The sequence below is a fragment of the Lissotriton vulgaris genome, chromosome 2_1 (assembly GCF_964263255.1).
Source record: "Lissotriton vulgaris chromosome 2_1, aLisVul1.2, whole genome shotgun sequence".
Taxonomy (NCBI): domain Eukaryota; kingdom Metazoa; phylum Chordata; class Amphibia; order Caudata; family Salamandridae; genus Lissotriton; species Lissotriton vulgaris.
The window spans coordinates 250,836,888-250,981,066 of record NC_141687.1 but is presented as its reverse complement, the minus strand read 5'-3'; the positions used below and the strand labels follow the sequence as shown (position 1 = coordinate 250,981,066).

General features: G+C 45.2%; 1 pseudogene; it reads right to left on the bottom strand.

Moving 5' to 3' along the window:
• Window positions 1-51,084: 51,084 nt before the first annotated feature.
• LOC147729924 (CDK5 and ABL1 enzyme substrate 1-like) lies at window positions 51,085-125,711 on the bottom strand (annotated as a pseudogene).
• Between the last annotated feature and the right edge of the window lie 18,468 nt (window positions 125,712-144,179).

Below are 144,179 nucleotides of genomic sequence, written 5' to 3'. Positions count from 1 at the left end.
CTTGCCAATGCCAGAGCTCCGTCCACAGTAAAGACTTACAAGCTAAAGTGGATAAGATTCTGTCACTGGTGCGCAGCTGCCAACATCCATCCCGTTCATTCCACTCCGATTCAGCTACTGCCGTCCTTTCTACAGCTAGCGCAATCGGGACTTTCCCACTCTACTTTGAAGGTTTTCTTGGCGGCAATCTCTTGTTTCCGGCAGGATGGCTCCTCCTCTCTCTGCTCTTCCAGAGTGATTTGTTCATTCAGATTAGCTTTATTCGATTTTAGTTTAAAAATCATAAAAGCAGCAACAATGCATAAATTAATACCTTAACATTTCATTAAAAGGTTAATATCAACTATTAAAACAGGATTAAATAAGTGGGACGGATCAACTAATCAATAGAAAACATTTCATTATCAAGTAGGACATCTCTAAGAAACAAAAGGGTCATGCATACAGTGTCACAAAATAGCTAAGGTTCAGGGGAAGAACATCAGGCAAACCTATGTCAGTAGTTTACTTACTAGGTACATACTACCGGGTCAATTGGGCTAAAACCCGCGAGTTGCCTCTTTGTAGTTGGTTCTCCCAAAATTAAATTTTTAAACAGAGGTTCGAATCTATTAGAGGCTAGAGGGTTAGTGGCGCAGGGTGCACAAGATCCCCTTCTCCAGGAGTTGTATTTCTTTGCCGTTGATCATAGTAACGGAAAGTGCAGGAAGCTCGGGTAGAAATCATGCAAGTCCCAAACGCAAATGGGGCCATCTCCTTGTTTGGGCTGACAAAATCGTAAATAGGGGAAGATGTTCCTATTCTTAAATTTAATTAACACCAGGTCCCCCGAGGTGTCTTTGGGCAGCGTACCTAGCCACCCCACCCTCCTGACACTCAGGATTCCACCATCTAGATCAGGTGGCAAAGGTCTGTTGTTCTGTAGCCAAAAGATAACCTTATTTAGGAGGTCCTGATGAGTTCCGTATTTCCCCTGGCTGAGTGCAGGGACCCCAGAGACGACAGTCACATATGGGGCGGCTTCGGGAGGTAAATTAATACGTGGCGTTCTTTCTAGAGCGGCTCTAGCCAATGTGTGGGTTATTATCGCGGGTTTTAATATTACTTTAGAGCCAGTGGAGGTAGGTGTATTAAAAGGCGGTAATTGGGTTTGGGCATTCTTGCATGTAATGGGCTTAGACTTTTCGGGGTTGGTGGGAGGGTTAGGGCAAATAGGTATTGCTATTTTATTGGTTGGTGGAGAATTCCTTATAAGTGATTTTTCAATGCTGGTCAGCCTGTCCCCCAGGTCATGAATTTTTATAACCAGAGGTGATATGGCAGATATTAACAATTGCTCAAACTGAGCCAGTAAAGTCAGTTGGAAGGACGATACAGGGTCATCTATTCTATCCACAGCCTTGTCCATCATTAATGTGATTGGGTTATAGGGGGAAAATGTAGGGCTGGCGCGCAATTTTTGAATATTAGGTTGTTTCTCATCGACATTTCCCCATCATGCTTCCTTTTAATATTAAGACCCTGGGGCGGTGCATTGGCTTGTGTTTGGTCTTTATTTATGGGTAGAGGTACGTCCCGCGGAGTGCCATTTAAATTGTCAAAGTCACTGCCCATAATAGGGGGTGATGCATCCGGGACGTACTTGGTGCCACACAGGGCATTGAGCTCCTCCCAGATTGACATGATTAAAGGGCAAAACTCCAAAAAGCGACAATAAGGAGTACAATGGAAGTCAAATAATAAAAAGCGTCTCAATACCTCCTCCTTAGAAAGTGTCAAGTGGGGTAGCCCGTCCCGTCCTCCTCTGGCCTCTGAGGGCCGTAGAGGGCCCGCCCTTTGCCCGGGCTTAGCCCGGCGTCCCGCTCGCGTCCTGCGAGGGAGGGCTATCGCAGTTTTAAAGCGCCTCCTGGCGCTTCTATCAGGTCACGTGGTTCTGACCCTGGGCTGCTGGGTATTGCAGTCCCTTAACCTGCCCTCCACGCGACGGCCGGCCCTTCCCCAGATGGAAGTGGGAGCGGGCAGCGGGAGGCAGGCTGCAACCCCAGCTGTTCACAAGATCGATGAAGGCAGCAGCCCTCCGCCCGGGCTCCCCAGCGGCAATTTCTCCCGATGCACAGGCAGGTTTGAATGTGCTCCCCCCGCTCAGCAGGGCGATCGCAGTTTTAAAGCGCCTCCTGGCGCTTCTATCAGGTCGCGTGGTTCTGACCCTGGGCTGCTGGGGATTGCAGTCCCTTAACCTGCCCTCCACGCGACGGCCGGCGCTTCCCCAGATGGAAGTGGGAGCGGGCAGCTAGAGGCAGGCTGCAACCCCAGCTGTTCACAAGATCGATGAAGGCAGCAGCCCTCCGCCCGGGCTCCCCAACGGCAATTCCTCCCGATGCACAGGCAGGTTTGAATGTGCTCCCCCCGCTCAGCAGGGCTATCGCAGTTTTAAAGCGTCTCCTGGCGCTTCTATCAGGTCACGTGGTTCTGACCCTGGGCTGCTGGGATTTGCAGTCCCTTAGCCTGCCCTACACGCGACGGCCGGCGCTTCCCCAGATGGAAGTGGGAGTGGGCAGCGGGAGGCAGGCAGCAACCCCAGCTGTTCACAAGATCGATGAAGGCAGCAGCCCTCCGCCCGGGCTCCCCAGCGGCAATTCCTACCGATGCACAGGCAGGTTTGAATGTGCTTCCCCCGCTTAGCATGGCTATCGCAGTTTTAAAGCGCCTCCTGGCGCTTCTATCAGGTCACGTGGTTCTGACCCTGGGCTGCTGGGGATTGCAGTACCTTAACCTGCCCTCCACACGACGGCCGGCGCTTCCCCAGATGGAAGTGGGAGCGGGCAGCGGGAGGCAGGCTGCAACCCCAGCTGTTCACAAGATCGATGAAGGCAGCAGCCCTCCGCCCGGGCTCCCCAGCGGCAATTCCTCCCGATGCACAGGCAGGTTTGAATGTGCTCCCCCTGCTCAGCAGGGCTATCACAGTTTTAAAGCGCCTCCTGGCGCTTCTATCAGGTCACGTGGTTCTGACCCTGGGCTGCTGGGGATTGCAGTCCCTTAACATGTCCTCCACGCGACGGGCGGAGCTTCCCCAGATGGAAGTGGGAGCGGGAGGCAGGCAGCAACCCCAGCTGTTCACAAGATCGATGAAGGCAGCAGCCCTCCGCCCGGGCTCCCCAGCGGCAATTCCTCCCGATGCACAGGCAGGTTTGAATGTGCTCAATTTTTCAAAGGACTGTTCAGGAAGTTTCCGCTCATTCGACGTCCTCCTCCTACCTGGCATCTCCATATTCTTTTGGCGCATTTCATGAAGGCGCCATTCGAGCCTATCCACAAAGCGGATTGAAAATTTTTGACCTGGAAGGTGGCCTTTCTCCTTGCTTTGACCACTTCTTGTCGGGTGAGTGATATTCACGCCTTTTAACATTAAACCTCCTTTCCTCCAATTCAAATCGGACTGTGTTATGCTTCGCACCAACCCGGCTTTCATGCCTAAGGGGCCCACTGCCTTTCACCTCAATGAACCTGTTTTCTTAAAGACTTTCTTTGCCAATCCTCAATCTCCAGCGGAGCAACGTTTGCATTCACTGGATGTTAAAAGATGCCTTAAATTTTACATCGACAGGATGGCACCCTTTCGCAGATCTGATCAGCTGTTCGTTGCTTACGGATGCATGCACAAGGGGCGTTCTGTTACCAAGCCAACTATTGCACATTGGATTTCTTCAGCAATTTCTTTCTGTCATCAGAAAGCCGGCAAGCCTCTTCAATCCTCAGTGAGCGTTCATTCCTCCAGTTCGATGTCATCCTCTACTGCCCTGTTTGCTGGTGTGCCGATTCACCAAATATGCCGAGCAGCTATGTGGTCCAGCAGGCACACTTTCACGAGACATTACTGCCTTGAGACGATCAACAAAGCCGATACGGCAGTGTGCCAAGCAGTGCTTTGCAATCTTTTTAACTAAGGTGAGCCTCTGTTTTCTTCCCTCCACCTATATGGTTTATGTGATGATTATTGTTATTATTATTATTATTATTATTATTATTATCATTACCTACCTGGCAATGTTATGCTATTTCATGCATTTTCAGGCCTATGCATTGCTGCATTTGCTCTTGCAGCCAGATGTTGCTGCTAACTATTCTATTCAAGCATGTGAATCTATGTAAGACACCCTAATACTGGAGAAGAACAATTGTTACTTGCCTGTAAACAGGTGGTTCTCCAGTAGTGGTGTCTTTAATAGATTCACATGCGACCCACCCGCCTCCCCTCAGAGGCTTGCTTCTCCTCCTAAACTCTTTTTGTAACTCCTGTGCTACGAAAATCTAAGGGCCTGAGCCTCTGAGGAGAAGGTTCTGGAGGGGTGCTTGCGCCTGATTGGCTGTAATTTGGACTAACATAATGACATGGATATGTTATAAAGGTTTTTTCTTTTCTCCATGTTTTCCTATGTGTTAATGCTAACCTGGTACTTGTAAGTATTTCTGGTTTTGGAACTTATGTGATATGTTTTTATATACATATTTTATTGGGATTTTTTATTGCTATTTTATTTACCGTTGGGATCCCACTTCGACGACGGGGAATATTCAAGCATGTGAATCTATGAAAGACACCAATACTGGAGAACCACCTGTTTACAGGCAAGTAACAATTGTTCTTCTTCTGGCAGAGAGAGGTATCCAAGAAAACCCTTTCTTGAGCATGCGCATTAGGCCGAAACATGTGCCCGATATGCTTTTAACATGGTCATCCATGGATAAGCCATCATCTAGAAGGACTCCTAGATTTTTTACGCATCTTTTAGGAATCCGGAAGGGGTGATGGGGGTCCCAATTCTGAGGGCCTCCAGTCCGAAGAGGATGGTGAGGACCAAATTAAGTGTCCACTGATGCATCACAAAGTGCTTGGAGGAAAGAAATCAATCAAAATGTTCTAAAATCACATCAAAACTGATTATTTTAATATGGATGGCTGGTCTGATAACTACAAATTCCGAAAGGGTCGACTCATAACCTTTGATGGTGCCCAACACAAGACCTTGCTGGTTCAGTGATAAAACAAACAACAAAACATCCAACAGTTTTGCTTGTAAGGGATTGGTGTTGCAGACACCACACTAGGCCACACATTTGTCACAGCATCCTGCACAAATAGGCATAGAAGGACCTCTGGCTGCAGGGATGGAATCCACAACCCCTCCTTATGTGGACTGAACACAGTCAACTGCCGCCACTCAATCTCCATGTATGGAGCCACAGATTGTGTAGGTTTAGGTGCAGAACATTGCCCTGCTGCTTGACTGGACGTCCTCTGGAACCAGTAGCACGATTGGAGGATGCTCATGCCTAGAAGTTCTAGGCACTACAATCTCCTTGCCCAATCCAGAGCCACCAGGATAACTTAGACCCGCTTGTTCCTGATCTTCTACAGAATTCGGGGTAGGAGAGGTAGGGGTAGAAAGATGTACAGGAGCTGTGTGCTCCACTCTATCAAGAAAGCCTCTCCAAGAGAGAACTTTCTCGGAAATTCCAGTGCACAACCATTTTGACGCACATTCTCGATTGTGGCGAAAATATCCAGCAAGGGTTCTCCCTTTACTGAAAGATGCCCTGTGCCACCTCGGCATATAACCATAATTTGTGATCTGCTTAAGTTAATCTGCCCTGGGATTCAAAGGCCCTACCAGGTGCTTCACGACCAGGGAGATACCCTGACACTCAAGCCAGCTCCAGAAGCAAAGTGCCTCTTAGCACGTGATCCAGGATCCCTCACCACCCTGATTAATTCTGTGCCACATGACAGTGGTGTTGCCAGTGACAACTTGAACCGCATTCCCTTTGATGTAAAGCACAAAATCATTGACTGCCAGGTAAATGGCCCATAACTCCGCCGTAGACCAGAGTCCTCTCATCTCCATCCCTCCCAAATGAACTTGCCATCTCTGTAAGGTCACATCTGTCACCACTGTCAGCTCTTGAGTGAAGAAGAGGGGTATGCTGCTGGTCCAATTGCAGTGTGGGCACCACTGCCTGCAGTGTAGGCACCACTGCAGTTCTTTTACAGTTTCCTGTGAAACCAGGATGGGATCGTACAGGTTACTCTCTTATTTGGCATATTTTCAGGTTCCATTGCAGATCCCACATATGCCACCTGGCCTTAAAGCCACTCTCACCGTGGCCCAGAAATCAGCACAAATGTCCTAGTCTCGCCATTGTGGAAACTACATTGTATCTAGAATGGCTGCAATGAAAGAAATCCTCTGTGAAGGGATCAGGTATGACTTTAACACATAGATAGCAAACCCCAGTGATGTCAAGAGGTTCACCGTCGTGTCTGGAGGTGGTCAATGGCTGACTGTGGTGGGCCCTCCTGCAGCCAATCGCTGAGGTACGCGAAAACTGGAATCCCTGGCCACCGAAGATGTGCTGCTACTACCATCATTTTCGTGAACACCCGAGGGGCACTGATGAGGCTGAAGAAGATCATGGCCTATTAAAAATGTCCTGGCCCACCCTCAACCACAAATGGCATCTGTAGATCTGCAAGATGGGTATGTGAAAGTAGGCTCCCTGCAGGTCCAAAGCCACCATCCGGTTGCGTGGGTTCAGGATATGCATAACCTGGACCAGTCTAGGCACCTTGAACTTGTCCTTCTGCAAGATGGCTTTGACAGTGTAAAAATCTAAATCTGGGCCTCTTTCCGGCACAAGGAAAAGAGCAAGAATAACAACCAGTCCTGGTCAATGGTACAGGTACCCTCTCTATGGCTTCTTTGACCAAAAGAGCCTGCCCTTTATTGAGAAAGATAAAAAAGTGTGTTCCGAAAGGTGCTGTGATCTAGGTGGAAGGAGTGGTGGGTCTAAAAGGAATAGTAGGGTGTAACCCCATTGAATGATCCGCAGGACTCACCTATCATATGTAATTCTTTATCACACGTGAAGGAAATTTCTGATCTTGCTTCCCACAGGGTGGTCATGAGCAGGTAACGGCAAACTAAAGTGACTTGGAGGCTGCTGCTGGAGGATCGGGCTACTGGCAGGTCAGCTTTCTCCCCAAATAGGCATGACCCATCAAACAGCATGTCCATGAGGAGCAGCAGCACATCCCCAACGTACCTATGGAGCTCATCCATGTTCAATGCTGGAGCACCACACTGGTTCTAATTGCTCTGCCCAAGCAATCAGCCGTCTCTAGTCCAGACTGAATAATGTATTTGGGCATATTTTGACCATCCTGAATATCTTGGGCCAGGTTGGCCTGAAATTCTTTGGGAACCACAATCAAAATCTGATCATGTCCCAGAAAGAGTGTTTCTCTCCAGTAAACTGCTTTGACTGAATGGAGGGTTAATCTGGCTGGCGAAAACATCAGTTCCCTGAAAGCTTCCATTTGCTTTAACTCCCTGTTAGTAGTTGTCTGAAATGAATTAAAGATCACCCTACTGATGGAAGCTTGAGCCACCAAACGTTCTCGTGGAGGGTCCTTCATCAAAAAGTCAGGGTCACCTGCCGCTGGTCTGTGGCACCTGGCAACCTGCCTGTTCATTGGCGGTGGCTGCCAAACTCCTGTGAGTACATTAATTGTGACTTCCATAGTTGGTAGTTGTTAATTCAACACCTCTGCTGCCCATCTCATAACCAGGGCAAAGGAGGCATTCTCTTCCATTGATGGCCCAGGGAGAGAACACAGCCCAGCGTCTGGGGGAGTATCCAGCCCACGGCCTCCTTTATGACCATGTATAGGTTATCATCAGCATAGTGAGGTGGAAAATAATCCACCTCCTCGCCATTATCATCACCAAAGGATGCTAGGCTCTAATGATTGACTGAACCAATAAGTAGTTGGAGCGCTGAAATGCGGCTCTTAAGCCAAGGCATGGTTCTATGCTAGTCACCAGATGCATCAGTATAACTTAGGGAAGTGACCTTGGGGTATAGATGGATTCATCTCAGAGCAAGAAAGGATTATTGGGGCAGTGTTGTCAACCCAACGTCAGACGCATCGGCCCTGGTGTTGATGTAAAGAGAACTGGTGTGGGTTTTTGATTGGAAGTCGCCGCTGGAGTCCGAGTGGAACACAAAATGAGTTCTGGAAGCACAGACAGCACTGAGGGTGGACCGGAGAAGGTGTCTTGCCAGTTGTTACCTGGCTTGACACTTTCCTAGGGTCCTGATGGCATGCCATAGGGAGCTGGAGGGGTGCAGAAAATGCACTCTGAGTCGATCTCAATCTGTTGTGGCATCACCAACAGATCCAGAAACTCTGTATGCAGTGAGATCGGGTTATCGGAAGAGAAACGAGAGCAGGACCATAAGGCATCACATGTCATTCATGTAACTTCTCAGGTTCAGAGTGGTGGGACTGGGATGAATCACACTTGGATTACTTTTTTGCATCTGCTTAGATTTTGACTTACTGAACCTTGACAACAACCTGTTGCTGGCACATCCTCAAAAGTGGGTATGGGTCTACACCCTCAACTTCAGACTTTTCTTTCAGTGATGTGCACCTTCATTTTGCTGTCTTGAATGGCCTTCGAGTTCATAAGCACACTTCTCGCAACCTTGAAGTTGTGTGCCGGACCCAAGCACGAGACGCAGACCGTGTGGGGATTTGCCATAGACATATGATTATGAATGTCCCTGCTAGGCTTAAACTCTGTAGTATTAGGTGGGGACATAGTCCTTGCACACTGGTAAAAACAATTTGAAGAAAAAGCTTGTCAGAGATAATGATAGTTGTGAGCGAACTTCACAGTCGCGTACGAAGGCTCAGAAAGAAAGGAACAGATGTCTGCGACCAGGCTTGGTGCTAGTATGCAGCTTTGCTTGTCACTTTCGGAGGCGAACGACTCCAACACGGAGGCACATGATGCCACCTATCAGAAAGAGAGTGAACATCTGGTTGGAGAGTGGGTATGGTGTTATTAAGAGAAGAGGCTAAGTAAAGAACACTGAATCTGAAAGAGACACGTTAGTGATAGATTCCTTACCTTAGAATATCCCCAGGCGTCAGACTTGATCCGGAACCTTTTGCGTAGCAGTACCCTTGCGCGTCGGTAGGCATCGTCTGCGGCTCCGCGTCCGTCGTCGGCGTCGTGGTCGCCGTGATGACGTCGTCGGAGTACTTAGACGCCGCCTCCGCGTGCTGATGTCAGTTCTTCTTTTTTCCACGCCAGCCAGCGCAGATCTGGAAAGAGCAGTTACCCTAGTCACTTTTTGACTAAGTTTTTTGGTGATCTTTTTCGATCCATTTCGAAGTCTGTACGACTCCGACGGTGCCTGTAGGGATGCCCGGCTTCAAGCATTGCGACGAGTGCGACCGTACCATGTCGGTCACGGATCCCCACCGCCTGTGCCTGACGTGTTTGGGCGTCGACCATGACAACGAGGCCTGCCCCGACTGTCGGGCCCTTTTGAGGAAGGCCAGGCGGGAGCAGTCCCGCAGGCGGCTCGAACTCCGGCAGTCGGCCCGCGCCATGTGAGGTCCCGGTCCCACGGGAGGTCGAGGGACAGGTCGCGGGGACGGAGCCGTCACAGCTCCGGGAGTCGGCACCACTCCTCCGGGTCCAAGTCGTCAGGTAAGAAGCATAAGAAGTCGAAGAGGCATCATCGCTCTTCTGACTCCCCCCGACGCTCGCGTGATGCGGCCGGGGGTTCGGGTGACACCGCCCAAGCGGCTCCTCGGGAGTCGCGGGTGCCGCGTCCGGCCCCATACCCTCCGGTCCCTAGGCTGAACGCGACGCCGGAGGAGATTGAGCGTTTCCTCATCGCCATGAGGTCCCTTTCTCCTCCGACGGGTTACGCGGCGCCTTCGGGCCCAGTGAACCTGTCTGGGGGCCCTAGTGGGTCAGGGGCTTCGACCCCGACGCCGTTGGGTGCTTCGGCCCCGACGCCGCCGGCGCCTTCGGGCCCGGCGCTTTCGGGCCCCACGATCCCGACACCGCCGGTGCCCTCGGGCCCGGCGCCGCAGGGTCCAGCGGCACCGGCGCCTTCGGGCCCGGCGCCGCAGGGTGCCGCTGGACCTTCATCGGGCTCTGGATCGTCACCGATGGACCTTACGACCCCCCCGGCGTCGGTCCGTGTGGTGTCCCCTCCGGCGCCGTCCTCGATGCCTCCTTTCATTCGGTTCTGATGTCAGGACGACACCTATCGGCGCCGATCTCGACGCCGTTTGGAGATTTTAGCTTCTACGAGCCGACCTCATATAATTACAACCCTGAATCTCAGAAGATGAGGGATGAGGAGGATTGGGAGGGGTCTGAGGACCCTCTGACCAGGGAGTGTCAGTCTAACATGGACTGGGCAGGAGACCTTGGGGAAGCCAGTGGCCTGGACACCTCTCCAGACACTGGATTTGTCTCTCCTCCTACCGTGGCTTCGGAGGAGGGAGCTACATATGGTGTGGTGTTGACGAGGGCTGCCAAGGCCTTGGGCCTTGAGCTCCCCGTCGCGGCCGTGAGGACTAACCTCCTCACTGAGGTCCTTAAGCTGCAGTCATGCTCCATGGAGCCTCTGCTGCCGTTTAATGAGGCCTTGACGGACGTTCTTTTGGGCACCTGGTCCAGGCCCGCTACGGGTTCGCCCGTAGATAGGAACGTGGCCAGACGCCACCACCCGGCTCCGGGCGACCCATGTTTCCTGTCCTCCCACCCCACCCCCGAGAGTCTGGTCATCCAGGCCTCTAATTCCCAGACCGCATTCCCGACGGCCCCGCCGGACAGGGAATCCAAGAGGTACGAGAACTATGGCAAGAAAATCTTCTCATCCCTTAGTTTGGGACTGCGGTCTTCCGACACCGCATGCCTCTTGGGCCGCTACACCCACTCTCTGTGGGAGACGGTGGCAGAAGTGCTGCCAGAGTGCCCGTTGGAGGTACGGGCCAAACTCGGCCAAGCCTTTGTGGAGGGCCGGGACGCAGCCAAGTATTCCATCAGGTGTGGGCTGGATACTACTGACTCGATGGGCAGAGCTATGGCTACGACGGTGGCAGTAAGACGCCATGCCTGGCTGAGATCCGCCAATTTTTCGGCAGACGTCCAAAACACTCTTATGGACATGCTGTTCGATGGCCGTCGCCTCTTTGGCGACAAGGCAGACCACGCGCTTGAGCGCTTTAAGGACTCCAGGGCTACGGCCAAGTCCTTGGGCCTCTCCGCCCCGCGCCAGCAAACGGGTGCCTTTCGCTCCTTTCGTGGCCAGGGAAGGGGCGCCCCCACACGTGCCGCCAGCCACTCGCCGCAAACTGTCGTCCAGCGCGGCGGCGGCCGTGGAAACCGCCGTGGAGGCGGTCGGAGACCCAGGCGGAGTCAGTCCACACCTGCCCCCGCGGCATCCACCTCTAAACCCTCCTAGTCCATGCTTTTCGGCCCATGTGACGCCAATGGGAGGCAGGGTTCGCCATCACCTCTCTCACTGGCGCACTGTCACTTCGGACAGGTGGGTGCTGCAGATCGTCCGAAGGGGCTACTCCCTCCCCTTCGAGACGACCCCTCAAGCCATGCCACCGCAACACCACCGCGTATCGGGGGATCACTTGCGGCTCCTGCAGGAGGAAGTTTCGGCCCTCTTGGCCAAGGGGGCCATCGAGCGCGTTCCTGGGCCAGAAGTAGGACGTGGTTGCTACTCCCACTACTTCCTGGTACCCAAGAAGGGCAAAGGAGGCCTATGCCCTATCTTGGATCTGAGGAACATCAACGGCTTCCTCCGGAAGGAGAAGTTCAAAATGCTGACACTGGCTCAAGTCTTAGCTGCCCTAGACCCAGGAGACTGGATGGTAGCGTTGGACTTGCAGGACGCGTATTTCCACATCCCCGTCCTGCCGGCCCACCGGCGTTACCTGCGGTTCACGGTAGGCCACGAGCACTTTCAGTTTACCGTGCTCCCCTTCAGCCTTACCAGCGCCCCACGGGTGTTCACGAAGGTGATGGCGGTGGTCGCAGCTCACCTGCGCAGGTTAGGGGTGTCAGTCTTCCCCTACCTAGACGACTGGTTGTTGAAGGCGGGCTCGGTCCAGACAGTCGTCAGCCACCTCCAGACTACGGCGGATCTCCTGCACCAGCTGGGATTTTCCATCAATGTGCCCAAGTCACACCTGTGCCCCTCTCAGAAGCCTGAACAGCGGGTTCGGGATATACAGGCTCTGATTCCGATCTTCGGGCCTTTATCCCGAGTTTCAGTCAGGTTGACGCTGCGGCTTCTGGGGCTGATGGCCTCCTTCATCCTTCTGGTGCATCACGCACGGTGGCGGATGCGAGCTCTGCAGTGGGACCTGAAGTTTCAGTGGGCCCAGCATCAGGGCAACCTGTCTGACCATGTCCTGATCTTGGAGGGCACTGCGAGACAGCTGCAGTGGTGGCTCACGGACCGCGATTGGGTCAATGGCAGATCCCTTTCCCAACCGGAGAACGTAGTTGTGACGGACGCGCCCCTCCAGGGCTGGGGAGGCCACTTGGGAGAGGCGGAGAACACAGGACTCTGGTCTCCGGCGGAGTCCCGGCTCCATATCAATCTGTTGGAGCTGCGGACGATTCGTCTGGCACTGAAGGCATTCCTCCCGTCTGTCAGAGGGAGTGCAGTGCAGGTGTTCATGGACAACACCACTGCCATGTGGTACTGCAACAAATAAGGCGGAGTGGGGTCGTGGACCCTTTGCCAGGAGGCTCTGGCAATGGCTGGAACATCAGGGCGTGACTCTGATGGTTCAACACCTGGCAGGTTCTCTGAACGCCAGGGCGGACGAACTCAGCCGTCGGTGCTCGATGGATCACGAATGGCGTCTGACCTCGGACGTGGCGCAAGGCCTCTTTCTGCGATGGGGGGGAGCCTTGGTTAGATCTATTCGCCACCGAAGAGAACGCGCAATGTCATCAGTTTTCCGCGTTGGAATTTCCAAGGCGGCACTCGCTCTGAGACGCTTTTCGTCGTGAGTGGAGCAGCGGTCTGTTGTACGCCTTTCCGCCTATACCACTTCTGCCCAGAGTGCTGAAGAAGATCAAGCGCGACTGGGCACAAGTCATCCTTGTGGCTCCGGACTGGGCACGAAGGTACTGGTATCCCGAGCTACTCAGTATGTCAGTCGATCCCCCGGTTCGTCTGCCTCTTCAGGAGGACCTTCTGTCGCAGCAGCAGGCGACGGTCCTCCACCCGAACCTGTCCAGTCTCCACCTCCATGCTTGGAGATTGAGCGGCGACAGTTGAGGCCATTTGACTTGCCTCCTGAAGTTTGCAACATCATTCTGGCAGCCAGGCGTCCCTCCACAAAGACGGTATACGCCTGCAGGTGGAACAGATTTGTGGCATGGTGCACAGCAAAGGCTTTGGATCCCCTCAATGCCCCTCTTTCTGAGGTTCTCCTCTTTCTTCTCTCTCTTGCCCAGCAGGGCTCTGCTCTGGGCACTGTCAAGGGCTATCTTTCAGCTCTTTCAGCCTTTCTGAGGCTGCCTGACCAACCTTCTTTGTTCAAGTCCCCTATCGTTAATCGATTCCTGAAGGGCATCACTCATACCTTTCCTCCTGTTCCCTTCGTGATGCCTCAGTGGGACTTGAACCTGGTTCTTACGTTCCTGATGTGCGCTCCCTTTCAGCCACTTCACAACTGTCCTCTTCATCTTCTCTCCTTGAAGACTGCCTTCCTTGTAGCCATCACCTCTGCCAGGAGAGTGAGTGAGCTCCAGGCTCTGTCTTGTAAGCCTCCTTTCCTTTCAGTCCATCCGGACAAGGTTGTATTACGGACCAGGCCCTCCTTCCTAACCAAGGTAGTCACGGCCTTCCACATTGGGCAATCCATCACGTTGCCCACCTTCTTTCCGCCTCCGCACCCCTCGAGAGAGGAGGAGAGGGTCCACCGTCTGGACCCAAAATGTGCGCTCTCATTTTATCTGAATTGCACACAACAGTTCCGGGTAGATGATCAACTCTTTGTTGGGTACGCGGGCGCTAAGAAAGGGAAAGCGGTGCACAAGCGGACCATCTCCCGGTGGATTATCTTTTGCATCCAGGCGTGTTACTCCTTGGCTAAGAAGGAACCCCCTGTTGAACTGAGGGCTCATTCCACTCGAGCCACGGCCACTACAACTGCCTTGGGCCGAGGTGTGCCCTTGCAGGACATTTGCCAGGCAGCTACGTGGGCCTCACTGCACACGTTTGCAAGACACTATTGCCTGGACAGTCAAGTCCGGAGGGACGGCTACGTTGGCAGTTCCGTCCTCCAGGACTTTCTGGTGTGATTATTGGTTCGCAGACCCACCACCACGGGGATGGTATTGCTGGGGTATCTATTCTAAGGTAAGGAATCTATCACTAACGTGTCTCTTTCAGATGCACAAGTTACTACTTGTGTAACGATATATCTGTAAGAGACATTAGTTAGTGATAGATTCCTTACCGACCCACCCATCCTCCCCGTTCTGCGAACCGATATCTAGGGTTAAGGTCATCCCCTTTCAGGGCCCTAGTTTCATCGCACCAGTGTTGGTTTTTGTCATGGCTCTGCGCTTCTGGCGCGGAAAAGCGGTGGCTAAGAACTGACGTCAGCACGCGGAGGCGGCGTCTAAGTACTCCGACGACCTCATCACGGCGCCCACGACGCCGACGACGGACGTGGAGCCGAGGACGACGCCTACCGACGCGCAAGGGTACTGCTACGCAAAAGATTCCGGATCCAGTCTGACGCCTGGGGATATTCTAAGGTAAGGAATGTATCACTAACTAATGTCTCTTACAGATATATCGTTACACAAGTAGTAACTTGTGCGTTTAGACCAGGGCCACAGGAATTATACGATACTGTAGCCACGGCGAATTTTGCATAGTTATAGATTTACCACATAATTCATTATGTGCCACATAATCTGTACATTTTCACACAAAAAAGAATGTGTTTCTAGCTCAAACAGTTCAAAAGTTACTAAACGTGACGTGTTGCCCCAGTGAAAGGCCCTTTGCAAGTATGAATTGGTCACCTTACTCTAGCTTATTGCTATCTTTGAGTGATAAACTGGTACTTATGTGCTGCAACCAATGCACAGAGAGTGTTACCATGTTTGAAAATGACACAATAATACTATTACAAAATTTGCGATTTCTTAAAATTCCTTAATTGCGACTCGCAAATTGCGAGTCGCAATTAAGGAATACCTCCCCATTCATTCCTATGGGCCTAAAGGCCCACAGGAATGAATGGGAAGACATTCTCAATTTGCGAATCGCAATTAACGAATCGCAAAATGAGAATGCGATTTCTAGGGTGCAGGGGTGTCCAAAGGACACCCTGTTGCACCCCTGAAATTGATCTGTGTACATATGTTGCGCACACACATGCCCTTAGGGCATGTGTGTGTGCGCAACATGAAACTTTGAAAAATGCACTTTAGTGCATTTTTTAAAGTTTTTGCAAATTACCATGAAGTTGAACTTCATGGTAATTTGCGAGCCCTATTAGCGAAATCAATATTTTTTAAACTTAAGTGCATTGAATTTAAGAATGCAAGTAATCGCAATTTAGCAAATTCTTAATTTGCGATCTTTGCATTTGGGATGATGCATCCCAAATGCTAAAATTACGGTCGCAAAGGGGCAGATTCTGAGAATCTGCCCCTTTGCGAGCGGTTTTTAGCTTTATGCATCTGGGCCAGAGCCGCATATTTTGACTTCTCTTGATGCATAATTTAGCCCTCTCCTGTCGCATAATTGAAGTAGCCCTGTTTTAGACCAAGGACGATATAATTAAGAAGCTTGGTTATTACTGCCCATTTTTCAATTGGTAAAACAGAGAATCTGGAAAAAGATGCATAAGCAGACCAAGAAAGGTCGATGGAGAATGCAAAGCTAAGTAGCTTCTGGTGAGAAGAAATCAGATCAGTCGTGTGGCCAGCAAATTATGTGGGCTGAGACACAAATTAATCTATCTGACAGAGGTGACAAATTCCTGGGTCGTCTTAGCTGTATCATTGATGTGTGGGTTGACATCTCCTACGGCAATTAAAATATTATCAAGTACATATGCTAGAAAACGTTTGGTGGGCCAGGAGGTCTATAGATTAAAAGTATCTTGAATGAAATTGTAGGATTAACAATAATAGTTATCGCTAGAGTTCCCCCAGAATATTTTGGGTGAAGGAGCTCAAGAGTGGAGACCTTTAAATTAGTTGTAGAAATTAATGCTACACCACCGCAAGGGCGAGAACAAGCATTAAAAGAACATTTCTAATGCTGGGTACTTTTTTTGATAAAACACTGAAAAACACACATTTCCAAACCATCAGACACAGAGTGAGGAGTAGATGGGCAGTCATGCAAAAGATTAATATTCTAATCTGACTGGGGGCATGAAGAGAGCAATCAGAGGGAGCACTGACAAAAGTATGGAATGATGAAGTGGAAGCTAAAAACTCAGGAGGAATCAAATCTCAGATCAGGGAAACAGGATTACAAATACTTAAAGGAGAATCCTGAAGAGATAAAAATGCATTCTCTGCTTACCTGGTTGAACAAAGTTGCAGCATTCCCAGCACTGGGCAAGTCTGAGGCAGCTACAATCTGTGGTGTGCGTGCCTTAGGTGTGCGAGCGATGCACTGTAACTAAGGTGGCCACTCACTGTGCCAAAGTGAAGATGCTGAGGAGGTGGCAAAAAAGAGCATGCCAAAGAGCCAACATAAAGTAGACGAAGTAGCTAAAATTAATAGATAGAGGTTGTTTCAAGAATATGCAAAATGAGGAAGATTTAATACAAAAGTCAGATAAAACACTTGATAACAGTGACATTCAAAAGTGTTGCACAAACTGCTAAAGGTGCATGAATCCTCTAAACAGAACGAAGGGTAGGGTTCTTACCGTGCCGCTGTTACTAAATTGCCCAGGGACGGTCTGCACATCATAGGAAGAAGAGCACTAGAGTGCGTGTAAACAAAGATGGCGGCTCAGTGAGGCACAACCAGTGGAGAAAAGTGGCGGCGAGTTCCAACACAAAAGTTCTTTCAGCGAAGGAAAGTGGATCAAAGAACCACACACAAAGCAGAAGCAGCAGCTAGCAGCATCAGGTAACCGAAGTCAACCAGGTAAAACCCAAGTGCGAACAAAACATAAAGCCTCTTTACAATTAAGTTTGACATTTAAAATGTTTGTTACTACCTATGGCAGCTAGACAAACAAAATGATTACAGCTGCACAGAGGTGAAGGATTGTTTCTGTGGAAGCATACAACCTGTGCCCACACTAAAAACATACTTCTGTCTACCAAAATGTGGGCAGAGGCATATCCCCTCTTTGTAGTACTCCTGCAAGCTCTTTTTTAGGTTGATCACATAAGGTCTGTGCTGTCAACCTGCACCTTTAAGTGGGATCTCTTCCTAATGATGGCCAGAGTCGAAAGGTGTTTCCCTTTGGACACATAGAAGAACTGCCAATTGCCAGACTGTAAACTTCTGCATCGTTTTCCAAGGGCTGGGCATAGGTGCTCCTCCATATACATCTCAAATAGCTGTTAAGGCATTCTTTCATTCCACATGGTATATAAATGTGTACAATTTTAAATCCTAGCTACGGCCATGATTGTAAGAGATCAGTAAGCCAGCAAGAGTCAAGCTAGAGATCTGACTTTGCTATAGGGGCCAAAGCATGAATTGAGCCACCAAAAAATACGTCATGTGAATGGTACAGAAACCATCTTGTAAAAATATGATAAAGACTCTTTCAAATTACAAATTGGTTATTTGTTTTTGACGCTTGTTTTACTTTAGTGCTTTAAAAATTATCACTTGTTTTATACATTCATTGTTTGTTGTCCCTTATGGATTTCTGCAGTGGTCTAAATTGGATTGCTATTAGGTAATTTGGAATGTTGAGGATAAGATGAGAAGCTGTTGGGGGAAACTGAGTTGTTTCCTCCTGATGTGCCAGTGTGTTTGTCTACAATATACTTTACTTCATCTACAGAGTAGAAACATCTTTACAAATGTGACGACGAGTGACCCTGGCACACAAATCTACTCTTCAGTCGTTTTAAGGATGCATAAAGTCTGGATAAGTGATTTCATCGGATAACTACTAACAGTTCTACATGACTATCTTCATGGATGTATGATTCTCTACTAGCTGCAACTTCTGTCGTCTTTGTGGGAGTTACCGTCCAAGATTCATAAGAGAAATTATGCCATGCAAACGGTAGGTTGTTAAACGAGTTATTCAATTCACAATTACTGTTCCATCTGCCCACATATTATCATTCCATCTGCACGCTCATCTCCCGAGCACTTGACATGTTCTGCACACATCACCTAGCGTGATGTTATGATGCTAGACGCAACGTGCTTACCACCATATTGGTTTTTGGCACAATTTACTTCATTATTCAAACATTAGTGTTACACCATTGCGTACCACCATATTACTGTAGGAAGGTCTTCGGTTCTTCCCACAGCCAACTAATTACCTCTTTACATCGGTTGTATAATAATTATTCAACCATTCACACTTCACGGTAGGTGAATTTTCAAATTTTACTAGTTTATTAGGGACTCTTATGTTTTGTTATCATGGCGTTCAGCAATACATTGAATGTGACTCCTCCTGAACCTTTAATTTCTTCTTCTTCTGGTGGGTCTTCATCAAAGTGGAAAGAGTGGTGTGGATGTTTTTAAACTACATTTTAACATTTGATGATGAGGAGGATTTTACACATAAGAAAAAAGTACCTTTGCGCTACTTGGGTCCATCGGGGTTAAAAACGTAAAAATGCGTAGAAAAGAAACGTAGGCAGCCAGGTCAAGATAATATTTTTACCAAATCACTTGAAGACTTGCATATATTACGCTCCCACCATTTGCGTTGCCACAAACAGATGTACCGCATCAGATCTACCAAAAGGACCTCCATCCAGAACGAGATCCTCACCAACTCCAAGTAACTCTTCAGCATCATCCAGGAATTCACCAACCCCCCAGCGAAACCACTGACATCACCCCCTCCCAGGACCTCTGCAACAAGCTCAGCTCCTACTTCCATCTAAAAGTCAAGGGCCTCTACGACCACTTCAACGACCAGACACCTGACTCCGAACCCACTCCCCCTCCAGCAACGCCAGCCAGCCCACAATCTCCTCCTGGATCCCAATCACCACCGAAGACGCCGCATCGACCATGAAAGGAATCTACTCAGGTGCCCCCACGGACCCCCCCCCTCCTGCATATTTACAACAGAGCCGCCGCCGCCATCGCTCAGGAACTACAACGCACAGTCAACGCCACCTTCGAATCCAGCATCTTTACAGACGACGGGAAATGCACAGAAGTTAGACTCCTACTCAAGAAGCCCTCTGCAAATCCCATGGACCTCAAGAACCATCGATCCATCTCCCTTCTCCCCTTCACAGCAAAAGACACTGAGAAGACCCTCAACGTCCAACTAACGAAATTCATTGAAGAAAACGCCATCCTAGACCCCTCCCAATCCGGATTCCGCAGTAACCACTGCCCTGAGAACGCTCTACTTGCTGCTATAGACTATGTCCGCACCCTCCCTGACCAAAGACACACTGCAGCCCTCGTCCTACTTGACCTATCTGCAGCCTTCGACTCGTCTCCCACTGCCAGACTCCGTAAAGCCAGCATACAGGGAACCACCCTCAACTGGCTCCACTCCTTCACCCGCAGAACCCAAAGAATCAGACTTCCACCCTTCCTCTCCATATACGGAAATCAACTGCGGAATACCCCAAGGATCGTCTCTCAGCCCCACGCTCTTCAACATGTACATGGCCCCCCTCTCTGCCATCGGCACACAGCACAGATTCAGCATACTATGGTACACCTACAACACACCAGCTCATTCTCTCCCTCACCCAATCACAACCAGACTCAACTTCCAGGAAGGAATGAAGGACGTTGCATCCTGGATGAGCAGCAGCTGCTTGAAGCTTAACTCAGAGAAGGTAAAGGTCCTCACCGTCAGACCCTCCCCATCTGCATGGGACAACACCTGTTGGCCCAATGCCCTCATAAGGCCCCCCACCCCCATGCCCGAAACCTCAGCATCGTACTCGACTCTTCCCTCTCCATGACCCGACAGGTTAACGCCATCACCTCCACCTGCTCCAATACTCTATGCATCCTCCAAAAGACCTTCAAAATGATCCCCCTGAATCAAGGAAAACTGTCACCCAGGTACTCATAACCAGCAGACTGGACTACGGAAACCTCTGCTCCGCAAACTCCAAGCCATACAGAACTCCGCAACCAGACTCGTCCACAGCATCCATCGACATGCACACATCATCCAGCACCTGCATAACCTCCACTGGCTCCCCGTCAAGAAAAGAGTAACCTTCGAGATACTCACCCATGCCTCTAAATGCCTCCACAATACCGGACCCCGATATCCCAATGACAGAATCTCCTTCCACGTGCCCAAGAGAAACTCCGATCCACAAACCTCGCCCTTGCTGAACCCCAGTGCATCCACAGAGCAAGACCGGGGGAAGAACCTTCTCATACATCGCAGCCAAGACCTGGAACAAGCTGCTGTTCAACATCAGACATGCCCTCACCATGCACATCTTCAGGAAGACACTCAAGACGTGGCTCTTTGACTGATCGTAGCTGCTCCCCCCACCACCTTGAGACCCTCGCGGGTGAGTTGGAAGCTTTAAACTTCCCTGATTGATTGATTGCTTCACCTCCATGCATCTGTTGGTCACGTTACCTTACATGATGGAAACTTGTCTCATGAGCAGTTTTTCCTGACCCATAGCGCGCATGGAATGGGCACCCAATTTCTAGATTTAGCCCTCGCATTAGCCTGGCGCAGGATAGCTCTGACATGGAAATTACGGGTTGGACCGGTGGTTGAGGTATTAGCAAAGGATATTGCCACTTTGGTTAGAGCTGAGGAAAGTATACTCCGCAGAGAGGATGCCCGAGGCCTCCGGAGACAGCCTATAGCTGGACTGTGGGGGGAGATACTAGAAATCTGGGAACACCCGGGTGGGGACTTGGGTCTGGAACACAATGACTCGGAGGGCGGGAACAGCAGCAGATGGGACACAGAGTTGGGTGGAGTCGGGAAGAACTTCTCTCAGATCCAGGATTGAACACAGGAAGGGGTGATTGCACCCACCCTGCCTATAAAATTGTGAACTACCTACAGGCTCCGGCTGGGATATGGTATGTGACATAGACTGTGCCATCACCTGTCCCCCACCAACATCACTTTGACATATAAACACCGGGTCTACCCAATGTCTTCTTTTTGGAGCCCAGTGCATTTAGATTCCTCCCCCTATCAGCGTTATGCGCTGACACTCCAGAGGTCCAACCCCCAGGTTCCCATTGTTCATTATGTTTGTTTTCACCTGTTTATCTATATTTACTCCTTTATCTACAATTCCGTCCTGTTTTTGGTGCTATCTCAGTGTAACTCGACCCTAGAACACCTGCTGGCAAACTAGCTGCCATGCCACGCACTACATAGACTTGATTAGACACAGAACGAAGAGAGCCACAGGCTCACATAGGTAGCAGGCCCCCTCTAATCAGGCAGCTGCTGAACTCATGGACACTTGGGTTATATGTGAGATGGGTGGTCACAGATACACCAGAGTGTGTATGGTTCTTATATGCTGGTGATCAATGCGAAACTGTATGGGCTCAGTTATTCAGAATGTCATTGTAGTACACAAAAACTGCACTGTTTTAAATGCCAATAAAGATATATTTTTAAAAAATGAGTGTAGACTTCTCTTTAGATACACAGAGCACATCTAGCACTAGAAGGAAGAAACCCTAAATGTGAGCAATCTGTAGGAGATATTAACATTATGGTTCTGCAGATTCTGGATCATTGTATACAGTTGTTAAAGAAAATGTGTGGGTGAAGGAGTTTAAATCGAAACTTGGGGGAAGATTAGAATCTCTGGATGTTTCTCCTAAAAGCTTCACTGGAGAGCCCATCAATTTGTTAGGCTACAGGGAATTGCCCTTTGTGTTTAAGAACAGGGAGGAAATTCGCAAATTATGTTTCCAAATCAGGCCCTTCTGTGTTAGGATGATTAGTATCAGAGAGGGGGTATCCTAGGAGTTGGAGAAATTACAGGCTGCAGGCACTATCGAACCTATTGAATCTTCTGATTGTGTCACACCTTTAGTGGTGGTGCGATGGGCCTATGGCAAACTAAAGTTATGTGTTGATTTAGGGGAGCTCAACAAAAACATTTTGGTAGATCAGTTTCCTTTTCTCAAAATTAATTGTTTTTGTTTGCCACTATTGATTTCAAGCCAGCATACCATCAGGTGTCCCTTCACCCGAAATGCTGCATACTCACAGCTTTCATTTCTCCCTTCGGGTGTTTCCAATTTGTGAGAGTTCCTTTTGTTCTGGTATCAGCAGCGGCAATGTACCAGAGGCTCATGTTTAAGATATTGAAAGGGGTTAGGAATGTTGTGCTTTGTCAGGCTGTCATCCTGGTTATGGGGAGAACAAGGGCATAGCATGACTTCAAATTGAGGATGTTTTTCGACATTTTGAAGGATTATGGGTTTATTTATTTATTTGAAAAGTTTTATATTGCGCTGGCTAGACCCGGAGGTATCAGAGCGCTTTAAATGAGTTACAGCAAGTTACAGGTTACATAGTTACATCACTCAAATCAAAGAGTCACAGGGGTAGGAGGAGGGGGAGGGGGAGGGAGGGAATACAAAACAAGGAAATTAATGTCAATGTCCGGCTGGGTAGGTGACGGCCGAGTGGGTGAAACCAGGGCCAGATTCCTCTTTAGCTGCATATGACCGCTCCACCGGGCATCAGCCAAGGTTGCTCGTGCATCGAGGTGAGTGCAAACAGTTTTGGTATCTGCCCAGGGGGCGTCGTCAAAGGTCCATCAGAGTTCAGAGGAACATTATTTATGAGTTACATACACTGCTGGCTAGACCTGTAGGTGTCCAAGCACTTTACATTAGGCCCCACAATGTTAGAGAGAATGAAAACAAATACACATTGCGTCAAAAACTAAGCAACAAATTGGGAGAAGAAAGAAAGGTGAGAAAAATACAGAGGTGGGGGAAGTGTGAAGGGGGAGGATGAGGGATAAGACAGCAGGAGAGACGAAATGAAGTCTGCCCAAAGACCGACTGGGTTGGTGACGTCTAAGTAGGTAATCCACAGTCCGTCTCCCCAATAGCTAAAGAGGTAGCTCCTTCAGGCATCAGTCAGATAGCTAGGTCTCAACTGACGAGGGAAAGTTCACAGAAGAAAGTCCAGTGGATAGACAGAGTGGGAACTATGAGCAAGATCGGTGATGGCAAAGGTAAATATCTGAAAAGAGGAGAAGAGTAGAGAGGAGGGGGATATAGGGTATGGTGAAGAGGAGAAGGGAGGAAAGTCCAATAGAGAGACGCAGGAGAGTTTGCCCACAGACCAGCTGGGTAGGTGATGTTCGAGGAGAGAAATCCATTGCCCATCTCCCCTTTAGCTCGCAAGGTAGCTCCTCCGGGCGTCAGTCAAAAGGTCAGGTACATTTGATGCATTCAACAAACTCTTACATAGAATCATGATCTTGGTCAATAGCCAAAGCAGATAATAAAATCCTGGTTTCCATGTGCAATTTCGCCAAGTGACTAACTCCCCTACGAACCACAAGAGTGCAGTTAGGAAACCTTTCCCACAAAGTGCCTGACTAAGTAATTAATAACCTACATGCCTTAAAACTATGCCAAGAACTCACACAGAACAAGCATAACTAGACTACTGTGATTTCTTCATAGGCAAGATGCAAACGTCAGAATATTCAAAGATATAGTAAATGTAGCAGTGAGTTATCATTTGAGTTAATTAGTCCATCACCCACCTATGTAACCCACACTCAACTACATGACCTTGCCAAGGCAAAAAAAATATACAAACTAGCCTACAAACTGCTATAAGTGAAAGACATCAGAATGAAATAGTCTTTCCCTTTTATGAAGAAAGTAACAGTGATAGAGAATAGAAAAGAACGCAAAACAACTAGAGATCCTTATGGATTCCAGCTTATTGTCTATCACAATATATGGGCATAAATTACAGTAGGGCACCAGCAACTGCTCAATAGTTGTCATGCTTAACACCGGTGCATTCAAGGCACCCAACAGCAGGGTCCATAGGGACCACTGGTTTTAAGTCAGAGGGCAGAAGATGGACTATCAAAGGTTCAAATTAAGTGGACTGGAACTATCAAAGGTTCAAATGAAGTGGACTAGAGAACTTCAGAGATGGGCAGTGGCTCAGTGCGCAGCACGGAAAGAACCGAGTGGCACTATGTAATTAGCTCACCAGATCAAGACTTAGGAGACCATACTTGAAATATTCAGAGAGCAAGACCCTTAGAATTGTAGAAACACTTTATAAGCAGTACTGCCCCAAAGCACACTGAGGCCTTTATTATGAGTGGCCTGATAAATAAGTAGGATTTTCCTCAAACATACAATTACCAATAATCTGGGTACTGATAACTCCAGTGGTGGGGAACATCTGGCTCGTAACAAGCTCTACCTTGACAGACCTCTAGCAGAAAAACATTAGTGAGTAATTCCGGGTCTGACTACCCTGGAAATTCTACATTTCCCCAGTTCTTTCACGCAGAGATTTCAGCTGTTTGTAATGGGCAGAACCTCAAGGTTGATATAAAGAGATCTGTGGTTTTGCAGAAGATCTCATCATTTCGATGGGGCAGGTAACTACTGTTAATTCACCTCCACTGGTGTTGCTCATGGAGTGTGCTAATAATGATGCTACAGCTTCTCATGTTACAAGTTCTTCCGTCTCTAGGTAGACGATAAATACTGCCAGGAAAGCGAGGGGGGCGCTGCAAGATGAACCTCAAGTGCTCATGAAACCTATAATACTGGCCAGCAGGGAACTTCGTCTTGAGAGTCGCCAGTTGTATCTTCACTGTGCTGAAATGTTCATGGGCTTTTAAACACTTTGTGGGTATGTCTTTAAATCCAGCATCCTGATGAACCCTATGCAATAGGGTCAAAACTCTCTGGCAGTTTGCTCTAAACTCTGGGCAACTTTCCTTATTTCCTCTGGGACATCGTAGTCCACGGTGAGATAATCATGCAGGGCGATGAACAGCTCACTGACAGACATGACGACAGCTGGGTCACGGAATGGAAAGAATTGTGCAATTACAGTAGAAATCCCCGGGTTGACCATGGGGAACAGTCAGTAAAAAAATTGCACAGAAAAACTTATTTGGGACATGAAATAAGTGGTAACGGTATTGAACCTAAGACAACTCAGGTAAAAGCCATAAAAAGTGCAGCAACAAAGATGAAATTAGGACATTTTTGGGATTGGCAGAATTTAATTCGAATATGTAAATCATTTTTCTAGCAAAACATATCACATAAGACATCTTAAATGTAAGAATGAATTTGAGTGGTCTAAGGAGTATGAGGCTGCTTTTCGGTTGATTAAAAGTGTGGTCTAAGGAGTATGAGGCTGCTTTTCAGTTAATTAAATGCGACATTTTATGTGCACATGCTTTACAGGGGGTTGACCCTAGTCTGAAGAGCATAGTTACCACAAATGCAAGTAACAAAGGTATTGGTGCTGTTTTCACACAAAAGGATGAGCAAGGAAGAATTTGTTATAGCTTTTGCCTTCCGTTCACTGTCTCTTTCAAAGGAAAAATATTCTGTAATAAAGCGGGAACTTTTAGCATCTATTTGGGGACTGGAAAAATATGGACCATTTATATGGGGCTCTAGAATAGTGTTGCAAAGTGATCATGAACCACTCACTACGTTTTTAAATACGAGATGCTTCTTCAATGCATCTCCCCACCTTGCTCACATTTGCATTAGTTTATTAGATTACTATTATAGTGTGAGTTATGTGCCTGATGTTACGAACAAAATTGGAGATTTTTTAAGACGATTACGTATTTTAAAAAAATCTCCAAAGATGTGTTTGGGGAATGATTCATGGCGGATGTTACAGAGGAAATATGTGGTGTACTGGGAGATGAATAGAGAGAAGCCTTGGCGAAAGATGAGATGTTACAGAGATACGACAGTAGATTAAGCATGAGCGAATTTTGCGGATCTCGCGTTCGCGAATTTTGCGGATTTGCGGATTTTTTTTTTTTGTGTTCGCCCGTGTTTCTGCCAGTTCGCGAGGGTTTTGTACACTTTCGCAAATTGCGAACTTACCTGTCGGGTCGCAAGTTTCGCGAACTTGTTGTTTCTACGTGTCCAGCCTGTTTGGGACACTCTTCTTCATCACTGCCACTCTCTGTCACCACTGCCACTCTCTGACTACTCATGCCACCCTCTGGCCCACCCATGCCACCCTCTGTTTCATCACCACACCCTCTGGTTGTCCAGTGTACATTATTTTCGGCAAAGCAAAGCACACCTTCCCTGCCTCAAGTGACCTGAATTAATTTGGGGCTGATTAATGTGTCACAGAATATTTTTTTAGCTGGCACCTGCTTCCTTAGTGCGCCCTGATTAGTGATCTTTTGCACTTGCTAAGTGCTTTCATTGTTGCAAAATTAGTTACAACACCTGCCCTGCCCCAACTGACAATAATGAATTAGGGGCTGATTAATGGATTTTAACTTCCAGCCTGGCTCCTGCTTGTCTCCCTTAGCTGTAATTCAGGACCTTTGTGGCATATGTGTAACTATTCTGAGGTTCAGAGCAGGGTCACATAATAGTTTCAACTGGCAACTGAACTCTGGAGGGGCCCCTCAGGAAGCACTACAGGAAATGGCTACTAATGATGAGCCTGAACTTTTGAACCTGGTAAGTAGTTACTTTCATTTTTGCTAAAATCGTATTTCTGCAATTTTGCACTTATTCGCGGGGCGCGAACTCACGCGAACAGTGCGAGCAGTGCGAGCAAAATCCGCTGCTCGCGGATTTGCGGATTTTGCGGGAGATTCGCAAATCTCGCGGATTGCGGATTTCCCGAAAATCCGCAAAATCCGCGAGCGGAACGGATTTTCCGCCCATGCCTACAGTAGATATATACAGGTTAGCCAAATAAAAGTGAACTGGAAGAGAATGCACAAGTCGTTGGGGATTTAATACAATGATTGTCTGAGGAGGATCGTAAAATAGTACGCAATGAAAGAGTTCCTCCAGGTATTCCCAACCATTGCTAAATCTTATTAAATGCCCCAGGAGAGAATTGGACTTGATATTGTGGGTCCCATTCATGAGGTCATATGTCCAAATAAGTAACAATGTTTTTGATTATTATGCTAAATGGTCAGAAAATGAAATTGTGTCAAAAACTGTTTCCCAAGCGGTGGTGAACTTTCTGGACAGAATTTTCTTGAGAGAAGTTTTGCCCAAATGTATTACAATGGACAATAGTCCTCAATTCACCTGTGAGGTCTTTAAAAAGTATCTGGGAAGAACTGGAATTGTACATATAACAACTTCGGTTTATCACAGTTCCGGTAATGGTGCTGTAAGGGTGAAACAAAGACACATGAAAAGTGGCAAGAAAAGCGGGATTGTTGTGAAGGAAAGAAGCGTGGATAACTTTATGGATGTCCAGCGTTACACATTGTTTCTCTACTAGATGCAGTTCATTTGAGCTCATGAGAGTCAGGTTTCTACTAACAAAAGATAATTTGGAGTGGATGGCTAAAACCAGTATGAGTAAATGGACTCCGCTGGTGGCTAAAAAGAATTTATTTAAAGTACAGGAATGTTGCAAGAAGTTCTATGACTACAAACATAATTGCAAACAGGTCAATATAAATGTTAGTTATTTGGCTAGAGTCAAGAAACCAGGTGTGTGTAAGAAAAACGAGGGAAGGTTTTATCATCTGGTAAGATCGGGAAATTGTTCTGCAATTCAGTTAAAAAATATATTTTTTTATTAAACAAACGTCAGCATCAATATATTACATTATCCTGAGTCACATAATCGGCACATCCTCAGTACAGTTATGCCTGATCAGCAGTCCATATTCGTGTACGACCCTAAACACGTTGCCATCGGAATCTCAATCTAGCACCAGAGTCATTCCCCCACCCTTCCTTTTACAAGCTTCCAGGTATCTCCCAGTTGCCCCTATAGGATTCCCACTGTTGCCATACCTTTCCCCATTTCTTGGGGCTACCTTTGCTCTTGTATGCTGTCTTTTTAACGGTACAGCACTAGTCCATGTCTCACTTCCATTGTGCCGCTGTTGGTGTTTATGTGGCCCCCCCAAGCCCTGGCAATGTTCTGTTTGGCCACCATTGCAGCCAGTAACAGTCATATTATTTGGTATTTAGGCCATGCTGGTTCCCCTGATACACATAGTACATGCCACAGGGTTTCAAGAGGAACCTCCTGTCCCACCACCTCTGACATTATGCATATCACCTTCCGCAAGTAGCGCTGGATGACCGGGCACTCCCACACCATATGGAAGAAGGTGCCTCTTTGATTACATCCCCTCTGACATTGCTCTGTAGGAACACGCCCCAACTTAAACATGAGTATACTGGTGGAATAGGATCTCTGAGTTATTCGTAATTGACCCATCCTGAACCTTGACTGATCGCCACCTCTCTGGGGCTTTGTATCACCTCCACTGCAATTCAGTTTTGTTGGAGTGTGGTAAGCATTGACACCTGAGTTTTGTTTCCTTATACAATGGAACGCTGGTGCTCAGCCATCCAGAAGGAATTGGATATTTGGACAGATCTTAGTAATAACCAAAGTACCAGAGATCCACAAAGATGGGGATCAAAGCATTATAGCCTGCATCAGTCCTAACATCCTAAGTAGTAATATTCAGCGAAAAAAAGGTGCAAATGGGCTTAGGACACAATCTCCTATGTCCCAAATAGAGAAACAAGAGAAAAACAAATCCCTTGGTCGCCCTAGAACAACATAAACAGAATAGCCCTGCACTCTTCAAAAAGGTTCAAATGTGTAATATAGCATTTATTTGACCATATCCATATTACAAATGGTTTACAATGAACAGTTATTTTCCCAAAATGAAAAAAGTCGATCAGATCTTGCAATGTTAAAAATTATTCTTTATTCATGTTCTTTAAAATTGGAAACCGCCAACGCGTTTCGTCCTCAATCGGACTTCTTTAGAGCTACAAAGTATACAAATAAACACTATTTACAATACTGAAGACAAACAGATTAAATGGAAAAATAAAAAAAACAAGTTAAGAGCAGGTGCCCAGGCTCCCCACCTAACTGGACCATTGACCACTAGAGGCTTCATCGGACCCAGATCCCCACTGTGCCAGCAACCGCTGCTCCTCATCGTGAACCCCTCTCTCCTCAGTTTCTCCACTTAGGCTCCTTCTCTTTTTCGCATCCATTTATTCATCGATGTTTGCATTTGTGCATTGCCTTCATTGCTTTTTTCTCACTTGGATACTTTTTGCCTTTCTGCATTGCTCTTTTCACGCACTCAATTTTTTTTCTTTATTGATATTTAGCCCCGTTCTGTCGCCACTTTTTCTGCTCCTTTCATTCCCTTTTCCTGCTTCCACTGCCGTTCACCAGCTTCCACCTTTCCCACCTCCCTGCTCCTTACCTACTCTCTCCTGTGCATTTTCCCTCCTCTTCTTCCCACCTTCTGCAGCATTGCCCACCGCCCCCCATTTCCCTACCAAGACCTACTTAATGGCAGCCGCAGGGTGACCCCATTGAACAGGTGCCTAGGCTCCCCACCTACCTTCAACAAGTAAAGGCCCTTTCAGACCCAGCTCTCAGCTGCACAAGCAACCGCTGCTCCTTTTCGTGTACCCCTTTTTCCTCCTTGTCTCCACTTCAGCTCCTTCTCTTTTTTGCATCCCGGTTCCACATTCATGCACATGTACTATCTTCAAATCAACTCAGACCCACGTGCACAATGGTCCACATCTCCAGTCAATGTGCCCCTTTGCTTGTTTCAAAGATGCAGTCCTGGGTCCACCAAGTGAGAAAACATGTAGTGTGTTTGCAAACCATAAAGACATGCATTGCCACAACACAGTGATCATGCAGCCTTCTAACAGGGGCATATCACACAATGCACAAAATCTGCATACTTGAGGCATAATGTGATGTCATACCATGAGCATGGGGGATATGCTTACAACAGTACAGTGCATGGACCATGCATATCAGGAATGTGTCCCCAAAACATTATCTACATGTCTTGTCTGTGTACCATGCTCACAGAAACTGTAATATTCCTGTAAAGAAGTATGACAATATAAGTAGGACACCAAGCCAGAATAACAATCTAGCACCAATGCATGTCAACTTGCCACATGTCAACATCATCCCTCATGACAAAATGCATCATCTACTCCAAAGTGTACACATGCCATACAGATAACAGTATTCTACAGTCATCACAGTCCTGGTGTGAGATGCCTATTACACCTTGATATGCATGGAAACAAGTATTTTGTGAAAGTGAACAGTGTTAGTGGCCAAATAAGCAGTTTTGTCTGTAAACATCCTCACACAAACAAAGGCCTCCAGCAATACCAAACAAAACAGAATGTATTATCCATGTGAACATCTGAGGGGCATATTCCCAAGCACACACCACCCTACAAATTGCACATTATGTGTTTTTGGGGTGGTGTTAGGGGCCGAGCACCACAAAGATGCCAGTGGAAATTCACTGCCATGCAATCACAGCCCATCTACACACTACACGTGGTATGAAGGTTTAGGGTAATGGGTGTTATTTGTGTCTGTTCACCCTGCAATACCCATAGAAAGTCATTTTGCCCTGTACTCACAACGGGTAAGGCAACAGGGGCGGCAGTAAGCAACGTATGCCAGGAAAAACATTGCCCACAACATGCTTAAAATAAAATTCTAAAATTTCCATTGGTTTCACATGTGTACTGCATTGTGCAGCACACGAAGTAACAGCAATCAGTCAATCATTGCTAATGTGATCAAAGGGTCCCTCCTCACACATGAACATTCCTGCCCTGAACCCATGCACATTTGTACTACCCTGCTAAGCAGCCTGTGTGTGTGCCACACTGACACGTCAAGTGCCACTGCATGATGAAACGCATGCCTGCACCATAAATATTTAAACATGGTGCAAGCCCCTGTTACTGAAGTGGATGAGTGTGGAGTTCATCATTGAAGACGCATGTCTCACTCTGTCTCTTCCTCGTATCCATACAACCCCTGATGTAAGAAAGACATCTTCTGTCAAACAATGCACAAGTGTCCAAACTGTGACCAAGAAACATATTTCTTCCTTCCTGAAACATCATATTATTGAAAATCCACACTGTGTGAAAGGGATAAGGGTCAGTAAAACAGAAGCAGTACCATACCTGCAGATTAACATGCATCACTGAAAATGTCATTACTCACTGTCCCTGCCCATATCATGAGTTACATCACATCAATCCAGATCACAACAGTGTGATAGCCATACTCATGCCACAACAACAATCATGTTGCATCGCAAACAGCAATTTGTGGCAGCAGGCAATCCACACCTCTAAAACATTCAAAAAGACCACAGTGCACTGAGTAGGGGAGACTCTACCACAATGCAGATTACAGACACATACATCTGAGTAATTTTGAGCTATTCTGCATTAACAACAATGTGGTACAACCTGCACCACTGCCACTACTGAACAGAAGACACAACTGTTGCTGCATGTGTGTAGAAGTAGAAATTGGCCACTCACAATTGCATACTTGTAAACTGGCAAAAGAAGAATAACCCTGTAATGTCACCTCAGTGAAGTTGTACAATGTATACACTATCCTGCATGTAATAGGTATCTCCTCCCAAACACTCTGAATGGATATTGTCATGCTGTCTGCTTGTAAAATGACCAAAAGCATCATCATTCTTGACACACACATACAACAGCATCTCACCTTTACATTGCAGAGGCAGAAACATCACCTGCACAGCAGCCTATCCACTCTTCAATGATGAAGATGGTGATATCTCAACCATCGACCAGGACACCCTCCAACGGCTGCGCAACTCCATTGGCAGCCCATCTCCAGAAGCAGGGACATCCAGCAGCGTCTTGGTAGCTTCACCCCTAAACAAAATGCACCGCAGCAAACACCTAACACCACAGCTGTTTCACTGGACCTTGGGACCAACGTCTAACATTTCAACGTCGTGCAGTAGAGGTCCAGCAGGATAAGGCTGGTCAGGTGCCGGTGGGGTTTGGCAGCCTAGTGGCAAAAATAGATGGGGTACATGGGTGTCTCAGTCCCATTAGGGACCACCTAGAGTCCATCACAGGCACCCACAGTCCGCTCCATGCTCTCCAGCATTCCATGGCTGACATCGCTGGAGTACTGACTCAGAGACAAGAACAACTGTCCAGTCAAAGTGGCTCCAGCGATGTCACCAAGGAGTTGCGTCACAAGTGAATGATCATGGAGCGGATGTAACCTTCACACTTGGCAGCCATGACTGCATCCACAGAGACGTTGCTGGAGTACTCATCACAGCAGTGCTACCTCAACCTTTGGCACAGATGACTGCTGCTGCACCTTCAACATCCACATCTCATCCACCTGATGTGTTATTGCCTCACAGTGCCCCAGACAATCTTCCATCATGCACACATCAGGCACATGATACACAGAGGAGGAAGATATGGGCCAATCAACAATTTTTCAAAGAAGTCAGCGGTAGCAGTCATCTCTGTCAAATGGACTGTTTCTGCTTGGATCCGTGCCTAGCATTGTGCCCCTGAACATCACCTTCACTGTCCGCTGAATCACTCTGCAACACTCATCTTGGACACGCTATTGATTGCCATTTTTTGTGTGGTTCCCAATGATATCGCATTCGCACTGCTGACTGACCTCTGCCTCTTCCTCAACATGTCTCTGCACATGTTCACCCCTCGACTCTGTCCCTCCCCCCAGGCTTTCACAGAATGGTTTGTTTTTGCACAAATGACTGAGCCAGCCTCCCACATCAGTCACTGCACTTGTAAATAAAATTCATTGAGTCACGAAGATGTGTGTTGCCTGTGAACAATTATGTTAGAAATGTGCCAACAATGCATGTTAAGGGTAGCCATTACTACTAATCAAAGAACATCTGACAAAGGGAAAAAGCATGGTCTGTGTTCATGATATGCAATGTGGGTTCCTGAAACGTGCAACAGAAAAAATACACTGATCTGTCAGACAACACTGTCTCCAAGAAAGAAATTTACTGCATGACCATTATGCAGATTGTAATTTGTAACAATGCTCATGTCAGTGTATAGACACATGAAGGGCCATATGTAGAATACCCAATCGCCAACACAAGCTCACTATTTGTGACATTGTGGTTTCAAACTTTCAATAGGATAATGGCCTTAGTTACAAGGAAGTGTTAAGCCACTTAACGTGTCTTAACACTGCCTTGTTGAGAAGGCAACCTTTCACCCCATGGTTAGTGTGAAAGGGATGGTCAGTGTGTGTTGTGGTGGGTGTTCCAGCGCAACACCCATTCATTTTGACTCAGGCCCCTATGTACAAGGGTAGCGTAAACATGGGAAAAAAATGAGAAATGCATCTCACCACGGTTATCTGCTCCCAGAGGACTGAAGGTATGGAACTGGGGGGGATCAAAAAAAGCGCTTCCCAATCTGAACAACCAGCTGAGTATCCAATAGCTGCTCCTGAGGATGCCTCACCGCTATACTCTGTTTCAAAGCTCTGATTATGACAACGACACCATCCTGTACTGCTGTCAGGGTATGTTTAGGTGGGTGATGGAGATTTTACACTTGATACAGGGCTAGAGGAATCATACGCGCCCGTAGGTGTAACCACTGACATAGGATATGTTGAATTTAAATTTTGGTCATAATAGCTCTGCACGGTAAAGGTGAAGGAAGCGCTGGGGCTAGGAATAGGTGGCTGCTGCCCCTCAGGGTCTGCATTAGAAGGAACACTGTGAGCGGCTGCGGCGCTGGCTGGTGTTTCAAAATTCAATGGCACCCCTGTCAGGCCCTTGAGAAACCACGTACCTTCATAAGAGGTGTCCGTTTGGGAATGATCGTTTTCAAGCCCTTCATCAACTATGTTACGCAGGATTTGTAATATACGGTTGTGGCACACCGGTTAGCCCCCTGTGAAGCCCTATACATGCAGAATATGGGTCCTGGTCTGGATGATCATTGTCAAGCCCTTTGTCAAATACAGTACGTGTGATTTCTTTTTATAAGTGTGTCTGCTTTTGGTTGATCGTTTTCAAACCCTTCACCCAAAAGGCTATGTGAGATATTTATAGTCGGTTTTAAGATTCCGCTCGGGACCACATCAACATTCACCCTCACAAATGGATCACTGACATAAATTCGACACTCAAAATATCGATCTACAAAATTATCGACACACAAATATTGACAACATAAACATCGATACTCTATACTCATTTAAAAAATACACAAATATAGAAACAAAATTATCGACAAACAGTAACATTGATATCACTAATATCGATCAAAACAATATAATCATAACTAATATCGAAAACATCAAGAAAACATACAAAATGACACAAATATCGATAACAAAAATGTGTATCACACTACTATTGCCCAAAAATGAATAGCGACACCTTAAAAATATTTTTAATCACACAATATATAACAAAAATATTATAAACAATATCACAAACACACACAACATATTAAATACATAAATTTAACATTAAATACATTATAATTCAATAAAATAACTAACATATTTAAACTCAACAAATGTATTATACTTACAAACACTATATATAAAATAAATAATTTTTAATGCACATGCAATGCAAAATCAAATACAAATAATAAACTATTACACTTTCAAATAAAGTAAGGATAACAAAAGGTTAACTGAACACTAATTAGTGTTTCCCATATAAGGAAAAAACTACTAAAATAACCCAATAAGATTGAAAGCACAATTAAACAAACACTATATAAACAAAAGAAAATGTAACATTATTTTATGCTCCAACAACAAAACCAAGAATAAGGGGAATCTCTGTTTGATTGCTTCTGCAACACTGGACTTCAACATTGAAAGCTCTGAATACAACTTCAAAAGGTAAGTAAAATATCTATTTAATGTTACAACTGCATAAAATAATCGTAAAGCACTTTTTATAATAACTAAGGGGCTCAATAGGATGGCTGGCGGAGGCACAGCTGCGGTCCTGGCGGTTGCATAAATTGTAATTTCCGCACTCCAGGAGCGGTCCCCTCGCCCGCCATATTACAATGGGCAAACATAGCCCAATTTCCATCAGCCGCGGAGCGACGTCAGCTGCCAGATATTTGCGCCCACCACCGTGGCGGAGGGAGCCAATAAAGACCCACCGCCGTGCAGAATGACGTCCCGTCTGCAGTACAAATCACAATACCCCAAACAGCCCATCAGACCGCAGCGGAGAAAACAACCACCCGGAGAAGGCGGAAGCACAACAGCAGAGACCGAAACCAGACTTCTGGTCCCCTCCACCCGGTCCGGACTGCAATGGATCCAGCTCATCAAGCCATTCCAGTGCTGTACCTCATCCACTACCAGCAAATAATGCCGCAGGTACGCTATTACACAACTCCGCACACAACCACAACACACTACTCCTGTGCTGATATACGGTTCCTGTCCACATCAGACACTCTGGTGGGGACAGGAACATATCCCCCAGTCTATCCACACATGTCCTACCTGTCGGAAAATCACCCCTCCGCATCTGGGTCACACATCAACCGCGAAATCACTGCAATCTCCCGGTCACGTCACCGCAGCGGTGAAGACGCTGGAAAACCTGCTCACAATATAGTAGGCAGGGCCGGCGCCAGGTATGGGCAGTCGACAAAGATTCACAGGGCTCCACCTCCACTCTGCACACACTACGCTTGCCACACCATTTGGGAGCATGCTGTGTGCTCCTCCTGTGCCCAACTGCACAATTCATCTGCCAGGTGTACCCACACCCTGTACCTCACACACCAAAGGACAAGGGAGCCTGTTTTGGAAGGTAGGTGTGAAGAGGAACACCCTGCACAGCAGCTCAGGGGATGGATAACCCTCCTCCTCACACCTACCTTCCACTCATGTGAAGCAAACTGAGTATAACCAGAAAATGAAGACTCACACTACATTTGATCATCCAATCAACAGTTCACACTGCCTATCAAGTCACCCACAAACATCCCACACTGACATTATGCCATATACTCATAACATAGGTCAGCAGCAAAGGAGGCTAAAGAATGGGCCAGCCAAAAGTGAAGTGGACAGTGCTGGAAAACCATTGAGCAAGCCACATAGCATGTGTACATCACATGCAAGAGAAGGAACATATCACACCACCCTTAGGCCATCAAATCAGACATGGGTTGCACAGTGAGTGAAATTAAACCAAAGTGACCTCTGTGCAACAACTCAGGGAGTCAGCAAGGCAAGGCATGGCACAGGGATGAAAGGAAGTGTCTGAAGTCAAACAGTGACCACCACACATCTGTGTCAATCAACTTACTTGACAAGTGTATGTCATCAGTGTAGTGCGGTTAGCACTCTAGCAGACGCACGTACGCATCCACGCATCCGCAGGCCAGGCGTGGCCTGCGGGGTCCAATAAAAGAAGGACGCGCGCTCGGGCACGTCACTTCCGAATGAGACGAGTGTGTGGTTTACTGGCTGATGCTCCGCGCTTCCACCCCTGCGCACGTGGCCATGCTGGTCGCTTAGGCCTACCCACACACCCACACCACATTGGCGACGAGTGGGGGGATACCAACCCTCGCTCCTTTCATCGGGTGGTACCATCGACACCATCCCGCGGTGCCTACCGCGAAGAGACCAACGTGCCCTCATTCTGGCGGGTCCGCCCCAGTGACCCGAGATTGCCTGACACACGACGAGGTAACACCACGGTTTGTCGACCCACTAACATCCGGGCACAGCCGCCATGGTGGACGAGGCAGCAGCGGCACCGGTCATCAACATCCCGTTCCAGCATGCTGCTGCTGGAGTGCTGCCGCCTTTCAGCGAAGCGAGTGACCCATCCACAGCATCACCTCGGTGGAAGGTGTGGCTAGAGAGACTTGAAAACTACTTCGTGATCACCAGAGAAACGGACGACGCGGTGAAACGATCGCTGCTCCTTCACTACGCGGGGGACGAGGTATTCCGACTCTTCAAACACCTACCCAATTCAGCGGGAGTAACCACGTATGCTGCTGCGGTCACCGCACTGAACAACCATTTTGACCCGCAACTGAATGTGGATTTCGAGGTCTTTAAGCTGGGACAAGCCCGCCAACGAGAAGGTGAATCGATGGATCAATTCCACACTCGGGTCCGGGAACTGGCCAGTTCCACGGATGAAGACCAACCCAAGGCCATCAGGCGCCAGCTGATACAAGGGTGTCGGGACAAAACGCTGAGGGGCCACATCCTAAGAAAGCCCGGGATCTCGCTCGAGGACATCCTTGTCCTGGCCAGAGCTCATGAACTGTCAGATGCCAGGGCCACGGCCATGGAGCAAGCACTGCATAAGATTCCCGCCAAACCGGAAACGACCAGGAATGAGCGGGCTGACGCAGTACGGGCACGACCACGTGGCCCAGGAAGAAAAGGAGCCCGGCGAGACGCACCACAGGGCCGGTGCGGATATTGTGGACACGAACCCCATGCGGCCAGAGACTGTCCTGCCCAAGGCCAAGTCTGCGGGAACTGCGGAATCCCAAATCATTTCGCAGCGGTTTGCCGCCGGAGGAACAAACCCCCAAGCTCGCAGAAATCATGGACAACCGCCAAAGCGGTCCGCCAACTATCCATTGCAGAATCACCTCCGGGGAGGACAGACAAATTCCTACTGACGTCGCAGGTTGAGTCAGACTCCGAGGACGAGGAGGAGGCGTATGTGGTCTCCTTCGCCAGGGAACTAAAAATCGACGACGGCCGCAGCCAACATGTGTGATCCACGTAGGTGAGAGCGAAGTGAAGGCCGTCATTGATACAGGAGCCACCGTCAATGTCATGGGCCTACAAGAATTCAACAAGCTGCGCCCTCGCCCGGAAGTCCTAAACTCCAAGACCAAGATATTTGCGTATGGCGCCGACACCCCGCTTCCCCTGAAAGGGAAAATAGTCACACCCATACGGGCTGACGACGTGGAAGTAACCGCAACGATCCACATCATTGATCGAGAGGCCGACACCCTAATAAGCAGCCACACGGCGGAGGACCTGAAGCTCATCGCCTTTGCCAACCACATACGGAACCACCAGGTAGACGAACTTCTGGAACGCTTCCCCGAGCTGTTCAAAGGCCTGGGGTGCATCAAATGCGCACCGATCAAACTGCACATTGACAAAACCGTCACTCCCACCGCTCTCCGCCATCGGAGAATTCCATTCCACCTGCGGCCGCTGGTGGAGAAGGAACTGGTGAAACTCGAAAAATTGGGGGTCATCGAGAAGGTAACCGGGCCCACCCCGTGGGTGTCGCCCATGGTCATCGTCGAAAAACCCAAGCAGCCGGGCGAGGTCCGGCTATGCATAGACATGAGACTGCCGAACGCGGCAATCAAGCGGGAAAGACATCTGACCCCGACGATGGATGACATCATAGCCGATGTGAATGGCTCGAAGTGGTTTTCCAAAATCAACCTTAATGCGGGGTACCATCAACTGCCGCTCGCTGAAGAGTGCCGCTTCATAACCACCTTCAGCACTCACTTGGGCCTCCGGAGGTACAAGCGACTCAACTTCGGAATATCCTCGGCCGCCGAGGTGTTTCAGAACACCATCAGGGAGCTGCTTTCAGGACTGCCAGGAGTCATCAATGTGAGCGACGATATCCTCATACACTCAGCCACGGCCTCCGAACATTACAAACACTTGCGGGATGTATTGAAGAGACTCAGTGCACATGGAGCAACACTCCACAAGGAGAAATGCCAATTCTTCCAGCCATCAATTGAGTTCTTTGGCTACGTGTTCAACCAGGAGGGAGTCCAGATCGACCCGCGAAAGTCGAAGTCCATCAAGGACGCCCCAGCACCCCAATCACCCACGGAAGTGAGGAGCTTCCTCGGAATGGCCACGTATTGCGGCCGTTTCATCCCAGGACTGGCCACACGCAGCGAGCCTCTCCGAGCGTTGACGAAGGCAGATGCCGCTTGGACCTGGGGCCCCAAAGAACAGGACGCCTTCCGGAGCATAAAAGAAGCGCTTCTGGAGAACGCCACCCTCTCATACTTCGATCCGACCAAGCGGACTGAGGTAATCGTGGATGCCAGCCCTGTGGGACTCGGGGCAGTCCTGACACAAGAACATGAACCAGGGAAATGGACCGCCCTAGCATTCGCGAGCAAAGCCCTAACTCCCACCGAGGCTAGATATGCCCAGATTGAGCGCGAAGCGCTAGCCATCAAGTGGGCCTGCGGACACTTCCACCTTTACCTACACGGACAAGCCTTCGTCATGGTCACAGATCATCAACCCTTGGTGCCACTCTTCAAGGGCACTGCCCCCCATCCACCGCCACGAATCGAGAGATGGGTGATCCAGCTCCAAACTTATGATATGGAGGTCATCTACAGACCCGGAGCCAAAAACCCAGCCGACTATTTGTCACGGCACCCACTGCCGCGAGAACTGGCAGCCACTGATGAGGAGTGTGATGGCTACGTTCAGTGGGTGGCTCTCACATCTTGCCCCCAGTGTATGACTCTAGATGAAATCAAGGAGGCAGCCACAGAAGACCTCCCCTACATGCGGTCACTCCAGGCGGTGCAAGAAGGGTCCTGGACGGAGTATCTCCGGCCCCCCCCGAGTTGGTCGGCGGCGGACAAGGAAACCCTCACCAAGTATTGGCAGATCCGCCATGAACTTAGTGCCACGGAGGAGGGCAACCTCCTAAGAGGGACGCGCCTCGTGATACCAAGGCGACTCAGACATCGGGCCACCCAACTGGCACACGGAGGTCACCAAGGGGTCACCAAGATGAAGGCGCGCATGCGCGAGAAGGTGTGGTTCCCCGCACTAGAAAGCACTGTGGACGAGTATGTTAAGAACTGCATGTCCTGCCAGTTAACCAGCGACCCGGAACGTCCAGTCCCCATCATCACGGAGGAAGCCTGCACAGCTCCATGGGAAAAGGTCAGTGTGGATTTTGGGAGCTTCCCCGGTGAGGGGCACACTCTGGTGGTCATAGACTCTTATTCCAAATACCCCCTCGTAGAGAAAATACAATCCACGGCTTTTACCCACGTGGGGCCAGCACTTGAAAAGATGTTCTCCCTATTCGGCCTGCCTGGTGAACTCAAAAGCGACAACGGCCCTCCCTTCCAGGGAGCGGAGTTTGCCACCTTCATGACGACGCGAGGCATCATCCACCGGCGCATCACTCCCCAGTGGCCACAAGCCAACGGGGAGGTGGAGCGATTCATGCGAACACTTAACAAAATGTTCAGGATCGCAGTGGTCGAAGAGGCCGACCCCGAACAGAGACTGCACGAATTCTTGAGAGAGTACCGGGGAACACCCCATTGCACCACGCTGAGAAGCCCGTGGTCGTTGATGTTTCAAGGCCAACGAAGGGACTTCCTCCCCATGCCGCCGGGGCCAAGGCGGGAAGATGAGGAACCGGATGAGATGCAGGAACTCGCACAAAGACGCCGGCGCAGGAATAACATGCGGGCGAACGACCGCCGCAGGTCCACCCCAAGGCAACTACATCGAGGGGACCGGGTCATCATCAAGAATCGACGACCCGGGGGAAAATTTCGGACTTTCTATGAACCAGGGCCGTGGACGGTCACCAACACGAAGGGCACCATGGTGACCGCCAACAAGGAGGGAGAAGAAGTGTCAAGGAACTCGTCGTGGTTCAAAGTAATCACTCCAGCCGGCAACGCAAGTGCTGAAGCCCAGGAGGATATCCCCGAAACACCCGGAGCGACAGCACCAGAAGCGGCGAGCAGCCCTGCAGCAGACGGCGGGGGCCTCACATCAGAGCCTGAAGCACCAACACACTCCACCCCCGTCCGGAGCCAGGCCCACCCCGGGGATCGAGGCTCGGGCCGCACGCCTCGTTACAGTCTGAGGCCCAACCCCCGCCCCAACCAGAAACTCAATGACTATGTCTGCTACCTGAGCTCCTAAACTCTGCAACCGGGGAGCACGCAAGTACCTTTTCATCATTGTATATTCGCTTCATGAACAGTTTACTGAACATTGTGAAATTGTTGAAAGTTGGATAGAGATGTAGTGCGGTTAGCACTCTAGCAGACGCACGTACGCATCCACGCATCCGCAGGCCAGGCGTGGCCTGCGGGGTCCAATAAAAGAAGGACGCGCGCTCGGGCACGTCACTTCCGAATGAGACGAGTGTGTGGTTTACTGGCTGATGCTCCGCGCTTCCACCCCTGCGCACGTGGCCATGCTGGTCGCTTAGGCCTACCCACACACCCACACCACAATCAGCACTACAAACGTGGCCCAATGTCACACTCCCTGACTGTCAAACACAAGTAGGACCTTCACACATACCCCTCCTCCACCCACCTTACACCTGCCACACTCAACATCAGTGTTAAACATACAGAATGGTGCAAATGATGTCCTGTGAGTTCACGGATAACCAATCACACTCCCTGGGATGCATCCACAAACAAAACACGCTCAGGGATGCCTGAACCAATGCGGACACAAAAACAATAGTAAACACAAAGCTCACAAACAACATACACATAAGCCCAACAAGCCCACACTTGACAGGCCAAATAGTGGAAAGGCAATAGGACCCCAGACAGAACAGGAGTACACAACATTGCCACTCAGGGCCAATGCACAGACACCATACCCCAACACAAACAAAAATTGCATTATCAAAAATCAATCATGAACACTAACTGGGATCAATAAGACAATCAGCTAACACAGACAGAGACAACATACCATCCATCAAGTCAACATGGTGCCATACTGTACCACAAGCATGCGCATGCACAATCCTGACAAGTGACAACTCTCAAATAGGAGGACAAACCACCAATGTGCACCCAAAACTAAATCAGGAACAATAATCCACCTTGCTGCATGTGATAGACACACAAATAATGCACAATACACTTGCAACACACATCAGAATATATCACAATGCCTAAACTACTCACACACAAAGACATGCAAATAGAACATCACACACACACAACATCTGTCAGAGTCAACACAGGCCAAACACTGCAAACCTCCATAACAAAAGCACAACAGATGTACAGTCTAATCCATCACATTGCAAACTCAGCTGGACATCAGGGGATGCACAACAAGCAAGTACAAGGCAACATACACTGACAACACTGCACGCACAACAAGTAGTGTGTGCACACCAACCAAATCAGTAGCAGACACATCTGAGTGCCACACCATGTACTCCCACAACAAAAATCATCACAGCACATGCACATAGATAATATCACACTCAGGAAGGGTAGCTGTACCTCAGCAAACACACATACAGCTCAGCCATCACCTACAGATGCACAACTCAGAGACACCTAGGTGCAAACAACATGACCAGAAGGCTGTGCCGCACAAACATTTGCACTGCACACGAGCAACCATGACTGCAAACCAGTACAAGAAAATAACACATAACTAATTGGGTAACTGTCCTAAGTAGCACATTGGTCCTGTGCACTGATCAGCACCACAAAGCACAGTGTAACAAATGAAGTGGTAGGGAAGTTCACACACTGGCAAGCCAAGGGGTGGGAGACATGAGATTGAAGTGGTGTGTACGTCTGTAGTAGACAGGTGAGTAGTGTACTGTACACAAACACATAGAGGAGTCACTCACAATGTGTATGCATCACAAGCACAGATAGACTCCACATCCCACCTGCCATAATGGAGCCAAAGATGGGTCAAATGACAGCAATGCATGAGAAACCTCAGAAATAATGTCAGTGTGGCTGAGCAGGTGTGAACAGTTAGCACAAACTGTAACAAGACACATGGCTGATCAACAAAACACAACACAGACTTAGCTATCACACACTCAAGTAGGTGTCCCACAGGAGTGCAAGGACACACCAGAACACTGCACAGTGTTCAACCTACAACTCCTACATGTGCCCACAATCAGAAGCACATGGCTGACAATTAAAATAAACACACTCATTTCCTGATCATACATGTGTGCAGTTGGCATTGCACTGGCACACACACATCAACACTACTGACCAAGTCACCCCCTTCATGGTTCATGACCACACAAGTGCAGACATACAAATGTACCCATGTGACTAGGAAGGCAGGCCATCACAATATGACCACACATCAACACTGCTGTTCACACATCAAGAAAGATCACACAGATTTGATGGGCCCTGGCCACCATGCAAGTAATCCTGTGAATAGAATTCAACCCTGTTCTGCTCTTGCATCCTAACATGACATGTGTACAATTTAGCAACCCTGACCATAGAATGATTAGGATAAGAGTGGATCATCACAAACACCCATCATTGCACCCTCAAGCCTCAGAGTCAAGAAGAACCAAAGGGCCTGTTATCTCTGGCAAACTCTGAAAAAGTAAAACAAGCAATTGGCAATGTTAAAGTGGCATACAGAGCATGTGTCACATGAAACCATACCCAAACAGAATACTTTTGATTTAGCAAGGACATTGACAAAGCAGACAGCAGGAGCAACTGTCTTTATTACATAATACACAGATAGGCCTCAAAAGTAGACAAGAGCAAGGCTAGTGGCCAGTCCATAGTTCAAAGGAGGGACATGTGTGTATGAGAACCTACTCAGGGAATGGACATCCAAAGTTACAAACAGGAAGGCCAGAGCCCAGTCCATAGTTCAAAGGAGGCACATGTGTGCATGAGAACCTGCACAGGGAATGGGCATCCAAAGTTACAAACAGCAAGGCTAGTGGCCAGTCCATTGTTCAAAGGAGGGACATGTGTGCATGAGAACCTGCACAGGGAATGGGCATCCAAAGTTACAAACAGCAAGGCTAGTGGCCAGTCCATTGTTCAAAGGAGGGACATGTGTGCATGAGAACCTGCACAGGGAATGGGCATCCAAAGTTACAAACAGCAAGGCCAGAGCCCAGTCCATAGTTCAAAGGAGGCACATGTGTGCATGAGAACCTGCACAGGGAATGGGCATCCAAAGTTACAAACAGCAAGGCTAGTGGCCAGTCCATTGTTCAAAGGAGGGACATGTGTGCATGAGAACCTGCACAGGGAATGGGCATCCAAAGTTACAAACAGCAAGGCCAGAGCCCAGTCCATAGTTCAAAGGAGGCACATGTGTGCATGAGTACCTGCACAGGGAATGGGCATCCAAAGTTACAAACAGCAAGGCCAGTGGCCAGTCCATTGTTCAAAGGGGGGCATGTGTGCATGAGAACCTGCACAGGGAATGGGCATCCAAAGTTACAAACAGCAAGGCCAGTGGCCAGTCCATAGTTCAAAGGACGGACATGTGTGCATGAGAACCTACACAGGGAATGGGCATCCAAAGTTACAAACAGCAAGGCCAGTAGCCAGTCCATAGTTCAAAAGAGGCATATGTGTGCATGAGAACCTGCACAGGGAATGGGCAGTCAAAGTTACAAACAGCAAGGCCAGTGGCCAGTCCATTGTTGAAAGGGGGGACATGTGTGCATGAGAACCTGCACAGGGAATGGGCATCCAAAGTTACAAACAGCAAGCCCAGTGGCCAGTCCATAGTTGAAAGGAGGGACATGTGTGCATGAGAACCTGCACAGGGAATGGGCATCCAAAGTTAACAACAGCAAGGCCAGTGACCAGTGCATAGTTCAAAGGAGGGATATGTGTGCATGAGAACCTGCACAGCGAATGGGTGACACTATATACTGCCATGGTAAGCAACACAGCTAGGCGGATAACAATGGGCAGTCCAGGCACCACTGTGGGAGAGACAGGTTTGGAAGGGGGATTTTGCCTCAGACTTGACTGTCAGTCAAACTTGGAAGTGGCTGATTTTCTGGGCCAGTTGGGTAACTGGACCTGGGAGAGAGAGGAACAGCTGAGGTTGAGGCATCAGAGGCGTTGGTAGCCAGAGGGCTTCTTGGACCAGGTGGCGTGGTGGCACAGGGAGGTGGAGACATGCTGCCGCGAGACACTGTATGTGAGGGTGAATGTGGAGGGCTGCTTCTCCACTTTTTGGGGATTCAATAGCCGAGAGCCGTCTTGGGCAGAGTGGGAAGTGGGGCGGGCACAACAGGCACACTCTCCACCAAAGGTGCATCAGGTGCAGGTGGTGGCCCTCCCTCTGGGGATCTTTTGGATCTGGCTGTGTGCTTGGCCTGGCCTTGACTTTTCACCTCTATCCCCTGTTGACCAGGTGAACCCCCCAGAGTGCCCTCCTGTCCCAGCTTCACAGGGGTGTGGGTGGGAGTTGAGGGTGAATCTACCTTAGAGTGCTTTTTCTGCGGAGTCTTTGTATGCACCAGCTTCACAGCAGGCACGGCAACTGTTTGTCTGTCTTTGGAATCCGCTTTTGGGACGGGAGTGTCCTTGGATGGGGTAGATTTTGAGACATGTGAGCCTGAGGCCTGCTTCTTGGCTTGATACCCCTGAGTGTCACTTGAAGGGCTTCTGCCTTTGAGCTCTTGTGTGGCTTTTGTTTGTTTGGGGGGTGGTGTTTGCGCTCTGTGGCGCTTGGGGTGCTCCGCTCTGGCTCAGTGTTGGGATACATGCAATCACTCACAGCCAAAGTCACCCATCGCAGAATACTCATCCCCAACATACTGCTGATGGGCCCTCAAACGTCCATCCAGCTCTTGCTGTGTCACTGCTTAGATGCAGGCCATTAGTGGTGTCATGTTCCTGCGCGCCAACCTGCCAGTCCAAGGGAGCGTCCCCAGCATCATCTCTGCCACATTTTTGCTCTGCCGGCAGATGTCATCCTACCTATTGTGACAGTGTGTACGCCGTCGGTTGCAGACGCCCAGGGCCTGGACCTTGTGTGCAATGGCCCTCCAGACAGCCTTACGCTGGTGGACTTTAAGCATCTGAACAGTCACATGCATGTACAATATGAGAGGGCAAACACTGCCTACACATGCGAGTCAGTACACATAAGGAAAATAATAGAAGGGGGATGTTCCTGAAGTACTAAAATCTGCTGTGTTGCATGGGAATTTCCACCAAGAGTGTCAGCCTTAGTCATTTCACCCTTGTGCATACTGCTCACAGATCCATGGTGGCAATACAAAGTGAAACACACTTCAGTACCCTCTGGACGAAAAGAATTTGTAATGACACAAATGAGCATGAGAAAATCTCATGAACTCAAACATCCATTAGCTCAGGCAATGTCTGTTCTGACTTCCACTTTCCAATCTAGCAGTGTCACTGTATTGCTGCAAAAACACTGCATGTCCCTCCTATCCTGAAACGCAGAACAGGATATGTGCAAAATAGGCAAGAAACACAATTTTCCTGAAGTCTGCATGCTAGGCAGTATATCACACAAACCCACACTCTCAGGCACATACCGCAGCAGATCAAGTTCATGTGTGCTCTCCCTGCATTCCCCTACTCTCACTCTGAAACACTTACTATGACATCAGGAGCACCATATAGCCTCCCATACTGTTAGAGCGCCTAATTCACCAGGACCTCCAGCTCCTCTGTGGTGAAGGGACCGAACCCTGATGTTCTCAGTCCTAGCCATCATTGGGTCCAGGAGACAGGATCAGCAGCAGTTGGTGGTGAAGAGTGTGAGTCAGCAGTGTCTGGAAGCAGTGGAAATGTGTGGCTCTCTTCCACACATATATAACCCCCTGTGCTTGTTTCAGTGGTACTAAGCTGCTGCAATTGGTGTTCCAGTTCAACTTTTTTCAAATGCAACCAATGACCAGCCCAGCGGTGGCGGAGCACGCCTACCACAATTTTCAAATATGTATTTCACTACAGTGATTGCGGTTCCCATTGGCTGCAAGGGCAATAGCATTGGTGGTGACACACTGCAGGTGCCAGGCAGATGCTACGGTGATCGTACATTTGTCTTCTGCAATTGCGGTTCCCATTGATTGAATGAGCCTGGGCATTGGCAGTGAAACCCTGCAGGGCCCAGGCAGTTGCTACCGCGATTTAGCAGCATGACATTGGTGCCTTTGGCTGTGATTTTGGTGGCGGACTATGCCAACTGCCATTTTGCAATGTTTATATCACTACCGTAATTGCGGTTCCCTTTGATTGAATGGGCATGGGCATTGACAGTGACACACTGTGGGGCCCAGGCGGTTGCTACCATGATTTGGCAGCATGACATTGGTGCCTATGCAGTGATTGTGGTGGCGGAGCATGCTTACGTCACCTATGGACATTGCTTTGCTTATGTACATACTTGATATTTATGCACAGACTGTGCTCATTGTGTTGTTAATATGTGCCCTGTATGACTTACACAAGATGGTGTGGCAGGTACAGCAGTCACACGGAAGCCAGCAGTGTTGCTGTTTCACACATATGCTGTATCAACTACTCTCAGGACTGGTTACACAAGATGTTGAAATGTACCTTTTGGCATTCACATAGACTGAATCTGTTTTGGGGTGCTCGCTGTATGAATACTGGACAAGTGTATGGCTAGTTAAGCTCAAGGAGTCCCTACATGTAACATGTGCTGTGAGCTGTAGTTTAATGCAAGTTATTTTTGGCACTGTGTCAGTCAAAACATAAGATGTTGGACACATCTCATAGGAGAATAGAATTCACATGTGTCTCCTTTCATCTCACCTAGGAGACGACCAAATGTGCATCGTCCATTCACATTGCTTGCGGACATGGAGGATGAGGACATCATACGTAAATTCTGTTTGGATCGACCTAACCTTCGAGTCCTATGTGGTCAGTAGGAGCCACATAAAAAGCCTCGCAGAACCTATCTGACTGCTTTAACACCAAAGTGTAAGGTGATGGTGTCCCTGCATTTCTTTGTAACTGGTTCATTCCAGTACACGGTTTCCAACACAGGTGGGATGTCTCAACCAATATTCAGCATGGTGCTCCGTGATGTCCTATCTGCTATGATGACCTACAAGGACAACTACATCCATTTCCCCATGAGACATGAATTGGCAGATGTGAAGGGTGATTTTTATGACCTTGCCCAAATCCCTTATGTTGTTGGTGCTATTGACTGCACACATGTTGGCCTGATTCCACCACAGGCACGTGAGCACATTTACACGAACAGGAAGCATTTCTGTTCCATTATTGTGCAAGTGGTACACCAAGCGGATATGATAATCTCCCAGGTCAGTCACAAATATCATGGATCAGCCCATGACTCCTACATCCTGCGTAACAGCATCCTACCACAGATGATGGCACATCTGCATCCAGAGCGTATGGGGGTTGTGGGTGAGTACGCAGTCAAGTTGCGTGTTGTAAGTGTGACATGCTGTCCTCTGCCACAGTTATGTCACTAAATCGTTCCGTTAATCCTACACCTAGGTGACTCTGTATATCCCAACCAGCCTTGGTTGCTGAGCCCACTGAGGAATCCCAGGACCCCGGGTGAGGTCCACTACAATGATGCCTAGGGGAGGACATGTCGTGTGGGGGAGCGTACTTTTGGTCTACTTAAGTCACGATTTCGCTGCTTGGACAAGACCGGAGGTGCATTGATGTACTCTCCCCAAAAGGTGTGTCAGATTGTAGTTGCATGCTGCATGCTCGAGAACCAGGTCTTGCGCAAAGAGATTTCCCTGATCCTGGATGATGATGAGCAGCCGAGGCCACCACCTGCAAACCCATACATGTCCAGTGAAGAGGATAGTGGAGACGAGGAAGGTGTTGACCTACGTCAATAGCTCATCAACCGCTACTTCCCTTGAAGGTGAGTGACATTGTACAATGGTGCCATTGTCTGCTGATTTTTTTGTTGGTGAAAAAGCTTAGGGGAGCTTTGTGACCGTTGCCTGTTGTTGGCTCTATGCTGAGTGTTAATGTTTCTGGGACAAGGTAGTTATGCAGGTACAGCTACAGGATGTCTATGTTGGTACTGTTGCTCATTGTAATTTGTGCAGGTTTGAGTAGCTTGATAATAAGTGTTGTGTAATGGCTGTGATGCCATCACTTGACAAGTGAATGTTTTTCTCTTGTGTTTTCATAGGTCCCTTTAGTCTCTCAATGACTCAAAACAATCAGTGCTCCTGGTACATTGTAGTCAGAGTCAACATTGTACATCCTGTGATAAACATGAAGCTGACATGAAAACATAGGTGTGTAAAGAGTGTTTATTTACAATAGGTATATGTGACAGGGAAGTGAATATTTACAAAAAGGTGAATCAATGAGTTGTCAGTGATGGTACATGAGACAATAGAGTAGTCACCACATTGATGTGGTGACACAGTCCAACAGACGCCTGCCATCAACATGGCAGTGGGGGTAAGGACAGTCAACAAAGTCAACAGCAAGGTGAAAAGAGGAGACATCATGGCTAGCTCTTTGACTGACGTTTGGCTTGTGCTTTGCCATGTGATCCATTGGTTTTCATTGGATGGCCCCTTGAGAATTTGGCAGGAGGGGTCTCTGCTGTAGGTTCAGCAGTGTCTGAGGACTCATCCCTCTTTGTGGCCGCATGGGAGGTGGTGGGACTGTCATCCTGCGGACCACTGGAGGGAGGTTGAACTGTTTGTTGGGCTGCAGGCCTGTCTCTCAGGACACCCACCAGCTGGCCCAAGAGGTCCACGATTTGGCCCATATGTGTGTCCATGGGCCTCAGCAGCAAGCGGATCTCACATACTTCTTCCAGAACCTGGCCCATTTGTCCCTGGGTGGGTTCATAGGCCCCAAGGACACTTGCGATGTTGGCCAGGGCTTCAGTCCCAGTGCCCTGTTGGTTTTGTCCCCCAGTTGCCCTCCCACCTGCCCTGCTATCCCAGACTTGATGAGCCATCACTCGACGTACCTGCTGCCTCTCCATGCCCTCCCCAAATTTTATGGTGGGGTGGGTATCTTCTAAGGCAGGGACAGTGTTACAGGCAGAACTGGTAGTGGTGTTGGTGGTGGAGGCCGCACAGGTCGTTACAGCAGGGGTCAGTGCAGTTGTTGTTTCTGAAGTGGTGGTGGTGGGGACAGTGGGGGCCTGGGACCTGTTGCGCCCTGGCAGGCCTGATGGGCCAGGCTCTGGGTCCGCATCCAAGGAATCTAAGGAGTCTGCATCAGAGAGTCCATGTTCTAGGGGGAGACTGGCTCTGTAGGTTGTTGGTGTCATCTGCAGTAGTCAGTTCTTGGTCACCTGTGGAACAAAGGAGAAATGGTCATTGAAGTGTACCTAGGCTTTCCGGATTTCGGTTTAAACCGACTGTACCCGAAAGTACCCTACCGGATGAAAATCAGCTGACCTGGTTTAAACCGAGTGTCACTGATTTTCATGGTTGTTGGACCTTTTGGCCACTTGGTGGAGCCAAAGCATTACAAAGCATTGCCCTGCCTGTGGTGGCCTGGCGTGAGGTGTCAGGGAAAAACACTGCATGTCTGCACATGGGGAGCTGAGGTGTGAATCGCCCAAGGACCAGAGCAACACCAGGCCCCCTGCCTGGCTCAAGTGCGGGGAGAGAGGAGTTGTTGTGGTCTGTGTTACTGCGGCCACAACTGAGTACTTCACAGGTCTTTAAAAATACCATTTACTTAACGAGTAGATAGATTGTTTTCTTTCCAAAGCTAACATTTTTTTCAGGGACTGATGATGTTCCCGCCAAACCACAGCCAGGTCATGGATGAAGGACTTTTCATTTGCAGAAGACACTACTATTTAGCCCGTCAGCCGAAGTACCGTCATACCCGGCCGAACCCATAAACAAGCAATCATGGCTTGCAAACACAAAATGGTGAGCAGAACCACATCGAAAACTCAGCAATAGCGATGAGGAAATGATCCTCGCAGTTAACAAGAGAAAGTTTTCTCCATTAATGATTCACTTTTTACGATTAAAACACAAAAGCGTGGTCTATTTCCAAGTCTTGATTTACATTTCCAGTAGTAACTGCTGCCTCCTAGATTCCAGTGAAGCCAGCAGTCTGCAAGGATACACCTCCTATGAAGGGTGGTCTGTGCTAGGGGCTCTGGGTTAGGTGTCTGTAATGCGGCATCACTTCATGCTCCGGCAGGTGAAAGGCAAACCCCAGGGCCACCAGCACCGGGATCTCAAAAGCCATCAGTTCCCGTCTGTTCAAGTGGCACTTTTCTTCTAGTTTGTCGATGGGATGCTTCACCTCATGCTTTCTGAGGTCACTGCTTATCTTAGCTGCTAATAGGACGCAGGCTCCGGCGCACAGTTTCCGGGTCTGCTTGTTCAGTTTCCCCTTGAGAGCCAGCTTTTCGAAGTAGAAAAATGCCATGGCCACTGTGGGTTCCTCGTAGTCACACTCATCCTGGGCAAGCTTACGGATGTCACGTTTGATTTTGCTAAGGGTTAACTTGATGTAGGGGAACTTTTCCTTGAAGGTCTCATTCATATCTTTCTTTGAGGTTTGACGGCTTCACGTACTCGATCCCCGTGGTCATGTAAGAGTGGAATGTCAGAACTCGCTTGTGTTTTCCACATGGCCACCGGGGGTCATCCAACAGATTGGGTTCATAATTAATATACTCGGCAAGGTCACTACCTGTATCAAATCTTCCTTGCGTGCTATTCGCCCTGGCCAGACTGCGATGGCTGGCATTGCTAAATTGAGAAAAAGATGTGTCTTATTCCTCCGAGCCCCCAGTGCATTTGTTTAATATAAAAACTGAGTGTAAGAGACAGCATTGTGATGCAGGAGGGAAACCAAGGCATGGTGCAAATTGACTTGAATCAGTGGCTTCGGTGGTGAAACAGATCTTGAACCAAAAGGACCAACGGAGCAAAAACAGAAACCCCACTTTATGAACATGCTCCCAAGGAGCGACCTTCAGCTTGCTAACAGTGTGTTCCAATCTATTTTTATACCGTCTCTTAAATGTGCAATTGTCCCCGTGGCAGAGGCTATAGATTCCTTTATTAGGGTGCCACAGCTGATTTGGTCCCCAATGGAGTTAGTGACCCCAAGTTTACATCTCCCTCCTACTTCAGATGGTACCTTCTGGCAGGTTTGGTGCTACAGCAAAGCAGTTCCAGGCAGTAGCCTGGGAAGCCACCAACCAAGGAACATCAGATTTCCCCTGGCCATGTTCCCGTGGCCAGGGAACCAGACAAGCAAGATGTCACATGATCTACGGAGGCAAAAATCAGAGAACGGGCCTTACTTCCTGGAAAGAGTGACACACTGCGTCTTTGCGTGCACTACGTTCGCCTAAATTGAAGACTTTTTGATTTTACATCTCACTTTTCCAGCTGATCACACTACAAAGACTGGACAAAAATATATACATTTCAGAGATGCAACTGAAAGTTTAAAGAAGTGGGATTGTTAATTTGATTTTGTAATGTCTTATTTTATGTGTACATTTTTAACCATTGCACTTTTCCACTCTGGGGATGGTTAGAATTGCAGTGTTGTATTATTGTGCTCTATGTTAGAGTGCATACCCAGCACATTTATCGTGCAGTGTGTCCGACAGTATGTTAAGACGTTGAGAAAAGAGCTGAGCAACAGCCTGTAAGCTTCTTTGAGGCTGGAGATAATGCAGAGCCATGCATCAGAAATGTATTGCGTTTCTAGCAGACAGGGAAGGCTTAGCGAAGCAAATGAGATATTTAATTGTATTGCCTAATCCAAGGCGATCCTGCACTAGTTACTGTACAAATAATGCTTAAGCAAAAATATGTAAACCTTCAAATGAACCATGGGAATATAAAGATCTTTATTCTGAAAAAATTCACTTTTTACTTTTTTCATGTGAAACTCAATTCAGAAGACCAAAGTGTAGTAACAGCTACCTTCCTGCCTAGGGTCAGATCACTGCATAGCAAGCGCCCAAATTGCACTGCTTGCAGGAAGCAGCTCATGACTCAGCAGTAAATGGCCGGTGTTAAATCCTCTGCTGTACTTTCAAACGGACAGTAGGAAGCACCACCAATCAAAATTAGCGCACCACAAAACTAAGCTACTTCATTTGAATTTCCCCTTCCATTTCTGCTTTTGGCCATCTCTCTCTCTTTCCTCCAATGTCACTGATACCCTTCTTTTTTATCTCTTCCCCTCTCTCCTCCTTTTGTCTACCTCCTCCCCTCTCTCCCCTCTCCCTACTCCCATTGTCCCCCTCCTTATCTGTCTCTCCTCCTTCATTTCTCTTCTTCCTTCTCTTTTTCCTTCTCATCCCTTTACCTCCACCTTTTAGATATGTTTACATATATAGTCTGCAATGAATGTCATGTGATGTCTTAATGAATAGCCTGTATTCTACAGCATGTTAAAAATCGAACATGTTCAAAACAACATGTATGCAGTATGCAATATTGTGTGCACTTACACTGTCACTTTAGTCCTAAAAGAATGATAACAGCTGTGACCAAGTGTGTGTTTTTGTGCCTTCCTTTAAGTTTGTGGTTTATTTCTCGAAACTGCAGGGGGTGATTTGAAACAGGTTTCTGACAGCAAAAAGCTATCCTCTATGTTGTATGGGAGATTATTGAACAACGCAGAAAATGCAATATATGCGCAGTCAGCTATTCCATTGAAAAACATCACATGAAGTGCCAAACAGCGCTTTGCACACACAACACGTGTGAGGGTGCTATATCGATGATACAATGCAATGCAACACTCTCTGAGCAGGAGAGGGGTAGCGACTCTGGAACACAGACTGTAACTTCCAACTTGCTGAGTGACCAATTCACACTTTCATTTAAAACAAGCATTTGTAATGCAATAGGTCTCGCATTTATGCGAGTTTGAGCTATTGACATTGCAAATAACAATGCCTTGTATTTTTATTTTCGTTTTAAAGCATAAATAAAAGGCTTTGTCATTTACAATGCGAATAGTTAAACTTGCATAAATGTGAGACCTATTGCATTGCAAATGCTTGTAAAATCTGAGCTGCAGACTCAAAGGACAATCGAAAGTATTTCATGACTGTATTAAGCTTCTGAAATGTAGAGCAGTATACAATTCCTGAAGAAAAATGGAAAAAGCAATAAAAGCAAAGCGTTCCATAAACACCGGTAAAACACTGTTTCATTTGTTTTTTATGGCACGAAAATGAGTAACCACTGAAAAGCACTGTTTTTTGAGGTATTGAAATCACTGAAAAACACTGAAAAAACACCACCAGAAATTCCCAAAAATAGAAACTGAAAACAGGAAAGCCTTAGACTGCCCGGTTTTAGGTTTAAACCTATAATAACTGATAAAACTCCACCAAGAGGGAAATAGCCCTCACCAGTGTGAATATATAAACACTGACAAAACAACTGCACAACCACAAACTAAATGTCTTTCAAAGAAAGGAAAAGAGTGAAAGAGTAATTTATTTTCTTCCTGAAGGGCCTAATACAATGTAACCGTAGCAGCAAGAAAGACTGGGTTAACATTATTCTACTTGAGTTTTTTTTGTTTAGGGATGGCTCTAAAATATTGTTTCTTCTTCCTTTTGATTTTTTTCAATTTTGTGGTCTTTGATCTAACGTTGCAGAGTTTAGAAGCATGTTTTAGGTCTTGTTTAATTATTATATAAACTGTATAAAATCAGGAAATATCAAAATCATATTTGATTTTTTGGCTGCATTTGATTATTTCACTGATACGTAAAATGGCTGGTTTCATTACAATCTTTCCCAATATGTGCCATCACATTTACCCAAAGAGAATGGGTAACACCCCTAGATACATCAGCTCCCAGTTTCTAGTGAGTCAGTATTGATAATAGGTTTTATTGCCAACACCTCAGGCTTTAAACATTCAATGCAAGGTAAAATGACAAGTATATGTGAAAAGAGTGCTATCACCAAGCATCTGGCATAGTGGTGAAACATGACACCGGACTTTTGGAAAACATGGAACGCAGTGTGTTGGACCTGCGATGGGCAAGCCCAGCACAAAGGGGGTAGCTTGGCTCAAGTGTCAAGGCAAGTGAAGGCTATCGTGCTAAGCCGGCTCTGACCCAATAATAACTCCCTGTACAGTCACCAAAAAGAAGGACACCAAACCACTGCTGTAGAAAAATACGATTCCTTTATATAAAAATTCTCTGTTGTGAATAGGGATCAAATAGGAAAGCACATACACATTTCTTTTGATTACAATTTGCTGGGTTTCGGTTTTGGAATAAATACAATAAATAAGTTCAGGAATAAATATCATCAATAAATAGAATAAATATCAGGAATAAATATCATCAATAAATAGAATAAATATCACTTTTGTTTAGCAGAATAAAGACTGGTTCATTTAGATAAACAAACACATGTTCATTCTGGTATCGCTGCCACCAATTAAACACTTCAGGAACATTACTCTTGCAATACGTTTCAGTTTGGAAAGATAACTCTTACAGTTTATGATGATTTCACTGATATTGAATACAGGCTTCTCTGGGCACAAAAGGAGGATTGGGACTCTTTAAGATTCACTCGGGGAGTATGCGCGTGTATCTAAAAGGCAAGGAAACACAGTGAACACTTCATTTACACTCGGCTGCCACCGGGGTGAGATCTCTGCTTGCCGGTGGGGTCTAAGCGCGCCTATGAGCCTTGTCACCGCTAGCACTCAGGCGGCACCAGTTCAAAGTCTTTAGACTGACGAACGGGCTGCCGGAGAGGTCACACAATCTTCACGCTCAGTCAAATAAATGCCGGTTCACAGTTCCTTTACAACGCCGCTCCCCACCTGAAGAAACGGGCCCGCCTCACATCGGCTGTAATCGGGAAACGATTCAGTCAGGGCACAGCACTTCTCACGCCAGCGACGGGGTTCTCAGGGGCTTCACGAACCTCCCTCCGACTTCCTCATACAGGGATGGTTCCCGCCCACAGCTACAGCTGCCAATTCACTGGGGAGGGGCAGAGACAGTAGTCCCGCCCAACGAAGGCCGGCCTTTCCCCGCCCGGTGCACCACCTCACCTTCAGACTGCGCAGGAAGCACTCTATGCCGGTGGGGCTCGGAGACGTCCGAGCTCCTCGCTGGAGGCGCCTGTCGCAATGGGGCACAGAAGACGATAGCGGTCGCGGCGAACTTGCTCTCGCCTCGCGACCCGCGGAGTCTATCGTGATTCACCACCGGGGGGCGGGGAGGCACATGAAATCGGCCACAGTCTCTTGGGGGTAATGAGGCACTCGCTGGGCAGGCGCTGTGGGCGCAAGGTCACCGCACAAGCAGCTGACTGGAACGCCAGTCAGGATCAACGCCAATGACCTTTGCTACTCTACTGCCCGCGCTACCAGCCACCTCAGGGGTCAACAGGGCAGGTGTCAATCTGGTGTCAAGTCTGGAATCTCCTTCTTCATCTAGATCTGGAACATCATCATCCAATCTAGTCTTCTTGATCATCTAAAATGGCCACCAGGGACTGGACCTTATATAGCCAGTGCCCTGAGGTGCTGGCTCGTGCCAGTAGGTTCTAGAACCTTCTCTGGCTAGGCCAATGACATGGCACTTTTGAGATGTATTTGGGACCCTAACAGCCACCATACTGTGGTTCTAGAGCAGCCATTTTGTGTACCTGAGGGAAATAAAGCAATTCCTGTCAGGAATGCGCGCCAAGTAAAAGGGCGCCACAACCTTGAAAGGCCAAAGTTCATGGAGGCTCCAAGGGGAGTCACTCACATGAGGAAAAACAATGGGCACCATTTTGAGGCCATTCATACAGGTTGCCAATCCCAGTCTATAATGTCACAGGTTTCGCCAGGTGCCTGGTGAACAACTGGTCGTCAAGGAACATCTAGCCCCATGAGACAGCACATAAAAAGTCCTGGTAGACAAAGAAAAGTGACAAATTTTGGGAGGTACAGGGGAACAAAAGAAATCATAGTGGTGAGGGGACTCTCAGAAGCAGACGGGTCTAACACAGTGTCACTTGAAATGCTGCTTCAAAAAGGTTCTTTCCAAGTTCAACAAAGATTGGAGTGATATTGGTTGTAGTTGCAGTGATTCAGCTATGTATATGAAAAAGTTGTTTGATGACCTGTCAAAACTGATACCTGAGCCAAAGTTATTCCCTGTAAGAGATCCTTGCCACTTGTTAGATGGTATGCTGAAAGCATCCTTACAATCTTCAGAGTTAAGAAAGGATGCTTTTGACTTTTTAGTCCATTTTGATGCACTGTTTTGTTATGCGCGGGAACTAAAACGCAAACATTTCTCATTGTGTGCTTTGTGTGACATCAAAGAAAGAGTCATCCCAACTGTGTCACTTACACTTAGCTGATGGTTCTCAGTCCAATGGAAGAGGCTATGAATGCTAAATCATCCATGTGGCAACCATTTACAGACTTTCTGATGAGTAATGATGCCAAAGGCAAGAAATGTGAGGATCTTTGGTCACATATTGATAGTGATGTGAAAAGAATAGAAAACTCAACTGCATTCTTGAGATTTACAGGAAAACATAACTGCTATAGTGGACATAATTAAAAAAATAGAGTCTGAAAACCCTCTGGTCTGCCAAGTGTTCAGCATAATTGGTGTAGATGTGAATCATCTCCTTGAGAGTAGGCTGGGTGGCACATTTAGTGAATTTGGCACTGAAACATGTGCCATGTTAGAGTGCTTACCACTTGGTGTAAGCAAAGCAATGTTGAAGACAAATTTAGGAGCTTTTATTTTACAATGTATGATAAATGGCTTGCAATGATGCATAGAAATGTCCCTTCACCAATCATGGCATTTGAAGTCAATGAAACCTCACTGTGGTACTCTGTACAAGTTCTAGATCCCTTCCATAAAGGGAATCTTCTCCGTAGTTTCAAAAGTGCTGCTTCATTTATGACCGCTTCAATAACTCTGAAGGCATAAGTGCCCAGTTTAACGCAAATATTGCAGAACCTGCCCAGAGAATCGCAATCTTCAAGTGCACCAGTATTGCCATGGAAAGCTATATCAGTGCCCAGAGCTAGCAAATTGTGTACTGGCTGTTTTGGTGTTGCCTGTCTCAAGTGCCAATGTTGAGAGGGACTTTTCACATAAAAATGTTTACATGAAAAAGAAAGAGTGGGCGCACATGATCAAAGACTCACTGAAGAAGTATTGTATAGTGTACTACATAAGTTTGATTTGAAAAAATGTATTTGGATCTTGTACACAGTGTACATACACTGTCTATATACCATGCACTATCAGTGTGAAAGCAAGCAATAATAAAAGCAAAACGTTCCATAAACACCAGAAAACACTGTTTCTGTTGTTTTTAATGGTGTGAAAATGCGTAACCACTGATAACCACTGATTATTAGGATATTGAAATCACTGCAACAACCCTACCTGAATTTACCAAAAATAAAAACTGAAAACAGGAAAGCCTAAATATAGCCATATACTCTGCTATGCATGGATGTTGTAATACTGCATTGTTGGAATGTACTGCTAAAAAATCAATCAATAAGGTTTTTTTTTTAAGTTAGTTTCCCTCAGGAAGCATTGAAGAAGCTTCAGTCTGTGTCAGACATCTGGAAATCTATGTATACCAAACTGCAAGCAACCTAAACTGACAAATATTTGCCTTTTGCAACCTCCCAGTTCAGTGTGTTGTGTTGGTAAAATTTACCATTAGTACAAGGCCTCTTCCTTCAACGCAGAAATGGAGGTAAAATGCCTAGAGTTGGAGAGGACATTGTAGAAGATATACAAGTATGGTGGTGTTGGAACTTGCCCCATCTGCCAGGTCATCCCCAAACATTATGCTTCTTCTCTCCTGTTTTTCTGAATTTTATTTGGTTGGCTTTGGCACTCTGTGCACTTTACCATTGCTATCCGGTACTAAAGTGCTTCTGCTCTGTCCGTAAAACATGGTAAAATTGGCCTACACACGAATGGCACATTTAATTTACTTGTATTCCTTAATCTACGGTACTATATGTAGCCATAACCCGTAAATTAAATGCTACTGGTGAGCCTGCAGCACTCATTGTGCCACCCACTAAATTAAAACATGTCTGGCAATGCAGCCTTTATTGCAGATTCAAAGTGTCATTTCGACCTGAAAATTTACTTTTTGCAATGCCTAAAACATCCTTTTTTTAGTACCCCCTAAGATATGACCTAGATCTGGGTGCATGGTATTTAAAAAGTAGTGCAAATGTACCTAAGGGTTCCAGTGATAAACTCCTAAAACCACTTTATAAGGCAATAAGGTCTATCTCTTCCATTGACTAACACTGGGTTACCCTACTGCATGCAATATGTGCCATCTTTGAATTGGGAGCAGATAGGGATATGAATTGTAATTTAAATTCCTCTTTGATGGTAAAGTCGTATTTTAAATTACAATGCTGAAAATGCCCCTTTTAGAAAGTGACCACTTTCTTTTCCTAACCATTTGTCAGTATCCTGACTGTGAATAGCTCTGCAGTTTGCTTTGTGTATTCCTACCAGACAGTGACACAAAGAAGACTAGGTATGGGCAGGATGGGCTATCCTCCCAGTATGGCTGGAGGCAAAGCTGTACAGTGCCCCACTTACACCTCAAAGGGCTTGCTTTCAGCACACACAAAAGAGCATGACATCAACCTTTTGTCTGTCACCACAGACAGCTTGGAGCCTTGCCAGGTAAAGGGAATGGTGTTCCAGAACCAGAGGTGAGGGAAGGACATAATGTCTCCCCATTCAAAAAGGATGGCATCTGTTGTAAATATTGGACCCCTAGAACCACATTTCAGTAACTTCTAGACCAGTGAAAGACTCAGAAGAAGCATTGATCTGCTGCCCTGTTGCTGGAATAACTGCCCTGCTGCCCTCCTGCTGGAAGTATTGCCCTGCAGCCTGAGGAAGGAAGACTCACCTGCTCCTTGAACATAGGATCACCAGAGTGACTCCAAGGGATAGCTGGCTACCTCCTGTGTAAGCTACAAGGACACACACAAGACAATCTCCATTGGCCTTGAACCCTTCTGCTGGCCTCTGCTGGAGTGAGTCCTATACCCCTCAAGTGGTGCCCCCTGGTCTGGGGCCTTTGGAAGTGGTGTTAGTGGTGCTGCTCCTGCTTAACCTTAAAAACTGGGACTTGAAAAGCTTGATCTGCCTGACTGGGGGACCTTCATAGACCATTCTGATATTTGGTCCTTCCAGGAAACCTGGGCCACTCGGCCTATATTTCGTGCTGGCTTTTTGAACTATTCTAGACCAGCTGTGAAAGGCGCAAGGGGCAGACCAGTGGGAGGTCTAGCTATCTGGGTACGCCAACAAGTGGGAGTAACAGTGGAGGAGCTCCCATTGGACAACCCCGATATATGGGCCATACGGGTAAACTCGACTTCAGGTCTGAATATGGTGATTGTAAATATCTATATGCGGGGCATCCAAGGGGGAAAATGCTCACCTGTTGCACTTGTGTTGGAGGGTCTTTTAAGTTCATTGCCGGTGAATACAAATAGGGTGGTATTGGGGGACTTCAATACCTGTTTTGAACCTCTGGGGCTGGATGATGGTATGTTCACCGGAGATGAGGATTCTTTATGGGGCATCCCGGGTTTGGAATTGCAACCTATTAAGAAATGGTCCCAATCAGCCATATTTTTGAAGGGTCTATGTTTGAATCAGGGAATGCGTGCAGTCAATGGGCGACTGAAGTCTGATAGGATGGGGGCAATGACCTATGATAATGGCAGATCTGGCTCCCGAATTGACTATATCCTGTTGAATGTGGAAATGTGGCCCAGTCTACTGGATATGGTGGTAGTAAGTAGAGCCAAGAGCGATCATAATCCCTTGGTTCTATCGATTAAAGAAGGTACCTTTGCAGAGCTCTCTGTGTGAGTGGCGTCCCTGCCACAGGTCTCACTATCTAATAATGAAAGAAGGGTTAGTTGGCCTAAACTAGCCCTTGATGAGGAGGTTCTGTCAAGGATCAGAACCATGCTTGGGGATACAATGCTTCAAATCAGTGGGTTCTGCCAAGAGTCGGCCCTTTTGGACAATATCACCATATTATATAGGGATCTCTTTTCAAATCTTAAAACTCTTTTTGTTAAGTGCACTGGCCCTAGAAGAAACAAGCTGAAACCCCTAACCTGGTTTGACAGTGCATGCAGGGAGTCGCAAAAGGCGCTGCATGTCGCTCTAAAGTCAAGAGATAAGAGCTTAATCCGCAGCTGCATGGCTACCTACAAAGCTGTGCAGGCCACTGCCAAGAAGAACTGGGACGAGGCCCGTTGGAAGGAATTGTTGGAGGCTTGCCAGAGTAATAACATGATTAAATTCTGGCGGCAGCTTAAATGGGGCAATCGCTCACAGGATACATCCCCCTCAAATTGTGTTGAGCCAAGGGAATGGGTTGAATACTATGGGAACCAATTCAAAGCGAATGTCAATAGTTCTCCCACTTTGCTGCCCATCACTATTGACGAAGCTCTGGTTTTTACTTCTACTGAAGTAAGGGCAGTGTTAAGGGTTATCCCGGGGGGTAAAGCACCTGGACCTGACTGCATACCAGCTGATTTGTATAAGCAGGAACAGGACCTTTGGGTCCCATACATTGTTCTTTTGGCCAATGCTCTGGCAAGGGTTGCGAAAGTCCCTGACTCTTGGCTGGGGGCGGAGATCCTCCCAATTCATAAGAAGGGTGATCGCTCAGTAACGGCTAATTACCGACCTATTAGCCTTATTGATGCTGTACAAAAGATTGTGGCTCGCCTACTTCTGGGTAGGATCCAGAGTTGGATCTCCGATTATGATGTTTTAAGTCCTCTCCAGGCGGGTTTTCGGCAACATATGGGGACCTTAGAGCAAGTTTTTAGATTTATGCTATTATATTGGAAGGTGGTCTACCTAGGGGGAGGTCTGCAGTTTGCGGCATTTGTGGACCTTAGGTCCACTTTCGACCTAGTGCCTAGGATTAAGCTCTGGGAAGTCTTGCTGGACTTGGGCATGCCCAAAGAGCAGGTGGCGCTGCTTATTAATCTGCATTCAAACACTTATGCTAAAGTAAGATGGGGTGGTCCAGGGGAGGTTACCGACAGTTTCAAAGTCACCAAGGGGGTTAGACAAGGGTGTGTGTTGGCCCCCACCCTTTTTTCATTGTTTATTAATGGGGTGACTAAGTATTTTTCTAACTTTCCAACGGACGCCCCCTCCCTAGCTGGAAGGAAAATCCCCCTCCTCATGTTCGCGGACGACACTCTTATTATTTCTAAAATGAGGCAGGGCCTTCAGTCCGCGCTGGCCCGTTTTGAGTGTTTCTGTAGCGAGCATGAGTTAGAGGTGAATGTCTCCAAGACCAAAGTCATGGTTCTGCGAGGCCCCAAGGCTGTGAAGGCCAAGGTGTCGATGAGTGGAGCCATTTTGGATCAAACGGAGGTCTTTACATATTTGAGTGTCACATTAAGTGAGAACTTGAGCTGGAAACCCCAATTGGATCTTATGACCCTGAAACATGCTGAACTTGGGGGAGCCTTATTGAAGGAGCACGCAAAATCTTTCACTAAACCTCTGGCACCGTTGGTAAAAATCTATGGTTCCAAGATAATTCCTGCAATTATCTACGGTGCAGAACAGTGGGGGTATAGTGATTTATCCTCTCTGAGGGTGGCACAGAATAGGTTCCTCAGAATGGCAACTGGTCTCCCACAATCAACACCTTGCTTACCCCTGCAGCTTGATTTAGGTGTTAAATCTATCGAGGACGTGGTACGATATAGACCACTGGCATTCTGGCGTCGTCTGTGGACCACACCCGAATTAACCCTGTTTGCTGAGGCCATCGTTGAGGTGAGGGGGCTTGAAGGGGCCCATAGGGTACCCTGGTTCTCTCATCTCAGGATGCTTGTGAAAAATCTGAGCCTGGAGGCACTATGGTTCGATCCAGCACGTGCTACCTTTCCATCAAAAAAGGCACTCAAAGATATTTATTGGCACTGGATCGCTGAGAGGAGATCCACCATGGTTGTTTGTCCTTCCATGTCACTGGAATTTTTGGTTGTTAAGGATGCCCCTAAATACGAAGCCTACTGGGACTTAATAACTAAGCCAAATGATCGTAAACTGTACCATCAATTACGAGTAGGTTCGTTACCCGTGCGGGGGCTTACGCACTCCTGGTCGACTGGTGGTAGCGATAAGTGTCCTTTCTGTGTAACAGCAGTAGAGAATATTGAACACTTTTTCTTCTGCTGCCCTATGTATTCGTTACCCAGAAAAGTTTGGCTTGTACCAGTTTGACGCTTATTAGGTACTAGATCTGCCGCTGCAGCGACTAGGATTCTAAAAACTGATACTTCTGCCCCCATTGCTATTGGTGTAACAAAATTCGTGAGTTGGGCTTGGTCAATCCGCATTCGCAACCTTGGTAAATGAAGTTCCCATTGCATATGTTTTTATGAGTTTTTAGATGCAACTTAGTATTGCTCTTATGTAGTCAGGGGACCTTTGTACATCATTGTCTAAATTTAATACTCTTTTAACATGGTTTTAAAATGTAACGTATTTATTATCTTATATGTAAATATTTATGAACTGTTCCTTCTTATGTATTTTGTCTTTTATGATGCAAATCGAATAAAGACCTCTTGACTGGCTTTGTGTATTCCTACCAGACATTGACACAAAGAAGACTAGGTATGGGCAGGATGGGCTATCCTCCCAGTATGGCTGGAGGCAAAGCTGTACAGTGCCCCACTTACACCTCAAAGGGCTTGCTTTCAGCACACACAAAAGAGCATGACATCAACCTTTTGTCTGTCACCACAGACAGCTTGGAGCCTTGCCAGGTAAAGGGAATGGTGTTCCAGAACCAGAGGTGAGGGAAGGACATAATGTCTCCCCATTCAAAAGGGATGGCATCCGTTGTAAATATTGGACCCCTAGAACCACATTTCAGTAACTTCTAGACCTGTGAAAGACTCAGAAGAAGCATTGATCTGCTGCCCTGTTGCTGGAATAACTGCCCTGCTGCCCTCCTGCTGGAAGTATTGCCCTGAAGCCTGAGGAAGGAAGACTCACATGCTCCTTGAACATAGGATCACCAGAGTGACTCCAAGGGATAGCTGGCTACCTCCTGTGTAAGCTACAAGGACACACACAAGACAATCTCCATTGGCCTTGAACCCTTCTGCTGGCCTCTGCTGGAGTGAGTCCTATACCCCTCAAGTGGCGCCCCCTGGTCTGGGGCCTTTGGAAGTGGTGTTAGTGGTGCTGCTCCTGCTTAACCTTAAAAACTGGGACTTGAAAAGATTGTAAAGTAAAACAGCCCGGACAAGGGAAAGAAATCAAGACCTATCTGCCAGCCAATATACCCAGGGTGCTTTGCCGTTTGGCTTGACTTCACAGTAGCTCCTATTACGTTCTTCTTTGCAGCAGCAAATGCTCTTTAGAGAGTCCTCCCAGCAGCAGTATTCAGCCTTGTTGAGCCCTTGTCAGCTACAGACTGCAGCATTGTCCTGCTGTAAGAATCTGAGCTCTAGAAAAACTTTAAAGTCCGAAGCTAGAAATCTTCTCTGGGCTCGATGACAACCAGTTCCCCATCGAATACAACCTCCTCAGCTTGGAAATCCAACTACTCCCATTCTGAATTTTAGCAGCCTTCTCTGAAGGCTTCACCGAGCCGTCAACCAGTGGCTCCCCATCATTGAGGACACGTCCTCAGATATAACCTGCTACCTTGCCCCGCTGAGACTCTACCTTCTCAAGAACTTTTCTCGTACATTTTTTAAGTCCAAAGGTAAGCCAAGACCAGACCCAAACCTCCTCTTGTATCTGATCCTTGCTCCATTGAGGTCGGCCTTAACTTTTGACTTTGGCTCATCTTGTGCCACAGATACACACGTTGGCATTTTGATCTTTCAGGTGCGATTTTTCATTCAAAGTTTTAAATAATTCATTACTCCAGTTCTACTGATTGGATTTAATTGGTTTGGGCGTAATTTTAAACATATACTTTTTTTAAATTGGTGTGGGATTTTTCTAGTGTTGTGTTTCCAATTTATTGCTGCTTGTGTGCTGCATAATTACTTTACTATCTCCAAGTTAAGACTGACTGATTTTGTGCCAAGCTAAGAGAGGATTAACCACATGTTTAGTAATTTAGAGCCATATGTTTTGCGCTCGCAAACACTGCGAATTGCAAAAAACTGTGTTTGTGATTGCAAAACTGTCTTCCTATATAAGAAAGAGATCCAGTGCGCAAAAACGGTAATCACAAATTTAGCAATTACCAATTTTGCGAGGCAGGCAACCTGTGAATAAATATGCGAACTCGCAATCAGCGACACATTATTTGCGATATTTGCTAATAACCTGCTCGCAAATAGCAAATTCGCAAAATGAGATGCATGTAAAAATAGCAAATTGCGAATATGTGAAAATCGCAATTACAACCACCTATGACCAGGTGGTAACCAGGTGCAACCAATTTAATCAGGCCCAAATGCTACTGGGGGTTTCAAAATGGCTGGGCTGTATGTGATAGCCAGGAGGCTGTACATCAGACGTGCTGTACATCAGACCTGCTGCACAGAGAAGGAGACGCCAGGAAAGTATCTTCAGAGCTCGCATCACCCTGTTCCAGCAGACCAAGGAGGAGATCCATGTGAACTACAGGCTGGATGCAGACAGCATCCTGGACGTAATAGAGGAGCTCAAACCCTTACTAGAACACCCCACACTCAGGGCACACACCATTCCCACCCATGTACTGGTCCTGTGCTCAGGGGGTGATAGCCACAGCAGGAGGGGTCTCCCCGAGTTCACTGTCGTGCTTCTTCCACGCTTTCCTTGATGCAATAGTCCAGAGGCTGCATCACCACATCCAATTCCCCAGCACACACCAGGCACTAGATCAGATGAAGCAGGATTTCTACCAGATAGCCCAATTCCCCCACATATTTGACTGCATAGATGGGACCCATGTCGCACTCTCCCCCTCATAGAATGAGTTTGTGTTCAGGAACCGCAAGTCCTACCATTCCCTGACCATAGAGGTAGTGTGCAATGCCAAACATGTCTACACTGATATTGTTGCTAAATACCCGGGCAGCACACACAACTCATTCATTTTTCACCACAGTGGAATAAACCGCTGACTCACAGATGGCAAGCTTGGTGAGGGCTACCTGCTAGGTACATGCATGGCTTTAAAACACACAATCAGTAAAGGTCTGAAGTGGCAGGACAGTGTTTAACCTAATTCTTGTCACCCTGAAGGTGACAGTACATATGCTGTACGTGACTATATCCTGACTCCGTACCTGAATCCAGGCACTACAGGGGTTACAGAGGTCTAACAGCGCCCACAGAGCCACATGCTGTGCCATTGAGAGAACATTTGGAATCCTTAAGAGCCATTTCCGCTGCCTCCATAAGAGTGGTGGAGCACTACAGTACAGCCAGAGACATGCGGCAAAATCGTGGCCACATGTGCCATGCTACACAACATCGCCACCAAGAAAGGCACCCTAGTGGAGCTCAGAGATTCCGAGTCATTTGATGAGGAGGGCCCAGCTCCATGGTGCAGAGCAGCAGGTGGTGTCGGGGCGGCATCGGGGTGCCAGAGACGAGGTGAGATCACACAGAACTATTTCTAGGTGAGTAATAATGATGCAATGCTACAGATTGGTGCACAACTGCGTTTTTTATTTCCTTAGGTGCAGGAACACCTCTCTTACACAGCCTGAAGTACACCTAATGTGTGTCACCATTTCTTGCACATGTTAGCCCCACAGTGCAAAGATGTTTCTCATACATAGGTCAAGATGCAATGTGTTGCCTCACCCATTGCCATGTGCCACTGATGCCACTTCATCTCCTGTGGGCACCCCCTGTTGCCCCTTGCTCCGGGTGTCCACTGCCCTCCCTTGAGTCATCGGGTGTACTCCTCTGCCGTCTGTCCTGGGGAATTGGTGGAGTAATGCTGCTCCTGCTGGACTGATCCTCACTCTCCAAGGAGCTATGGGGTCCTGTGCCACCTGTGGCAGCAGCCTGCAGCTGGTCCACAGGCATTCGTGACCTGCACCAGGCCCTTGGCAACATCCCTTCATCCTACTTCTTTTACCCTTCATCCTGCTTCTTTTACCCTGTCTGGTCTTCATTTTTGTATGCATCCTCACCTTCTGCAATTAATTCATGTGTTTCAAGTAGTGCTGTGAATGTAAATGTACACATTAATTTGGTGTCCTGCCTCGCATTGGTAATGTAATACAGTTCTCAGATTTTGAGTTACATGAGTACTATCTGTCTGTTTTTTGCCTTTCCTGAATTACTCATCCTGATTTCTACCTTGCTGTGTCTCACTGCTCCACTGTTTGGTGCATGTGACTACATCACCCATAATGCATTGCTGGGTGTGCTTGTTAACATGTACTGGAGTTGCATTCATGTTTAGTGTCTGGGTGTTTCCTGAGTGTGTGAGTGAAGTGGTGATGTTTCAGGGGAGTAATGGCATGCATGTTACCTTGTCTGGTGTTTGAGGGGTTGGAGCTGTCCAGGTCAGCCACACCACAGACACTCTCGGGCTGATGGGTGCCCTCCACCAACTCCTCAAGGGGCATAGACTCAGTTGCAGTGGATGTTCCCCCACCAGTCTTCTTTGCCTCTGCCAACCTTGATTCCACCTTTTCCTTCGATCTTTGGCGCATGTCATACGACCTTTTGCAGAGGTCCTCCACAGTGCGGAGGGTCACGCGATGGCATTCACCTTCTCCTGGATTTCATGCCAAATTTTCCTTTTACGTGCCTCTGGCACACCTAGGGATTTCTTTCCTAACAGGAGCTCGTGGCTGACTACCATTTCCCGAATGAGCACCTCCTACTACCTCTCACTAAACTTCTGCTTACTTTTTCTTATGTTCTCCTCCTGCTGCTTCTCTTTCTCCTGGGGATCAATTTCTATTTCTCTCACTTGCAGTGCACAGTTCTCATCCTCTGCTCTCAGCCCCTCACTCAGCTTCTGGCAATCAGGTGCAGCATGGGCAGTCAAAACTTCCTGGTTGTGATGTCATCAAGCTGCACCTGAATTGCCGATTCATCAAATTGCGATTCCTTATTTGCGATTTTGCAATGAAAGAATCGCAAAATAAGTATTTGCATTATTCTGAGAATTTCTGAGAATCGCTAAAATTATATACATCTGGTTTTGCGATTCTCAAAACGTGATTTGCTAAAAATTGCATTTTGAGAATCGCAAAAACCAATTTTGATACATATGGCCCACAGGGACTTTTTGTCATTCACCCTGACAAGGATTGTGTTTATTATTTGAGTGGGACTTCCAACCCTCTCAACTGATAGCTCAATTTCTTACAGGTGGTCTCGTATTCAGACAGAAAAATACCAATACCATCATGGCGAGCTTTGATAAATCTGTATCACCAGTTTGATTGTAACTCTAAATTAGGCCCAGAAACAGTAACATTTCTGCGTCAACTGAGCAAAAAAGCATCTCAATAAAAAAGCCATTGACACCACCACCAGGCCCATCAATATCAGTCTTCATTGAAGCCTGAAGCTCAGGAAAATATTTTGACCTCACATTCCACGGAGAGCACTCATTTAACGTTTCCTTGAGAATATTCTTCAGAGAGACTGTAGGTGCATGATTATGGCCAAATCACTAAGAGTAATCTAATCAGGACCAAACTTCGATTTCTTTTATGCAAATGATTGCCTTTTGAATCGTTCCAGGCCACAGCTCGTTTTGCTCCCTTTAACAGCTGCCTCCTCCTTTACACCCTAGGTCCACTAATCTGAGAGAAGGCACTTCAGGGGAAAGTCTAGACCTGTCACTGAGGCTTCAAAAGTTTTAAGAAGTCTCATTGACTTTTTTTTTGGGTTGCCCCATTCGTCTCAGTTTCATCTCAAGAGGGAGACAGGAGATGTTTTCACTCCACTATCACAACTGGACACAAATCACCAGAGATTCTTCGGTCCTTTAGGTGGCACAAAATGGCTGTGTCCTACAGCTCCTTATCCTCCATGCAGGCCTCTTCCGATCCAGCCAGTATGCTAGGAACATCTGTATACGGTTACGTGGCTCCTTTTAGGAGCAATAAGGCTAGGTCAGCCAAAGAAATGTGCTTAGGACATTACTCACTCAATTTCCGCCTGATGCAAAAAGCTAGACTTTCCATTCTGTCCTGTACGTCCGTAAATGTTTAACCTTTTCCTGCCCCTACTGAGGCCGACTGTGGTTCAGACCCATGCGGATGTCTGAAGTGACAACGGGCTATGTTTAGTGAAAGTGCAGAACACTTGATTATAGCGCATTAAGGCAGAAATAATCAGTGAACCCTTACGTATCTCTTCTATGTCCACTGGATTGCGCAGAAGATGCTGGGGTAGATGCCAATGCGGGATATGCTCAGGGTGAGAAGGACCAGAATACCAAGCGATGTGCGAGCAATGTCTGAGAGCTCTGCCATATGAAGGCGGCGGAGGATGGAGGGGGTGACAAAGACATAATCTATACAAGAATGGGAGGAGTGTACATGAGAGTAAAAAGAGTAGTCCCTCACCCCTGGATGTTTATAACGCCATGCCTCGATCAACCAACAATCCTCAATGTTCCTCTTAAGCCTTGCGGACATAGCCCCTGTAGTCTGCTATGTTGCGCTACTTCTATTTAGGGAAGGGTCCCAGGCGAAGTTAAAGTACCCGCAAACTATTATATCATCCCCCACCCCCTCCAGTTGCTTCTGCATGATATGTTGGATATACGTGTCTTGGGAAGTCTTCAGGTATACAGATTGAGCAGCGTCTGTTTTCATTGCCCTCGAAGTAGTTGAAGGAGCAAATAATGACCCTCTCTTTTCTGAGTTTCTTTGACTACAGAGGTTTAAAAGCTGGCTTTACAGAGGATGCCCACTCCCAAAGTTTTAGAGGTTGTGTAGCCCAGTGTCGCTAGGAGTATTTCAGATGCGTCATGCGGTGTAGGTCGTCCTTTACCAAATGGGTCTCTTGAAGCATTAGAACATCTGGATCATGTTAAAACACATAACGCCAGATTTATTTCCACTTGTTCTGGGAATTTAAGCCCTGTACGTTGAGGGAGAGCAGCTTAAGATCACCTATGGTGTGTGTGGGCATGACGTGTGCACTGAAGGGGTTGCTTGGGTGGGCTGGGAGTGGGACAAAGATGTGCAGGCTGATCAGAATGGAAAAGGGTGTTCCAGCTTCCTATGCCCCCTGGCATAGCGGCGGTTAGGCCCTGCTCATTTGACCCCCATGTTTGTCCCCCTGTGATAGGGCACTTTTCACCCTAAGTGGGATGGGTATTCCCAGATGTGGGTCCCTTGCTCACTATGCAACTGGATTCAAGCTAGCTTGGCTGATGAAGGATAATACCCAGAAACCGGTCCCAGGATGCTTGTTTCCGGTCCCGGGAGCACCTGGCTTGGAAGTTAGGTCTGTATTCTTCCCATGAGGCACAGGGTCAAGACTGATTTGCATATGGCTGGGTCTAAACTGGAGTGGCATGGTGAGCAAAAGAACGATGGATTAAACCCAGATCTTTTGACTGGGGGTGAATGTATGATTTATTCAGTATTCCATCCATCATTTGTTTGCTTAGCACCTTTAGATCGTAGTGCGTTCAGACAGAGCCAGCAGTTGAGTGGACAGGGGAGGAGACCCTGCTGAGAGTGCGCAGAGGATTGATAATGTCATTTTTTGCTTCTTGGGATGTTAGCTCTGTGTGATGTCTGTTTGAGCGTCGCTGAGGGACCGTGGCCCACCGAGGCCTAAGAATATATGCGAAACAACAAGGACCCCCTGATACAGATCAATTTCCTGGGTCAAGGCAAATAGCATGTGTGAGTAAAATACCCAGGCAAATTTTTGAAACCAGCTAGCACATGAAAAGTGGCTAAAGCCACATTAAAGAAATGATAATACACTATTGTTTGTACACATTAGAATACAAATTTAATACTTATTGCAATCACATGATATTCAATAAAATCAATACATAATTATACACACAAGATAAAAAGATTTTTTATAGCATTATAGCATATGCATGTCTTCAATCATTTAAGTAGTTCATCATTTTTAAAATTATTGGATGGTTTCCTGTCTCATGTCTACGCGTTTCGACACTTTTACGTGCCTTCCTCAGGACTGTACCATCGTGCTGTAAAAGATATTTATAAAAAAGATATTTTTACAATATTATATTATTGTGTACAAAACAACTAGTATACTGACTTTTAAAACATGTGCTAGATATTGGTTGTCTACATAAGTTGATAATACCGCTTGTAAACATCTTGGTGTTTATACAAGGCTGCCATGGACTACATAAAATACAAAGTATAACCATGTCTTTCATTCAGTTTTCATGTATAACATTGATAACAGTTATTCAGTTGTAAACTATTTCATTTGGATAGTAACATACTGTTCATTTCATTCTCATGATTATGGTATATGTATCAGACACCTAATTATAACAGAATAAAGAAGAATAGAGGGGAGAAAAGGGTTCGCAACCAGGTTGATGAGAAAGGGCAACAGAAAAGATGTAAGTGTATTTAGGTTCAATAAATAGCAGTGTGTTTGTTCGATAAGATAAAAAATGAAAAGCCATGAGATTTTTTTGCTCCATATTGGCTGCTATGATAATATCCTAATCTTCATTATGCCACATAAAATATAATACCAGATACCGCCGTAACGCCGCCATTTCCGGTCCGCTTTAAACAACACGAATACAGGTAAGAAAGATTGCAGCCATACACGAAACGCGTAAAGCCGTTCTTAATCTTTAGGACATAACGTTAGCGCTGCTTGCTTTGTCGTTTTAGATCGTAAGTGCTGCAAAACCTCTGGGAATAACCTGTGGCTATCACTGTAGCAGGTCGTGCACTGCGGAAGACTAAATAGGTAAATAATAGAGTCACGTTTATGAAGTAAAACCGTAATAAATCCTGTACACCTCCGGTGACTGGTGAACATATACTTGCTTTTCTATAGATGTGTGACTACTGCTATCTTTAATTCGTACTGGACACATAACGAATACGGCACCGAAAACTAAGGAAAATTAAGGATATCTTTTAATACGCGGTAAGGAAATGACGCAGGTAACGTAAGGTTAATAGAGTAAATAGGCAATTAATTTGTATACTTTATGATAATATAGAAGAAACATTTTTACATTATAAAATGCTTTATACTGGAGAGAACATAAAATAAATGTGTGTGCAAAATATAAAAAAATAAAAAAATAAATCCTATTTAGTGCAATACTACCAGCGGTTTGTTTAATATATTAAAAGTAAAGAACACGTGCTGCAGTAAATAAAGTGGTCCAATAATCAGTCAATTCTGAAGCAGCAGATATTTGCTCCTGTTTCTTTATGAATAGGGAATATAGAATTAACCATTGTGACTGCTCAAATATGAATAAGGTGATCAACTGTAGTAAGTGTAGGTTCATGTTAGGAAATAAAAATGTTTAATGTTTACTCCAATAAACTGAATTTGAAATAACACTACTGTTTGAATAATTGGGTTCACCTTATCCATCCACAGTGATCTTAACATTTGAACTGATTAGAATAATCCTGTGCTGCTAATGAAGTAGCCTACTGAATATTGGAAAATCTAAGTGACCACTAAATCATTATACTGAGTTTGAAAACCTAGTCAATCTGAGCCTCGCTTTAAAGTCGGGTAAGAATACTCATTTAATGTGACTACCAACCACATCTTCTTTAGTCTCAGGAGTTAATCATTGAATAATGTCTCCAGATTGCAGATCCGGCTTTCATCGATACTCATATCTATCTACACGGCATCTTGGCATTTACTCTATTTTTATCTAGTCTTATAGGTAAGCTTATTTGACATCTATAGACATGAATGTTTAATATAGAAAGACCGTTAAAGAGGTATAATAAAAGCAAAATAAAGAGATTCCCTAGACCATAATAGTAAATAAAAGGATGACACTAGAAAAGTGAGATATGTAAATTAGGCTTCTGACAACATTAGAATATGCTAAAATTATACCCAGATATAATAGGGTCCATCATTATACCACATGCAAATTTATATTTTATGTGGCATAATGAAGATTAGGATATTATCATAGCAGCCAATATGGAGCAAAAAAATATCATGGCTTTTCATTTTTTATCTTATCGAACAAACACACTGCTATTTATTGAACCTAAATACACTTACATCTTTTCTGTTGCCCTTTCTCATCAACCTGGTTGCGAACCCTTTTCTCCCCTCTATTCTTCTTTACTCTGTTATAATTAGGTGTCTGAAACATATACCATAATCATGAGAATGAAATGAACAGTATGTTACTATCCAAATGAAATAGTTTACAACTGAATAACTGTTATCAATGTTATACATGAAAACTGAATGAAAGACGTGGTTATACTTTGTATTTTATGTAGTCCATGGCAGCCTTGTATAAACACCAAGATGTTTACAAGCGGTATTATCAACTTATGTAGACAACCAATATCTAGCACATGTTGTAAAAGTCAGTATACTAGTTGTTTTGTACACAATAATATAATATTGTAAAAATATCTTTTTTATAAATATCTTTTTATCTTGTGTGTATAATTGTGTATTGATTTTATTGAATATCATGTGATTGCAATAAGTATTAAATTTGTATTCTAATGTGTACAAACAATAGTGTATTATCATTTCTTTAATGTGGCTTTGGCCACTTTTCATGTGCTAGCTGGTTTCAAAAATTTGCCTGGGTATTTTACTCACACATGCCACCGAGGCCTAAGATCACGTCTTGAGGAGCCGAGGAGGGGTGGAGCCGCTTGTGCCAGGGGGTCGTCTGTCCAGTTATCCCAGTAGTGCTGTGGCCTCTGCCAGGAGAGTGACAGGGGAGAGATCCTGATAAAGCTGGATAGTGTGCCCTTGAAATTTAATCTCTGACTTGTCCCAAGCTGCCTGCATGATCGGTTTGTTTCCTGTAAAAAAATGCCTTCTGGTTAGGATATCTAGTCTGCTGTCTATGCGGCCTGCCCTCACGGCAACTCAGGGAGCCCGCTTTAAGGTGGGAGGGGATGTGTCCTTGTCACCCCAGACCACCTGCAGGAGTTCCGCTGTGAACATCATTATGTTCGTGCCTTCTGCGCCCGCTGGGACCTCCTGTATGTGGATGTTGTAGCGGCGACTCCTATCTTCTAGGTCTTCGTGTTTGGTTTGGAGCTCAGTGTGTTGGTCCTCCAATGAGTTGATGCGTCTCCACAACATCTCCTGATCCTCTGATCTGGCGTGTCGACCATCTGCTCTAGATCATCCACTCTATCTCGAATATCAGACACCTCTCTCCGTATGTTGCGAAGGCCCGATTTAAACTCTTCATTAAGTGAGGCGATGTCAGTCAGTACCTCTTGTAGAAAGAGGTCCATATACCCCTGGGTGATTGGCGCCGAGGGCTCCCCCCACCTCCGCAGGTGTCGGAGTTTTGGAATGCATTACCACTTCCGGCTGAGGGGTCTTATTTCAAAGAGACATTACCAGATTGTCTTTGGTTGCCTTAGAACATGGCATAGCAAGGGACAAAGTTGCCAGAGGCACCAAAGAGTGTGATACCCTATTTCAGTTCTCGACTGTGCAAGCTCTTGCCTGTGGGGGGGCGCCATGCGGGACACCAGCAGACCTCAGCCGCTAACCCAGCCGTGTGTTGTCACTGTCCATTCCAGGCGATTGGGGCATTCTACGGGAGACCAGTCAGTGAGGACACCCCCTTGTCCTCAGCAGTCTGCCCACGGGTGCAAGTGTGTGTAGATGATGGATTACAGCCAGACTCTGCTAGTTCAAAGTGGGAGATAGGGGTAGCTGCGTACTCTCTACCTGTGTCGTGATTGATGGGAAGCACCCACTTGGCTCCGTATGCCGGCACGTGCCTTGGTGACCTGACCCCCTGGTTGTGTGGCCCGCTTGGCCAGGTTAGTGCATGCAGTTGTACCCCCCGCTTCCGGGGCTCCACAACACTCCACCTCTAAATATTCAGTGAGCCACCGGGCCCCCACCCCGTTTGCACTTGTTTGCACTCCCTGTGCTGCAATGGGATGATGCTCCACCTCGAAGTGCCCTCATGTGTAACCACGGTTTTTCAGCCCTGTTCGGTTTGCATGTCTTCTAACATAAGAGTTTGCGATTTACCTGCACTGGAACTTTCACTGGTAACTGGGGAAAGTGTTAAACCCACATCCTTATATTGTCTTCATTTTTGCCTTCTTTGATTTTTTGTAGGAGCTTACCCCCTGACGAAGGGCATTCATCATGCCCGAAATGCATTGGGGATGACTTGCACCTTATTTTACAATGCTTCATTAATAACGCTACAACATGAATGATGTGATTAATTCATGAACTCGTAAATATGATTATGATGATCTAAATAAAAAATCTCATTGCATCAACATCTTAAACTTTGATCTATCTTGATTTGAATTCAGATACAGGCAGTGCACTTGAGGGACATTTCCCAGTGGGAAACGCAGCAGTCTCATCGAACTTCATGTCAAGGTTCAGAGGATGATACCTCACTGTATGCCAAATAAATTAGTGTATTTTTCACACACAGCAAATTTGAATTCTAGATTACCCCGCGGCGTGCGGGATCCATAACACATTGAACTTTCCAAAAGTGGCATTTACTAGACTGTACTTTAAAATCCAACTTCAACATAAGTGGGATATTAACTTGTGAGTCCAGAAACACCAAACTTGATAAGGCTATCTCTTCACAATTGGGGATTACACTTAGTAGATGCAATAAGGTAATTCCAATGTTATCCTATGGGAGAGATAGGCCTTGCAGTAGTGAAAAAAGAAATTTGGGGGTTTTCACTACCAAGACATGTAAAACTTAAAAGTACATGTCCTGCCTTTTAAAAACATTGCTCCTCGTCCGGTGGGTTACACAGGGCTATCTTGGGGGTGAGTTATATGCACAAAAAGGAAAGGTTTAGGCCTTGCAAGAGGGTTATCTTTGCAAGTCAAAGTGGCAGTGTAAACTGCACATACATCCTCTGCAATGGCAGGTCTGAGACATGTTTAGAGGACTCCTTAAGTGGATAGCGCAATGAGTGCTGCAGGCCACTAGTAGGATTTAATTAACAAAATATGCCAATTGAGTTTAAGCCAATGTTACCATATTTAGGGGAGAGAGAACCAGCACTTTAGGACTGATTAGAAGTGGTAAGGTATACAGAGTCCAAAAGCCGGCAAAAACAATGAGGGAGGTAGGCATAAAGTTGGGGGAAAACCATCCTAAGGCTGTCAGGTCTACAACGTACCATAGAATATTCCCCAGCAGGGGCATTTTCTCCATTATGATTCTGGGCTGCACCCCACTGAAATTCCTACACATTTCTGTAAACTACTAAATAGATCACTATCTGCCCCACCTCGCACTAAAGCAGGAGATCGAATCCAGGCAGTGAATCAACTTTTTGAACTGTGATGCATGACACAGGGCTTACGGTTCTAAAGCCCTTCATTGCCATTGTAGTCTATGGTAGTAACCACTGTAGGCCAGTGATGCTTTCAGCATCACAATTTCGGGCATCAGTGTCTCCGTCGCTGTGTGCGTGTGAGGGTAACCATCTGCCATTCACAGGTATAAGTCCTACCCTCCCCCTTTTGTCACATGTAGGAGTGGATGCAAACTTGCGAGTTGGTGTCTTGTCCTCGGTAATGGTAAGTGTTATAATGCTAATCTTGTGTTATGTATATTGTGCTGTGACCCCTGGTCACCTTAACCTCACCCAGTGTGACACCATGGCCACTTTATAAGTAGAACTGCTGTACTTGATCCCTCATGAAATTGATCCAAAAGATGAGCAGAGTTTTTGTTACCTTGCAAATTTACTCCAAATATCAGAGTCAAGCACAAAGCATATGTGCTTATAGTAAAGACAGTTATTTGCTGTATGGCAATAAAACTGGCTCTATCTTCATGCCATTAATATTAATGCCAAAACATGGATTGTTACGAACATGAATGTAAAAAAATTAAGACAAGCATTTCAACAATTTAGTTCTTCTTTCATTTCATGTTGTACTTAATTTGGCATTCGAAAAGAGTGTTAGCTATTTTATCATGTTGCGTTTCTGTATCTTTTTCTGTGCATCTTATTACTTTTGCATAATACATACCTTGAGCCATGCCAGGTATTTATGACGGCTTTGACGAGGAGATCTGAGGGTGAAGCAAAATCAAAGTGCCTGTCAATGGGTTGGCCTCTCTGCAGAGCACACAGAACAATTGTCATGTAATCCAGTTTTAATTGAAATTCTGTGGAAATGTGTGTGAAGGGGGCACACATGTCAAAATATTTACATGGCAAAAGGAAATCAATTTCTTAAATGTGAGTGGGTGCAGTATATGTTTGGAAGTGAAGAAGTGAGGGAGGTGTGCAGAAGTGCATTCAGGAAAATAAGGATAAGAGTGCTGAAGAGGAAAGAGAAGCGGTTGAAGATGTGCAGATGGACGAGATATGCATAGAAAATGGGCATACATATCTAACATAAAGTGCATATAACTGCAGGCGAAAACTCCATCCACAGCCCTCAATACTATTTTATTCACAGACTCACAATTTCAGAATCAAAACATTTCCAGAATTAATTATTTATACAAAATCATTGCTGTTACGCCTTTATCTTAACCCCTTAACTGCTGCTCCCCCGTGCTGATCCCTTTTCGCACTTAGGGCTCCATTATTTATCTTCCAGACAAGGTATCCATGCCAAATTTGCATCCTTTTTTCCCCCCAAGATATTGAGGATTTTAAAAGTTCCCAGGAGTTGTGGATTTTCATAGAGGAGACTGAAAAAATGAGAAAAATATTTCAAAAGTTTGAGTTTTTTAAAAAAAACAAATAGGGGAAAAGCGCATCAGATAAAAGTGTCTGTTTTGTTTCCTTAAAATGGCATTCCCAAACAATTTACTGTACTAAAGTCACCATCTTCTCAGCTTTCAGGACCATGCAGGGCTGAATCAGAAAACCAAATTTTGTCCCACAGTTTTCTCATTTTTTTAAGAGGTAGCTTATTTTACATATGTTTTGTGCTCTTGACCTACTTCTAGTTTGTGGTGAGTACCAGTGTAAAACCCATGGGTGTTCCAGAAAAGATACAGATTTCTAAAAAGTAGATAGAATTCCAAATGTATCAAGGGGTCACATGTGTAGATCCCTCAAGGTTTTCCCAAGGAAAATAAATGTTGAAATAAATAAGTATTGAAAAAAAGTAGAAAAAAAGAGACATCTGTGACAACATTTTCATCAGTAACTTTTAGTCACAATGACTGATTGACAAAAGCAATATACCATTACATCTACTAGACACTTGTGGGTGTGGGGATATATAGGGTTTGTAGGTTCTCTAAGAACCTAAGGTACCCAGAGCCATCAACTGAGGTACACTGTACAATGGTTTTTCATTGCGTGTATAGGCCAACTCTTATAGCAAAATAGGCAGAGTGAAAAGTATGTATCAAGAAAACAAATGTAATTTTGAAATGGGCACAAAATATAAAGTTCAGGAGCAGGGGTTATTTCTACATTTCGGAATTTGTGGATTCCCATACTTGTGTATGATTTAGAGGGTATTTTTCAAAATGTCATCTTTTTTTTTAACATATGCTTACATTTAAAAGGCACAAATACAGCTAATTCCAATTGGTAACAATAAATGTTCTACTATGCCATGCTTTCACAAGTCTCCCGATATAAATGGTACCTCTCCTTTGGTGGGTAGGCCTATTTCCGGGACTGGAAACGGCCCAAAACGCAACATGGGTGCAGCACATTTTTCCAATGAAAATTGACCCTTTTTTTCCAAAGTGAGTAGCTCCACATTTTGAACTCTAGCTCAGCTAGCACCTATGGAAACCTGGCCAACCTGCACCTTTTTGAAACCTAGACAACCAGGGATATCCAGTGAAGACTTACTTGTGTGGCTGTCACCACGTTTTCTTACCCATAATCCCTTGTAAATCTCAACCTTTCACCAAAAAAACACATTTCCTCCAAGTTCTCTGATGGAAAGTTCTGGAATCTGTGGGGAGCCACAAACTTCCTTACACACAGTATTACCCCAAGTCTCCTGATAAAAACGGTAACTCACTTGTGTGGGTATACCTAGTTGCTGAGACAAGAAACGGCCCAAAACGCAACATGGATGCAGAACATTTTTTAACTGAAAACTGACCCTTTTATTCCAACGTGGGTAGCTCTACATTTTGGAACCTGACTCAGCCGGCACCTATGGAAACCTTGCCCACCTGGACATGTTTAAACTTAGACAACTAGGGGTATCCAGGGTGGGCTGACTTGCGTGGCTATCATCATGTTTTGTTACCCAGAATCCCTTGTAAAACTCAAAGGTTCACTGAACAAACAGATATTTTCCTCTCATTTCAGTGATGGAAAATTCTGGAATCTGCAGGAAACCACAAACTTTCTTCCCCCCAGCATTCTCCCAAGTCTCTTGATAAAAATGGTACCTCACTTGTGTGGGTGGGCCAAGAGTTCACGACAGCGAAGGTCCCAAAACATATTGTGTCGACATCAAAATTATCTATTACAAAACAGCCTGTTTTTGCAAGGGGGCACCTGCGTGTTGGGTCCTGGGCTCAGCTTCATCTAGGAAAATGTACCAAACCCAGACATTTCTGAAAACTAGCCACTCAGGGGAGTCCAAGGAGGTGTAGCTTGCATGGATCCTCTATTGTATTCTTACCCAGAATCCCCTGCAAACCTCAAACTTGGCTGAAAAATATCACATTTTCCGCACACTCTGTGTGGGAAAGTTGTGGTATCACTGGGCTGGCACAAATTTCCAACCACCCATTATTTACCCAGGTCTCCCGATAAAAGTACTCCTTCACCTGTGTGGGTGGGTCAAATACCCATGACAGGGAAGCGTCCAAAATGTATTGTGGAGACATCAAAATTATCTGTCACAAAATTACCTGTTTTTGCAAGAGTAGCATTTATATCGGGAGACCTGGGGAATGCTGGGTGTTAGGAAAGTTGTGGTTGCCTGCAGATTCCAGGACTTTCCCTCACAGAAATGCAAAGGACATGTGGTTTTAGGCAAAGCCGTACAGGGGATTCTGGGTAAAAAAAAAAACGGGAGCGAGCCACCCAATTCATGCACCCCTGTACTCCCCTGGTTGTCTACTTTTTAAAAAGTGTAGGTTTGGGCCATTTCCTACCACTGGCAATAGACCTACCCCAAAAAGGAGGTACTATTTTTATCGTGAGACTTGATGGAATGCTAGGTGAGTCGAAGTTTGTGGCTCCCCGCAGATTCCGGAACGTTCCCTCAAAGAAATGCAAGGGACATGTATTTTTAGGCATAGTTTGAGCTGTGCATGAAATTCTGGGTAAAAAAGCTGGAGAGAGCAACACAACTCATGCACTCCTGTACTCCCCTGGTTATTTACTTTTCAAAACGTGCAGGTTTGCCTAGGTGACAGCTAAGCTAGGGTACAAAATACCCAGCTAAACATAATGACAAAAATAAAACACAAAAAAAACAAGGAGTTCTTACAAAGGACCATCTTACCACCTCAGATATATAAAGTTAATCCTCTACTTGCGCTGATTGTTTTAGCACCTCCATAAATGCTTGGTTCAAAGCACAAATACTGATCAAAGTATCTAAATATTCAATCAATCAAAAGACTTTACTTGGGTAATCTGACCATAAAATTGCAATGTGCTGGAAATACATTATATAATATTTTACATGCAAATGTTTTTTTTTTTTAATAGACAGAATCATTTGCACAGCCCCTGAACTAATTTTTTTAAAATTGAAATCCAACTAAAATCTAAAATCTATATAAAAAAGCCTCCCAACTAAACAATGGGAGCAATGGCAGCAAAAAATACTAATATACCAATAAACTAGGCAATAGGGTCCGCCATGCTGCATATATATATATATATATATATATATATATATATATATATATATATATATATATATTCAACATCGTGGGACAGGCATTGGCAGGAGTGAGGGGACAAAGGGGAATGACTGCAACATTGGGGGCGTTGTGAACAGTCCTCTCCAACCTACCTGTTACTGTCACGGACCTATTGTCTTAAACTTCACCCCCACACCACCGACCAGAATTTTGCCGAGACTGTGCATGCTGGGAACTGTAGTTCCGAGGACTTAATTGGAGCTGCTCAGGTGTGCCTACAGCATTAGGGGGAGGAGCAAGGAGTGCAGTTTGTATTTTACACAGGATGGGAGAAACGAGGAAAGGACACGGTATTGGGCGCTGAGGAAGGTCGTTGAGACCGAAATGCATTCGCCGTTGCTGGCATCTTCCACAATAAAGCATTTGGTTCCTTCTGAACTCCCCTCCGGCCTCTGTCCTCTCTACTGCTGGGAAGAATTTCCACAATATATATATATATATATATATTTCCCAACAACTTGGCTCGTTTTGGTCGACCCCTGGCGAATCTCACATCGGTGCAGAATTCCTCGGCAGAGCCCCACCGAATTCAATCGTCCACACCTCCTCTTCAGGAATGAAAATACCAACGCGTTTCGCCGCCCACTGTCGGCTTGCTCACGGTAGATATTTACATTGCCCACTAACTTCCTTTAAGGAGTGGTTACTAAAGCCACGTGATTTCATTATGACTTCCTGTCACATTTGCTAAGAGTTATGGGTCTTGTAGTTTTTCCAATTTATCAGTTCTATTTACAAACACACAAAGAGAAAATTCCTCTCATACATGATATTTGTTAATAATGTTAGTCCTTATGTATATATTGTATCCACAATATTACGGTGTTATTTTGGCGTCATGGGGTCCTAAACATTTCCCCTATTGTTACCACATATGATCGTATCAGTGTAATCACATGCAATTGTAATTCATTACCCACTTTCGGTAGAGCTCGGGTTATCATTAATGTACATGGGGTATAGCCCTCCAGTGGGCCCATTCTACTTAATGAATGTTAGTCATGATTAGAGCCCTCCAGTGGGCTTAAACATTTTGACTTATTTCATAGCACCCTTAAGCCTGTCATTGCTTTCTATGAGAGGACTAGGCATTTGTGTGTCTCTGTTCTTGTGTGTTTCATCTTTGACCCATATTTGTTTGTGTTACATTCTGTGACAATGCAGAAGGAAAAGATTTTTTCTATTATATTTGTATTTCTCACATTTCCTGAGCGACTGTCATTTGAGATGTCATCAGTGATGTCATCAGTGATGTCACTGACCATGTCATGAATGATGTAATATGTGACATCATCAGCAGTGGATTGCGGGTGCGCGATATATAGTTAGTGCAACTAACTATATATGGAATTTCAATGGTTTTGTGTGAGTAAAATAAGGTTTTGTAAATGCGAATTCCTAACTATATATGGTCTATAACCTATGTTTTTTTCAGTGAATGTTCAAGGTTTTGTAAATGCTAATTCCTAACTATATATGGTCTATAACCTATGGTTTTTTCAGTGAATTTTCAAGGTTTTGTAAATGCTAATTCCTAACTATATATGGTCTATAGCCTATGGTTTTTTCAGTGAATTTATATATATATATACATATATAAATATATATCATCTGTATATCTATATAAATACAAACATAAATGCATGCATACATATACTTATATGCATACAGATGCATGTTATTTACATGAAAGTTGAAAAAACACTAATAAAAGCAAAGCTAAAAAGCCACCTCATTACAAACAGAATGGCTTTAACTTAAACGAGGGCGAGATCTATTGCATTTTCAATGCTTGTTTACTTTGGTTCCATCAAGAAGGCATTCAGATGTGTCACACATTTGCCATAAATTCTGAATGTTAGCACTCTAGTTGCACATGAAATAGAAGAGGATTTGAGAAGTCACTCAAAATGATCCCTAATTTTTCTTTCTGAAGCACTAATCATACTTTCTATGGCAAAATTAACCCCCTCATGTTGTTCCTTTTTAAATTGAGTGTTTTCAGACTTACCACTTCATTCCAATCAAGATGGCTTCTGGTGTGCCATACTTTTGTCATAAGTAAGACTGTTAGCGCTCTAGTTGTTCTTTAGAACACTCTGGGACATTCTGTCATTGGGCTATACTTGGGGTACATCTGGGTGATATTTGGGCTACATTTAGGCTCTTTTGTCTCTGGTGGCCATCTTGGGAGACTGTATGTCAGAATTTTTTTATGAAATTGAAGAGGGTTTGAGAAGTCACTCAAAATGTGCCCTAATTTTTCTTTCTGCAGCACTAATCATAATTCATATGGCAAAATATACCCCCTCATTTTGTTCCTTTTTAAATTAAATGTTTTAAGAGTTACCACTTTATTCCAATCAAGATGGCTTCAGGTGTGCCATACCTTTGTAATAAGTAGGACTGTTAGCGCTCTAGTTGTTCTTTAGAACACTCTGGGACATTCTGTCATTGGGCTATACTTGGGCTACACTGGGTGATATTTGGGCTACATTTGGGCTCTTTTGTCTCTGGTGGCCATTTTGGGAGACTGCATGTCAGAATTTTTTAATGAAATAGAAGAGGATTTGAAAAGTCACTCGAAAAGGGGCCCAAATTTTTCTTTCTGCAGCACTAATAATACCTTCTATTGCATAATATACCCCCTCATTTTGTTCCTTTTTAAATGAAATGTTTTAAGAGTTACCACTTTATTCCCATCACGATGGCTCCAGGTGTGCTATACCTTTGTAATAAGTAGGACTGTTAGCGCTCTAGTTGTTCTTTCGAACACTCTGGGACATTCTGTCATTGGGCTATACTTGGGCTACATCTGGGTGATATTTGGGCTACATTTGGGCTCTTTTGTCTCTGGTGGCCATTTTGGGAGACTGCATGTCAGAATGTTTTAATGAAATAGAAAAGGATTTGAGAAGTCACTCAAAATGTGCCCTAATTTTTCATTCTGCAGCACTAATCATACTTTCTATGGCAAAATATACCCCCTCATGTTGTTTCTTTTTAAATTAAATGTTTTAAGAGTTACCACTTTATTCCAATCAAGATGGCTTCAGGTGTGCCATACCTTTGTAATAAGTAGGACTGTTAGCGCTCTAGTTGTTCTTTAGAACACTCTGGGACATTCTGTCATTGGGCTATACTTGGGCTACATCTGGGTGATATTTGGGCTACAAATGGGCTCTTTTGTCTCTGGTGGCCATTTTGGGAGACTGCATGTCAGAATGTTTTAATGAAATAGAAAAGGATTTGAGAAGTCACTCAAAATGTGCCCTAATTTTTCATTCTGCAGCACTAATCATACTTTCTATGGCAAAATATACCGCCTCATGTTGTTTCTTTTTAAATTAAATGTTTTAAGAGTTACCACTTTATTCCAATCAAAATGGCTTCAGGTGTGCCATACCTTTGTAATAAGTAGGACTGTTAGCGCTCTAGTTGTTCTTTAGAACACTCTAGGAGGCTGCAGTAGAACACAAAGGAATCAACTGACAGTCTCTGTCCTTGTTGGATGTACATGTTTTACTGAGAATGTCAGACTTCACTTTCACATGACTGAGAAAGATAATGTGAATTTACAGAAAATATGCTTTCAGTTTAGCTTATAGATCCCCTTCCAAACCACTGTGGGAAAATCATGAGATATTAGTTTTCTTTCAAACAATATTTATGATATCACAGCAGAAGGTTTTTTCACATGGTAAAATCACCTTAGAACCCACCACAATTCCTAAAACGAGTATGGTACCATCAACAAATGATTTATAATGTAACTAAAGTCCTAAAACCCTCTATTAACTACAAAGCTTTTTAATGAGGTGCTATCATGTATATTGGTCCCAAGATGGCTGCCAACACTTCTTGGATGAAGTGCTGACAGCCAATCAGATCAGATGTGTAGTTAGGCTCCGCCCAGATATATATCTTTTTTTGAACCGAAATTACTCAAAATCCACTGGAGCACATATATTGAGACCTAGCAAAGGCACATCGGGCTAACAGTCCCTACAATTTTGCCAAGTTTCGTGCAAATCCATTCAGCCGTTCGAGCTAAAAGTGAGGCCAACTGCCCTATGGAAATGAACATGGGAAAAAATCGTTTTGGGACCCCCCTTTTTCTCGGCCCCCCCTTGATGAAACCTCCCCAAATTGTCAGGGGCTGCTCAGAAACAAAATGTTCCATTTTCCTGAAAATTTCAGCCAATTCCGTCCACAAACGCCAAAGTTATTAGACATAGAATTTTCAAAAATCCCATAGAGAAAAAATCCTAACTATATATACCTACTGGCGACCGCCAGTAGGTAATATATATATATATATATATATATATATATATATATATATATATATATATATATATATATATATATATATATATACAATATACAATAGGGGAAATGTTTAGGACCCCATGACGCCAAAATAACACCGTAGTAATCCCATAGAGAAAAAATCCTAACTATATATACCTACTGGCGACCGCCTGTAGGTAATATATATATTATATATATATATATATATCCACATTCTCACTTTTACCCATTTAGAAGAGCCATCATGCAGGTAGGTAAAGGAATCTTTGTTTTATTTTGCAAGGAAACAGCGCAGTGGAAGGAAACAAAGTCCAAATTCATTTATGAGCTTGGCGCATTTCATGCTGCATTAGCATTTCCTCAGAGGCTTTAGATTCAAACACTGCGTGAGGCACCAGCATCTTTTGTAATCCTTAACACCTGCCTCAATGGGCGTTGTCTCTCCCAGAGCCTGCTGGTATTAGTAGTGCTGTAAATCTTGCTCCAGTGAGCTGCCATTTCACAGTGTACCAATTTGAAAATATTAAAACCACAGTGGGTCTGGAAAATGTCACACTCCATCTGGGCTGCAAATAACACCTTGCAACACGACCTTCCTGCCCTTCACGCCGCTTGTCAAGTAACTGCAGCTCGGTCCACTTCTATGTTGCAAGACTCTTCCACGACCGGGAACAGCCGTCAAAAATCCACATTCTCACTTCAACCCATTTAGAAGAGCCATCATGCAGATAGGTAAAGGAATCTTCGTTTTATTTTGCAAGGAAACAGCGCAGTGGAAGGAAACAAAGTCCAAATTCATTCATGACCCTTACGTGTTTCATGCTGCATTAGCAATTCCTCAGAGGCTTTAGATTCAAACACTGCGTGAGGCACCAGCATCTTTTGTAATCATTAAAACCTGCCTCAGTGGGCGTTCAATCAATCAATCAGTGACATTTATAGAGCGCACTACTTACCCGTTGGGTCTCAAGGCGTTGGCTCTCCCAGAGCCTGCTGGTATTAGTAGTGCAGTAAATCTTGCTCCAGTGAGCTGCCATTTCACAGTGTACTAATTCGAAAATATTAAAACCACAGTGGGTCTGGAAAATGTCACACTCCATCTGGGCTGCAAATGACACCCTGCAACACGACCTTCCTACCCTTCACGCCGCTTGTCAAGTAACTGCAGCTCGGTCCACTTCTATGTGGCAGGGCTCTATATATGATTCCTCTACCTCGGGTGCCATACAGGTTCATATGATTACAGGACTTAAAATGTGTTCCTAAATGTAACCTTTGGTAGCACCCACACTTCATTATACCGTATCATACTGCATTTACTGACATCCTTATGGATAGATTTATCTACCTTATTTATGTATATGGCATTGTTCATCAGTTGCCACCTATGTTGCACTTCCTAATGTATTTTCAACATATAGTTTGTGCCATTTTTTATATTATATTAGCACTTGCACTTTTTTAGTTATTTCCTCCAATTTTGACAAGTCTTTAAATTAACTTGCTTCGCTTTATAATGTATGCGATTCAGAGATACATTTTTTCACCCGTGAGAGTTTTTTAAGCCACTTGGCTTTATTGTTGCACCTTGATGCATATGCAGTAAATTGTGACAACTAGGGGGACACTCACGACTATTGTGTCTACAATATTATATGTATTCTGTTAATGCTATTTTTATTCATCACGAAAGCAAGATGTTTTCTATGTCTATTGCAACTGTAGGAGTGGCTATCCTTGTATATGCACTATTTAAGACACGCCTCTATGTTGGCACGTCATGTGATCAAGACCGGGGTGACCCAGTCGAAACGCGTCATGCTGAGGAGGTTGTGGTGAAAATAAACAGCACTTAATTTTTCACGAGCCAGTTGTGTTCTGTACCTGTTATTGCCCTTCTAGACCTGAGGGGACAACGGACTGTTGCTGCAGGATCTGGTTGCATCTTAAAACGGGAAGAAGTACGGCTGTCTTCTTCCCTACGGACCCTCTCTCCATCAAGCAGTCTGTCTCGTGCAGTCGGCGTCGTGGTAGCGATTTCCTGAAGTAAACCGGACGTCGTATTCCCGGACAGCCCCCGGCCAGCCACAGAGTCAGAGAGCATCGCATCGGTGGATGCCGTGTGGGATTTGCAAAAGCATTCACAGAGTCGGAGGACGCCGCCGAAGGCTGAAGTAACTCCCTTGCGATAAGCCGAGCTATACTTGGAGAACTGGGCATTCTGAGTGGGTGGAGACAGAAGGCTCGCAATCCTGATATTATACAAGTTAGGTGGAAGGAGCATTTTTCGCCTTGAGTTTATAGTGCTTTAACCACTTTATATTTCATACTCACCGTGACCACCCAAGCTGACATGCTGTGAGATAGGGAAGCAGCGGTGGTCGCCATGTTTTCAAATTTACCGGATGTCAGAAGTAATCCTACCGGTACTACAGCGAACAGCGGGTTACAGAGAGACAACAATGCCAAAACACTATTAAAACAATTGGAAAAACTCCTACGTAGTGAGCTCACCAAATGGTGGGAGCGGAAATCACTGGAAAAATAGGTGGAGGCAGGCAGAGAGCCCCGAGGATTAAGAGTACTCATAGCCCCGTCATTTGAAAATCCTAATCCAGCGATGCTGAAGGAGAGGGCTTCCAACAATCTCGAGGCCTCTATGAATATGGTCAAAATCCTAGTGAAGTATGCTGCCATAGACCGTGTGGAAATATTGAAGCAGATAGAGGCATCAAATTAAAAACTTGAGGCACTTGATGACAAGGAAACAATCAAAAAAGGCAGAGAAGAAATAAATGTCAGGCTCAGTAAACATGAAGAAACCATAAAGACAAGAAAAATATACACATTTGCAAGGGACAAACAGGACTACGAATGTGGTCGTGTTTTTGCTTTCTCTCGCAAATTTGATACGGTAAAAAGGAATGCTATGACATCGCAGACAGATAAACAGATGTTGGGTGGCATCGCAAAACAGGACGGCTCCAATACAGATTTGAGCTCAGTACCCAGCAGTTCGGATTCTGATGACAGTATTCAGTTAAGGCAAGATTCTCTTGTACCTACCAATTATACACCTTCAGAAGAGCTGGGTTTTTAATCGAGGATCGCCGCCAGACATTGCGGCCAAGACCAGTCCAAAAGAAACCCGGAGAAGGCGAAACCAGAATCGGAAACAAAGGTGCAAACTCAGGCGCAAACAAGAGAAACAGGAGAGGCATAGCCTACCTAAAGAACTAATCTGCAATAGTTCAGGTAACAGCACAACCACTGATAATACTGCCATCAATCTCTCGGACATTGATCTTGACAAAGCAGAACTCCAACTTCTTTCTTTAGGTTTGGCTTATTGCCCCAATACCAATTTCAAATATGCACAAATGCGCGTTTACAGGGGCAGCCTCAGGCATGTGCAAGCTATGCACCTGCACAGGGCCACCAAACCCCAGGGACCGCCACGCCAATATATATCCTTAATATAATAATCCTCTGAGGATGGATACATATTTGCGTGGCGGCCCCTGGCAGGGATTTGGCGGCCTCCGGCTCTGTTCCACTTCCAAACACCCTGACCCCCCCCCTTCACTGGCCTCCGCGCTCCACCCCACCCGGACACCCTCTTCCGGGGCCCCCTACCTACGCTCCCTGCCCATGGCCGCCATGAGCCTAGAGCCGCCCCTGGCATTGATGTCTACAAATTTATCCTCAACTGAAATTAAGGAAATTTTTCAAACTTAAGAGCGCTGCGGAATCTGCCTCTACTCTGGCCACTGCCAATCAGCCCAGCACAAGATTTCAGGTGTCGGATATTCCTACTCTAAGAACTGTTCATTCTCTCAGCTCCAATTTGGACGACTCCATTCTTGATACTCAAACAGAGCTCCAACAGATGGGTATTTCCTTTAACAGCGCTATTAGCAGTCCCTTCCGTCCACCCTCCACCTTTGTCCCCATGATGCCCAAAGACTGCATTGATACTTTCCTCGATGTGGTAACTACAGAGTTAAAAGCATTAAACAAAAAAATCTTAGGCAGAACAAGGCGACAGAAATACAGTGACATTCAGTATTCTAAACTTATGAGCAAACTGAAGAAAGCAAAAAATGTAGTAATTAACATAGCCGACAAAGGTGGTAACATAGTCCTATGGCCAAGACAGATGTATTTGACGAAAGCTGAACGCCACCTGTCAGGTACAGCGTGCTACATCAAAGTCACTAACAAAGCCATCACGGACACTAAGGAACTGGTATATGGGATATTGTCGCAGTGGAAAAGGGAAGGATTACTAAGTAAAAATTAACACAGATTCTGGAAGAACGATCATCCAATCACTCTGATGTTTTATTTGATTCCTAAAATTCACAAGAATGAAACCCCGGTACCAGGGCGTCCCATAATCTCTGCTTAAAAGAGCTTGTTGGAAGTGACAAGTAAATATGTGGATTTCTATTTACAAGAAGTTGTGGTACTACTTCCCTCCTACATCAAGGACACTGGACACTTCCTGTCCAAGTTAAAAACAGTTAGGTGCCAAAAGGATTATCTACTAATAGTGATGGATATTTGTTCATTGTACACCAGCATCCAATACAGTGATGGGCTCTGAGCTGTTAAATACTATATTGACTCAAAGGGTGTTCACTGTTATAAACATAATGCCATGTTACTAAGAATGATTGAACTATATAATAATCTATTCATTTTCAACAAGGAGGTGTACCGGCAGGTGCGTGGGGTAGCCATGGGGGCGTGCTTCTCCCCCAGTTACACATGTTTACATGTTGGCTGGTAGGAGGAGCACCTTCTCAGACACACCCACGGGCAGCTGTATGGTGCACACATTGTTGAATGGTGGCGTTTTATTGATGACATCTGCATTATATGGAAGGGCTCTGTACAATCAGCTGAGAGCTTTATTGACACCATCAATGTGAATGATTCCTTTTTTTTTTTTTATATTTTTTATTGTAATTTTTCTGGCACACACATAACACAAGGTACAGGTAACTTAATGCATGTAATAAATCATGTACTAAATCAAAATTACTATCAAGAAAAAACACATATTAATACAAACAGAAACCCAATAAAGATGGAATTAATACATCAGTCTACGTTCGCAATTGATCTTTCTTTCCAGCGATGTATCGGTTCCCAAATTTTCCTCCCCCACCTTTTTTTCCTTTTACCTTTTTTCTCGAATATACCCTTTTCAAGGTTAAACGTCCCCAGTAATAAGGCAATCCACTGTTGCAAGCCCGGGGGGAGGGGATCGAGCCAAACTCTAGCAATCAGCAACCTGTAAACTGCCATCGCTACAAATAAAAATTCGCTATGAGCGCCTTCACAATCCCTAACTCCTAACATAATTACAGTTGGTGTTAGGGTTACATTTAAAGCAAGTGTACGGGCCATAAAATCCTCAATATCCTTTAATAAAGATTTTAATTTGGGACAGAGCGCAAATATGTGGATGCTATCTGCAGCCATGGCGTTGCATCGCCAACAGCTAATTCCTGAAGTTGCACCCCACTGTGCTATACGGTCAGGCGTATGATATAGTTGGTATAACGTTTTAAAATGTTGTGATTGTAGTGGGGCAGAATAGAAAATTGAGCAACCTAACTCCAAGGACGACTGAAAGGCCTCCCCTGATATCTCTAATTTCCCAGCCCATTTAATACCAAATCTATCAATGTCATCCTTCTTTGAACCAGCCAGCTGGGCATAAAAATATCGAATGGAGCACACCCCGCTTTGCTCAATTGTCTCCATGATATTGCTTATGCCAAATCCACCTGGCCCTCCTTTTTTCTTAAGAAAAAAACTCCTGATCTGCAAGTACTTGAAAAAACTATATCTTGCTATATTGAATTTATCTAGCAGATCTGAAAATAAAAGAATATTTCCATTAGGATCTAAGATATCTCCAAATTTCTTAATACCTTTTCTATCCCAGTCCGCCATAATAGCATCCGAAAAGACTTCAGGGGTAAGGACTTATTTCTATACAATCTGATATATCTGTTAAATCTCCCTAGACCACAGTTTTTTGCAACAGCAGACCATACATTATGAGCAGCGGCGACTGTCTTGAAGCGAGTTCGTTTGAAATAAGATGAATCAATACATTTTAAAAAAGCATTTGCTGTATCTTCGCCCAATACAATTGCATAGATCATAGTTGAAACAGCTTTTACTTTCGGGTTCCCTTCATTTGCGCCAATTAAGCCTTGAATGTATTGCAAGACTGATGCCCAATAATAAAACCTAAAATCAGGAACCCCCCAGCCTCCCCTCTCCTTTGGTAAAGTCATGAACTTGTATGCCCGTCTCGTCTTCCCATAGGACCAAATGAATTTATTTAAAATCGACTCCAGTTTATTAAACCAAATTGACTCAAACAATAACGGTATTGTACGAAAAAAATAAAGAAATTTAGGAAGTATAATCATTTTGATGATATTAGTGCGACCCACTAACAACAATCTGAGGTTATTTATCCTTAGCAAGTCCGAGTTGACTTTTGTCAGTAAAGGCGAGATATTACGCTCAACTACTGTCCTTAAATCAGGTGAAATTTCAACACCTAGATATACTGCAGAGGAAATCACTCGAGGATCATTACATTGAGATGCTTGGTTTTTGATAATCTGTGTTTTAGCTCTATTAAGCTTATAACCAGAAATGTTACCAAAATCTTGGGCCTCCTGTTCTATTACTCCTATTGCCATACCAGGATCAGAGGTAATTATCGCCACATCATCTGCGTATGCCAGCGCTTTCACTACTAACTCGTTTACACGCAATGGGGAGATGCTGGGATTGAGTTCGAGCCTACGTAAATATGGATCCATATATAATGCAAATAAAAGAGGGGAGCTAGGACAGCCTTGCCTAGTTCCTCTCTTAATCTGCACCGCCGCTGATAGCTCCCGATTAATTTTAATTCTAGCCGTGGGATCTCTATAAAGAACCTGGATTGCTTTTATAAAATTATCCCCAAACCCAAAAGTTCTCATTAGCTCCCATAGATATTCCCAAGCTACCCTGTCGAAAGCTTTTTCGGCATCTAGAAATAGAGCTGCGACAGGGCCGCCTGTAACCTCCATAACATCAAAGCAGGTAATCACAGTCCTAATATGTTCAGTAGTCCCTTTCCCCGGGATAAAACCATGTTGGACAGGGGTAACTAACTTTTCTATTACAACGGACATCCTTGTGGCCAAGATTTTCGAGTATAGCTTTACATCGGCATTCATTAAGGCAATAGGTCTATATGACCCAGGAATTGTAGCGGGCTTCCCTTTTTTCAAAATAACAATAACCTCCGTCTCGCCCCAAGAATTAGGGATTGAAATACCTCTCTGGGCTTGAATAAGTATATCCAGAAGTTCTACCCTAAAGTCTGATATAAAAGTTTTATAAAATTCAATTGGTATCAAATCTGGTCCTGCAGCCTTCGATGAAGGGAGATCTGCTAAAGCTAACGTCATTTCTTCTAGTGTTATATTGGCATCAAGTAAAGTTTTTTCCTCTGTCTCTAATTTTTTAAGTTGAATATTTCCTATAAAATTCCTGATATTCTCAACTTCTGGCTCTGTCTCCCTATCATATAATTCCGAATAAAACTTCCAAAATTCTTTTCTTATTCCCTCAGGGTCCGAGATTAAATTGCCTGAACTGTCAACTATATTTTTAATGTCCCCTGCATTAGCTTTCTGCCTATCTCTGACAGCAAGAATGTGACCAATCCGTTCACTAAACTCGCACGCCTGCTCTTTCTTCGTTAAGTAACTAGCTACGGTCTTCTTAGTAATACAGTCCGCTATTTCTGCCTTTATAATCATAATCTCCAGTAATTGATGATCCAAAGGGAGCCCCCCCAAGATTAACCTGCTTAGTTCGGACTCAGCATTCAGAAGTGAATTAACTTGTTGATCGAACAACTCTCTTTCCTTTTTTCGTTTATAAGTTGAGAAGCTTATTGTCTCTCCTCTAACACCTGCTTTGAATGCATCCCAAATAAATCCACTGCTAGTGCTACCCCTGTTGTTTAACCAAAACTCCCTGATCCATTTTTCCATATGCTTACGGTAACACTCGTCTTGTAACAGAGCTCGTTCGAAAGTCCATTTATATATTTTCCTGCCTACCCCAGATAAGCTCAGTGACAATAATAATGGATTGTGGTCTGAAACTAACCGAGGGAGCTTTTTGATCTGTGTATTACCTAGCAAAACATTAGATATTAAAAAGTAGTCCAGTCTTACTGTTATATTATGGGGGGCAGAAAATATGTATCTCCATCTAATTGCGGGTGCAGGCTGGCCCAGACGTCTGAGAGAGCATTGTTCGAGGCCAAATTCGCGATCGCTCTGTGCACCCTTTTCTTCCTCCCTGTATAAGAATGACCTGATTGTAACTCAATGTTCGCCGGTCGGCTAATGTTAAAATCACCACAACAAACAATCGGTTCTGCCCACGTTGGGAGTTCATCGTCTAGAAATTGAAAAATATCTGGGTCATCGCACGTTGAGCCATACACTGAAACCAAAGTGAACCTAACCCCTCTGAAACTGATTTCTATAATCACCCATCTACCCCAAGTGTCTTCTTTACTCCTATGCACAGTACAATCTGTGCTTTTTCCCAGAATCGCCACCCCTCGAGTTTTGGAGGCTTGTTTCGTATAAGCTAAAACTTTAAATCCAGTTTGATCCAACAGAAAACCCTTACCACCCTCCACATGAGTTTCCTGTAGACAGATCAAATCAGGAGATATTGATTTACAAAAAGCTGAGACCCGCAGCCTCTTTTGGAGATCATTAAGACCACAAACATTAAATGACAAAATTCGACAAGACATCAAAAAACATCAAAAGTTAGCACCAACTTCGAATTCCATCTCTTAATCAAGCCCAGGGCTTCCTTTGTCCTCCATTTAAACAAAACCTGAATCTGCTGCAAACTGTATTTCGTTGTGTATAGTGTGTGCCTTTTCCTCCCACCCCTTACCCCTCCCACCTCCCTGAACCCTCCCCGAGTGCCCCTCCCCCCTCCCCCCCTACAGGCAAAAAGGTCAATGTGAATGATTCCAATCTTCAATTCACAGCACACATCAGTGATCAGAAGGTCCAGTTCTTAGATGTAGAATTATACATATGTAATGAGACAATTCAAACCAAGTTACACAGAAAGGCTACGGCAGGAAACTCCACTTTACACTACGGGGCCCATCAGGTGATTAAAATCGACTTCAGGAGATAACGGCAAGAAGAGACACAAATCAATGGCCCAGTCAAATTCGCAGCTCAGGCAATGAAACACAGGCTGGACACATGTGAAATAGGAAAATCGAAACGATAATCCAAATGCCGTGCTTAAGGTCGCAAGCGGCAAGGTGCCATAGTAATCAAGCATCCGGTTGCGAAACAGTGTCAGAAGGGGCTGAGCGGCTTCTTGCGCAGGATGGGCATCCATGTTTTAGGAAGCAGAATAACACCAAAACGCCTGCAGCTAAAGCCAGCAAAACAGGAAATCCGCCAAACAAGCTCGAAAATATTGAATGGAAGAAAGCTGGGATAACACCAAAAATCTTTTCAAACGTAGTCACGAGACCACTGCTAACCAATTAAAAAAAATGAGCCAAGCCAGACGTGGAGGAGGCATTAAAGATCTGATGTACTAATTCGCAGAAATGAAACGGGAAGTCAGTATTTAAAAGTGCCTGCACCTCTGGGCGTGTGTTAGCTATGTGAAGGACATAAGTTTCACGGGCCGAGCTCAGGGCCACTTCTTTTTGAGACAAAAGAGCCCTTATTCGGCTCAAACCATTGAACTCCGCTCTCAAGGTTGGGATGCGCGGCCAGATGGAAACATCTGAATTCCCATGCGTGGGTGGATATAACACGTATGGCTGAGATACCCGCCACCCCCTCTCAACACAATCCCCAAGAATGGGAATACGAAAACATTTCTGAACTTTTGGAAGGCGGGAGGGAGTTACCCTCCCGGCCGTATTTATTAAAATATGAAACAAAATTAAAACATTAAAATAACAGTTTCATATCATGTACAATTTCATTTCCATATAACGATGTTTTGGCTGACCTTAACATATTTCTAATACAAAGGTTCTCCTAGCCGATACTAACATCCTACAAAACATTTTTAAATTGATATTGTACATCCTAACGTTAAGGGCCAACGGCAAGGACGTAACCGGTGTCAGATCCCTAAACCAGAACTACCCCCCCACTTGTGAGGGGCGGCCACACAGAGGACTGTACCTCATGTGCACATACCAATTTCCCTTGTCTTGACGGGGGCCCCCATTACTCGCAGATGTCCTGGCCCCGGGAAATTCCCAGGAGGGGCCCGTAGCCCCTCCTATCCAGGGAGGGGCCTTGACCGCCTTCCCTTTCCTTTCGGCGTCCCATCCTTAGAAGGGACCGCCTCCCCGTTGAGGGGCCAATGGCCACCTCCCCCCGGGCGCTCCCATCCGTAATGGGTGACGCCCCCCCCCATAGGGATCTTCCAATTACTGCTCACCGATCATGACCTTACCGCCCGACCGAAAATAAATACGACATTAAACTAAAAGGACTAATCACTAAAGACAGAAGATGATCAATATATGAACTGTCGAAACATCACTGATCAACACTGGTGCAAATACTTTATTCGATAAAACATACTGTAAGAAATTATCCACTTTATTGCACAATGAATCACAACTTTTAATCAAAAAGCAACCTGTAAGAAAATCGCGTTACCACTTTATTACATAATGAATCACAACTTTTAAACCAAGTAACCTGTAAGAAAATTGAGTTACCACATCACGACTTTACTTCAAACCACTTGCTGTCTCCAGGGGCTGGTGGGTGGGTCAAAATTGGCTCTTTGTTCCGTCTCGAGCTCACGGGCAGCGGGGAGGTGCAGCTTCAGAGCACAGGAACAAGAGGATGCTACTTTGGCTTGTCGCTCCTTTTATCCCTCTTTGGACGGGCGTAAACCCGCCTCCGCCCGCCTCCGGGGGCGTGGCTGGCGGCTTCGGTGTCTAGGACAACCCACTCTAGGGCGGGAAAAAGCGCGCCCCGGCTACGCCGCTTCGGGCATACCAGCCGGGACTCGCCTCCCGCCCAAGATGGCTTCCCGGGGGGATCGGGATACTCCACCATACGTTCGGGGGGACCGATTGGTCGCCCCTTTCCATATGGCTGAGATACCCGCCACCCCCTCTCAACACAATCCCCAAGAATGGGAATACGGAAACATTTCTGAACTTTTGGAAGGCGGGAGGGAGTTACCCTCCCGGCCGTATTTATTAAAATATGAAACAAAATTAAAACATTAAAATAACAGTTTCATATCATGTACAATTTCATTTCCATATAACGATGTTTTGGCTGACCTTAACATATTTCTAATACAGAGGTTCTCCTAGCCGATACTAACATCCTACAAAACATTTTTAAATTGAAATTGTACATCCTAACGTTAAGGGCCAACGGCAAGGTCGTAACCGGTGTCAGATCCCTAAACCAGAACTACCCCCCCACTTGTGAGGGGCGGCCACACAGAGGACTGTACCTCATGTGCACATACCAATTTCCCTTGTCTTGACGGGGGCCCCCATTAACTCGACGCCATTTTAAGGTCGTCCGAGGACTCGTGTGAGGTGTCTAGAAGGTAGCGTGGACCCCCCTCCCCACCCCACACAACTTACCACATCTGCCGTCGCAGATGTCCTGGCCCCAGGAAATTCCCAGGAGGGGCCCGTAGCCCCTCCTATCCAGGGAGGGGCCTTGACCGCCTTCCCTTTCCTTTCGGCGTCCCATCCTTAGAAGGGACCGCCTCCCCGTTGAGGGGCCAATGGCCACCTCCCCCCGGGCGCTCCCATCCGTAATGGGTGACGCCCCCCCATAGGGATCTTCCAATTACTGCTCACCGATCATGACCTTACCGCCACAGGCCGGATAGTTGACCGGCTATCCGGACCCCCCACAAAATTCCTACCTAAAGGTCATGCTGTAAACTCTTTAGCCAGGCTACGAGGTCTCCTATGAGTAAAGAATTCCCCACCCGGGACAAATGGACCCCATCCTCCAGATACATACTGTCCCCCCTGATACAACCATGAGGAATCGAATGCAATGCACTTGTACGAAACAGTCTAGCCAACTTGTTATTTACTTTCTTCACCGAATGATTTATAGCAGACACAGAATTCGCCCCCCGCCACACTTTTCGTGGAATCATATGGGACCATGCAATTGTGCACCCTGAAACCCTTCTCGCCAACCAACTCACTGTGGATAGTATCGCCTCGAGAAGTAGTCGTCTACCAGTGGTCACCAAATCATTGCCCCCAAGATGCACTATGATTATAGATGGCGGTGACCTTGTCCGCCCTAACAAACCCTCGACAAAAGGTTGAAACTGGTCAATACAGAGCCCGCCCCTTCCGTAGAAGGTCACCCTGTACCCGTATTCCCCAGCCATGTGAATCATGTCACCTGCTTTGAATACGTCCGCGGCACGCCTCATGTATGAGTGGCCCACGACCCACACCACTTTTTCCGCAGCCGGTGATCTTTGACCGCTGGTTCCCAGGTGTCGGGTCGACTGCACAGTCCGCCCCGCCTCGTAAGCTTGCGAAACTGTAAACCAAACAAAAACAAGAAGCGTGAGTACATGATTACAGCTTCACAACATGTGCAACCGCACATACCTTTTGTAACAGTTCGAGGACCACCGCCCCAATTGTTTCACTTTTACCACACTCAGACCCCTGGCTGTAGCCTCTGTAGCAGCCCCTATCCGGAAGGAATGGGTCCCAAAATCGCCCAGGTTCAAGCCCGCGGCCGAGATTGCCATTGCTAGCACCCGCTGGAACTGAAACCTCGTCAGTGGGGTGGCATCAGTGTGCCTCAACAGGGTCCCCCCCCACGATGCCGCCCTCTGCGCCAAATATTCCTCAACGCATACGACGGGGCACATGGGAGATCCGGGACTCCGATGGACTACTATACTGTCCCCGATCGCACCCTGATCGGTCTTGGACCTGGGAAACGAGACCATCATCGTATCCCCCTTAACTAGAACGTGCTCTCGGCACAGAGTCCCCCGTATCCTGCTTGTTCCTCGCCACCAGTTCGCTTACCCGCATAGCCCCATGGAATGCTAATGCAAAAGCGGCCCTGAATAACACTGTTTCAGACTGGGATGAACAAGTCGCAGGGAGAACGGAAAATAACAGAGCCAACCTCTCCAGACCTATCGGGTGCCTTTCATCTACTCTGCGACCCTCAAGGTGTTGCCACCCACGCAGCGCTTTCTGTACTACGAAAGATGCAGTAGGGTCCTGGATCCCATGAGCCCGCGCCATGAAGGAAATGGCGGCCCGATGCCTCTGGGCCGTGGCTACCGATTTGCCTGCCTGATGTAACGACAGCAAAAACTTTACAACATATTCTTCCTGGCCCCAAAGCTCCCCCCTAGCCGAACCCAAAAAGGACTGATAAGAACGGAACGCCCCTTCATATGCCTTCCTCGTCCTGGGTGCTAAACTCTCTCCCACGAGGTTTTGTAGTTCGGGGCACCGAGAGACCAGAGAGCTTCGGGGAATGGTGCCGACACCGGGTCCGCTGTGGGCAGAAAACCCCAGAAGGCCTGCATACGGAAACGAGAAAGCGCATCAGCCGCCTGATTCAGTACTCCTGGCACATGTCTTGCCCTAAAGAGTACGGTCAATTGCATACATAGTAACACAATTTCCTTAAGCAATCTCAGAATCCATTTGCATCGTGCTGCCTGACTATTGATACACTCAACTACGGTCATATTATCCGACCAGAACACCACAGAGTGATCCCGGAACCCCTCAGGCCATGTTTGTAGGGCCACCAGAATAGGGAACAGTTCGAGAAACGCAATGTTGCTCGTCAGCCCACACTCGTGCCACCATGACGGCCATTTTTGGGCCGACCAGTGATTACCGAAAATGGCGCCAAAGCCTATACTCCCCGCCGAATCTGTCCACAGACCCAACTCCTCGGAGGACACCGCCGGCTTGTTCCAGACCACCCGACCATTGAAATCCGCCAGAAATGCCAACCAAATGCGCATGTCCTGGCGAATCTCGGCCGAGAGCCTCGTGCGATGGTGCCCTTCTTTAAGACCGACCATGGCTTGAGCAATCGAGCGGGAGAAAGGGCGGGCCATTGGCATTACTCTAAGGGCAAAATTCAACTGACCCACAGTTTGCTGCAATTGATGCAAGTTCACCTTGGTTTCCCGAAGACATGCCTCAAGGGAGGCCCTGAATCTCCCCACCTTTTCTTTGGGCAGCCGGAAGCAACCTTCCAGTGAATCGAGCTCTATTCCGAGAAACTCGAGCGAAGTTGATGGCCCCACCGTCTTACCTGGTGCCAATGGCACACCAAACTGATTCATCAGACCACAAAATCCATTTAAAGCTTGTGCACATTCTGGATCCCCAGCTGCACCCAGGAACAGAAAATCGTCAAGATAATGCATAACATGTTGAAACCCCGTCATTCTTGTGAATACCCATTGCAGAAAACAACTGGATTTCTGAAAATAAGCACAAGATATGGAGCATCCCATTGGCATACATTTATCCATGTAATAGCGACCCTGAAACATAAAACCGAGGAGACGCTGATCGTCTGGGTGTACCGGGAGCAACCGGATCGCTGACTCGATGTCTGATTTGGCCATCAGCGCTCCGGGCCCCAGGCGATTCAACATGGCGACGGCCTCATCGAAAGATGCGTACCGCACCGAACACACCTCCGGGTCTATCGCATCATTCACCGAAAGACCTCTTGGGGCGGACAAGTTATGTATTAATCGAAACTCACCCGGGTCCTTCTTGGGGACCACTCCCAAGGGGGAACAAACAAAATTAGCAACTGGTGGCGTGTCGAATGGTCCGGCAACCCGACCCCGGGTCAACTCTTTCACAATCTTCGCCTGTACTACCGCCGTATTCTGCAGGACCGACAGTTGGTTCCTACACTGTGCCTTACCCTGAAAATTCCCCACTGGGATGCGGAAACCATACGAAAACCCATCTCGCAAAACCCCAGCGGAGACATGATCCGGGTATTCATTGAGCCAAGGAATCATTGCCATGGTATCAACCGGGGTAGGTAAAGGCGCCCCTCGGACTATTTCAGACCTGTTTGGCGCTTCCCCTACTTCCGTTATCACCCGTTTTGGCTCTGCACATGGTCTCAGGATGCGAGGATTGCCCACACCCCCCACAGTCGTGCCTAAACTTGCATGACCCCTGGGGCCTCGTACACTTTCCTCTGTTAAAATTCCAGCAGATGCCCTTTTTGCCTGTATTGCCACTCGATCTCGAGTGATGCTCATTACTTGAACCTGCCCGAAAGGGCGCCCCAGATGAATGGCGGGAAAACTCTCCCCCGCTTCCCCCCACCAATGGTGCCTTTAACATGCCTGATTTCTCCATCTTTTGCCAAGCAATGGAGTCGTAACAATCCCACGTCAGAGATGTGTCGAACTCCTTGGCCTTCCGAAAAACATTATCATAACAAAACCACTGATTGCCCTCATATGACTGAGAATACTCCATAATACGTGTCTGGTACACGGGTAACTCGGCCAACATTTCAGGCCTTCGTTCCCCCATAATTGAAGTGAAAATGCCAAATGCTCTGCCCCAATTACCTATGTTCTCATCGACCTTAAAAGCGGCCATCTTGGCGCGCCAAACACTCGGGTGCAAGAACTCTTTTTGACCCTTCACATGCTCGATCTCGTAATGATCAGTTAGCAAAGAAAACATGTTCACATATTTCTCAGCCCATATCCTCTCCTTGATTTCAATCGGAATATGCTGAGCCACTTTCTCCCTTCTCGAGGGTACAGACCCCTCCCCCGCAATCGGCAGTCGCTGCTTACCTGAACTAGAGGCTGTAATCGTAGTCGCTGCCGAACTCGTGCCCGCCGCGGTTTCACCCACTGGAGCCTGCGGGGGAACAAAAGGACATGGTGCCTTTGCGGCCTCTCTTGACTGCCGCAACTGCCTCATTACTGCCCTGGCGTCATCCGCCGTGGTGCCTTCGCTATCTTTCCCCAACCACGCTGCCAGCTGTGCAGCCAACTCGGGAGGCATATCCTCCCCGTTCACAGGGGTGACTACAACAGGGATTGGTTGCCCCTCCTTCGGGACCGGGATCGGGGCTTCAGTCGGTGTATCGGGGAGCGCCGGCGGCGCCTCGGGAACCGGGGTCTCTCCCCCAGTCGCCCCCCTCTTGGACCTTCTACCTCTCCCGCTAGGGACTACTCCCGGCAATGCTGGTCCGACGACTCGCTTTGGGCCTCCTACACCGTTCATTGCCGCCATCCGTTTCTTCATCTCGGCCATGTCTTTCACGAGCATGCGGAGCATCTGATCGGTACCGACCCGCTTCCCGACCTTCTTGCCCGGCATTCTCGAACGATGATTCTCTAAAAGAACAAAGACAAAATTACAACGCTCAAAATTGGCTCTTCGTTCCGTCTCGAGCTCACGGGCAGCGGGGAGGTGCAGCTTCAGAGCACAGGAACAAGAGGATGCTACTTTGGCTTGTCGCTCCTTTTATCCCTCTTCGGGCGGGCGTAAACCCGCCTCCGCCCGCCTCCGGGAGCGTGGCTGGCGGCTTCGGTGTCTAGGACAACCCACTCTAGGGCGGGAAAAAGCGCGCCCCGGCTACGCCGCTTCGGGCATACCAGCCGGGACTCGCCTCCCGCCCAAGATGGCTTCCCGGGGGGATCGGGGTACTCCACCATACGTTCGGGGGGACCGATTGGTCGCCCCTTTCCATTCTTGCAACACACCACACGTTCTGATACAGTAACCACATAGGCGATACCGACCATTAACCCACAACACTCCTCGTTATTTAAAAGTAAATAACTACCGTTTGTCAATAAAGTAAATGTGGGAACTATTGCAGGAACTGGTGTGCCTTTTAAAACACAGGCTAAATTAGGCCGGTCCTGATTACAAGAACCATGCAACTGGATGTGTCTGCATACCAGCGAGCGGTCAGGCGACTGTGTGCATTCTTCACCATTCAGATTCACTTCCTTTCCATCCTTCAGGCATCTGTACGTGTATGGTAAAGACCATGCCTCATGTAGGAAAGCACTGCCTAGTGGTTCATATCTCCCTATTGCAATATAACGCATACAATTAGTAAATTTATATAAAGCAAAAGGTAAAGTAATAACACCATGGATAAGCCATGTAGCAGCAGCTGCCTCAGCTACAGAAAAGGGCAAAGATTCTAACTTTTCAATGTGCAACATAGAAAACGATGCATCTCGCATAGAAAGCATGCGCTGCTTGTTAGTCAAATTAAACGGGGCAAATAAGGATGATACGTTCATGTAACTCCAAGGAACGCGACCAGCTTTCAGAGTCTGTAGTGTCCATGCAAACTGCATTACAGAACGCAATTGATTTTGTCCATGGTACAATACAGATACTTCATCATTTACAATGTCAACCACAGAAGAGACAATATTGTTCAACGTGTAAATTCGGAAAGAAACACGTTAATACTGTTATCGACAACTGCAAGCACTTTTTCCAAATTTGCTTGGTCAATCGCTCTTAGGCGTTTAGCAGCCTCAATTTGTGAAAATTTCCACATTTCATTGTAAACAGCATAAATCCACCGTTTAGACCTACACTTAGCCGGGCCTTTTATAAAATCATTCAAATCCACGTTTTCAGTTAACTGAGACAGATGTAGTTTAACTGCAGCTAAAGTGGAATGTTGTAACCAAGTCTGACACAGTTTCCCCACAGAATAAGTGGTGACAGTATAATCAGTTTCAAAACGGGGATCAGGTCTGACTTGTGTGAACCCTTCAGCCAAACCCAGAAAACGACGTTGGCAAGAATCAGCACTTCTTTGCCACATCAGCCAACCCTTTGGATCCAAACTGGATATATTAAAGGAAGAATTGTGCAATAGAGCTTGTAACTCACGAATGGACAATTCAGTATAATTACCCCATCCTGAATATTCTTCCAATTCGGGGATAATTGGTGTATTTAGTTTTTTAGAAGTAGCCAATCCAAAGCATGTTGTTTGGAAAATGGATGAATTTAGAAACAACATGTGATTCGGGATGTGACATGCTCGGTGCAAAGCCTCAATGCCTTGTACCTGCCAATCATTGGTACCCCAAACCGATTTAAGGTCAATTGTTCCTTTCCAAAACTCGTAGCCATCTACAGCTAATCTGTCTAGAAAGGACTTCGAATACAGCATTTTTGTATCGGTAAGTCTAACTTTGGACATGGACTTTTGTGTCATTTTGAAATAAAATGACTCAGGATTTGATTGAATAAAATCTGTAAAATAAGAATATTTTTTCAGAAATGTACTGGAGCTGCCTCCCAATGGAGCAGGGCAATGTTCCCACTGTGTGTAATTTACAGCAACCCTCCTGGAATTTGTCTTATGTAAAAAATGATTACCATAATGTTGAAAAAAAAACAAATCACCATAATTAATAGAATCTAAATATAAATCCTCAGCATCAAAGGCAGCATAGTATTTCAAATCAGAGAATAATGCTTCTACAGCCTGAATATCCCAATCATCAGAACGTATATTTTGTTTAATCACATCCCCCATGTTTACTCTAAGCACATTCGGAACATTATTCACTTCAGTGGGCCCATGTATTTGAAATCTAACCGCATCCCACACAATCCCATCAAGGACAGGCCAAGCAGTAATGTTGACTGTATTCAAGTTTCGTTTCAGTCTGTGTGCTGAATGTGAAGAGGAAAGAGGGGCCAATGTTCCATTAAGGTACCGAATTCCTGTTCTTTCTTTAACATAGTGACCATCGATCAGGCGGAAAAAATAAAACACAAAACCAATTGACATAAAAAGGTAAAATGAAAATAGAATCAACCAAATGTATGTCCAAGGGGGAATTAAAAAATGTTTTTTAAACAAGGTGGCATATTTTGCAATAGTTGAGGGTTTCTTTGAAAGTTCCGAAACAGAGTCAAAAGAGAATCTTGACTGGTCGGCCAAACGAGTCTGCAAATCTGGCATAGATAAGTCAGCAGGATAGGTGTAGTTCAGCTCATCAATGTTAGTAATAGGAATAGTATTTAATAAAGGACTGGATATGGAAGGCATCTCGAGGGACACCTCCTGTTCTGCACCAGAAGTAATAGCCAGCACAGAATGCCTCACCATGGAAGGACAGGATATAGCCGGTGTCATGCTATGAAGAATCGGCCACCCTGTGTGTCTTGACATTGTCAATAGAAATAAATCTGTTTTCCTTACGACCTGGAAGTGGTGGTAATATGACTGTTCTTGTGCCCTTCACTCCAAGAACTCGAACCGGTGCACGATATGAGGGACCAAACTCTTTCTTGTTATCGATCTTCTCTCAAACCAGTTCTCCAACTTGGGGTACTCAGCCAACTACCGGGATCTGCAACGCATCATCCGATGTGGAGGGCAAATGTTCCTTTGCTAGACTGTCTCTGGTCTTTTGTAGATCCTGTAAAACATTGCAATGTTCATCTACGTCAAAGGCCGTGGCCTGGACCTTGCAGTCTAGACCGTCGAGGTCAGAGACATACATCTTGATACCAAAGAGCATTTCGTATGGGGTCCGCCCACCCAGAGACCTTCTAGGGAGATTATTAAGCACACGCTGCACGCCATTGAGGTGGGCTAACCAGTTTCTGCCAGTGCCTATAACTCGAGCTGTCAAAGATTGCTTTAAGTCACGGTTCATTTGTTTAACTACACTATTTCCCTCGGGTCTGTACGGAGACGAAAACTTGACTTGGACCCCCAACGAAACCATAGCATCCTTATACGCCTTAGAGGCGAAAGCCGGACCCTGGTCCGAATGGAAGGTACCACAGGCAAAAATCCCTACAAAGACTCGCAAATCCTTAATGACAGTCCGTGAATCAGTGCTCCGATGGGGCCATACCCACACAAAGCGTGTGCATGAATCAACTGCTACTAAGATGTACTTATATGCAGTATCTGAAGAAAAAGGACCGCAGTGATCTAAATAAACGCACCCAAGCGGTTTATTAGAGATGTACAACTGTGTCTGAGGCGGACGCGCAGCAGTTGAAGGTTTAATCTGCTGGCAAATGTCACATTGAAGGACATAATCGCGCGTCTGTTTGTACAGTCCCCGCCACCAGAACCTCTGTTGTAGCTGTGTTACAGTGGCTGAGACGCCCGCATGTGCAGACGCCACACCTTCATGAGCCGCTGTAATCAAAGAAGCCCTGCGATCCGAGTTGGGAATTAAACGTTCACCAACTTCAGGAATTTTCACATAAGGAACCTTATCGGGACTTAAGTGGTATGTGTATTTAGAAGGGAACCCCGCAGGATATTTACTTCCCTTCTCAGTAGCAGCAACCGCTGCCAAGATGTCATCATCTATCTTACTTTTGGACCTCGTGACTGCTGCAACTAAGTATTTTGATACTGCTGACTTCGCTGCTTCATCAGCAAGCGAATTTCCGACAGCGTGGACCCCCACGCGCTGATGGCATAGAGTATGAATTACAAACACGAGAGGCAACTTCTCTTTGAGTTCTGCCACTCGGACCCAGATCATTTTATGTTTTATAGTACTACCTTTGGAATCACGAAATTCATTCTGAATCCAAAAGAACAAGTTCTCATTGTAAGACTGGACACAGTAGTAAGAGTCACTTACGACCAAAGTCGTCACACTCGGATCTGCGTACTCCAATGCAAGCATCAGAGCACGAAGCTCAGCCAATTGTGCGGTGCAGTCCCCAAGCGTCTGCGTGTGCACGACACTGGACTTGAACTCATCGTTCACCATGGCACCGACCACAATGGCGCAAGCGGAAACGTTGGCATGTTTAGAGCCATGCGCAACCTGCGCCGAACCATCAGTGTAAATGATGCAATGGAAATCCTCCAACGGCCGCATTGCTAAAGGAGCAGGATGAACAAATTCATACTGTAAGAACTCCTGCGACCGTAAAGTGGCGTCAAAAATAAACGTGACATCCTGGGATGACAAGGATGCAGCCCATTGAATCCACCGAGGGTGCAAAGCTTTAGAATTAGGTACACTGGCTTTCGTAACTGCCTCCAAGGCAGGGCACGGGGTAACAACCAACATGCGTTTTCCCTGTGACAGGACACGTTCCTTAAGAATGGCCATCTGCACAGCCGTCAAAACTTTCTCCACAGTGGAAAAGCGCAATTCAGCCGAAGTGTACAAGTGTGACTTGTAAGCCATAGGTACTGTATCTCCTTCATTAAAAGTTAGGTACGTGAAACCTACCGTCCCCGGGACAATTCATATCACCAGGTTGGTCTGGTTATCACGAGTCTGTAAGTATTCAGAAGTGAGCAAATCAGCTTGCAAAGATTGCAGAATAGCTGAATGCTCAGGCAGCCAGCATGATTTGGAAAAAGATGGTTGTATCAAAGCATACAAAGGCTTGATACGCTGGGCATAATCCGGAATGTATGTCCTCCCGAAATTCAAAAAGCCCAGTAAAGATTGTAATTTTTTCAGTGTTGTCAGAGAGAGCAACTGAGCGCATTTCTCCAGGAAGTGAGGAGCCAAGCCTTTTCCTTCATTAGTCAGTTCATAGCCTAGAAACAACACTGTGTATTCTGCAATGTGCGATTTTGCAAAATTAAACTTGTAACCCATGTCTGCAAAGTTACAAATAATACTGTTCACTCGACACAGATGCTCCCAAAGTTCGTCATCCGTGAGATAGATATCATCCACATAGGAACAAGCATCTGGGTCGATCCTCTCCAACAGAGAGACAATGCGTGCGGAAAATACGCCAGGACTATTCTTATAGCCCATTGGAAGACGCCGAAACATTTTTTGGACCCCGCCGCATGTGAAAGAAGTCCATTGGGAACTTAGACTGTCCAATGAATGGGCATAAAAACCATTGGAAATGTCAAGCGTGGTTTTGAAACGCTTACGCACAAGACTATTTACAAGGGCAGAGCCGTGAGTATTCTGTACTGCACAGTTACGGCAATGCGAGTTTAAATGCCGGTAATCCAAAACCAAACGGTAAGAGCCGTCTGGTTTGTTTACAGTAAAAAGGGGGTTATTCATCGGTGACACACATGTTTCAATAACACCTTGATATCCCAATTGTTCAAGGATCGCTGCGACCGAAGCTTTGGCTTCACGTCGTATAGGATATTGAGGTTGAGGCTGCGGCTGAGACCGTAAAGGAATCTCGTGGTTCGGGGACAATTTATCCCAGCCACACTGATTACGGTACACAGCCGGTGCAAGCGCCAGAGCCCACTTTTCTGCAAAGTGCAGCGCTTCCACTCTCGAAACTGTGTTCGCGAAACTGGGGAGGATCACCTCCTCCCCTCTTGGAGCTGCGAGCACAAAAGGTGGGGGCCAGTCAGCCTCCGAAAGCAAAATGTCATATGCAGACGAAAGATTTTCCCAAAATACCCCTTTAACGGTACGTTGTATGTCACCTTCAATTAACAGGACAATTTCAAAAAGTCTATCAGGGGGAGCAACTCTTGTATCTGCTATTTCAATCACAACATAAGTGTCAGTCGCTGTCACCTTCAGTAGTGGACGGAGGGCCTCTCTCACTGTGGTAATCATCACGTTCCGACTGCGCAGGCAACGGAGACGCAGGGCGTGAAACCTGTGTCTGTTGTTGCTTACCCTGATTCTGTTTTTTAGGCCAATTTTGTTTTTTGGACTTGGGCTGAGCATTCGGTTCCGAAGACTGTCCCTGGGGCTGCTTTTTCTCCTTATCAGAAAAAGTCTTAAGACCCTTGGCATTGCGGCCAACCATTTTATAAGCCGCCACAATTATCCTTGCTAACTGACGGGGTTTGTCCATGTCGGGAATCAACGCCAAGGCGTTAGCCACCTGGAAGTTCACTGCATCCCCTTTGAAATTTGCAAGGATCAGATCGCAAACAACCTCAAAGGAGCCACATAGGCGCATACCCAACTCAACCGCTGACTCCGGTCCGTGATCATCTTGAACACGTTTAAGGACCGCAGACAGGTTGGACATAGACGGGGAGCCAAAGCACCTCGAATAGACCACTGCAAAAGTCTTACCCCATGTTTCACAGTCAACAAGCTCAGGGGCTAAATCTTTCGGCAAACTAAGCGTAAGAATTCAGTGTTTTTCACCAGGATTCTTATTAGGAAACACAGCCTCCAGCTGGTCGAATTTCTCGGCAAGCCAGAAAGGAAAGTCATCCTTATCCTGGGGCTTCTTGCCCATTACGGAATTCACCATGACAGGACTGATTTTCAAACCAGCCTGACCTGCTTGAAGCTGTGCACCCCTAGGGGCTGCGCCTTGAACATTACGACTTGTGTAATGAACAAGTGCCCTAATCACTTCAACCGCGACCTTGTGAAGACGTTCCAGGTCACCCACATTACAAGTGGCACGATTAGGGTGAGGAGTAAATCCAGCCAAAGCGGGCCAAGGTGTGCCCGGAATGGACAAAGGACCTAACCTCGGAGCGGTTAAAGCGTGTGGTAGGGCGTCACCAAACCAAACTCCATGCTGCCAAACATCAATAGGTACTTCCTGTGCTCTGTACGGAGCATATGCAGCAGGTACAGCTGACGGAGTGTACGAGTGGAACACACCAGAATTCGCGTCCACTGGCGGAAATGTCACACACGAATAAAACAGTTCGTACGGGAAAGCATGTTGCGCACTCACTACCAGAACCACAGACAAGCCTTCCAAAGGAACATCATAAGTCTGCAAATGATCACGCACCGCAATGCGACTATGCAGCGGGATGTCCACGACTTGTGCCATGATTGCACAGGAACGTGAAAAAACAAAGATTACTTTGTAGTACAACTGGGTAGTAATTCAAGGAAACCGTTTTTAGATAGATTCAAGCTTGAAAAGACCTATTTCAAAAATAGGTAGGTTTTTCCGACACCGCCATTTTCCGGAAACGGGAATGAAGGGGTTAAGGTTTGAATTATATACTATTCGAGTGTCATGATATAAGGCCAACAACCGTTGGGCGCCATGTAGCAGGGTTTCCGTTCTCCCACAGAACTGTGCACAGAGATCTAGAACCTGGGTGAATTAGGGTGACCCAAAACTCACCTTAGTATCAGAAATCCCCTTACCGAGCTGTTATGGCCGGATTTTCTAATTAGATGGGATCACCCCCTAGGGGCCCCTCCAACCCAGCCAGAACGTAATCACATCCCTCCTCAGGACCAACTATCCAGGCACCTGGGTACCTACCTGAGGATGGGGAACTCGCAATATACAAGCTCATATTATTAAGAACACCACTAAATCTATAGGGATACTAAGAATACTCACTGATTACTAAGGATATCCATACCCTACACCACACTCATACATCAGTTAGTCTTGCGGCCACTCAGACCCAGACTGATCTACCCTAGGGCAGATATGACACACAATCCGGTGCGTCTACACATGGGCCTGCAGAACCCAATGCTCCCTTTTCCAAACGGTTCGCAATCCGGCAAACCTCCACGCCAGTCTCCTCCCTGACGCTCTCACTTATTCAAGCCACAATCTTGTGGGTATACACGCTGGTCTCCTACCCAACGTTCTCACTAACGCCGCATATCAACGACGACCACATTCCTATGAACACCTATATATATATATAAATATATATTGGGAAGTCTCTTCACTAAGGGTCTGCTACTGCAATATTAGGAGTTAGCCAATTAATATAATGTACCTCTTATTCTTGGCATCATAGGTCCACTCACTCCCTATTTATGTGATCACCACTTACCTGATTGGGATTACTCATCCATTCATGTACCTAGTAAACACCGAGGAGATACATTTACCTAGATTGAACAAAAATATAAGACACATGCCAGTTTGCTACAAACTGGGGGTTATTTTATTAGAACAATATAAGCATTTACACAGATCTGTAACTGACAAAGACTATAGGTAGAACACACCGCTGAAAGAGAAAAGATTAGACATACAATAGCTTAGGGAATAAGGACAAGATTAAGGGTGGAGTTCACCTGATTAGTGTGAAGTCTTGTTCTAGCTGTCATCTGGGTTCCTCTCTCGTCTGTGCCTTGGCTCATCTCAGACTCTCTCTCTCTCCTGCACTCTTGGGTACACCTCTGCGCTGATCACTTTGCACTGGACTCCTCTCCCCCACGAACTGTCTCCACCTTCCAGCTTCAATCTTAATGGTTCCTGCCGCTCTGATCACCGTTCATTCCACTAGCTTATTCACTCTGTCTCTGCACCAATGTCCAAATAACTCCATCTGCTCCCATAGGTTAGTCCACGATCTCTCCTCCGTCTCTTCTAAAAGGCATTACTTCAGACTCCAGCTAATCACACCTCCTCCTGATAAGTAACTGCTTCTGACTGCTTCCTTCAGTTCCAGCTCACTATTCAACTCAGCTCTCTCTCCAGCTTGAACCCTCTCTCTCTGCCAACTCCACTCCACTGCTTACCACTCCTCCACCTTAACACGACTGACTGGCTTCGCCACCTCCACTCGACTCACTGACTCCGCCTCTGCACTTCACTGATATAGAATGCTGTTTCCTCATGGAAAGTTCCAGCCATCAGCCTGCCGCCCACCAGATCTCTGCACCACTTCGCATCAAGGACACACACCCAGCTGGCCAGCCTTTTGTGGTGTCTTCAACACAGAGAATAATACAGCCTACCGATAAGGGCTGGCCCAGACCGGTTCTCTCCAAGTGAAAAACAGCCTTAACTATAAACTTTGCCTTTACCCTGAAAAGCCTCTCAGCTTCATCAAGATGGAGTCCCTCTAGCTCTAGGCCTGTAGGCCTGAAAGGGATGAAATGCCCCTTAGCTCTGACAGAATACCTACATAAACCATACCAATGTGTCTAATATGTCAAAGCTAATAGGCAATAGACAGGTTAAAGTCAAGAATAAAGGATCTATCATCATATTAAGCAGCTATCCTCTTCTAGGTCTGGAAAAAAGGGCTTAAAAGGGCCAACACAGGCTAAGAATACCTATACTAGATGTGAGCAAGACTAAGGTCTATATCACTGCTAAATAGAGCCCAAAAACTCTGCCATTACATTCCACCCTTAGATCCTTATCTTGCGAACATCAATAAACAACAACATCCATATAAACAAACATCAACACAATCTATCCAACACAGGCTAAGAATACCTATCCTAGATGTGAGCAAGACTAAGATCTATATCACTGCTAAATAGAGCCAAAAACTCTGCCATCCACCCTTAGATCCTTATCTTGCGAACATCTTATAAACAATAACATCCATATAGACAAACATCAACACAATCTATCAACAAATCAAAAACTAAAAAACTCCCTAAAAATAATGACAACTTAAGGAAATTCCACCTGAAACTCAATTGTAGGGAATACAAACCTAACAACCAACTGAAAACAAATCAAAGCACCCTTGACTTGAATGCTGAAACATATCTGAAATTGGTTCTGATAACAACAGAAACTAACCAAAGCATCCTCAAACTAAATGTGCCTCAACTTCTAGTGATAACTGGTGAAATGTAGTGATGTAGGGACTTATGTGTTGAATGAAAACAGCAAGGGGCCTAAATGGGGCCTACCTACTTCGGACAACTTAAGCCTAAATGAGGCCTACCTACTTCGGACAACTTAAGCCTAAATGAGGCCTACCTACTTCGGACAACTTAAGCTAATGATGGCTCATGAAATTTAGTGGTGTAGGGGCTTGTTTGTGGAATAAAAATAACAATGGGCCTAAATGAGGCCTACTGACATTTGTCAATTTAAAGAAACATTTTGGTGAAATCTGAGAAGTAGACATGACAAATTATTTTCAAGGTCTGGGCAAACATTAATACTAAAAGACACACCTCCCAGAACAATCCAAAGTCTAAGGTAACCACCCTTTGATCAATCAAGGTGAAAATGTAAGAACAGTAAAAAACAACCCCATTTCTACAAGATAGCTGGTGTATATATATATCACTTAGTTTCTTCACACTGTGGAACACATGTGTGCACCACCATTCAAAAAAAAAAAAAGTCCTTCATTGGCAAAAACTGTTTTGAAGAAAACAGGAAAACTATAATAGGTGACATGTATTTGCTTTTAAAAGTGGGGCCTGCTTGTAATGATTGAAAACATGGGAATAATGCAGGCCAAGGGATTATAGAAGAAAATCCTTTTGGGAAAATCATGATGATGGAGTCTGTCACAAATTAAAAAAAGTGTAATTGTGTTCTTCAAAAAAAAAAAGTCCAATGTCAATTTTGTTGATCAGTGTAGGTCACCACCCTGCATCTTCGGTATCCGGACACTTCCTCCGATGCGGCCATTCACCACCCTTCCGGTCTGGTCTGGTCTGGTTCCATCTTCCAAAAATAATAAACTAACATAAAAACATGAAAGTAAAAAACTAAAATAAGAAAAGGAAGTGGGGGGGGGGGGGGGGGGCGACCCACACCAACACCACAACCCAGCAACCTAGGACAAGAAAACAAGTATCATTATTCTTGAAAAATAAAATTTTTATTTAAAAAGCACCCCGGGTGCCTTTCATTATTGAAAAGAAAATATCCTAATTAATTAAAAACATTCAAAATCTAACTTTTAAGTAAATTTAGCAGGGCCTAACATACCCTAATCCTCTGTGAGACACCCCTCCCTTCAGAGCAGGAGCCAGGCTACAGTATGAAGTAATTTGAATCACTGCCAAATGATGATCTCACAGCAGGAGCAGGGCACTGCAAGCCTCCCTTTTCCCTGATCAGAGAAGCCCGCCCAGGCCCACTGCAACTAACTAACTCCAAGGGCAAGAGTCTGCAAGAGTCCCTTATCAGCAGGCAATGAAGCTGCCTGCGTCAACAGCCAGGAAGAGCGAGTTAACCCCACCCTTAAATAAACAAGCCGTCCACGGAACAAAATTGGATTATGGCCAATCAAAAACAGGACAGGCTGCAGCCGAAGCCTGCAGGGAAAAAAAAACTCGTCTTCACAAACCAGCTGGTCTGCCAAGGTCGACAAACACATTTTTTGCAAGCTTGTTCCCAGGCCTGATTGCACTAACTAACGAAAGCTAGCATTTTAAAAAAAAACAATTCAGTTACAATGTACTGCTACTTAAAAGCTCCAGTTTCTAAAAAGACTTTTGTCTAACTAATTCAGCTAAAGGCAAGATAATTAAAATAAGGGCACTTATTTAGAAAGGGGCAACTAAGTTTTGCACATACAGTCTGTATTTAAAAAACGAATTAACATGGACCATTGTCAGCTGTTGAAAGAGAAATAATTTTAAAACAACATAAAATGCAGACATATTTCACCATTGTGTTTTGTTCAACCAGGGACAACATGTAATTATGCGTTACAGTGTAATTTATGGCGCAAACTTTTCATATAGACACATTTATAAAAAAAGTTTCATTTTGCATTTGGGAAAATAATAATCAGAATACATTTACATTTTTTTCAAAAGCACACGGTTGCCTTTCACTAATTAAAAGCACATGTTACCATGCACTGTCGGGCAAGATTGATTATTCTCAACCTGTGATCATTGCAACCAGCACATTCCTTTCTAGATGGAAAACCCTCAAAGAAATAATTAATGAAAACAGCCCGTAGCATGCATTCTAACGGGCCACCTCCTTAACATTTCACTCATTTTAAATCATGCATTCAAAAATAATACTCCACACGTCTATGGATGCATATTAAGAAGCGTATTTAAAAGAACACAGCTCTCTCCGTGCAAACCCTTATCTCAATCCGACTGGTTGATTTATAACTTACAGTTCCAAGGCAAACCCACACAAATTCGTAGACGCAGTTCAAAAAGAATGTGAAATGAACAGAACCCTTCGCAAAGCACAAGATGGTACCTTTCCGTCAAGAAGCTGACAAAGCACATAGGCAGACCAAGGAATCAATAAAAGTCAAAATCAAACCATCAAATAATCCACTGACTTTTATAGTCAGGTCAGATAACCATGCGTGTTGACAGCATGTTAAAAATAAAGACTGCCATCTCAATTCAAGATATTAACCCTTTGGCAGCTCAAGCACAATCAATTCCCAATGACTGCAGATACATGGGAAAATCATGAACACATCTCTTCACGTTTACAGATAACACGTACACACATTTTCAAAACGTTATCCCCAAAAACCCGAGAGAGATCCAGCTCTCTCCTGCCTAACGTAATGATAACATGCCCTGTCCAAGCCATGACCACATGGCGCTATTCACAAGCCATATTTACAAGACAAGCTTTTCACAAACAATATATCTAAGTCGCAATGCACAAGAAACACAGCAGATCAACATGAGAACATGCACCTCACAAGCCACAATAACATGGCGCTATTCACAAGTCATATTTACAAGGAGCTATATGCAAAGAACTCCACAGATCATATTACAATGAACACATTTCACATTGCACAGCATAAGCAGATGCAGCAAGCAATTTAATGGACGATTTAAAAGCATTTTTTACACACATTTATACAATTGGACCATCACAAAGATGTAACTGGCTTCCTCATGTAATGCCATCCTTCAACCCTGACAGTTTAAACACCAAGATGAAAACCATTCCTTCCACCCTGAATAAACCAAATGCCATGATGTAATGCAATCTCCTCACGCTGCAACTGTTCAAGCCCATAGGTCTCACAGGCTACATAAACTGCAATATTACGCCAGATGGAACCGGCGCTCAGGGCACTCCCACACAACACATGGGAAACTCTCTAAGCACATGGCCAGGACACACAGGATTCGTAAGATGCCGACTACGCCAAATGTTATGGCCGGATTTTCTGATTAGATGGGATCAGCCCCTAGGGGCCCCTCCAACCCAGCCAGAACGTAATCACATCCCTCCTCAGGACCAACTATACAGGCACCTGGGTACCTACCTGAGGATGGGGAACTCGCAATATACAAGCTCATATTATTAAGAACACCACTAAATCTATAGGGATACTAAGAATACTCACTGATTACTAAGGATATCCATACCCTACACCACACTCATACATCAGTTAGTCTTGCGGCCACTCAGACCCAGACTGATCTACCCTAGGGCAGATATGACACACAATCCGGTGCGTCTACACATGGGCCTGCAGAACCCAATGCTCCCTTTTCCAAACGGTTCGCAATCCGGCAAACCTCCACGCCAGTCTCCTCCCTGACGCTCTCACTTATTCAAGCCACAATCTTGTGGGTATACACGCTGGTCTCCTACCCAACGTTCTCACTAACGCCGCATATCAACGAAGACCACATTCCTATGAACACCTATATATATATATATATATTGGGAAGTCTCTTCACTAAGGGTCTGCTACTGCAATATTAGGAGTTAGCCAATTAATATAATGTACCTCTTATTCTTGGCATCATAGGTCCACTCACTCCCTATTTATGTGATCACCACTTACCTGATTGGGATTACTCATCCATTCATGTACCTAGTAAACACCTAGGAGATACATTTACCTAGATTGAACAAAAATATAAGACACATGCCAGTTTGCTACAAACTGGGGGTTATTTTATTAGAACAATATAAGCATTTACACAGATCTGTAACTGACAAAGACTATAGGTAGAACACACCGCTGAAAGAGAAAAGATTAGACATACAATAGCTTAGGGAATAAGGACAAGATTAAGGGTGGAGTTCACCTGATTAGTGTGAAGTCTTGTTCTAGCTGTCATCTGGGTTCCTCTCTCGTCTGTGCCTTGGCTCATCTCAGACTCTCTCTCTCTCCTGCACTCTTGGGTACACCTCTGCGCTGATCACTTTGCACTGGACTCCTCTCCCCCACGAACTGTCTCCACCTTCCAGCTTCAATCTTAATGGTTCCTGCCGCTCTGATCACCGTTCATTCCACTAGCTTATTCACTCTGTCTCTGCACCAATGTCCAAATAACTCTATCTGCTCCCATAGGTTAGTCCACGATCTCTCCTCCGTCTCTTCTAAAAGGCATTACTTCAGACTCCAGCTATTCACACCTCCTCCTGATAAGTAACTGCTTCTGACTGCTTTCTTCAGTTCCAGCTCACTATTCAACTCAGCTCTCTCTCCAGCTTGAACCCTCTCTCTCTGCCAACTCCACTCCACTGCTTACCACTCCTCCACCTTAACACGACTGACTGGCTTTGCCACCTCCACTCGACTCACTGACTCCGCCTCTGCACTTCACTGATATAGAATGCTGTTTCCTCATGGAAAGTTCCAGCCATCAGCCTGCCGCCCACCAGATCTCTGCACCACTTCGCATCAAGGACACACACCCAGCTGGCCAGCCTTTTGTGGTGTCTTCAACACAGAGAATAATACCGCCTACCGATAAGGGCTGGCCTAGACCGGTTCTCTCCAAGTGAAAAACAGCCTTAACTATAAACTTTGCCTTTACCCTGAAAAGCCTCTCAGCTTCATCAAGATGGAGTCCCTCTAGCTCTAGGCCTGTAGGCCTGAAAGGGATGAAATGCCCCTTAGCTCTGACAGAATACCTACATAAACCATACCAATGTGTCTAATATGTCAAAGCCAATAGGCAATAGACAGGTTAAAGTCAAGAATAAAGGATCTATCATCATATTAAGCAGCTATCCTCTTCTAGGTCTGGAAAAAAGGGCTTAAAAGGGCCAACACAGGCTAAGAATACCTATACTAGATGTGAGCAAGACTAAGGTCTATATCACTGCTAAATAGAGCCCAAACACTCTGCCATTACATTCCACCCTTAGATCCTTATCTTGCGAACATCAATAAACAACAACATCCATATAAACAAACATCAACACAATCTATCCAACACAGGCTAAGAATACCTATCCTAGATGTGAGCAAGACTAAGATCTATATCACTGCTAAATAGAGCCAAAAACTCTGCCATCCACCCTTAGATCCTTATCTTGCGAACATCTTATAAACAATAACATCCATATAGACAAACATCAACACAATCTATCAACAAATCAAAAACTAAAAAACTCCCTAAAAATAATGACAACTTAAGGAAATTCCACCTGAAACTCAATTGTAGGGAATACAAACCTAACAACCAACTGAAAACAAATCAAAGCACCCTTGACTTGAATGCTGAAACATATCTGAAATTGGTTCTGATAACAATAGAAACTAACCAAAGCATCCTCAAACTAAATGTGCCTCAACTTCTAGTGATAACTGGTGAAATCTAGTGATGTAGGGACTTATGTGTTGAATGAAAACAGCAAGGGGCCTAAATGGGGCCTACCTACTTCGGACAACTTAAGCCTAAATGAGGCCTACCTACTTCGGACAACTTAAGCCTAAATGAGCCCTACCTACTTCGGAAAACTTAAGCTAATGATGGCTCATGAAATTTAGTGGTGTAGGGGCTTGTTTGTGGAATAAAAATAACAATGGGCCTAAATGAGGCCTACTGACATTTGTCAATTTAAAGAAACATTTTGGTGAAATCTGAGAAGTAGACATGACAAATTATTTTCAAGGTCTGGGCAAACATTAATACTAAAAGACACACCTCCCAGAACAATCCAAAGTCTAAGGTAACCACCCTTTGATCAATCAAGGTGAAAATGTAAGAACAGTAAAAAACAACCCCATTTCTACAAGATAGCTGGTGTAAATATATATCACTTAGTTTCTTCACACTGTGGAACACATGTGTGCACCACCATTCAAAAAAAAAAAAAGTCCTTCATTGGCAAAAACTGTTTTGAAGAAAACAGGAAAACTATAATAGGTGACATGTATTTGCTTTTAAAAGTGGGGCCTGCTTGTAATGATTGAAAACATGGGAATAATGCAGGCCAAGGGATTATAGAAGAAAATCCTTTTGGGAAAATCATGATGATGGAGTCTGTCACAAATTAAAAAAAGTGTAATTGTGTTCTTCAAAAAAAAAAAGTCCAATGTCAATTTTGTTGATCAGTGTAGGTCACCACCCTGCATCTTCGGTATCCGGACACTTCCTACGATGCGGCCATTCACCACCCTTCCGGTCTGGTCTGGTTCCATCTTCCAAAAATAATAAACTAACATAAAAACATGAAAGTAAAAAACTAAAATAAGAAAAGGAAGTGGGGGGGGGGCGACCCACACCAACACCACAACCCAGCAACCTAGGACAAGAAAACAAGTATCATTATTCTTGAAAAATAAAATTTTAATTTAAAAAGCACCCCGGGTGCCTTTCATTAATGAAAAGAAAATATCCTAATTAATTAAAAACATTCAAAATCTAACTTTTAAGTAAATTTAGCAGGGCCTAACATACCCTAATCCTCTATGAGACACCCCTCCCTTCAGAGCAGGAGCCAGGCTACAGTATGAAGTAATTTGAATCACTGCCAAATGATGATCTCACAGCAGGAGCAGGGCACTGCAAGCCTCCCATTTCCCTGATCAGAGAAGCCCGCCCAGGCCCACTGCAACTAACTAACTCCAAGGGCAAGAGTCTGCAAGAGTCCCTTATCAGCAGGCAATGAAGCTGCCTGCGTCAACAGCCAGGAAGAGCGAGTTAACCCCACCCTTAAATAAACAAGCCGTCCGCGGAACAAAATTGGATTATGGCCAATCAAAAACAGGACAGGCTGCAGCCGAAGCCTGCAGGGAAAAAAAACTCGTCTTCACAAACCAGCTGGTCTGCCAAGGTCGACAAACACATTTTTTGCAAGCTTGTTCCCAGGCCTGATTGCACTAACTAACGAAAGCTAGCATTTAAAAAAAAAACAATTCAGTTACAATGTACTGCTACTTAAAAGCTCCAGTTTCTAAAAAGACTTTTGTCTAACTAATTCAGCTAAAGGCAAGATAATTAAAATAAGGGCACTTATTTAGAAAGGGGCAACTAAGTTTTGCACATACAGTCTGTATTTAAAAAACGAATTAACATGGACCATTGTCAGCTGTTGAAAGAGAAATAATTTTAAAACAACATAAAATGCAGACATATTTCACCATTGTGTTTTGTTCAACCAGGGACAACATGTAATTATGCGTTACAGTGTAATTTATAGCGCAAACTTTTCATATAGACACATTTATAAAAAAAGTTTCATTTTGCATTTGGGAAAATAATAATAAGAATACATTTACATTTTTTTCAAAAGCACACGGTTGCCTTTCACTAATTAAAAGCACATGTTACCATGCACTGTCGGGCAAGATTGATTATTCTCAACCTGTGATCATTGCAACCAGCACATTCCTTTCTAGATGGAAAACCCTCAAAGAAATAATTAATGAAAACAGCCCGTAGCATGCATTCTAACGGGCCACCTCCTTAACATTTCACTCATTTTAAATCATGCATTCAAAAATAATACTCCACACGTCTATGGATGCATATTAAGAAGCGTATTTAAAAGAACACAGCTCTCTCCGTGCAAACCCTTATCTCAATCCGACTGGTTGATTTATAACTTACAGTTCCAAGGCAAACCCACACAAATTTGTAGACGCAGTTCAAAAAGAATGTGAAATGAACAGAACCCTTCGCAAAGCACAAGATGGTACCTTTCCGTCAAGAAGCTGACAAAGCACATAGGCAGACCAAGGAATCAATAAAAGTCAAAATCAAACCATCAAATAATCCACTGACTTTTATAGTCAGGTCAGATAACCATGCGTGTTGACAGCATGTTAAAAATAAAGACTGCCATCTCAATTCAAGATATTAACCCTTTGGCAGCTCAAGCACAATCAATTCCCAATGACTGCAGATACATGGGAAAATCATGAACACATCTCTTCACGTTTACAGATAACACGTACACACATTTTCAAAACGTTATCCCCAAAAACCCGAGAGAGATCCAGCTCTCTCCTGCCTAACGTAATGATAACATGCCCTGTCCAAGCCATGACCACATGGCGCTATTCACAAGCCATATTTACAAGACAAGCTTTTCACAAACAATATATCTAAGTCGCAATGCACAAGAAACACAGCAGATCAACATGAGAACATGCACCTCACAAGCCACAATAACATGGCGCTATTCACAAGTCATATTTACAAGGAGCTATATGCAAAGAACTCCACAGATCATATTACAATGAACACATTTCACATTGCACAGCATAAGCAGATGCAGCAAGCAATTTAATGGACGATTTAAAAGCATTTTTTACACACATTTATACAATTGGACCATCACAAAGATGTAACTGGCTTCCTCATGTAATGCCATCCTTCAACCCTGACAGTTTAAACACCAAGATGAAAACCATTCCTTCCACCCTGAATAAACCAAATGCCATGATGTAATGCAATCTCCTCACGCTGCAACTGTTCAAGCCCATAGGTCTCACAGGCTACATAAACTGCAATATTACGCCAGATGGAACCGGCGCTCAGGGCACTCCCACACAACACATGGGAAACTCTCTAAGCACATGGCCAGGACACACAGGATTCGTAAGATGCCGACTACGCCAAATGTTATGGCCGGATTTTCTGATTAGATGGGATCAGCCCCTAGGGGCCCCTCCAACCCAGCCAGAACGTAATCACATCCCTCCTCAGGACCAACTATACAGGCACCTGGGTACCTACCTGAGGATGGGGAACTCGCAATATACAAGCTCATATTATTAAGAACACCACTAAATCTATAGGGATACTAAGAATACTCACTGATTACTAAGGATATCCATACCCTACACCACACTCATACATCAGTTAGTCTCGCGGCCACTCAGACCCAGACTGATCTACCCTAGGGCAGATATGACACACAATCCGGTGCGTCTACACATGGGCCTGCAGAACCCAATGCTCCCTTTTCCAAACGGTTCGCAATCCGGCAAACCTCCACGCCAGTCTCCTCCCTGACGCTCTCACTTATTCAAGCCACAATCTTGTGGGTATACACGCTGGTCTCCTACCCAACGTTCTCACTAACGCCGCATATCAACGACGACCACATTCCTATGAACACCTATATATATATATATATTGGGAAGTCTCTTCACTAAGGGTCTGCTACTGCAATATTAGGAGTTAGCCAATTAATATAATGTACCTCTTATTCTTGGCATCATAGGTCCACTCACTCCCTATTTATGTGATCACCACTTACCTGATTGGGATTACTCATCCATTCATGTACCTAGTAAACACCTAGGAGATACATTTACCTAGATTGAACAAAAATATAAGACACATGCCAGTTTGCTACAAACTGGGGGTTATTTTATTAGAACAATATAAGCATTTACACAGATCTGTAACTGACAAAGACTATAGGTAGAACACACCGCTGAAAGAGAAAAGATTAGACATACAATAGCTTAGGGAATAAGGACAAGATTAAGGGTGGAGTTCACCTGATTAGTGTGAAGTCTTGTTCTAGCTGTCATCTGGGTTCCTCTCTCGTCTGTGCCTTGGCTCATCTCAGACTCTCTCTCTCTCCTGCACTCTTGGGTACACCTCTGCGCTGATCACTTTGCACTGGACTCCTCTCCCCCACGAACTGTCTCCACCTTCCAGCTTCAATCTTAATGGTTCCTGCCGCTCTGATCACCGTTCATTCCACTAGCTTTTTCACTCTGTCTCTGCACCAATGTCCAAATAACTCCATCTGCTCCCATAGGTTAGTCCACGATCTCTCCTCCGTCTCTTCTAAAAGGCATTACTTCAGACTCCAGCTATTCACACCTCCTCCTGATAAGTAACTGCTTCTGACTGCTTCCTTCAGTTCCAGCTCACTATTCAACTCAGCTCTCTCTCCAGCTTGAACCCTCTCTCTCTGCCAACTCCACTCCACTGCTTACCACTCCTCCACCTTAACACGACTGACTGGCTTCGCCACCTCCACTCGACTCACTGACTCCGCCTCTGCACTTCACTGATATAGAATGCTGTTTCCTCATGGAAAGTTCCAGCCATCAGCCTGCCGCCCACCAGATCTCTGCACCACTTCGCATCAAGGACACACACCCAGCTGGCCAGCCTTTTGTGGTGTCTTCAACACAGAGAATAATACAGCCTACCGATAAGGGCTGGCCCAGACCGGTTCTCTCCAATTGAAAAACAGCCTTAACTATAAACTTTGCCTTTACCCTGAAAAGCCTCTCAGCTTCATCAAGATGGAGTCCCTCTAGCTCTAGGCCTTTAGGCCTGAAAGGGATGAAGTGCCCCTTAGCTCTGTCAGAATACCTACATAAACCATACCAATGTGTCTAATATGTTAAAGCCAATAGGCAATAGACAGGTTAAAGTCAAGAATAAAGGATCTATCATCATATTAAGCAGCTATCCTCTTCTAGGTCTGGAAAAAAGGGCTTAAAAGGGCCAACACAGGCTAAGAATACCTATACTAGATGTGAGCAAGACTAAGGTCTATATCACTGCTAAATAGAGCCCAAAAACTCTGCCATTACACGAGCTAGCTACAGTGTCTCATTGGTCCTAACAAACTCCCAATGACTTAGACAATCCAGAACATGAACTTAGGGTACCTCAGGTATCGTGGAACACATGAACACTCTTTTGCTCTATAATCATTTCAAACCACAACGGGGAGTAAAAGAACACACGTGCAAGTTTGAAATATTTATTTTTCAATGCAAGGTTCTCAAACGCAGTATCTTATATAATACGAACATACATATACAAAAATCAGAGTTATCAGCATAGTCACTAGTCCATAGTAAGCGAACGGTGATAGCATATTATAATGCAAAAATCTATAGAAATCTGTATCACCTATATTTCGCGCACCCTATTTAGCATACTATATTATATCTAAGAAGGTCTCATTTGGGTTTTAGCAGGGCGGGCCCATACCTCTAAATGTCAGCAGAAGAAGATCACATCATCAGCTACCAACTCTCTTCGTGCGAAGCACCATCAAGTGTGTTTTTGCATTCTCAGTAACTCTATCTTAAACCCGCGTAGAGCCCAATGTTGGCAGCAACATTATTTGTGTTATGTCTAATGTGGTGCGAGGATCAGGCCTTCCAGCAACCTTGTGTTAGGTTATTCTTAGAGGCTATAGATCTCAGTGTGCAGACAGTGTACCAAGTGAACCAGGCACGACTGATATCAGAGCAATAACATATTATTCTCAATAAATCACATCTTTTGTCTAGGTTGAAAGCTACAATAATAATTATGTGCTGTGTGCAAACTGAAGCCGAAGGAAAATATGTCGTTTAAACATTTAATAAACTCATGCTAACTTAACACAATATATAGAAAAGCATTAACTATATGACAGTAGGGCCAAAGAGTCTTTTAAACATTCTGGAGTGCCTGGCGAATCCCAGAAAGGGGCCTGTGAGCTTTAATGTGGTATGTTTAAAGTGCTTCTAACTTGGTACCATAATTTTACTGCATTGATTAATATCTTCAGTTTTATCTTTTTGAAAAATTTTGGGTGTCCAAATTTATGTAGGAAACGATCACGTCTGCCTGTCATATTTTGCAGATAGTCAGGGAAAAACTGGGAGCTCTTAAGAAGTGGTCTCATATTTTTAAATTGGAATGCCTTACAGTATTCAATAAGATCAGGACTTGCTATTCCCCCTTCATGTTTTCCTCTCCTTAATTTTTTCCAGGATATTCTTGCTCCTTTCGATGACCAGATAAAACTTGTGATTTCTCCATGGATCTTCTTCAAGGCATCTCTCTTGAATTCCAATGGGATTGTATTAAAGAGATAGGTGAATTTGGGCACAATGGACATTTTTACTATATTTGATCTCCCCAGGAAACTAAGAGGTAGCCCATCCCATACTTTGAGTAATTTCGTGGTTTCAATGGCGATTCTATTCAGATTTATCTGGGGTATTTTTTCTATGTCTTTCACCAATGTGATACCTAAGTATTTTATTTTTTCTTTTGTGTATGGAGTATTGACGGTTGTGTTCCAGCTCATAGCCTCGGTTTTTTCTTGATTTGTCAGGTATCCTGATACTCTTCCAAACTTGGCTATTGTGGACTCTATTGCAGCAGCAGAGCTATTATAGTCATTTGTAAAAATCATCAGATCGTCGGCATATAGTGCCACCTTTTTAGACCAGTCATGATGCTGAAAAGGGGTTATTGTAGCATGATTTCCTAGAGAGACTGCAAGGGCTTCAATATATAAATTAAAAAGCAGGGGTGACAGTGGGCATCCTTGCCTTGTCCCTCTTTGTATGTCAATATTGTTTGTAAGGTTCCCGTTGACTAATATCTTAGCCCTTGGTTTGGTATATATCTCTGCCACCATGTTACCAAAATTTTCTCCAAGATTATATTTACTGATGACTTTGTTAAGGAATGACCAGTTTACTCTGTCAAACACTTTGGCAGCGTCACAGGTGATTATGGTTAGTGGGACTTTTTCTGCGATGGCTATATCTATTGCAGCAAAGAGTTCGTGTGTGATTTCTTGTATTTGTCTACCCTTTATGAAACCTTTTTGATCAGGATTTATCAGTTTTGTCATTATCACGGCTAGTCTTTTCGCCATGACCTGCATATATATTTTATAATCACAATTGAGTAGTGAGATGGGTCTGTATGACTCACATATTGCTGGATTTTTTCCTGGTTTTAAGATTATACTAATTGTTGCGTCGTTCCAGGAGTCTGGAATTTTATCTCTTTTTTTGTATGTTAGATTTAGTAGTTCTGTTAATGGTGACGCCAGAGAGTCTCTTAGAATTTGGTAGAACTCATTACGTAAGGTGTCCGGGCCAACTGCTTTACCTTTTTTTAGGCCTTTTATGATAGTTCTAACCTCTTCTACTGTGATATCTTCGTTTAGTTCTTCTTTTTCCATTTCTGTTAGTTGTGGAAGCGGTATATGGTCTAGGTACTTCTGGATCTGTTCCTCTGTGGGATTTATATCTCCCTTTATAAATTGGAGAAAAACTTCACAAATTCCTGCATTATTATGGAGTCCTCAGTTTCGTTTCTATTATTTCGTTGAATGCAGATTATTTTGTTTCTAGTTTGCTCTTTTTTCGTCTTCCAAGCCAACAGCTTTCTACATCCTTCTCCATATTCATGATTAGATAACTTACTGGCTTCCCATCTAGTCTTTACTTTGTTTTCCAGGAGATTTACCAGTCTTTCCTTTAGTTGTTGCCTTTGTTTCTCTAACGATTCTTTTACATCTGAAATATTCTCCGCCATTATCTTGAGATCAAGCTCTTTAATATCACTTTCCATACCTCCAATTTCTAATTTTGATGTCCTGGCTCTGTGGGAACCCATACTTAATAGCTTTCCTCTAATAACCGCTTTATATGTGTCCCAGGTATTTTGTTTTGATGTGCCAGTTTGGTTTTCCTTAAAAAAATTGACTATTGTTGACTCCAATTCTTCTGCTGCCTGTGGATCTAGTAATATTGTGCGGTCTACCGTCCATCTTGATTGTATATTGTTTTTCGTTATTTGCATGGTTAGTTGTACCGCCGAATGATCGGATAGATGTTCCGGTAAATGTTCTATATTCTTGACATTGTCTCGTAATGCACCATTTATTAAGAAGTAGTCAATTCTTGATCTATGACCAAGTTTTTATTGTGGAAGGTGTAAGGATATTTTTTGTCTCCTTTCTCTCTCCACATATCTAGCAAACCCAGGTCATTTTTATAATTACCTAGCCATTCTCTCATTTTAGGTAGATTTGATTGTTTCCCTGGGGGATGTCTAGTATTATCGGAGCAGTTGTTGATAGTAATTCTGTATACAGTTTTTGTAAGGGGGTTGGGTTGTCTACATTTGGGCCGTAATATTCTGCCAAGGTATATGAGTTTTCATATATTCTTACTTTAATAAAGGCCCATCTTCCCTTATTATCAACTGAGTTGTGCTCAATTTTGGCTTTAAGTGTTTTTTTAAGAATTATTATTATGCCTTTGATTTTGCATTCTTGATTTGTGCAAACATAGGTGTCAACCCATTTAAGATTTTTCATTATTTGGTCCCATTCTGTACTTAGAAGGTGCGTCTCTTGTAAAATAATTATATCGCTGTCTACTTCCTTCAGGTATTCAAGAATCCTTCTCCTTCTGCTGGGTGTCCTGAGTCCATTAACATTCCAAGAGAGTACCTTGAATTGTTTAGATTGTGTCGCCATTCCTAGTAGGGGTATCTTGTTTTTTCCATTTTCTTAGGGTCCCGATAGTTCCTTTTACTGTGAGCGCTGAGGACATTTTTTCAGTTTTTTTCACTATTTTGCTCCCCACCCGTGCATTCTTTTTATGACATATTTGTGTTTTTTTGTGAGGTTCATTGTTTCCCACCCTGAGAAAGCCTCCCTTCTTCTTTTGGGGCGGTATTCTTCGCCCTATTCGAGCTCGTTGCTTCGCCTAGATTTTATGGTATTCATCTTGCTTTAGATTCTGTTTCAGCTCGTAGTTGATCTTTTATTTGCTCAATAAAGGTTTCTACCTCTCTGGGGTCTCCGATGTTGTGCATTTTATTTTTCCACATGATCCTTAATGCGGCGGGGAATTTCATCTGGACGTTGGCTCCAAGAGATTTTAGTTCTTGCATATGTTGTCCTAACTCCCACTGTCTGTCTTGGGTAGTCTTGGACATGTCTGAGCGAATCCTGAAGGACCAGTTGTCCTCTTTCAAAGTACCATGTTTTAGACCTTCACTAAGTAGTCTTTCTTTCAGTGTATATGTTTTAAAATTTATCAGGATTTTTCTCGGTGTGTTCCTGTCTTTGTTTTTTGTGAAAGGGTCACGGTGTACCCTCTGTATGTCATCAGTAAGATTGACTTCCTTGGTCCATAAGAAATGTTTTTCAAAAAGAGAAATAATAGATTTTTTGATGTCCATACCCTCCAGATTCTCCGGTACATTAAGGACCCTTAGGTTATTCCTTCTCGCCTGGTTTTCTAGCGATTCTAGCTTCTCGCTCATGCTTCTTTCATTTTCTCTGAGCTTTCTTATTTCTTTTTGGTTTGTGTCAATTTTCTTGCTGAGATCTTCCACCACTGATTCGACTATGGCCACTCTTTCTCCGAGGGCGTTCGTTTTTTGGTCCAAAGCCTCGCATACCTCTTGTATCTTGCTCTGATTAGCCTCTGAGACTGAGAATTTCTTTCTCATTTCTCCTAGGACTTTGTCCATGACTTTTTCCAAGAGCTTCTCTGTTTGTTCTACCATGAAAGAAGGCTCTGTTGCCACTAATTTTTCATGTAGCGGTATGCTGACCCAGAACTCCATGCATCGCTGCAAAGGCCATAATCCCTCCGTCAGAACAAAGCAATTCATGAGTTACTAAGGGACTCATGAGATGATCATAATCCACTTCAGGACACAGCAAATTGCAGAGACACAAATCCAGGGAACAATCGAAATCACGGCTCAGGCAATGAAACACAGGCTGGACACAGGTGAAATTGGAAAACCGAAACGATAATCCATACGATGCACTTAAAGTGGCAAGTGGCAGCACACCATAGTATTCAAGCTTCCTGTTGCGAAACAGCGCTTACTGTTCCCGCTCGTTTGCGAACACACGGCGGGCATCCATTCTGAATTAAACAAAATAGCAACAAAAAGCCAGCAGCCAGCGCCAGTAAAAAGGGAAATCCACCAAATAGGCTGGAAAAAGATCGAATGGAAAAAAGCAGGAATGACTCCAAATATCTTTTGGAAAGAAGTCACTAGACCACTGCTCACTACTTTAAAAAAATGAGCCAGCCCCGAAGTGGAGGACGCGATTAAGATTGTATGAATCAGCTCACCAAAATGTAAAGGAAGGTCAGTATTTAATAAGGCATGCACTTCTGTGCGGGTGTTAGCTATGTGAAGGACAAATGTTTCACGAGCAGATGTTAGGGCAACTTCTTTTTGTGACAATAAGGCTCTTATTCTGCTCATCTTATTGAACTCTAACTTCAAGGTCGGAATTCTCGGCCAGATGGAAACATCCAGGTTTCCATGCGGGGTCGGATACAGCACATTTTTACAGCAAACCACACGCTCACTGACTGTTACAACATAAGCTATGCCTTTCAATAACCCACAACAATCCTCATTATTTAAAAGTAAATAACTCCTGTTTGCTAATAAAGTAAAAGTTGGGACAATAGCAAGCACTGGGGTACCTTTCAAAACACACGCCAAATTATGGCGGTCCTGGTTACAGGAGCCATGCAATTGGATGTGTCTACACATCAATGAGTGATCTGGTGTTTCTGTACACTCTTCTCCTTTCAGATAAACCTCTTTCCCGTCCCTAAGGCATCTGTAAGTGAAAGGGAGAGACCAGGTTTCATGTAAATAGGAGGTACCAAGCGGCTCGTACCTGCCAATGGCAAAATATTTAATGCAATTTGTAAACTGGAAAAGCGCAAAAGGTAAAGTTATTAACCCGTGGATAAGCCACGTTAGAGCTGTGGCCTCTGCCACTGAAAAGGGTAAAGACTCTAAGCGTTCAATGTGTAACATGGAAAAAGAAGCATCTCTCATTGAAAGCAAGCGTTGTTTTTCAGTTAAATTAAAAGGAGAAAACAGAGATGTAACATTAATGTAATTCCAAGGCACTTTTCCGTTTTTCAGTGTCTGTAGGGTCCATGCAAACTGCATAATAGAACGCAATTGATTTTGACCATGATACAAAACAGATACTCCATCCTGTACAATTTCAACAACAGATTACACAATATTATCCAATGTATACATTTGGGAGGAAAGAGTGTTATTGCTGTTATCTACAACTGCAAGTACTTTTTCCAAATTAGCTTGATCAATAGCCCTAAGGTGGGTAGCCGCTTCAATCTGTGATGTTTTCCAGAGTTCATTATACACGGCATAGATCCATCTTTTAGATCTATCCTTAGCCGGGCCCTTTATGAAATCATTCAAGTCAATCTCATAAGTCAGTTTAGACAAATGCAATTTTACTGACGCTAATGTAGAGTGTTTGAGCCAATTCTGACACAATTTGCCTACTTAATAAGTGGTTACAGAATGGTCACTCTCAAAACAGGGATCTACTCTGACCTGTGTAAAATCCTAAGCCAGGCCCAAAAAACGATGCTGGCACGAATCTGCACTTCCGTACCACATCAACCAACCCCTGGGATCCAAACTGGATATGTTAAAGGATGCATTTAGCAAAAGGGTCTGCAACTCTCTAATTGAAAATTTTGTAGAATTTTCCCAAACCGAATATTCTTCCAAATCTGGGAAGGAAGGAGAATTTAACTTTTTAGAAGTAGCCAATCCAAAGCATGTTGTCTGTGAGATAGTAGAATTCAAAAACAACATATGATTTGGGATGAGACATGCACGGTGCAAAGCCTCAGTGCCCTGTACCTGCCAACTTTTAGAACCCCAAACTGATTTAAGGTCCATAGTTTCCTTCCACAACTCGTAGCCACCAACAGCCAGCAGGTCTAGAAAGGACTTCAAATACAATAACTTAGTATCGGTAAGTCTAACTTTGGACATGGATTTATCTGTCATTTTAAAATAAAAGGAAGCGGGATTGGACTGATTAAAGTCAGTAAAATAAGTGTACTTTTTCAAAAATGTATTCGAGCTGCCTCTTAAAGGAGCCGGGCAATGTTCCCACTGGGTATAATTCACAGTACCTCTCCTAGAATTAGTTTTATACAGGAAGTGATTGCCAAAATGTTGGAAGCAAAACAAATGGCCATAATTGGCAGATTCTAAATATAAATCTTCAGCATCAAAGGCAGCATAATACTTTAAATCAGCAAACAAAGCCTCTACGGCCTGAACTTCCCAATCATCAGAACGTATGTTTTGTTGAACCACATCCCCCATGTTAACTCTAAGCACATTAGGAACATTAATAACTTCAGTCGGGCCATGGATTTTAAATGTAACTGCATCCTATACTATTCCATCCAGGACAGGCCACGCGGTGATGTTAACAAAGGCCAAGTCTCTTTTCAATCTGTTGGCCGAATGTGACGAGGAGTGGGGAGCCAATGTTCCATTCAGATGTCGAATGCATGCTCTCTCCTCGACATAGTGTCCATTGATGAATCGGAAACAATAAAACACAAAACCAATTGACATAAAAAGATAGAGAGCAAAAAGCCCCAGCCAAATGTATGTCCAAGGGGGAATCAAAAAATATTTTTTTAAACAATGTCGCGTAGGCTCTCAGTCTTGTGGGCTTCCCCGACGTATGTGAAACAGTGTCAAATGAAAATCTGGATTCTGTGGTTAAACGAGTATGCAAATCAGGCATCGATAAGTCAGTTGGGTAGGTGTAGTCTGTATCATCAAGGCGAGTACCAGGCAAAACACTCAATAAAGGACTTGAAACTGCAGGCATCTCGAGGGCCACCTCCGGTGCACGATCAGAAGCAGTGGCCAAAACAGAATTTCTCACTATCGAAGGACATGTGACTGCCGGTGTCATGCTAAGAAGAATCGGCCACTCTGTGTATTTTGACATTGTCAATGGAGATAAACCTGTTCTCTCTATGACCTGGAAGTGGTGGTAAAATGACTGTTCTGGTGCCTTCACTCCAAGCACGGGAACCAGAGCACGGTATGAGGGACCAAATTCATTTTTGTTATCGATCTTCTCCCGAACCAGTTCTCCAACTTGGGGTAGCCACCCAAATACAGGGATCTGCAACGCATCATCCGAGGTGGAGGGCAAATGTTCCTTTGCAAGACTGTCTCTGGTCTCTTGTAGAGTCTGTAAAACATTGCAATGTTCATCTACGTCAAAGGAGGCAGCCGAACCGACCGTGTCTAGACGGTCAAGGTCCGGGACATACATCTTGATACCATAGAGCATTTCGTATGGGGTCCGCCCACCCAGAGACCTTCTAGGGAGATTATTAAGAGCACGCTGCACTCCATTAGGATGGGCTAGCCAGTTTCTGCCAGTGCCTATAACTCGAGCTGTCAGTGATTGCTTTAAGTCACGGTTCATTCGTTCCACAACACTATTACCCTCAGGTCGGTATGGAGACGAAACTTGACTTGGACCCCCATCGAAGTCATGGCATCCCTATACGCCTTAGAGGCGAAAGCAGGACCCTGATCCGAATGGAAGGTACCACAGGCAAAAATCCCTATAAAGACACGCAAATCCCTGATGACAGTCCGTGAATCAGCGCTGCGATGAGACCTGACCCATACAAAGCGTGTGCATGGATCAACTGCTACTAAGATGTACTTATACGCAGTATCAGAAGAAAAAGGACCGCTGTGATCTAAATAAACACAACCAAATGGTTTATTAGAAATGAACAACTGTGTTTGGGGCGGACGCGTAGCAGTTGAAGGCTTAATCTGCTGGCAAATGTCACATTGAAGGACATAGTCACGCGTCTCTTTGTACAGTTCCCGCCACCAAAAACATTGTTGCAACTAAGACACAGTAGCTGAAACGCCCGCATGCGCAGACGCAAGTCCTTTATGGGCCGCTGTGATCAGTGAATGTCTGCGATCTGAGTTGGGAATCAACCTCTCCCCAACTTCAGGTATTTTCACATAAGGAACCTTATCGGGACTTAAGTGGTATGTGTACTTTGAAGGGAACCCCGTAGGATATTTATCTCCCTTCTCAGTGGCAGCAACAGCCGCCAAGATATCATTATCAATCTTACTTTTGGACCGTGTGACTGCTGCAACTAAATATGTCGATACCGCTGATTTCGCTGCTTCATCAGCAAGTGAGTTGCCGACAGCGTGGACTCCAACGCGCTGGTGACCGAGAGTATGAACTACATACACGAGTGGCAACTGCTCTTTAAGCTCAGCCACTCTGACCCAGATCATTTTATGTTTTATAGTGCTACCCTTGGAATCTTGAAAATCATTCTGAATCCAAAAGAACTTGTTCTCATTGTAAGACTGGACACAGTAGTAAGAATCACTTACGATAAGTGTTGTCACACTAGGATCAGCGTACTCCAATGCAAGCATCAGAGCTGAAGCTCTGCCAATTGTGCGGTGCAGTCCCCTAGAGTCTGCACGACCCTGGACTTGAACTCATCGTTCACCATGGCACCTACCACAATGGAGCAAGCGGAAACGTAGGCATGTTTAGAACCATGCACAACCTGCGTTGAACCATCAGTGTATATGATGCAATGGAAATCCTCCAAAGGCCGCATAGCCAAAGGAGTAGGATGAACAAACTCATATTGCAAAAACTCCTGCGATCGTAAGGAGGCATCAAAAATGAACGTGACATCCGGAGACGTCAATGATGCAGCCCATTGTATCCACTGAGGGTGCAAAGCTTTAGAATTTGGTACACTGGCTTTCGTAACTGCTTCTAAAGCAGGACACGGGGTAACAACCAACATGCGTTTTCCCTGTGACAGAGCGCGTTCCTTTAGAATCGCCATCTGCACAGCCATCAAAACTTTCTCCACAGTGGAAAATCGCATTTCAGCCGAAGTGTACAAGTGTGACTTGTAAGCAATAGGTACTGTATCTCCTTCGTTAAAAGTAAGGTATGTGAAACCCATCGTCCCAGGGATGATTATTATCACCAGGTTGGTGTGATTATCACGAGTCAAAAAGTATTTTGAAGCGAGCAGATCAGCCTGCAAAGATTGCAGTATAGCCGAGTGCTCAGGCAGCCAGTTCAATTTTGTAAAATTTGGTTGTATCAAAGCATACAAGAGCTTGATACGCTGAGCATATTTAGAAATGTATGTCCTCCCGAAATTTAAATATCCCAGCAAAGACTGTAATTTTTTCAGAGTTGTCGGAGCGTGCAATTGTGCGCATTTCTCCAAGAAGTATGGAGCCAATCCTCGACCTTCATTGTTGAGCTCGTAGCCCAGGAACAACACTATGTACTCTGCAATGTGCGGTTTTGCAAAGTTGAATTTGTAACCGAAGTCTGCAAAGCTACAAATTAAGCGGTCAACGCGACACATATGCTCCCACAGTTCGTCATCCGTGAGATAAATGTCATCCACATATGAACAAACATCTGGGTCAAACCTCTCTAAGAGAGAGACTATGCGGTGGGGCAAACACTCCAGGACTATTCTTGTAGCCCATCGGTAAACGTTTGAAATGTTTTTTGACACCGCCGCAAGTAAAGGAGGTCCATTGGGGACTAAGACCATCCAAATGGTGGGCATAAAAACCGTTGGAAATGTCAAGCGTGGTTTTGAACCGCTTACGCATGAGACTATCCACTAAAGCAGAGCCGTGAGTATTCTGTACTGCACAGGTACTGCAATGCGAGTTTAAATTCCGCTAATCCAATACCAAACGATATGAACCGTCAGGCTTGGTCACAGTAAAAAGAGGGTTATTCATTGGTGACACGCAAGTTTCAATAACACCCTGATATTCTAATTGTTCAAGGATTTCCACAAAGGAAGCCTTCGCTTTGCGCTTTAAGGGATATTGAGGTTGAGGCTGAGGCATAGACCGCAAAGGAATCTCGTGGTGAGGTGAAAATGTATCCCATCCACAGTGAGTCCAGTACAGAGCCGGCGCAAGGGCCTTAGCCCACTCTTCTGCAACATTCAGCACATGCTCCTTCGAGACTGTGTGCTCGAAACTAGGGAGGATTACCTCCTCCCCTCTCGGAGCTGCGAGCAGAAAAGGTGGGGGCCAGTCAGCCTCCGCTAACGAAATGTCTGAGGTAGTTGTAAGATTCTCCCAAAATACCCCTTCTATGGTACGTTGAATGTCACCCTCAATGAATAAGACTATTTCATGAATCCTGTCAGGGGGAGCTACTCTAGTGTCAGCTGACTCCACAACAACATAACGGTCAGTCGCTGTCACCTTCAGTAGTGGACGCAGGGCCTCTCGCACTATGGTAATCTCCGCTGCGCTGTCCAGCAAGGTCAGAGCCCATGCCTGATTCCGAAGCTGGGTACTCACTATCTGTGGCATATCTATGTGCTGTTAAAGCAGCGACTTTCTTTTTCTGAAACTGGGGTCTCTTCGGTGTAGAATTGTCCTGCTTGCCTTTGCCGTCTTTCGAGCATGGCTGGTCGCGTCCTTGCTGGCCGCCCGACCCCTGCCGCCTCCTCCACCACCGGATGAAAAAGCTGATGACTCCTGAAAAGAATGAGGAGAGCGTTGATCAGAAACCTGAAAGCGATCAGGTGATTTTATCATCGCGCGATCGCACAAGTCATGAACACGTTCTGTGGGCCCAGGCAATGGAGACACAGGACGAGACTCCTGTTTCTGTTGTTGTTGTTGCTTTCCCTGTTTTTGTTTTTTAGGCCAATTTTGTTTTTTGGACTTGGGCTGGTCATCGGTTTCCGACTTCTGCCTTTGGGGTTGTTTTTTCTCTTTAGTAGAAAAAGGCTTGAGACCCCTACTATTGCGGGCCACGGTTTTATAAGCCGCCACAATAATCTTCGCCTACTGCCGGGGTTTATCGGCATCGGGAATCACCTGCAATGCATTGGCAACCTGAAAGTTCACCGCATCCCCCTTGCCATTCGCAAGTATGAGATCAGAAACCACATCAAAGGTGCCACAGAGACGCATACCCAATTCAACCGCAGCCTCCGGTCCGTGTTCATCCTGAACACGTTTAAGGACCGTTGGCAGGACAGTCATAGACGGAGTGCCGTAACACCTCGCATAGACCGCTGCAAACGTCTTTCCCCAGGTCTCACAGTCACCGATTTCGGGGGTCAAGTCCTTTGGTAAGCTAATTGTCAGAATCCTGTGTTTTTCACCAGGAGACGTGTTAGGAAATACCGCTTCCAGTTGGTCAAACTTTTCAGCAAGCCAGAAAGTAAATTCATCCTGTTCTTGGGGACGCTTGCCCATCACAGCCTTGACCATAACGGGACTGAGCTTCATTCTGCCATGTCTGGCAGGAAGCGCCGCACCACCCGGGGCCCCGCCCGGGAGATTGCGGGTAATGTATTGTACTAACGACCAAATCACGCTAATTGCGACTACATATAGTCATCTTAACTCAGCTACGTTACATGTTCCATGCAGAGGATGGGGGGTAAACCCAGCCAAAACAGGCCAAGTTGCGCCTGGAATGGACAAAGGACCTAACGTCGGAGCTGCTAAAGTATGGGGTAGGGCACCATTAAACTAAACTCGATGCAGGGAAGTATCTATAGGAATCTCCTGTGCTCTATACGGAGCATATTCCTGTGGCACAGCCGTGGGAGTGTCCGTGTCGAACACACACGTATCTGCGTTCATAGCTGGGAAGGTCACCCATGAGTAAAAAATCTCATACGGGTAAGCCACCTCTGCACTCAACTCCATTATCAAGGCCAAGCCATCTTCGGGGACATTATAATTCTGTAAATGATTGCGCACCGCAAAGCGGCTATGTTGCGCAATGTCCACCGCAGCCATAGTGACACAGAAAGAATAAAGATACAAAGGAAACTTTGTAGCACAACTGGGTAGTAACTCAATGAAACCGTTTTAGAAAGATTCAAGCTTGAAAGGACCTATACGCATACAGGTAGGTTTGTCCGACACCACTGTTCACCGGAAACAATAGTGAAGGTGTTAAGAACCGAATGATGTACTACTCAAGTATCATGCAATAAGACCACCAACGATTGGGCGCCATGTCACAGGGATTCCGTGCTCAGACAGAACTGTGCATAGAGACTTGGAACCTCAGTGAATTAGGGTGTGCCAAAACTCACCTTAGTACCCAAAAACCCCCTACCAGACTAGCAATTAGTGTCTCATTGGTCATTATGAACTCCCAATGCTTAGACAAACCAGAACATGGACTTAGTACACCTCAGGTAACGTGGAACACATGAACACTCTTTCGTTATACAATCATTTCAATACAGAACAAGGAGTAAAAGAGGACACGTGCATATTTGAAATGTTTATTCACTAATGCAGTGTTCTCAAACGCAGTATCTAAGCTAATGCAAGCAAACATATTATAAGAAACAAAGTAATCAGCATAGTCACTAGTCCATAGATCACAAACGGTGAAAGCATAGTATTATGCTAAAATGAATAGGGTTTAACAAAACCTAATTCTCACCCTCCCTATCTAGTATATTATATTATATCTAAGAAGGTCTCTTTTGAGTTTTAGCAGAGCGGCCCCATACCTCAAGATCCTAGTGGTAAGGGATCACATCATCAGCAACCAGCTCTTCTGCATGCGAAGCACCATCAAGTGTGTGTGTATGCTCTTGTGCAAAGCAATATAAAACGAGCCTAAAGCAGGAACTTGGCTGCAGCTGCATGTATGTTATGTCTAGGAACGTGCGAAGATCAGTGCTCACAACAACTACTGTGTTGAGATATCCTTGAAGGTTTCAGCACTCACTGTACAGACACAGCTCGCCAAGCAAGGCTGATATCAGTGTAACAAAATATTATTCTCATATGAATCAAAAACATTCTACTAGGCTCAAAGCTAAAGCAACAACTATGTGTCGTATGCAAAAGCAGCAGAAAGGTAAAATGGAGTTTAAACTCCTAAAAAGCTCATGCTAACTTAACACAGCATACAGGCTATATATATCTATATATCAGTGGTCACTGCCACGGACTTGGGGTCACTGCCATTCTGGACTGAGGACACAGTTACACATGTGGGATCAGCTTTTGTTGAACAGAGTTAGTGGCAGCACGTGTCACCAGCCTTCCATATGGCAAAATGCCTCACTGATTGAAGAGAGTATGCTTTTGTAGTTGTCTCATGGAGTTGGGGGTCACTGTTATTCTGGACTCAGGACACAGTTACACATGTGGTATCAGCATGTGTTGAAGATGGTTAGTGGCACCATGTGTTGACGGTCTTTCACGGTGTAGGTCAGAGGTAGCGGTGAGCAAGGGCCCATAGCCATGTGCATACGTTGGTGGCCCCACCGGCCTGCGTAGTACAGGTTCAGTGGCAGCACGTGTCGCTGGTCTTCCATATGCAAATATCCTTAACTGATTAAAGGGAGTCTGGTGCTGTGGTCGCTGCCACGAAGTTGGGGTCGCTGCCATTCAGGACTCAGGAACCAGTTACACATGTGGGATCGGCCTGCGTTGAACAAGCTTAGTTGGCACCACATGTTGCCAGTCTTCCACAGTGCAGGCCAGAGGCAGCGGTAAGCAAAGGTCCACAGGCAGGTGACGCTGACTTGAGCTGCACAGATTGGGAGCATTTGGTCTTCTTAACCCATTATATGTTTATGTTTATGTTTATTAATTTATATAGCGCTGAATCACCCATGAGGGTATCTCGGCGCTTGGGACTAAACATCATGACAGTGCCAGTGAATGATTAAAAAAGGTATGTTTTTAACATTTTTCTAAATAGGATCAGATTGGAGCAGGCACGTAAATGTAGAGGCAGATGGTTCCAGAACATAGGGGCCTTGTAGGAAAAAGCTTTGTCTCCACTACGTGCTTTTTTGATCCTCGGAATAGTAATCAGTAGCTCTGAGCCAGATCTAAGAGAGCGCATAGGAGAATAGGGGGTCAATTAGCAGGTCAAATATATAGGTCCCATCCCTCTGAGCGCCTTGTAGATGATACATCCTATTTTAAACTGTATTCTTTTTATGATAGGAAGCCAATGTAGCTGATTTAAGAGAGGTGCTGAGGGTGTTCTAGCCGGTGCATCAACTGTAAGGCGAGCAGCGGTGTTTTGTACGACCTGTAATCTCTTAATAGCCGAAGTGTTTGCTGAGAACAAAAGGGCATTACAGTAATCAATCCTGCTGAGTACCAAGGCCTGCATCAGGGGTTTCTTAGTAGAAGTGGGCAGAAGGGGAAAAATCCTACGTAGGAGACCCAGAATGTAATAGCAAGACTCCACCGTGGTGTTGGCATGTGTCTCCAAAGTCAGTTTACGATCAATTCTGACCCCCAAATTTTTAACAGCCTCTTTGGGGATGGGGGCGGTACCTAATTCATCAGGCCACCAGGTAGGTGTCCAGCATATTTCAGCTCCTCCGAACAGCATTATCTCTGACTTCCCTGCATTAAGTTGCAGAAAGTTATAGTCTCTTACACAGTTTGCGTCAGTACTAATCTTGAATTGTGAACCGTGTAACCCCAGTGTAGGTCGCAGGCAGCGGCCAGGATGGGCGCACAGCCACGTGGCATTGGCTTGAGCTGCACAGTTCATGGCACCTGGAGTACTGGGCGTGTGCACACACTGCGATGATGCGTGCTCACGGAGGTCCAGAGTGGGAGCAATGTCTTGACTTGATAAGGCCCCATGGAGATGACTTATGGTGCAGTGAGTTAGTAGCACCTACGATGAGTGGTTATCTAGGTGGGCCGGAGTGGGAGCAACGTGTGTTGCAAACTGGACTGCGTCATCTGCAATCGTCACTGCATCTGAATTGTGAGCCCTGCTGTCTGCAGTGTAGATCGAAGGCAGTAGATAGCATGAACATCAAGGAATGCTTTTTGTCACTTCTTCTTGTTAAAATCCGAGGACATAGAGCACAGTTCTCTGTGCATTTAATAAATCAAGGCTGAATTCAATGCTGTCTGCACTGTAGAGCAAAGCTGAATTCAAGTTGTGAACCCTGCTGTCTGCAGTGCAGATCGAAGGCAGTAGTTATCATAGACATCAAGGAATGCTTTTTGTCACTTCTTCTTGAGAAAATCCAAGGACATAGAGTACAGTTCTCTGTCCAATTAATAAAACAAGGCTGAATTCAAGTTGTGAGTCTTGCTGTCCGCAGTGCAGATCGAAGGCAGTAGTTAGCATAGACATTGAGCAATGCTTTTTGTTATTTCTTCTTGACAAAATCCGAGGACATACAGTACAGTTCTCTGTGCAATTAATAAATCAAGTCTGAATTCAAGTTGTGAACCCTGCTGTCCGCAGTGCAGATCGAAGGCAGTAGTTAGCATAAACATTGAGGAATGCTTTTTGTCACTTCTTCTTGACAAAATCTGAGGACATAGAGTACAGTTCTCTGTGTAATTAATAAATCAAGGCTGAATTCAAGTTGTCAGTTTAAATCAAACGCAGTAGTCGGTACAGACATAAGTCTGCGGTGTTGTGGCGCTGGGTCGCAGGGTGCTTGTGCGGAGGAGGCCCGCGGTCATGGCGGCAGCCACATGCCAGGGTGAGGGCCGCTGCTCTGGCAGACTCCTTTGTCTTCGCACAAGTGAACCACGCCCAGGGTGTGGCCTATTTATTTATACTCTTATGCTGGAGTTGTATACATTGGACCAGCCTACTCCACTTCCGCTTCAAGGGGGGGACAACACAGCTAAATGACCGAGATCCCACCCACTGTCTAAGGTAATATGGTTGCGTCCACTGTGCAGTACACTGAACGTATCAATACTATATCTCCACATGGAGAGGTTTGTGCTTTGCATGTGAGGTATGTGCAGCACATCACCAATACACTTGGAATTGTGTGAATTATTGTTGATGGGTGACTTGCCTCCTTCACACATAGTTGGTTGCCACATGTCTGAACATTCAGCTATTGCGCGATTTAGGGGATATGGTATTTTGGGAAGGTCAATTGTCCTGTTTTGCACTGCCTCAGTGTTAGTAGCAGGGGAGTTGTCCGGGGGGAGGTTCCGGTGGTGGTGGCGCCGAGTGTTGTGGCCTTGTTGGGTGTTGGAGCTGCATGATTAGTACCTCTATCACGTGTTGGTCTTTAGATGTGGATGTGAGTTGGGTGTAATTCACGCAGTAGATAGTTGAAGTCCTAACATCAGTTAAAGATTGACATTAATTTGTCACTGGTAAGTGTAGCTATCGTCTGTTTTTATAAAGCCTTGCAGATTTGGCTGGTTGTTGAAAATATGGGAAAGTGGTGTTTTCATGTTTTTTTTGCACGTGAATGTCTAGTTTGTATATCATTAGCGCTAGTTGTGGCTCTGGTTTGTGGCGATTTTGTTGGAGGAAGGTATCGATGGAAGAGTGTTGAGATTTGCAGTTTTTACCAGGTTGAGAATGGGATGATAATTAAAAAAGACAGAACAAAAGATATGCTTAATGAACATTATAATTAGAAATTAGCATTTAAAAAACCTTTGAAATTCACTGAAAAAAACCATAGGTTTAACAGACGTTATAATTAGGACTTAGCATTTAAAAAAACCTTAGAAATTCACAAAAAAACTGTAGGTTTAAAGGACATTATAGTTAGTTGAACATTTGACTTGTATAAAACCTAACAAATTCGCCTGTTATAGTTAGTTGAGCTAACTATAACTTGCGCGCCCGCAATGCATTGGTGATGACGTCACATATTACATCACTCATGACATGGTCAGTGACATCACTGATGACATCTCAAATGACATCACTGATGACATCATCCACGTGAAAATCTAATGCATATACTGATGCGCTACTCATCCATAGGGTTACTCATACACCTAGTCAGTCATGCAAAGAATCAATCACATACCAATTTTCTCATGTGTACAGTTTTACACATCAACTCCGTTATTTATATACATACCACATCACTTATTTATGCAGATACTGATACATACTCACTGTCTTATACAATCACTGATACAAGCAGACACTCATTTATACACACACTCTTGAAATCATTTACTCTCATGTATAGTCATTTATATATTCCAACAATCACATATACAGCATTAAAACATATGTAGTTGTTCACACATATACCACTGAGACATTAATTCACTCACCAACACACCCATACAGCCCTTCCCAGATGCACTTTTGACTCCATACAACCAGTGAATCACCCACTCAGAGATCTATGCACAGAGTCACACACCCACCTACACAGACACTCAGGCCCCCATACAGATAGACAACAAATCAATAACCCATATAGAAACTCATGTAGCTACTCAGCAACGGATGCAGCCGCTTACACACCATCTGAGAGACTAATACAGACTTTCACACAGTTTGGTCACTAACCCATGCATTCAGTAAGACACGTTCAATCACTTACTTATACAGTCAGTCACGCACCTACTAAATAATCCATTCAGGCACTTGTAAATACACTCATTCTTCAATACACCTTGGCACAGATATATATGAAAAATATTTAAACTTTCCAGAAACACACATTCACTGGATGATGTCATCAGTGATGTCATCAGGGATGTCATTTGAGATGTCATCAGTGATGTCATCAGTGATGTCACTGACCATGTCATGAGCGATGTACTATGTGGAGTCATCACCAATGCATTGCGGGCATGCAAGTTATAGTTAGCTCAACTAACTATAACAGGCAAATTTCTCTGGTTTTATATGAATCAAATGTTCAACTAACTATAATGTCCCTGAAACCTATGGTTATTTTAGTGAATTTCTAAGGTTTTTTAAATGTTATTGCCTAACTATAACATCTGTAAAACCTATGTTTTTTCAGTGAATATATATATATATATATATATATATATATATATATATATATATATATATATATATATATATATATATTACGTCTCACAAAGCCCACTTAGGAGAGCCCACGCAGATAGCAATATTTCGTTATATTGGGAAGTTGCAGCACAGCAGAAGCAAGTCTGTTCCAGAAGAATTACACAGCCTGACGCGTTTCATGCTTCACACAGCATTTCTTCAGAGGCTAGAGTCCTTGTGAAGTGAAGCACTCGGCATTACAAAAATAGTCTCACCAGCTGCCCCAGTGGGCGTTGGCTCTCGTTTGGCCTGCTGGTTGTTGTAGTGCCGACAATAAAACTCCAGTGAGTTGCTTGCACTCGACAAACTTTGGACAAGAATTAAAAACCAAGTGGTTCTGGAAAAGAGTCCCGCTCTCACCATGTTGTGTCTTGTTGCCTCCCAAACGGCTAATCTGCCTGCAGTGCTGCCTCAAGTGAAAAGCAGCGCAGTCCATCCATCCATGGCAGGTCTCTCCCACGACCGGGACCGGCCGTCATTTAATTACGTCTCACAAAGCCCACTTAGGAGAGCCCACGCAGATAGCAATATTTCATTATATTGGGAAGTTGCAGCACAGCAAAAGCAAGTCTGTTCCAGAAGAATTACACAGCCTGACGCGTTTCATGCTTCACACAGCATTTCTTCAGAGGCTAGAGTCCTTGTGAATTGAAGCACTCGGCATTACAAAAATAGTCTCACCAGCTGCCCCAGTGGGCGTTGGCTCTCGTTTGGCCTGCTGGTTGTTGTAGTGCTGACAATAAAACTCCAGTGAGTTGCTTCCACCCGACAAACTTTGGACAAGAATTAAAAACCAAGTGGTTCTGGAAAAGAGTCCCGCTCTCACCATGTTGTGTCTTGTTGCCTCCCAAACGGCTAATCTGCCTGCAGTGCTGCCTCAAGTGAAAAGCAGCGCAGTCCATCCATCCATGGCAGGTCTCTCCCACGACCGGGACCGGCCGTCATTTAATTACGTCTCACAAAGCCCACTTAGGAGAGCCCACGCAGATAGCAATATTTCGTTATATTGGGAAGTTGCAGCACAGCAAAAGCAAGTCTGTTCCAGAAGAATTACACAGCCTGACGCGTTTCATGCTTCACACAGCATTTCTTCAGAGGCTAGAGTCCTTGTGAAGTGAAGCACTCGGCATTACAAAAATAGTCTCACCAGCTGCCCCAGTGGGCGTTGGCTCTCGTTTGGCCTGCTGGTTTTTAATTCTTGTCCAAAGTTTGTCGAGTGCAAGCAACTCACTGGAGTTTTATTGTCGGCACTACAACAACCAGCAGGCCAAACGAGAGCCAACGCCCACTGGGGCAGCTGGTGAGACTATTTTTGTAATGCCGAGTGCTTCACTTCACAAGGACTCTAGCCTCTGAAGAAATGCTGTGTGAAGCCAGAAACGCGTCAGGCTGTGTAATTCTTCTGGAACAGACTTGCTTTTGCTGTGCTGCAACTTCCCAATATAACAAAATATTGCTATCTGCGTGGGCTCTCCTAAGTGGGCTTTGTGAGACGTAATATATATATATATATATATATATATATATATATATATATATATATATATATATATATATATATATATATGCGCCTCATGCAGAGGAATCAAGAACAGTCCTTCAGGGGAAAACCAGGAGGAAGAGGCACCAACATGAAAGCCAAAAAGGCGACGCAGGAGAAGAAAAGAACAGCAGTTATGGTGTGGAAACAAGGAGCCAGAACACAAGGAGGAAGTAATGGAGGACAACACACAGCAACTGACAATACTGAACTTATCAGATAGGGTCTTAACTAACACTGAAGAACAAGTCCTTAAACTAGGCCTCTCCTTTTGTCCCGATGCACCAATAGATTATGCGCAAACGCGAATTGGTTAGTACCAGTTTGTACGGAAAGTGAAACTGGTCAAGCTGCATGCGTTACGAGGGAATAACATTGTTAGAAACGCAAGTGAACCCAGACAGATAAATAGTGCTGCACCTACATTAGCCATTGCGGACATCCCAACACTGAGGGTCCTGCACGATCTCCAAGAACAATCACAGGTGCCGAGCGCACCCCAATACCCTCTTGCCACCACACAGGATGGTGTTTCACTACTGACACTAGGTATAGAAACAGGTACCTCAAGTCTTACTAAGTTTAGAGTACCATCTAAATTTATACCACAAACTGCTAAAGACAACATTGATTTATTCCATGAGGCAGTCAGCAACAATGTACTTAAACTCACACAAAGTAGACATAGAATGAAGAACATCACAAAAGAATAGTGGGATGCAGTCACTAGACTCCAGAAAGATGATAAAATTGTTATCAAATCCTCCGATAAGGGAGGTAACATTGTTATAATGCACAGGGAGAAGTACGTACAGGAGGCTTTAAGACAGCT